This window comes from Peromyscus eremicus, chromosome 5 (assembly GCF_949786415.1).
Source record: "Peromyscus eremicus chromosome 5, PerEre_H2_v1, whole genome shotgun sequence".
NCBI classification, from domain to species: domain Eukaryota; kingdom Metazoa; phylum Chordata; class Mammalia; order Rodentia; family Cricetidae; genus Peromyscus; species Peromyscus eremicus.
The window spans coordinates 102,610,375-102,723,466 of record NC_081420.1 but is presented as its reverse complement, the minus strand read 5'-3'; the positions used below and the strand labels follow the sequence as shown (position 1 = coordinate 102,723,466).

Genomic DNA, 113,092 nt, shown 5'->3' with positions numbered 1-113,092 from the left:
CCCTAGCACCCAGTAGAGCAGACCTATCCTTAGAGTCAGGCAGGGATGACTCTACTGTTAGGAATCAGAAAACACCCTCACAGCCAGAGTTGATGCTAGCACACAAAATGCCTTCCTCCCTTAGACTATAGCCTAGCATGTGTCTGGGACAATCTAGGGAAGGAATAAGCTGGGAAGGGCTGTGGCCCACCAGGGAGGTCGCAAATACAGTTAAAACTCCTCCGTTGTAACCTTGCCAAACTCATCACTGTGTTGACTGTAGTCCCACCCCACAGGTTTTGTTATGTAGCTGCATTGCTACAAAGGTAGAAGACGACTTCTCATGCCTAACTCCATTCTTTTTCTTTTCTTTTCTTTTTGTTTTGTTGTTTTGTTTTTTCCAGACAGGGTTTCTCTGTGTAGCCCTGGCTGTCCTGGAACTCACTTTGTAGGCCAGGCTAGGCTCGAACTCACAGAGATCCGCCTGCCTCTGCTTCTCAAGTGTTGTGATTAAAGGATTTCATTCTTCGGGAGACGGTGGATGCAGCCAGCATTTCTCATCAGTTCTTGAAGGCCTAGGACAGGGGAATGACTGTAGACCAGAGGGAGCAAAGCCGTGAGAACATCCTCTGAGCCTGGTAGCCAAGCTGATGATAGTCTCATTTTACAGAAAAGTCTGCATGACTCAGCAAGGAAGCAGGTGTCAGGGAAACTGGACCAGATTCCTGCCACTGCCTGGGTCTGCTCAAATCCCCTCCCTTGCCTGAGGCCCTTGGGGTTGAAGGAAGAGCAGTGTATTAGTCAGCGTTCTCTAAAGTAACAGAACTTATAGAATGAATATATCGTTTTCTCTTTCATATATGTATATATACCAATATATATATATATATATATATATATATATATATATATGATTTATTAAAATGACCTACAGGCTGTAGTCCAGCTAATCCAATAGTAATTAGCTATGAATGGAAAGTCCAAGAATCCAGTAGTTGCTCAGTCCGTGAGGCCAGATGTCTCAGCTGATCTTCAGTATACACTGGAATCCTGAAGAAGTGGGCTAAAATGCCAGTGGAGGAGTGAATCTGTGGGCAAGGTGAAACTAAGCAGGCAAAGAGCAAAGCTTCCTCCTTCCATGTCCTTATATAGGCAGGCTTCCAGCAGAAGGCATGGTGGCCCAGATTAGATCTGGACTAAAGGTGTGTCTTCCTACCTCAAAGATCCAGTTAGTAGATCTTCTCACTTCAAACTAAGCAGAAATCTCTCACAAGTGTGCCCTCCATTTAGGGGTTTTAGTTAATTCCAGATGTAGTCAAGTTGACCGAGAACAGCCATCACAAGCATCAACACTAGACAAGGTCTGCTTTAGACCAGTGTGAGAAAGGAACTGATCACAAGCTGACCTAGTGGACAGCTATGTTTTGGTTGCCATCTCTGCATCCAAGGATAAAGCTCAACAGTGTCATCTTGTTGACCAACAGGGATAGGCCTTTGTCTCCCAGAAGCACCAGCAACTGCACTTGGCTAGCTAAATGAATGCAAGGCTTATGACATTTCTGAAAAAAAAAAAAAAATCAATGCTGGTTTTAGACTCTTATCTGGTCCTCCCCAAACATGATTTCCTAGGCTTCTGCTTCCTGTTTAACAGTCCACCCCCTCCTCACAGTAACTCCACGCTCACTCTGGCCTAAAGCCTGAGGGCTTTGGTGCCTGAGATCTACTGTAAAAGGATTTCTCTTCTCACTGTGTCCTCCTCCCAATCACCTGAATACATCAGAGACTTTATACCCTGACCTGTAGGGAACAGACAGGCCATGGTTTCCCCAGGGACTCTATACTTAGTTGAGTTTCAGAACTGTCAGGGTCATGCCCACATGGAAGCCAGTTTAAGCCTGAATCAAATATAGGTAACACGGTAGGGACCAGGGAGCAGGGATACAAGAGTGGTCCTAAGAACCACAGGGCTGGCTGTGCCCTCACCAAAATGAAGGCTCTACAATGGTCAGTGTTCTGTTTTGCATTGTCCCAGAGCTACTGGAGAAAAGGAGGTGAGATTGACCCTGGGCCATAGAAGCCTCCACACCAGCTCAATCACACCCTGGGTTTGGCAGACTCTTATCTGGACTCGGGTCCCATCAAGGTGTCAGGTGGCAAACACCAGCTTGCAGGCAGGAACCATGCCAGCAGCTGCTGCTCCGGCTCTAGCCTCAGGCTTAACTTGGCATCTGTCACCAGGGTTCTCTTGGGGCACAACGGGCTCAGTGTCTCCCAGATTCCCACTGACTGTTAAAATTTAAATCCTTGCGGAGTAGAAAGGAGGCAAATCCTTAAAGGTGGTATGCAAAGAGGAAGGTGGCTGTATAGGGACAAGAGACCCTCTCCCCAAGGCTTTAGCAAAAGCTGTTGGTATGTTCAGGAGGGATGAACATGATTCCTTTATCTGGGGCTTTTGGGAGAAAGGCCTAAGGAAAGATGTGGTGTTCTAAAGTATGAAGATTTGGGGTTCCAACCTCATCCCAGTACCTGTCTTAGTTAGGCTTTCTACTGATTTGATAAAACACCATGACGAGAGCAACTTTGGGAGGAAAAGCTTTATTTCATCTTACAGCTTGTAGTCCATCACCCAGGCAAGTCAAGGCAGGAACCTGAAGGCAGGAAACAACTTCTTATGTGTAAAAACAAAAAGTGTGCCTCTTTATTTTATCCCACAGGACCCGGCCCCTTCGCAGGGTGTAAGCAGCTAGTGTCCAGAGACAATAAATTGTGTGTTTGTGTCTGTGTGTGAGTGCCTGGGGGAAATCTGGGGATATCCTCTCCATCCTACCTCCACAGTCAGCACAGGGTTACAGTACTACTGCACACATTGATAAAACTAACATCTCTCGGCTGCCCCATTTTTTGTAGAATTTTATTTAGCCGGGCGGTGGTGGCGCACGCCTTTAATCCCAGCACTCGGGAGGCAGAGCCAGGCGGATCTCTGTGAGTTCGAGGCCAGCCTGGGCTACCAAGTGAGTTCCAGGAGAGGCGCAAAGCTACACAGAGAAACCCTGTCTCGAAAAACCAAAAAGAAAAAAAAAAGAATTTTATTTAAATGAGCTCTTTCATGCTTAGATATCAGTCCCACCTTTCCCAGGAGCAGGACACAGCCAATAAAGACCAGCCTTCTTACTCTATGGTGGAACCAGCTATGGGGTGTGGTTCACTCCCTGTGATGTCTAGCTGAAATCAGACCGCTTCTATCCCCATATTTTCCCCCATGCTCTCTTCTGTTTCTTATTTCTATTTACTTGTGTGTACACGTGTTTGTGTCCTTGTATATGTCCTTCTGTGTGGGGGTGGGATACATGCAGAGGTCAGAAGAAGTTTGTGATGTAGGTGCTGGGGTCCAAACTCTGGTCCCCATGATTGAATGTAAGCCCTCTAACCACTGAGCCACCTCCTAGCCCCCTCTTCTGCTTCCTTCATTCCTTTTCTAGGAAGAATCTCTCCTGGATAAATCGCTTGCATGAGACAGACAGCAGCAGGAGGGGGCTTAGAAAGCACACCAAAAGATAAACAGGAATTGACCGCTGACCAGACTACATGGTGAGAGGGATCCCATCATTAATGGGAGGTGGTATCTGGAAGTCCACAGACTATGGCACTGAGGTGGTAAAATGTTCACCCCAGGTAATGGGGACAAGGGTTAGGATGAAGGAGATACGTCAATTCATGCAATGGCCCTAGTACATTGAAGTATGAGACAAGTCAGAAACCTGGAGCCTGATAGTGTGATAGTTAATCTTCACTTCAAGTTGATTGGGTTTAGAATCACCTAGGAGACATGCCTTTGGGTGAGTCTTCCGGCTGTTTCCAGAGAGATTTAACTAAAAAGGGAAGACTTCACCCTGAATGTGGACAGCACCATTCCATGGCCCGAAGTCGCCAATTGGATAAAAAGAAAGTGAGCTGATCCCCAGCACCCCCTTCCCCGCTCTCTGGCTGAGCATTCATGTGACCAACACTTCACAGCCAATCTGTCCAGCTGTGGTGAGCGGGGACCTTTCTTTTTTTGTTTTGTTTTGTTTTTCAAGACAGGGTTTATCTGTGTAGCCTTAGCTGTCCTGGAACTCACTCTGTAGACCAGGCTGGCCTCGAACTCAGAGAGATCTGCCTGCCTCTGTCTCCTGAGAGCTGGGATTAAAGGACGTGCCACCACTGCTGGCAATCCTTGGCAAATCCTTGTTTCCTTCCTTTTTTAAAATATTATTTTATTTTTATGTAGTTTTAATAATTTATTTAACTTTATTTTATGTGAAATGATGTGAAGGTGTCAGATCCCCTGGAACTGGAGTTACAGACAGTTGTAAGCTGCCATATGGGTGCTGGGAATTGAACCGGCGTCCTCTGGAAGAACAGCCAGTGCTCCTAACTGCTGAGCCATCTCTCCAGCCCCCAAATCTTTCCTTTCTTAACACTGCTTTTTTTTTTAAGAGACAGTATACTTTTTTTAAAATAATTTATTTATTTTTATTTTATGTGCATTGGTGTTCTGCCTGTATGCATGTCTGTGTGAGGGTGTCAGATCTTGTAGTTACAGACAGATGTTAGCTGCCATGTTGGTGCTGGGAATTGAACTCATGACCTCTGGAAGAGCAGTCAGTGCTCTTAACCGCTGAGCCATCTCTCCAGTCCCATTAACACTGCTTTTTATTAGGTATCTGGCCACAGCAACAACAACAACAAAAATACTAACTTTTATTATCGGCTACTGTTCAGCACTATCAACAAGTATTACTTAGCAGCGAAAAGCTTTAATGCAAGTGAGCCTTCATGTCATGGAGCCAGAAGGCAAACCAAGTCACACCAGTCCCAGAATTCAAGGTGGCACAGCAGAACTTCAGAGGAGGCCAGTTTTCATCTTGAAAGTCTCCTGCACATAAATCCACATTTGTGATGGAGAAAGAGTGGGACCTTACGATTTGCAAGTAAAATATCTTGGTAGATACACATGGAAATCCTGAACCCAGGGAGTTCTGAACTCAGAACCACTTGAGGGAATTCTGTCCTCTATGTTAACTTCAGCCTGTGCTGGGACACAGAGGCCCTCCTGGTTGAAAGCTATACATAGCCTTCCATGTAGGCGAGTTCCTTGGAGGATATGCTTTCTTTTCTTACTTTCGGCCTTGCCATCCCTCCTAGTCACCAGACCCATGTACTAAGATGAAAAGCCCCTAGTACTGATGAGTTCAGTCCTCAGCACTACAGAAACATGAGGACACATGCCTGTAATTCCAGTACTCAGGAGGCCAGGCAGCAGGGTGCCTGCAAGTTGAATAGCGAATTCCAAGCTGGTCGAAACTACATAGTTAGACAGTCTCTCAGAAAAACAAATAGGGGTCTGTGGGGTCGCTTAGCAGGGAAAGGCACCTGCCACCAAGCCTGATCTGAGTCAATCCCAAGAGCTCACATGGTGGAAGGAGAAAATTGGCTCCTACAAACTGTTGTCTGACTCCAACACGTATGCCATCTCACACACACACACACACACACACACACACACACACACACACACACACCAAACCCAAACAAATAAATAAATGTAAGAAAATTTACAGGTTAGGGTGGTGTGTGCCCTATTGCTCGGAAGACTGAGGCAAGAGAATGAATTGAACCTAGGATAGTAAGATCACAGTGTAAGCAACATAGCAAGACTTTGTCTCAAAGCCAGATGTGGTGGCATGTGCCTATAATCCCAGAGACTTAAGAAGCCAAGGCAGGAAGATGGAAAGTTCCGGGACAACCTGTACAAGTGAGTGATACTTGATTTCAAAGTGAAGTAAAGGGATTGGGCCTGTATTTCAGTAATATCACACTTGGGTAGCATGCTCCCAGCCCAGGATTCAGTTACAATGTATTCAGTTGTAGACACACGGTCCTGCCTTTCTGATGAGGGCAGCACAAGCAACAGCAATTTGGAGCTGTAATGGGCAGGGTGTGCATACAAGAAGGGCAGGTTCTTGGAATGTGGGGGTGCAGACCTTGGCCATCCAAGCTGTAGCTCAGCTGATACCTCTGGCCTTGGTACGGTATCTTTTCAAGGAAGAGGTTGTACTGAACTGTACAAACTGATTTAAACAGTGAGAGAAAGACTTTACAGGAACTCTGGAGGCCTTGGAGAAATGTTTGGAGATTATTTCTTGGTCTGGCACTCTATATCTCACACCACAGAGGATAGACATTAAGCTAATATGATTAGCTAGGAAGGCTCTTCCTCCTAACATTTTTTAAGATTTGTTTTCTGTATATGAGTGTTTTGCTTGCATATATGTATATGTACCATGCATGTGCCTCATCAGAGATCAAAAGGGAGTATAGGATCCCCTGAAACTAGAATTACAGATGCCTGTAAACCACCGTGTGTGCTGAGAATCAAACCCGGGTCCACTGCAAGAGCGGCCAGTGCTCTTGACCTCTGAGCCATCTCTCCAGTCCCCTTCCTCTTAACTTTCACAAATGACTTTTTAAGCAGTGGTTTTGTTGGCTGTCCAAGTGTTAAGCCCCTGAGAAAGCCGAGTTCTAGGCCTCATCTCCACAGATCACTGCAGACTGGGCCCTGTTGTCGTTCTGATTCTTATCCTAGATCCCTCTGCCTTGGTCCTGAGGTTAAAGGCTCCCCACAAGGCCCATAACAGTATCTTTGGATGACAGAGAGGAGCTCCTACTGGGCTGCCATCTGCCCTTAGCACATGACAGGAGGTATCATCTGGACCCCGACAGACAATAGTAGCTGATCAATTTTCCAGAATTATATAGAACACTCATGCCTCCATATCTAGGCTTCTCCAAGATTGGCTCACAAACCTGATACAGCAGTTGATGGTCTATTGAATAATGTAGATCACATTTTTCTGGGATTGTAGCCACTACACTTGGCTTGAGATGAAGGTTTTCTATGTTGCCCCTACTGGTCTTGAAATCCTGGAGTGAGGCCAGGCAGGTATGATGGCACACATGTTAGATCCCAAAACTCAGGAAGCAGAGGCAGGAGGACTTTTGTTATTTCTAAGGCTAGCCTGGTCTACATAGGGAGCTCCAGGATACTCAAGACTACATAAAGAGACCCTGCTTTAAAAAAAGAAAGAAAGGAAGGAAGGAAGGAAGGAAGAAAACGAGAAAGAAAGGAAGAGAAGGAAACAAAGAAAAGAAGATTAAAAATCCTGGACAGAACCCATCCTCTTGTCTGAATCTCTCTCTCATTTTTTTTTTGTTTTGTTTTTGTTTTTGGAGACAGGGTTTCTCTGTGTAGTTTTGGTGCCTGTCCTGGAACTCACTCTGTAGCCCAGGTTGGCCTCGAACTCACAGAGATCTGCCTGCCTCTGCCTCCCGAGTGCTGGGATTAAAGGTGTGCTCTGAATCTCTTTAATACCCAAGACTACAAGTGCATACCAACACACTCAGTTAATAAAGATCTATTTACTTATCAAGACATTGTCTTGCTACATCATTCTGGGTGGCCTGGAACTCAATATGTAGACCTTAAATGTAGATCTCAATATGTAGACCTTAAACTTGCAGCAATTCTCCTGCCTCCACCCCTGAGTACTGGGATTATTAGCATGTACCACCATGCCCATTCTTTTGTTTTGTTTTGTTTTTAAGACAGAGTCTTGGGAAGCCGGGCAGTGGTGGCGCATGCCTTTAATCCCAGCATTCAGGAGGCAGAGGCAGGCAGATCTCTGTGAGGCTAGCCTGGGCTACAGAGAAAGTTCCAGGACAGCCAGGACTGTTTCACAGAGAAACCCTGTCTCAAAAAACCAAAAAAAAAAAAAAAAAAAAAAAAAGAGTCTTGGGTGCTGGGATTAAAAGTGTGTATTATCACACTCAGATTGACTGTGTACTTAAAATTTTATATAATAATATATTAACCAAAAAAGCCTAGAAGCTGGTTGTGATATCATGTGACTGTTATCTAAGCACCCAACAGGCTGAAGTGGAATGATGGTGAGTTCAGGGCCTGACTGTACTACAAAGGAGGTTGGGAGTGAACCCTGGGATGTAACTCAGTGAGTGGAATGATGGTGTGGCATGCACTGAGCCCTGATTCAACCCCAAACTCTGAAAAGCTGGATGTGGTAGCCAGGTGTGGTGGTGCATGCCTTTAATTCCAGCACTTGTGAGGCAGAGGCAGGCATATCTCCATGAGTTTGAGGCCAGCCTGGTCTACATGGAGAATTTCAGTTCAAGCCAGCCAGGGCTACCTAGTGAGACTCTGTCTCAAAAAAAAAAAAAAAATACCAAAAATACACAATCAAAAATTTCATAAAAGCCGGGTGGTGTTGGCACACGCCTTTAATCCCAGTACTTGGGAGGCAGAGGCAAGAGGGATCTCTGAGATCGAGGCCAGCCTAGTCTACAGAGTGAGTTCCAGGACAGGTTCCAAAGGTACACAGAGATACCCTGTCTCGAAAAAAAAAAAAAATTTTTTTTTCAGAGCTGAGGACTGAACCCAGGGCCTTGTGCTTGCTAGGCAAGCGCTCTACCACTGAGCTAAATCCCCAAATCCACCCCCCCCAATTTTTTTCACATAAAAAAAAGTAAACTTTTTTTTTTTTCAAGACAGAGTTTCTCTGTGTAGCCTTGGCACTCCTGGAACTCACTCTGTCGACCAGACTGGCCTCAAACTCACAGAGATCTTCCCGCCTCTGCCTCCCAAGTGCTAGGAAGGTGTGCACCACCAACAACTGGCTAAGAGTCAACTTTTTTATGCCCTATCCAGATCCTTTGATAAACTGAAGTAGAGCTGGAGAAACGGCTTCGTGGTTAAGAGCACTCACTGCTCTTTCAGAGGACCTGAGTATGCTCCCAGCACCCACACTGCAAGGCTCACCACCATCTGTAATTCCAGCTCCCAGGGGTCCTACTCCCTTTTTTGGACTCTTCAGGCACCTGCATGTACCTATACATTCCCACCTACGCTCACAAAAAAGAACAACAACAACAAAAATGCATTAATGTAAAAAAATAAAATTAACTGTTCTGTCATTCTGTCTCTACTATACTTGCTTACCATCTGTCTATACATCTCTCTATAATTAAGGGTTTGTCTTCTTTGATTTCCTGTAGTGAGTTGTTGTTGTTACGAGACAGAGTAAGCCAAGCTGACACTGAGCTTGCTATATAGCAAAGGATGACCTTGAACTCCTGATTCTCCTGCTTCCACTTCCTGAGTGCTGTGATGACAGGCATGTGCTGCCACTACTGACTCTTCTTTCTCCTCCTCCTTTGTAGTGCTGAGGGCCTCAGACATGCTGGGCAATGATCTGCCATTGTGTTATATCCTCAGCTCCCTAATACTTTCATAATGAAGTCAATAATATTTTGTAAATGCTAGGTATGTAACAATCAGGTTTTTCCTGAGCGTTTTAATTTGTTATTGAAAGTAAATGCACGCCCTCTTGTGGCTACATGTTTACCTGCACTTCCCTTTTGGAACTTCCTCCTAGCCTGTCACATGGTCTCTGTTTTACACACACACACACACACACACACACACACACACACACACACACGGTCCAACTGGCTGAGGTGCCTATGAACCTCATATCAAAGCAGACATTGTCTGCCAGCCTCTCTCAGCATTGCCAGTACCAGGAGAGCAACGTCCTGGCTGGCATACCCTGCCCCCCACCTGCAACCTCTCCAGTCCCTGCCCTCCACTGGCCTCCCCCAGCTTCTCTGCCCTGTATAACCCAGCCATTTTTGCTATGCTGGTCTCTTGCCCTCTTGGTCTCCTGGTCTCCTGGTCTCCTGGCCTCTTGGCCCCAGGTTCCTCTCTCTTCCTCTCCCCTCTGCCCTTCCCCCTCCTCATATGGCCTGGTTCAGTCTGGACTCTTTCAGATGCCTCTATCTGGCCTGTGCTCTCCCTTTTATCTATAATAAAAACCTCAACCCCTTAGGAGCTGTCGTGTCCTTTTCTTTCTGTTTTTCACTCATCTGGTGCTGAAAACTGGGAGGAAGAGAGAGAAGGGTCAAAAAACAAAATTCCACTGGAGGGGATTCCTATAGGCCTCCCTCCCTCCCTGCCTCCCTCCTCCCTCCCTCCCTCCCTCCCTGCCTCCCTCCCTGCCTCCCTGCCTCCCTCCCTCCCTCCCTCCCTCCTCCCTCCCTCCCTCCCTCCCTCTCTCTCTCTCTCTCTCTCTCTCTTTCTTTCTCTCTTGCCTTCTTGCTTTCTTTTTTTTTTTTCATTCATTCCCACCCTCTCTATCCCTACCCTCACCCTGCTCTGTCTCCCCTGGTCTCCTCATCAGAGTTCAGAAAATGACAGCTGTTCGGCTGGAAGCTCCAGCTCACTCCTGCTTAATCCAGAAAGCCCCATTTCTCTCTCTCCAAATCCCACCCTCTCAGAAAATCTCCAACAAAGACAAGGCACCAAAAAGCCCAGTTCTGCATTCTTGGTGACTGTGGCAGTTCCTCCTCTCAAGTTTTCAGCTGCCCGAGTCCCCTCCTAAAGCATACCATACTTGGGCACAACCCCAGCTTATGGAGGACACATTATCACCCTTCACCTATAGGGTATTTAAGCTCCCTGCTTTAGTTCGGGCATGTGATTTCTCCAGCCCCCAGTCTCTGGGGCTGGAGGGATCACCCGGGAGTTGCTTTGTTCAAATAAACCTGTTCTTTTACTTTTTCAGTTTGGCTTGATCTGGCTTACTGCATCAGCAGAGGAACCTACTATCCAGTTATAGAAACCCTATTAACAACAACAAAAACAAGCTCTGTGTTAAATGACTTCAGGTTGTGTATGTAGCTCTGCTTCTCAAAGATGAACTTAATTGCAATATAGATGTATAGATGTCCCTCTAGGGTTGGTGAACATTAGTCAGAAGCACCTAGACACAGACCCTATAACTTTTTTTTTTTTTTGGTTTTTTTCAAGACAAGGTTTCTCTGTGTGGTTTTGGTGCTTGTCCTGGATCTGGCTTTGTAGACCAGACTGGCCTCAAACTCATAAGGATCTGCCTGCCTCTACCTCACAAGTGCTGGGATTAAAGGCATGCGCCACCACTGCCTGGCCCCCATAACATTTCTTAAACACACACACACACACACACACACACACACACACATACACACACATCACCAGCAGTCACATTGCACATCGGATGGGTGCATAATTAGTTTTCATATGGACAGACTGTACTTTAGTCCAAGTGTGCATCAAAGCTCAATTAGCATCTTAGCATCATTTAGTAACTGTAATTGCATGGGCTCCATGCTCCAAAGAGTCCATGATTAGTTTCATGCCCTGCTGTTGTTATCTTGAAATTCATAATCTATTGAATGAGGCACTCTGCATTTACTCTTCCCACTGAGTCTTACAAATCATGTCCTGGGTAAAATGTTTCAAGATCAAGGCAGAATAAGTGTGTCAATTTGAAATAATATCCAGAAAGTAGTTATTCAAGGAAATGAATATACTTAAAAATAAGCGGGGGGGGGGGGGGGGGGGGCTGGAGAGATGGCTCAGTGGTTAAGAGCACCGACTGCTCTTCCAGAGGTCCTGAGTTCAATTCCCAGCAACCACATGGTGGCTCACAACCATCTGTAATGAGATCTGGTGCCCTCTTCTGGCCTGCAGGGACACATGCAGGCAGAATACTGTATACATAATAAATAAAAATAAAAAAAAAAAAATAAGCAGGGGAAGGCTGGGCATGGTGGTGCAGGCCTCTAATTCCAACACTCAGAAGGCAGAGTCAGGTGGATCTCTGTGAGTTTGAGATCAGACTGGCCTAAACAGGGAGCTCCAGGCCAGCCAGGACTACATAGAGAGATCCTGCCTCAAACAAACAAAACAACAAAAGAGTGAGCCGGGGATTACAATCCAGACTACGCATGCTATAATGAATCATAGGCACACCCAGAGAGACAAGGAAGGACAAAGATTTTTAAAGGTGAAATAAAGTATCATAAGTAGTTTTGAAATAATTATCTTTGGCTACAAAGATCGTCAACTAGTTGGCATCTGTTCAAGGCTGAAGAGGCAGTTGCAAGGTAAGTGCAAGGTAAGTGTGTGTGTGTGTGTGTGTGTGTGTGTGTGTGTATGTGTCTACTTTTGGGCAAGATTGTGGGTTGTTGTTGTTGTTTTTGTCTTCCAGGAAGTCAAAGCACATGTAAACATGAGAACTCTTACCTCACGGTCTCCTTACTCCATTTTGTTAACGTTTGCATAAGTGATTCAACAACTCCGTTGTCATCGCTTTGGGGATTTTTGTTTGAGACAGGATTTTACTGTATAGCCATGACTAGCCTAGCACTCACTATGTAGCCCAGGCTGGCCTCAAGCTCACAGCAATTTTCTTGCTTCAGCCTCCCCAGTCTGGCTTGATTCTGGCTTGATTCATGTGGGTAAATGAGGTAGGTGGCTGAGGAGTGCTAGCTCTCTTTGGAACTTATTAAAAGTATTGTCAAGTGTGGTGATATGCACATATAATCCCAGCAACCTGGGAGCTAAAACAGGAGGATTAAAAATTCAAGGCCTGCTGGTCATGATGTCATATACCTTTAATCCCAACACTTGGGAGACAGAGGCAGGTGGCTCTCTGAGTTTGAGGCCACCCTGGTCTATAAATTGAGTTCCAGGATAGCCAGTGCTACACAGAGAAACCTTGTCTCAAAAAAATAAATAAAAATTAAATAAAAATCAAGGCCTTTTTGAGAGACTTGGTAAAAACTTGTCTCAAAATAAAAATAGGGCTGGAGATCTAATTCAGTGGTAGAGCACTAGCATACCCCAAGTCCTGGGTTCCATCCTTAGTACTAGAAGAAACTGATGGTAATTGTTACTAATGATGAAGAGAAGAATGAACTATAAGCCTGGCAGTGGTTGCCCACACCTGTAATCCCAGCACTCAGCAGGCAGAGGTAGACATCTCTTTGAGTTCCAGGGCAGCCTGGTCTACAGAGTGAGTTTCAGGACAACCAGGGCTATACAGAGAAACCCTGTCTTGAAAAACAAACAAAAAAAGAAAGAAAAAAGAAAAGAGTGAACTCTAAAGGTGGTTTTCAAACTTCATTTAAGCTTGCTTAATTCATTACCCACATTCATCGCTCCGCCTTCTTTCACTAATATATTTGTAAAACACATGTTTAGCTGGGCATAGAGCACACACTTGTAATCCCAGCACTTGGAAGGCTGAGGTAGGAAGATTGCCAAGAATTTGAGACCATCCTGGGCAATATAGTGAGTTCCAGGCCAGCCTGGGCTATGTAGCAAGACCCTATCAACAAAACAGTACAACAAAGCATTTTTAAAATTCTCCCGGGGCCTTTGACAACCCTCAGGAATTCAACACAAACACTCCCCCAGCCTTTCAAACACGAGCTGAGATGTTGCACATTCCATTCAGATATGAGCCCCATCTGTCAATTCTATCAAAATCCCACCCTACCCCTCACCTGGCTGTCATAGATCCTCTCAGTGTGTGTGTGTGTGTGTGTGTGTGTGTGTGTGTGTGTGTGTGTACATGAATGTGTACAAATCCTATAGCTTTCTAGATTTCTAGGGAGATCCAAAGACTGTCTTTATGCAGAAACAGCAACAAAGGTGATTTCGTCATTTGTAGGATTTGGAAGTTGGGAAGCCTTTGGAAGTTCTGCAAAAGCTCCACCCTGGGCCCGTTGGATCCAAAGCCCTGTTTTAATGAGGGCACCCAAATCTAGGGAAAAACTAACAACTCCGCTGCCTCTCGTGACAGAACAAATCAGGGTTTTAGATAAGAAAAGCCAGGGCCAAGAGTGGGCATCGTGAAAACAGCATCGCGTGAGCTGCTCTCAGGTTTCCTGTGAGAAATCCCAGCACTGCTGGCTGCTGTGTAAGTGAGTCACAGCTTTATAGGTCAGGGGAGATGGAAAGCAGAGTTCAGGAAGTAAGCAGGGAGGAATCTCAGGGAAAGTTTTCCATCTTAGTGCGAGGCTGTCAAGCCACTGTTTGATGCTGGAGACTCAGAATGCTGGAGAAAAACAGCATCGAGAAAGACTAGAGAAAGCAAGTGAATCCTGGCAGCTCAGACGAGAGGGACTTCGTACACCTGGGCATTCTGGAGCCAATGACCAAGATGGCACCATCTGTGCCAGGTAAGGCGAGAGCGAGAAAATAATCTCAGTGCCCCAGGCTTCTAGCCACTCACAACCCAGCAGGTATTCAGTGAGCACGTCATCACACTTGTATTTACGTGACAAAGAAGAAGGTTTGGGGTGGGGGTGGGGCAACGGTGGAGATTTGGATGGTTGTCCTAAAGAACTTAAGGAAGGCGGTCTGGGGAACAGAGGCCCAAGAAAAAACTGGATAGATCCTGTGTATTCTATTTTGGGTTGTTTGCTTAGTAAATTTGTTGAAGTGGAAGGGGCACTTCCTAAGAGCCAGGCAGCATCCTCTTTGGCACGTTCTGTTCACTTACAGAGCAATTTGGTTCTGTTTACTGAGCTCTCTGAGCAAGGGAACTGGGTCCCCCCCATGGGGCAGACAGAGGACACAGCAGTATCAAAGACCCAAGGTGGGACCCTGAATTCTCAGAGGAGAGCTCCTATGGTACTGGAGTACATTGATGGTTCAGAGGCCTGAGGGCTATGGAAATGACCTTAAACTTCAGTCTGGTAGTGGGTAGAATAGGTCTGGGGAGATCAGTGCCCTTCAAGGCCAAGGCTGATTGGGGGAGGTCCCACTCAGCACATTCTCTTCTGTATGACATTAGAAATAATTAACCTGGGGACCATAACTGCTGCCACCAGCACCCTTTAGGAATTCAGGCCCTCCCTGAATGACGTGTGACCAGCACTCCCACTGCCTAGCCCTGAAGGAAAAGGGAGTCTCACTAGGATGTCATCAAATGTGTTGACCTGTGGTCACTGTATACTAGTTCCCTTGGTGTCCTGGGACAGCCCTCTGGGTTCTAATGAGCCTGAGCTGATGGCTGCTGTTCACCAAGGACAAGAGCACCTAGAACGATTCTCTTCTTTTCAAGTCTTATCCAGCCTTCAAGGATCCTGACTCAGTTCACAATGGCATCTTGGGGAGCAAAGAAGCCCAGGAGAGGAAGGTAAGTCTTGGGTCCCAGATCAGATCAACTTGGCCCCAGGTTTACTGGGATGGCCAGCAATCATGGCTTTCTTCTCCCTAGAACTCAATGCTTTTTGATATCTGGGACTTCTGGGCATAGAAAATTGATTCCACCTAGATGGAGTATGGTACTCTAGGTAGGAACAGGCAGATCAGGGTAGTGATAGAGGAAACAAATGGACATCTTTTTTTGTTTTTTTGTTTTGTTTTGTTTTTGTTTTTGTTTTTCAAGACAGGGTTTCTCTATGTAGCTTTGCGCCTTTCCTGGATCTCGCTCTGTAGACCAGGCCGGCCTCGAACTCACAAAGGTCCGCCTGCCTCTGCCTCCCGAGTGCTGGGATTAAAGGCGTGCGCCACCACCGCCCGGCACAAATGGACATCTTGAGGGCAAAGAAAAGATTCCTGGCCAAGCTTGGAGTTCATAAGAACTATCCAAAAGGCACTGGCATTGCAGCTGGGACCTTACAGGCAGACAGGTGGGAGCCAGGTAAAAGAAAGCAGAAAAGGCATTCAAGTGCACAGACCACCTCGTGCCAAGACAGAGAGAGCTGAGAGGAGTGCATGCAGAGAACAGGAAGTCAGTCTGGCAGGACTTAGGTCCTCCTAGGGAGGAACTGATAAGAGATGAGGGACCAGTAATAAGGTGAGGATGGGCAGGGTCCAACCTATAGAGGCAATCCACCCCTGAAGACTAACTCAGGAAAATCAAGGACACTAGGGCCAGGCAGAAGTCTCAGACAGACAGCTAAGGGCAGGGTGGTACAGGTAGAGGCTCTCTTGGAGGAGGATGAAGTGTCAGAGTAATGATCACAGGAGCACAGGAGCACAGGAGCACAGTCGTGGAAAGATGAGATCAACTTTACACATTGAGTTTGGGGTATCGAAGGGTTATCCTAAGTGAAAGAAGAGAGAGAGAGAGAGAGAGAGAGAGAGAGAGAGAGAGAGAGAGAGAGAGAGAGAGAGAGAGGGAGGGAGAGAAGATTAAAACACAAGGTGCTATTGTGGATTCAGAATCAAGGCCTTGGAAGTTGTTGGGATACCAAGGAAGAGAGAAGGGGACCAGCCCCCAAGAACCAGAAAGAGAGCTAGCCAGAGAGATGCAATTAGAAATTCTAGAGTAGAAGATACAGAAACCGAAAGAATCTTCTAAAGAGAGAAAGATGGGGACTGGAAGGAACGAGGACTAGGAAGTGAAGGGACGGGGAGTGTGTGTGTCCCTCCTGAAGAGATTTTGGGCTGTGGAGATCTCAATGGTGGTGGTGTTCTAGGGTGCCTGAGCTGGGACCAAGTTTGAGTATAAGAGGGGCTGACACACCAATTGAGCAGTTGTACACTGCACTCCCCAGTCACTATTCAAGGAGACAGGACTCCATTGATGGGGCACCCCGGCATGGGTAAGTTTGTAACTGCACTGTGGGTACTTCCCACACGGGGGCACCAAAGGCCCACTTTGGGCTTGGACCTGACAGGGCAGGGGTCAGTTTGGGGATCCCCAATGGTTAGTCACAGTCCAGGATAAGAAGGGACTGCCAGACGCCTGGTGTCCAGGACTCTTTCTATCTCCACTAAGCCCTCCCTGCTAGGCCTCTGTCAGAAGATTTCTAACAGTAGGGTACACACAGAAACTGTGAGCCGTACTCCACAATCTTTACTAAGAGGGCTGGCCTAAAAGGATCCTGGGGGAACAGCTCATCCCGTGACCTGGGAGAGGCAAGGACATTCCTCCCACTTGTCCCTTAGGAGAAAGGAGTCAGGAAGGAAGGAAGGACGCCCAGCCCAACTCCAGAGAGACACAGTCTCCCCACCCCTTATCCTTACGGAACCAACAGCCCCCCACTCCCCCACTCCCCCGCTCATTGCTTCCCCCTGGAGGCTTGAAACTGGACCAACCAGGACCACAACAGAGACACAGCTGGGGGTGTTGGGTGAGTCCCCAGGAAGTCAGCCTGCTTGCCCAGCCTAGAAACTTACACCTTCTAGTGCAGAAGCCAGCCTGGAGCTGTCCAAATAAACAATGGCCATGTTTGCTTTTCAAAACAGTGCCAAGTGTACTGAAATCTTTCTTAGCATAAGTAAATACAAAGAGGGAAATTCAGTCAAGAGAAATTACAGCTCTGGGACAAGACGGTCTACTGACACAGGAAGGCGCTGACAGCTCTCTTGGGCGATGGATGCAGATACAGGTTGTTCTGGAACTTTCTCCACCCACTGGGCTTGTTGTGTTGAGGGACCAGAAACTCTGAACATACTCAAAAACATAACATTCTCTCTTGCCACCCAGCCCTGACCCTACTCAGACCTTCCCTTCCCACTGGCCACAGAGTGCCTGTAGGCACTCACGACCTCTTCAGCAGCCCCTCACTGATGGACTATGTCATCTATTTAGCTCCAAATGAATAAATGAGTAATCACCATTTTCAGACACAGATCTTTTCCTTCTTGAATAACTGTTTCTTTGGGGTAAATTTTTCAAAGACGGTTAACGGGGAGAGGGAAACAAGTTTGCACTTGCTATTCTGATAATGCTGACATTACTCTGAAACCCTTGAGCCAATTCCCCTTCTCTTCAGATTGTCCACTCATACATCATGCCCATCATGGCCAATTTGAAGGGAGGGAAAAGGTGTATCTCACTGTTGTTTATTAATGCGATGATGTGCCTCCTCAAATTACATTATTTTGTGTCGGGGTGGGGGATGGGGGGAGGGAAGGGTGGTTCAAGACAAGGTTTCTCTTTGCATCTCTGGCTGTCCTGGAACTTACTCTGTAGACCAGGCTGGCCTTGAACTCACAGAGATTTGCCTGCCTCTGCCTCCCAAGTGCTGGGAATAAAAGCATGAGCCATCATTGCCCAGCTAACTGAAAATTACATTTTTTTTTTATATTCTGGTAGTTTATTATTTTTATTGTAGTATGAAATATATTTATAGACTATCAAAATTTTATGAACGGAATAAAACCTATACACAAAATGTTTCTGAATCATACTGTAAAATATTTACCCCCACAACAAATAACAGTTTACTTAAACCTTGTAAAATTATTACTACCATCTCCTAGCAGAAGACAAATGAGACGCCAGCTGCCAGATCAGTTTGTTTTTAGCAGCATCCAGCACCTGATGTAATAGTAAAACTGTTTGCATTTACTTCCCAATTCTACCAAACATCTCAGTCCAAAACATGTAGTTTACTGAAAGAAAACATCTCACCTTGTACCTATCTAGCTTGTTTACTAAATGGCAAAAATTACATTTTTTTAATGATGCAGGGACAGTACACAGGACCTTGTAAATGGTGGATAAGTGCTCTACCAATGAGCTACATACCCAACCCTCAAATTGCAATTTTAACAAGTGAATGAACAGATATAATTAAAACACCAGAAAGAAGTGCTCCAAGGGAGCTCCAAAGGAGTGCTCCATGAGGAAGGAATGCTAAAGCCTGAACTTGAACTTGGGGAACATCCTTGGCCCATCACCTCTGACACACATGATAAAAAAATAAGATTTAATGTCAGGCAGTGGTGGTGCACGCCTTTAAACCCAGCACTCAGGAGGCAGAGGCAGGGGGATCTCTGAGTTTGAGGCCAGCCTGATCTACAGAGTGAGTTCCAGAATAGCCAGAGCTATAAAGTGAAACCCTGTCTTGAAAAAAACCAACCCCCCACCATCACCACACACAAACTCACTCACAAAATATGATCTAGGCTGGGGCTGGAAGGGTCCAGAGAATGAATGGATGTGGGTAAGAGCATACAGGCCCCTACTTAGTCCTTTTAAGTCTGCTTCTATCACCACCATACAGTGAAGAGCTCTGGTAGACCACTTCATGGGCATGTTTTATCCTTTTCTAAACATCTTGCTGACATGCTTGACCATTGTCTCTTCCAAAAGCTGTCTCTAGCCTAGATCCCTCTTTCCTCTACCCATGTGTCCAGCTGCCTTGTGGGAACTTCCGTTCAGATACTACCCATCTAAACTATGTCACTGTCACAACTCAATTCTCTAGGCCTCCCCACTTCATTAAGGAAACACCAAGGCCCAATGCCCTTGCATCATCTAGGATACCTCCCTCTCTCCAGAGCTCTTGAAGCACCAACCTCTGCATTCTGCCTTCCAAATATTCCTTTAATTTCTCCTGTTCTCCTTCTCTATTACCCCCAGCTAGGCCCATGCCATTATCAACTCACCTAGAAATTGTACCAAGGACTTTGTGACCCAGATCCTACTGCCTGGGTGACCTTTGCTAAGCACAGATGTGATACGACTCTAAAATCCCTCAGCTTAAAGCCAAGGCTGTCATTGCTCTAAGGATAAAGTCTTGCCCTTCACTCGGTGCCTAAGGCTCCTCATGATTAGTCCCCTCACCAATGTATGCATGCACAGACCTTCAGCCATGTTGGGCTTTTGTTTTCCTCTAGCAAAAAAACATTGCATCTCTTCTCTTGCCTTGAGCCCTGCTGCCATCCTACCTCATATGAGCCTCAAAGACCTGCTCTCCACCTGCCAAGAAACTCCAACATGTCACATTAAGGGCCCTTTCTTAACAACTTCCACTTACCAGCACACACACACACACACACACACACACACACACACACACAGAGAGAGAGAGAGAGAGAGAGAGAGAGAGAGAGAATTTCATACATATACATTCTTAGTTTTGGTGACACAGAGGTACAAAAACTCAAGAGATCAGAACAAAATTTGTTCTGATCGTTAGCCCCCAGGGACAAGGATGGTGGTGACCTTAATTCTGGTCCCTGCAAGGTGGGTGGATGTTCTTGGACATTTCCTGAAAGCTTGGTAAATATCTGGCCAATGAATGAATGACATCTCCAAAACACGGTAGGGGGTAGGTTTCTATTTTATCTCTTCCCAGAAAGCAAAGGGAAGTTGTGTCTCAAAGAGTTTTACCTATGGAGGCTTGTGGGGAATAATGATGGAAGCCTCTGGTTTTCGTGTGTGTGTGTGTGTGTGTGTGTGTGTGTGTGTGTGTGTGTGTGTGTGTTAACTTGAATGCATACTTTCCTAAAGTGGAGTGGGCAGCACCATGCACTAGGACCCTTACCACCCTCTGATTCTGCTGAAGGGACTTTTCTCAGGCCTGAGTCCTACCCCTCCAAGAATGTGAGCTCTTCCAGGTTAGAAGTGTCCATGTTTCCTTCAGCTTGAAAGCCACTGCTTGGCAAAAGATGTGCTCAGGGAGTGATGCCCTGAATCAGGCAGAGCAAAACTATGACTCAGGGAGCCAATTTGGAACTCAGACCTAGCCCTTCCGAACCACATGACCTGGAAAGTCATTGTCTTCTCTTAGCTTCAGGTGTCTCCTCTGTGAAGTGTGTTTCTGCTCTGTCCATGCAAGGCCTGCTTGCTAGTGGTTGGGGAAAGGCCTGAGAGTTCTCTAGCATTCCATGGCCCATGGATGTTTCCCTTTCTTCAGTGCCTCTTGGAAAGAGGAAAGGGCCCAGTAAACTCAGAGTTGTGCCATCTTATCATTGTAGTCCAATGTGCTCCTGGTCACAGGTCTGGCTATGGATAAGAACAATACATAGGGATAGATGCTCAAACAGAATAACTGGGAAACCAGAGGGCACAGTTAGGGATGGCATTTGATTTGTTTTCCGAGAGGATGTGGTGGGTGATACAGCATACCAAACAGAAGAAAGGTAAGGAGAAAGGTCAGAGTCAGAGGGTGGGAACTACAGGCAAGCTGCTATAGTTGAAGTGGTGCAGGTGTGGTGCAGAGTAGATGGGAGATAAAGAAGAGAGGCTCTCTGGGCCACATCTCTCTAAGGCCCTATCACAGTATAGATGACAGTGAGGAGCCATTGAAACCTCTTAAGTAGGAGAACCTATGACTGAATTAATGATTTAAGAGATTGCTTGGTGCATAGCTCAGTGGTAGAGCGCTTGCCTAGCATGCACCCAGCCTTGGGTTCTAGTCAAAGCACTGTAGAGGGGGAAGAGTTCCCAAAGTGGAATTACATGATTTCAGGCTTTAAAAGAGTTCCTCAGAAAGTGACTTGATTAGCCAAGGGACAACACAGGGACAGCTCCATACCATTGTCACTCTAGCAGCCATCATGCTGCCTTGGTGCCTAAGGAATGTTCACTGATGGATGATTGAAAGACCGAGCAATAGTAACGGGGGGAGAGTAGAAGAGAGAATGAATTCAACGTTGAGTGGATACAACCTGGAGGACTAGGAACCACGTATAGTGGCACACCCCCTCAACCCCAGACTTGGGAGGCAGAAGAAGGAATAGTGTGAGTTTGAGAGAAGCCTAGGCTACATAGCAAGGCCTCGTCTCAGTGGACTGAAGGCAAAGTAGCTCAGTAGGAGAGCACTTGCCTAGTGTAGAGAAGGCCCTGGATTTGATTTCCAGAAGAGACAAAAATTAATTAATTAATTAATTAAAAAAAAAGAGGACAGGCCGGGCGGTGGTGGTGCACGCCTTTAATCCCGGCACTCGGGAGGCAGAGGCAGGCGGATCTCTGTGAGTTCGAGGCCAGCCTGGGCTACCAAGTGAGTTCCAGGTAAGGCGCAAAGCTACACAGAGAAACCCTGTCTCGAAAAATCAAAAAAAAAAAAAAAAAGGACAAGAAGGGAAGGATAGTAGAGCAGGATACTGATACTTGCTCATTCACTTACTCATTCAATAAATAGTTCTTCAACTCCCACTATGAGCCAGGACAATGGTGATGAGCACTTCTGAGATCTCTGCCCCCACAGTGCTTAGAGACCTCGGTCAGGTACCTTAATCTCACGCACAGGGCCCCTAACATGGCGTGCTTGATACCTGGTGCTGATTCAAGGCATGAAAGGAGTTGGTCAGCAGCTTGACAGAGTGGAAAGAGGGGAGGCTATCTGCAGAGAAGGTGCTTGAAGAATGTCTGGCTGAAAGGGTGAGTCTAGAGCTAGCCAGAGGCCAAAGGATGCCAGTGTTGAGAGTTCCAGAGAGACTCAACCTCTGACCACAAGCGGGTGCCTGGGCAGAAGTGATGCTGTACAAGGTTAAGGACAAGGTACCTGGTCAGATAATAAGAACTGGGGAGGGAGGCTGGAGAGATGGCTCAGTGGTTAAGAGCATTGGCTGCCCTTCCAGAGGACCCGGGTTCAATTCCCAGCACCCACAGAGCAGCTCACAGCTGTCTGTAACTCCAGTTCCAGGGGATCTGAAACTCTCACACAGACATACACGCAGGCAAAATGCCAATGTACATAAAACAACAACAACCAAAAAGAAGAACTGGGGAGAAGTGGGGGCATTCACAAGGGCATCCGGGCTCTGGAACAAGCAAGTGCTCTGGGGAAAAGACTGGAGGTTTGGAGAGGTGGAAAGTTGAGAGAGGCTGAGGGTGTCTCTGGTAAGAGCCTGGGAGGATGAAGATGTTGGTATCCCAAGAGTCTCAGGTCTACCATACTGGGTTGGTGAGATCAACCCTCAGGACCAGGGTCAGGGCTAGAAATCTGGGGACCTTTTAAGATTAATCAAACCACTCCTGAGTATGCTTGACACACTTCAAAAGATAAGGTGCTAAAGGAGTCAGGAAACAGGGAAACCAAGGGATGGAGGATCAGGGATGTAGGGCTGGTGAGAGCTAGTAGCATCTGATTAACCGGAGGGGTAGAGGATTGGAGTCAGCCCATTTACCCCACTGGGGGTCAGTCAGGCCAGCTATTCAACCATAACCCTAGCTTGGTTGGAAGGGCTAGCATTCCAGCCCTGGCCTTGGAGAAGATAAGGCTTTGGCCCGGATAGCCAAAGTGTGCTCTCAGTATGCATACCCAGATCTTACCAGGTTAGTCCCATATCCCAGAAGAAAAATCTGTAACTCCCCAGAAAGCAGGACCCAACGAGTGGTGAATGCATACATGGCCTGGCTATGAGCTCTGATATATTAGCCAGACAATAGCCGAAAAAGCTTTCTGACCCTACAGTGGGAAACTGAAGCGGGCTGAAAAGGTGCGGAGGGATGAGAGGCAGAGAGCTTCAACCCAGAAGGTGTGGGATGGTTAGGCTTCCGAGCTCTCTTTTGGCCTTTCCAGACCAATTTCCTCCAACCACCCCAACTTTCAGTGTCAGCTCCAAGAACCTGTTTATAGTGACAGGAAGGGGGCCTGAGGTCTTTAGGACTGCAGAGATCTGGGTAAGAGGCAAGTAGGAGGGGTTCCCTAGCGCCCCCTACCCCGGTTTTAAGGTCTGCATGCGGTTCCCAGGAAGCCGCCCACTTCCCGCAGACGCCTTCGGGTTCCCCACGGTCTCCCCTCCCACGAGCTGGTTGACACGGTAGGCAGACCACTCTGCCCGGCTACCCGCGAAGGTGGAGCGAGCTGTGCGCGCCCCTTAGGGGTGCGGGAGCCGGGGGGAACGCAGGAGGTGGGGCCCGGCGGGGCGGGGCGGCGGGGCGGAGGGAGGAGGGAGGGGCGGGCGCCGGCGGCGGCGGCGGCGGCGGCGACAGCAGCAGCTGCGGCGCGAGCAGGCCAGGCAACGCCGAGAGCAGCGACAGCGCGAGGTCCTTGAAGCCCAGTGCAGCCATGTGAGTGTCCGTGCGGTTTCCGAAGGCCATGGCCGGGAGAAGGGGTGGGCGGTGGATCCCGTGCCTCCGGCACCCGCGCCGCCCAGCGGCTCCCGGATCTGCGACCGGGTCCCGCCTCACCCCATTCTCGCGACCCGGATCGCGCGGTGTCTTTCCTCCCCACTCCCCCACCCCCATCCCGGGCGCGGAGGACGCAGCTTCGTCCTACAAAAGCCGCCGCCTCCGGGTCTGCCGCGCCCGCCGCCGCCGCCTTCTTCCCTTCCGTGGCCAGGCCGCGGCGGCCGTGCCCCGGGGCTCCGCGGTGGGCAGGCCCGAGGGCGAGCCTGAGGCGCCTATCTGGGCCTGGGATTGGCTTTTCTCCGCGAGCCTGTGCTGCCCACGGAGCGACGGGAGGCTGATCTGGGAATGGGAAGGGGGCGACAGGGTGCAGGAGACCTCCCAGATGAGCTAGTCTTCCCGGTCCTTCCGACCTAAGCTGCTTTGGGGCCAGGCCCGAGGTGACTGAGCCTGCCCGAGGCCACACTCTCCACCCAAACCAAAGCTGAAGCCGGAGAAGGTCGTACTGGTGGAGGTCGGTGACCAGACCCTGTCCCTGGAAATGGAAGCTGCTACGGGGACTCAGCAAACAGTCAGAACTGAGCATCCTGTAGAACTGGTTTGGGGAAGGGGTTGTTCGCCTGGACTAGAGCCCCGGCTAAGTCAGGTTCAACACCCTCTGTCCTCCTAGCCCGAGTTAAGCCTGGATCTGACCTCTGTTGCTGGCCCTTCCAAATCAGTTCTGATATATGTGCAGACTGGACTCTCGTGTGTACAATCTAATATAATAATAACGGTGTCCTGGCCACCATGTGGGTGGCTGCGTGCGTCTTGGGTCTGCAGCATTCAGCTGACATGCAGCCTTCGGAGGTCTACAACCATCTGGCAGATGCACTTACTGGGCCAGAGAGGTTAGCATCGTTCTCAAGGTCACACTGCTGTGTTGGGGAGAAGCAAGAATTTGATCTGAATCTTTGCCCCCTGCACCATCCACCATCCTAGTATTGACAGTGAGGGTGGGTAGGGGGAAAAACGATAAGAGCCACGCAACACTACAGCCAGACAAGGACTGGCATGGCTCCCTCGTCTACCTCCTACCGGGTCCCGGGTCCTGTGGGCAGCAGAGCGGGATGAGCAGCCCCAGAGCCTGGGTTTGGGTAGGAGGGAGGGGAGCACACAGAGCACTGGACTAGTCTATGCCTAGGTGGAAAAGCAGGCGAGGAAAGCGAGGGTGAGTCAGAGCGTTCCCAATCCGCCACCGCTGGGACTCGCGTCCTAGCCAGACCCAGCTGGGGGAGGCTGTCCAGCTCCCAGAACGCGGCGGGACAGGGAATGTGACCAGCTGACCAGGGAGGAGGCTGGCAGGAAGTGAGGCCACCAAGCAGTCTCCACCCGGTTCCGGGGTGGGGTGGGGGTCCTAGGCCAGAGCAGGGCCCCCTCCCCTCTTCATTGCTCGTTCTGGTTGGCGGCTGCCAGATGACGTCAGCAGTAGGTTTGGGGCAGTTGCCATGGAGACAGGGACAGGCTTCAGCGCGCGACCCCCTTCTCCCTTGCAGCCACCCTTTTGCCTGGGTTATTTATAGCTTCTGTTTACCTCAGTCTCCTGTGGCCCTACAGCTGAGCCCGGCTGGACCCAGAGACTCGCCGAGAGGCTATGGCTAGTGTGACCGATCACTGCACTAGATGGACAATACTGTTAGTGGTACTTTCCGTCCCACACAGGTGTATTAGTCTTGGCACACAGGAGCTTTTGGGGGTCTATGAAAACAGAGGGCGTGCAGGCAGTTAAGATTCCCTTCCCTGTTGAGCTGCACGCCTCATAACCTTTGGGACCGGGCTTCTTTCCCATGTCCAGAACACACTGCAGAGTTGACAGGAGCTAAGGCACCTGTCTCTTAGCAGCCAGCACCCACCAGGTGAGACAGTTCCTCTCCATTAGGTAGGGGTGGGAGTGGGGTGTCAGCCCTCTCCATCCACCCCGACGGGGGAGAGACTGCCTCCCCCAGAGATGGTCAGTCAGTTAATTGTACAGTCTCCATGACTATTTAATGGTGAGGTGGGGTGGGGGGTTGGTGTTAGTCATAGTTCCTGAGTATAGGGGTTAAGTGGCAGCAGAGTTGCTGCCAGGGAAAGAAAATGGATGGAACAACTATTCTTTGAACTCGGAATCCCAGGACACCGCCACCCTGTCCCTGCCCAGGGAGCAACCCTTGCCCCACACGTATGGTAAGGGAGGTAACAGAGTGGGGAGGGAAAAGAAGAATCTTAGGTTGGGTAGGGAATCAGGGTAGATCCAGACTTGTGTCCTGTGATCTACCTCTCTGGCAGGTCAGGATCCTGTTCCAAAGACTGGGCAGCCCAACTCCCACACTCAGCTCCCTCCTTCCTTCATCGCCCAGATGCTCAGGTCTTGGTGGAGGGCCCCGGAAATTACAGCAGTGGGCAGGCAAGTTGGCCCCAGGACCCAGAGTAGACAGGTGGGAAAACAGACCCTGGAGAATTACAACTTAGCCATGTGGTCTTGAGGGCCAGAGAGAGGAAGCTATAGAGGCGCCAAAAAGGGGGAACCAACCCAGAGCAGCTTCCTGGAAGAAGAAGTTAGGGAGGCAGAAGAAAAATGGAGAGGGAGTCAGTCAGGCTAAGAGTAGTGAAAAGAGGGGCTGGGGATGTAGCTCAGTGGTGGAGTGCTTGCCTAAGAGCCTAAGCTTGAACCTAGCCGCCCCCCACTCTCTCTGTCTCTGTCTCTCTCTCTGTCTGTCTCTGTCTGTCTGTCTCTATCTCTGTCTCTGTCTCTGTCTCTCTCTCTCTCTCTCTCTCTCTCTCTCTCTCTCTCGTGGAAAAGGGGTATGGGAGGGATGGAGTTTGCTGCCCAGATGCTAAGAACCTTGAATGTGGCAGGAGGCATTACAGTTGCTATAGAGGGGCCTGGGAAGGAAGCATAGGACTTTATTCTTAGGAACAGGAGGTAGCTGTGAATTTTTCATATTTGTCTGAGTAGAGAGATTCTAGAGATCTAGAGTCTTAGGTCAGAAAGCCTAGGCTTGAATCTGGGCCCTGCCACTTACTAACGTTGTAATTTGGGTAAATTAATAATCATTAACAATAGCAGCTAATTCTTGTTGCGTACTACATGTACTTCCCCTGAACACTCCCCATAGATGGAGACAGCTCACTTCATGCTTCCATCAGTGGTTGTGGTTATCATCCTCATGAGTATCTCAAGTCCAAAAGCTTACGAAGGGTCTTGGCCCTGAGAGTTCAAGGCCAGCCGGGTCTACAGAGCAAGTTCCAGGACAGCCAAGGCTACACAGAGAAACCCTGTCTCAAACAAAAAAATGTCTCACCCAAGGTCACATACAGCCAGTTGACCTCAGCTGTGAAGCAGGGCTAATAAGACCTACCTACATAGGTTTCTTGCTGGAATTAAATGATCTTTGTTCAGCATAATGCTGACATACAGTAAACACTCAAAAAGGGACAGGGTTGTTTTGTTATTGGTGTTGTTGTTTTTGGCATTGTTGGTGACTGGAATTTTCAAAAGACTGTTAGTTAATAAAGAATGGTTGATTGCCAGATAAAGCGGAGACAGGGAGTCCATAAGAGGCTGCTAGGATTCTAGGCTGGAGTTGGTAATAGCTTGGACCTGCTGTGAGGGTGCAGATTCTAGAGATACACTCTCTATGTGTATGTGTATATGCATGTATGTATGTATATATACTGGGCATTAAACTAGGACCTTAAGTAAGCTGACCAAGCACTTTGCCTCTGAGCTATACCCCCAGACTTAAAAATACATATATATATTTTTTTAAAAATGTTGGGTTGAAAGCCAGCCTGGTCTACAGATCGAGTTCTAGGACAGGTTCCAAAGCTGCATAGAGACAAACACAAACCCTGTCTCAAAACACCCTCCCCCCCAAAAAAAAATTGTAGTAGCTTAGCCGGGCTGGCCTTGATTCCACTTTGTAGTTCAGGTAGGCTTGAATATTTGATCCTTCTGCCTCAGCCTCCCAGGTAGATGGGATTATCAACTTGTACCCCCAGGACTGCATCTAGAGACATCTAAAAGCTTGATCAGCCTAGAGTGGGTGACTGAGTGGAGGTGGGGTGTAACTCATGGCAGGACCAAGGATGACTCCCAGTTTCTGTTTTGAGCAACTGGGCAGATAGGTAATAGGACTGTCATAGAATGGTTAAAACTTGGAAAAGTGGTCAGTTCAGTCCAGTGACCTCAAACTCAGTTCACCTCCTTTTACAAGCCCCTACACATTGTCAGTTACTCTGTGGATAGACATCTGGGAGGCAGTTGGATAAGCAGGCCTAAGGCTTACAAGAGTGGTTTGGTTAAGGATAGATAAGGATGCAGAGAGGTACATAGCCCAAGGGCTGAGTCAATGAAGTCTATTTGAGGATAAAGAGAGAAACAAGCCCTCTGTGGGAAAAGAAAATGTGTCACGAGAAGTGGGTAGAAAAACAGAAGTATGTTGCTTCTTCTTATTTTTTTTTTTTCTCCTGAGACAGGGTTTCTCTGTGTAGTTTTGGTGCCTGTTTTGGATCTCACTCTGTAGACCAGGCTGGCCTCAAACTCACAGAGATCCACCTGGCTCTGCCTCCTGAGTGCTGGGATTAAAGGCGTGTGCCACCACCACCCAACTGTTCCTTTTTTTTTTTTTTTTTTTTTGGTGCACATTGGTGTTTTGCCTGAATATATGTCTCTGTGAGAGTGTTGGATCCTGGAGTTACAGAGAGTTGTGAGCTGCCATGTGGGTGATGAAAATTGAACCCAGGACCTCTGGAAGAGCACCCAGTGCTCTTAACTGCTGAGCCATCTCTCCAGCCCCATTGCTTCTTGAAATTCATGGGAAGGAAGGGCTTAATGAAGAAGAAGGGAACCATAGAATCTAATACTTTATCGAAACCGAGCAGGATAAGGAATAGACATTAGATACTGAGTTGATTCAGCAACAGAGAGGTCATTGTTAACCTTGTCAAGACTAGTCACAGAAGGAGTGGGTGCAAAAAGCCAGCCAGCATGGGAAGAGGAGTAGGTGGGTGTGGCGAGGAAATGGAGGTGACCATTCTTCCAGAAACTTGATTCAGAGCAATTGGGGAGAGGAATAGGGTAGCTAGAGAAAGGCACAGGACACACTGGGATGTAATTTTTTTTTTAAGATTTATTTATGTATTATGTATACAATGTTCTGTCTGCATATATCCCTGCCCAGCAGAAGAGGGAGCCAGATCTCATTATAGGAGGCTGTGAGCCACCATGTGGTTGCTGGGAATTGAACTCAGGACCTCTGTAAGAGCAATCAGTGCTTTTAACCTCTGAGCCATCTCTCCAGCCCCTAATTTTTTTTAAAATTTATTTATTTTGTATGTGTGTGGTTTTTCGAGACAGGGTTTCTCTGTGTAACAGTCCTGGCTGTCCTGGCATCTGCTTTGTAGACCAGGCTGGTCTCGAACTCACAGATATCCACCTGCCTCTGCCTCCGGAGTGCTGGGATTAAAGGCGTGCACCACCACTGCCCAGCTGTAATTTATTTTCTATAGTTATTCATTCACTGTGTGAGTGAGTGAGTGAGTGAGTGAGTGCGTGCGTGCATGCGTGTGTTTTGCTGGGGATTGAATCCAAAACTTTGAGCATACTAAGCATATACTTTTTACCTTTGAGGTACATCTAGATTCCCTGTAGTTACTTAAATCCAATTATATAGAGAAATCTAATGTATACAGCAAGTAGCTAGGAGCAGTGGCATACACCTAAGGTCCAAGCTTCTCAGGAAGCTAAGGCAGCAAGATTGCTTGAGCCTAAGAGTTTTTGAGGCTAGCTAGCTTGGGGAATATAACTAAGACCCCACCATTCCTACACACACACATGCACACATCTGTCCTAAATGCACATCGTGATACATTTTGTAATGGAACACACTTATATATGATTGGGAAATAGAGTCCACAGCAGGAAATAAAACATTGCTAACACTTTGGAACACCCCTTTGCCTACTTCCAGTTACAGCCCAAGGATAACTACTGTCTGAATTAGGGTTTCATTATTGTAGTAAAAGACCATGACCAAAAGCAACTTGGGGAGGAAATGGTTTGTTTCATTTTATACTTCCAGGTAACAGTTCATCACTGGGGGAAGTCAGGGCAGGAACTCAAGTAGGGCAGGGACCTGGAGGCAGGAACTGAAATATAAGCCATAAAGAATGCTGCTTGTTGGCTTGCTGCCCAGGGCTCACTCACTTTGCTTTCTTTCTTTCTTTTTTCTTTTTCTTTTGTTTTTTGAGACAGGGTTTCTTTGTGTAGCTTTGGTGCCTGTCTGGATTTCCTTTTTCTTTTTCTTTCTTTCTTTCCTTCTTTCTTTCTTTCTTTCTTTTTTTTTTTTTTTTTTTGGTTTTTCGAGACAGGGTTTCTCTGTCTTTGCGCCTTTCCTGGAACTCACTCTGTAGACCAAGCTGGCCTTGAACTCACAGAGATCCGCCTGGCTCTGCCTCCTGAGTGTTAGGATTAAAGGCATGTATCACCAATGCCTAGGTTCAGTTTTCTTTCTTTTTTCTTTTTCTTTTTCTTTCTTTCTTTTTGATTTTTGAGACAGGGTTTCTCTGTGTAGCTTTCTGCCTTTCCTGGATCTCGTTCTGTAGACCAGGCTGGCCTCGAACTCACAAAGATCCACCTGCCTCTGCCTCCTAAGTGCTGGGATTAAAGGCGTGCACACAAAACACAAGTAAGGCAATATTTATGGTTCCCTTGATAATGAAGTTCAAAAACAGGTGAGAAAGTATATGGGCATGGCAGCCCAGCCCTATTATCTCTCAGGAGGCAGAGGCAGGAAGATCAGAAGTTCATGGCTAGCCTAGGCTACAAGAGACCCTGTTTCAAAAAACAAAAATAAAACCAGAACAAACAAAAAGCACACAAAACCAGTTTATGATGGCAGAAGTCAGATTAGTAATTGTCCTGGTTGGTTTTTTGTAAACTTGACACAAATCGAGACATATCTAGCAAGAGGAAATCTTAATTGAGAAAAATGTCTCCATTAGATTGAACTGTAGGCAAGAAGCATTTTCTTTTTCTTTTTTCCGTTCTGGGATTAAAGGCGCTACCACCACCCGCCCGGCTCAGTTTGCTTTCTTTTTTTTTTTTTTCCTGTAGCTGAGGACCGAACCCAGGGCCTTGCACTTGCTAGGCAAGCACTCTACCACTGAGCTAAATCCCCAGCCCCTCAGTTTGCTTTCTTATACACCCCAGGACCACTTGCTCAAGGGTAGCACCACTCCCAGTTGGGTTGGACTCTCCCGCATCCATCATTAACCAAAAAATGCAGAGCCAGTTGTGGTAGCACATGCCTTTAATCCCAGCACTCAGGAGACAGAGGCAGGCAGATCTCTATGAGGTCAAGGTTAGCCTGATCTACATAGCAAGTTTCAGGCCAGTCAAGCAAGGCTACATAGCTAGATCCTATTTTTTTTAAAAAAAAAAAAAAAGCGAAAGAAGAAAAAGAAAATGCTTCTTGCCTACAGTTCAATCTAATGGAGACGATTCATTCGTATTACTGGATGTATTTGTATTTTTCATTGTTTTTGTCTCATAGTTATTCTGTTATTATTGATGGGCATTTGAATAGTTTTCAGGCTTGTTTTCACTTTTAGTGTGAGAGTGACTTGAATTTACTGGTAAGTTGAAGAGAAAGTCTGATACATCCATCTTCTCTGAGAAGGGAGAAAAAAAAAGACTAGTGCCATACAGGATAATCTCCCAGGTAGAAAGTGAGAACCATCTGAGGTTGAGAATTGCACCGTGATTCCAGCTACTGTGCCAAGACCTCCCGGCTCAATCCAGGATGAGTGCAGGAGCTGCAAGGACAGGGAGGTGGTTTGCCAGGGTTGGTTTCTGCCACTCAAGACAGAGTGCGGAGTGCTGAGGGTAACAGCAGACAAGAGATAGAAGGGTGGCTGCGGATGCAGGCTGGGAAGAGGGTGTGCAGAGAAGGGAAGGGAGGTGGGAGGGAGGGAGCTGGAAGAGAAGCAGGCAGAGGCGGACTGTGATCTCTGTGCACAGTGGTGTCTGTGAAATTCTGGGGTGTATCTCTGGTGACTGGCATATGCTTGCCACTCAGTGGGTAGCTGAATAAATGAGTTGTGTTCTGGGGAACCGGAGGTCTCGGGTAACAAGCAGATGTGGTAGTGGTGATGGAAAGAAACTGATGATTATGGACAGTGAAGCTGTGGTTTAGGAAAAGGGAATTCCAGAGCAGACGATAAGGCTAGGGTGTTGGGTATGGGAGCTGAAAGATACATAAAGGCTTGTATTAGGTGGGCAGTCCACAGGAATGCACAGTTCATGCTGGATGTAGACACGAGGTATTCAAGTAGGAGATGCTGGTAGATGCTGGGATCAAGAAAGCTGGTACCAAGGGAATTGAGACTTGAGGGGAGAGCCAAGGGTAGAAGGATAACTTCTCAGTCCTAGCTTCCATTATAGGCCCTGGCTGGATGGTAGGTCCTGATCCTTTTCTCTAGGTCTCAGGGAGGGGAGAGACCCAGACTGAGCACCCTCTTTGTGGGTGTAAAGATGTTGCAGGGGGCTTTGGAATTCTCTCCACTCAGCTCCTCCTCGGTGTCTTGGAGCAGCACATAATATATGGTTGATCTAGCCCCCACCCTTTCAGCTCCTCTCTCTCCTCAGCTTCATCAGAGTCCTTATTATACAGTGTCCTTCATGGGCACAATCCCTGCACTCAACCCCCCAACTTCTTCTTTCCCCCCTTCACACACACAGAACCCTAATTCCCAATCCTCTTCATGTTGAATCTTTCCTCAGCAGCCTGACAACCACTTTTGAACACCTTTTTCTCTTTTTTTACATTTATTTTTATTTCATAAGTATTGATTTGCCTGCATATATATATACATATATATATGTATATATATATAATTACACACACACACACACACCTGTGTGAGGGTGTCAGATCCCCTGGAACTGGAGTTACAGTTGTGAGCTGCTGGAAATTGAACCTGGGTCCTCTGGAAGAGAAGCCAGTGCTCTTAACCGCTGAGCCATCTCTCAGCCCCTTGCACACCTTTCTATCACTGTCCCACTAGTCTCTTCAGTCTGTTCTTCCATATTCATTTTAGGGTTCAACTCCCTTCACAGGCGCCCCTAGCCTCAAACCCTGTGTCAACCTACTCCGGAGGAAAGCCCCTAGTTACCCCTTGCAGAGGCCAGGCAGACTGAGGTCGGGTGCCCCCCTAGTCCAGGGAACCAGTCCCGCCCCATCCCGGCTGGCTGAGTCAGGAGGCAGGAACTGGGCGGGCGGGAGGCGCGGAGAGCAGCCGAAACCAGGGCCAGAGCCGCTGGCAGTGAGCTTGGAGCCCAGCGGGGCCAGTACCAAAAGCCCCAGGCCAGCGGGACACCGTGGGTGAGCGCGGGCCGGGGGCCATCCAGAACCTACCATGAACTCCAAGAAGAGAGGTAGGACTCGGCTTGGAGTTGCGAAGGCTCCAGAGATGGCCACAAGGGATGCAGACGGGATTCTGGGGGCCTAGGGTGCGTGTTTCGTTCGAGTTGTTGGGGTGGAGGTTCGGCCGGGACTCCTTCCCACCCACGGCGGGGGAAGCGTGCGTCCGTGACTCAGTTTCCAAGAAGGGTGTATAGAAAAGTGGAGGAGGCGGGGCACTTCTCTCCGCACTGCCCCCCACTCTGGGAATCCCCGGGCGCCCAGCCGGGAGGACGCTGGCGTCAAGGCGCCTGCTAGTCGGTGTGAGCTGGGGGCACCATTTACACTGGGCGGTGGGTTACAAACCTGCGGCCAGGCCTGCCTCTCAGCTCTACCGCGATCCTAACCCGCGCCCCGCCTCATGACCTTCCACGGCCTCCCGGGGTGGTGGCACCCGAGCTTTCAGCCACTTGGGGGGGCGGACAGGGGAAGGGCTGGGGATGCCGCCCCGCCCCCGGGTAAACAGGCGCTTCCGCACATTCTTCGCGCGCCCCGCCCCTTTCCTGCTTCTTCCCAGCTGGAGGAGGGTCCCCGCGCGACCCCCCCCTTCCTGCCCCGCGACAGGCGGAGCCCTCACCTCCGCAGGAAGTAGGGGCAGAGCGGAGGCCACGCTGAGTCCGAGGCCGAGTCGCCTGCCACTGCCCTGTCATTAGCGAGGGGGCCGATGAGGCTAAGACTGCCAAGGCTGGAGCCCATTGGGGCAGCTGTTCTTGGTGACCAGGGAGGGCCTGTTCCAGCCCTGGGACCCGGCCACGGGAAGGGGGCTTCTTCAGGGACCCGATTAGTGCTGGACACACACCCCCGCCACCCCCAGGGAGCCCCGCGCGGACTCATTCCATGATGTCCCTGTCGGTGCGGCCGCAGCGCCGCCTGCTCAGCGCCCGGGTCAGTAGGAGCCAGTCCTTCGCAGGCGTCCTCGGCAGCCACGAGCGCGGGCCCAGGTACGCGACAAGGGTTTAATGGGGTTGAGAGAGTTAGGTGGGGTTGGGACTGGGTGTGTGATGAGGGTTTGGGGGATTCTTGCTGACCCTTTCTAAAGGCAGTCTCTTCTTCAGGAGCTTCACGGTCTTCAGCCCACCAGGGCCCCCACGGAAGCCCTTAGTGCTCTCCCGAGTATCGAGGATGTTTTCCGTAGCCCACCCAGCCCCCAAGGTGCCACAGCCAGAGCGGCTGGACCTGGTGTACGCTGCCCTTAAGCGGGGACTGACGTAAGCAACGCCCTCATTGTGCTCTGTCCCAGGATCCCACCTAAGTTTCTCTCTGCAAGTTTGAGTCTTCCTCAGCCACGCATGCACCCTTTTCCTACTGCCAGCACGCTGTCAGGTTGAGGCTGGATAAGCTGACTCTTGTCACTTGCCTTTCCCCTAGGGCCTACTTGGAAGTGCATCAGCAGGAGCAGGAGAAGCTCCAACGCCAGATCAAAGAGTCCAAGAGGAATTCCCGCCTAGTGAGTAAATGATAGGGGATGCCCTGGACCAGTGCCTCTTCCCTGTATCGTGTAGGGGCTGGGCCCAGCAACCTTGTTTGATATTGAGCTGTGTTCTGAGGTGAGTTGGTAGAGGATTCTCTCCCAACTTGTTGAGTGCACCTTCTGCTTCAGACCTGGTGCCTAATCACGAAAGCTTCCAGTAGGAGAGTTCAGGCCTGGCCCATGACAGCAAGAGATCATATTGTGGTGGCACAGGAGAGGGCCAGGGTTCTTCCTGGGAAGACGGTTTCAAAGGAGGAAACATTTTTGTTGAATCCTGAAGAACAGCTGGGTGGGCACGTCCTTTCCTGGGGTCCTTCTGAGGCTTTCTAAGATTCCCTTCTTATCTCCCTCTGTAGGGCTTCCTGTATGACTTGGACAAGGTAAGTGTATATCAAATAGTGTTGGAAGGGGGTTGGCTCATAGGGAGAGGAAAGGGTCCTAGGACTTAGGCTCTTTCTGACTCAACTCTCCCTTAGCAAGTCAAGTCCATTGAACGTTTTCTTCGACGACTGGAGTTCCATGCCAGTAAGGTACTTGTACAGCGTGCATGCAGAGTGGGATGTGGGTTTGGATATCATAGGGGGAGGGGGAAGGCCCCCCGTGGGCACCAGCGGTGAGTCTCAGTCCCCTCCTGCCACACCTGTTGTCACCTTCCCAGATCGATGAGCTGTATGAAGCGTACTGTGTCCAGCGGCGTCTCCGGGATGGTGCCTACAACATGGTCCGCGCCTATAGCACAGGGTCCCCGGGGAGTCGAGAGGCCCGGGATAGCCTGGCTGAGGCCACTAGAGGGCATCGAGAGTACACAGAGGTGAGAGATGAGGACCGCTGTGGCAGAGGCACAAGGGGTGGGCTGGTGAGAGAGGACCGGTTCTTCATTCCCTCACATTCTTACCCCTCCTTCCCCAGAGCATGTGTCTTCTGGAGAATGAGCTGGAGGCACAGCTGGGCGAGTTTCATCTCCGGATGAAAGGTACTGAGTTGTAGGGGCAGAAGAGAGGCAGGAGTGGGTATGCTTATGGCCCTCAGCATGGCTGATCTTCTCCTTTTTGTGCCCAGGGCTGGCTGGCTTCGCCAGGCTGTGTGTGGGCGATCAATATGAGGTAGGAGGTTGTGCATGAGAAGGCTGGGATGGGAGGGTCACAATCCCAAAAGCTGCTTCATCCTGCCTGTTTCTCCAGATCTGCATGAAATACGGCCGTCAGCGCTGGAAACTACGAGGCCGAATAGAGAGTAGTGGAAAGCAGGTGTGGGACAGTGAAGAGACCATCTTTCTTCCTCTACTCACAGAATTCCTGTCTATCAAGGTGATTTTTCTGACCAGATCCATAAGACAGCTTGTTCCTATGAACCCTGTTATCCTGTGAATTCCTTGTAACCATTTCTCCTAAGGCTCTCTCATTCCTGTGGTCCCTTATAACTCTATGGCCCTGTAAATGTGACTCCATGACCTCTATAATCCCCATAACCCTCTTTTATGTGACCTTGAAAACAATCTCTGTAACTCCTATACCTCATGACTTTGATACTGAGACCTTCTTTTGAGCTTCCAAACTTGTGGATATTTGCTTTCCTTTGAAATCCCGTGAGACCGTGAACCTATAATTCCAATGACCCTAGCATCGTGGACTTCTGTGATGCTCATGCTCCCATATTGCCTCCATGGCCCTGTGATCCCTAGAACTCTCATCCTCCTGTAATCTGCATGGCCTGGTGACCCTGTGACTATCTTATAACCTCTATGCACACTCAGATTTCTGAATGCCCTGAAGCTCATTAGTCCCTCCCCTCACTCATGTGACCCCCTCCATGCACTCTTGGCTACAGGTGACAGAACTGAAGGGCCTGGCTAACCACGTAGTTGTGGGCAGTGTCTCCTGTGAGACCAAGGACCTATTTGCTGCCCTGCCCCAGGTTGTGGCTGTGGACATCAATGACCTCGGCACCATCAAGCTCAGCCTGGAAGTCATATGGAGGTTGGTGGGAATGAAGGGCTTAGGGCAGGGCAAAAGGCTGCGCTGAGTAGCATGGCTAATGTCTTTTTCCCTTCCCAGTCCCTTTGACAAGGATGACCAGCCCTCAGCTGCTTCTACAGTCAACAAAGCCTCTACTGTCACTAAGCGATTTTCCACATACAGCCAGAGCCCACCAGACACACCCTCACTTCGGGAGCAAGCCTTCTATGTGAGTCAAAATCCAGGCCCCAGGTCTTACCACCTCCCGGGGTCTTTTTGGTGTAACCCTGAAGTGTCTCTTTCTCTTAGAACATGTTACGGCGGCAGGAGGAGCTAGAGAATGGGACAGCATGGTCCCTGTCATCTGAATCTTCAGATGACTCATCCAGCCCACAGCTCTCAGGCACGGCTCGACATTCATCAACTCCCAAGTCCTTGGTACAGCAGCCGGAGCCCCTGCCCATCCAAGTTGCCTTCCGAAGGCCAGAGACTCTCACCTCTGGTTCCATGGATGAAGAGCCCGTGGTGGCTCCAGCCCTGGTCAATGGGCATACCCCTTACAGCCGGACTCTCAGCCACATCAGTGAGGCCAGTGTGGATGCTGCCCTGACTGAGGCTGTGGAAGCTGTGGGCTCAGAAAGCCTAACCCCAGGACCTAGTCCACTTGCATACCCAGATTCCACCCATGTGGAGCACTTCAGTAGTGTTCCTCCTCGTCTAGACACTGGCCGTTCCGCCACAAGACCCACCCCAAGTACAGCTGGCCCTGCCCCCACATTTATAGACCCTGCATCATCTACACAGTTAGACTTAGTTCACAAAGCCACAGACTCTGACCCTTGTGAGTTGCCAAGCCTCTCCCATACATGCTCTACCTACAGTGCTGTAAGCCCTGTCAACAGTGTTCCAAGCCTAACTTCCACTACTACAGATTCTACCCACAAACCCACGCCCTCTACCCTCACCACTGCAGGCTCCATCCCCAGTGCTGCAGACCCAATCCAGGCTACCACAAGCCCTCCTCACACTACCCCAAGTCTCGCCCATACCACTATAAGCCTCACCCACACTACTGCAAGCCCTACACACAGCACTCCAAGCCCCACCCACACCACTGTAAGTCCCACTTGCACTACTCCAAGCCCCACCAATGCCACTCCAAGCCCCAGTCACAGTACCACTAGCCCTACTCGAAAAACTGGGATGTCAACAACTCCTACCACTACAAGTCATACCACTAATGCTGTGGGCCCAGTCCAAACCACTACAAGCCCCATTTCTACAACTGAAAGCCCTACCCCTTCTATAGACCTTGCTACAATTTCTAGCTCCTCTGCAGACCCCATACTCCCAGGCACTGAACCTCTGCCTTGCAGTCACCCAGCCTCCACTCCCTACACTCAAACAGACCCCACAGTATCCTGCACCTCTCACCAGAGTCTTGCTTGTTCTGATTCAAAGTCCCTCACAAGCCCTGCCCCAAATTCCCCAGAAGAAATTCTTAAGAGCCCAAGTTCCTCTCCCTCATCCATAGTCCCTGCACCCCAACATTCGGAACCTAGCCTGGCCACAGCTGCTCAAGCCCCAGTCCCTGAAGCAGCTGGAGGAGCTGGAGACAAAAGGCTTGAAGAGGCCCTGGGGACCCTAATGGCTGCCCTGGATGACTATCGTGGTCAGTTCCCTGAGCTGCAGGGCCTGGAGCAGGAGGTGACCCGACTGGAGAGTCTGCTCATGGTAAGGAGGCTGGGCTGGGCCGGGCTGAGGCAGCACAGGGAGAGCTGCCAGCCAGTGGCAGTAGCTCTGACCCCCTTTACCATCAGCAGAGACAAGGCCTGACTAGGAGCCGGGCCTCCAGTCTTAGCATCACTGTGGAACATGCCCTGGAGAGCTTCAGTTTCCTCAATGATGATGAAGATGAAGACAATGATGGTCCTGGGGCCAGGTGAGGGGGCCGGGCAAGGCAAGACTGGGAACTAGTTGGGCAGGGAGAGATGAAGGGGAGGGGGTGAAGCAATGTAAGGCAGAGGAGGAGCAGGTGGGTTGGGGGAAAGGCAAGATGGAAACTGGTGAGGTGGGGCCGGGTAGAGACCATGAGGATGGGCTTATGGCGCAAGTGCAGTTGTGTTTTCCTTGTATACCTCATGTATCTTTGATGCCCATGTCACCAACTCCATCCATCCCAGTGTTTCTGGCCACCCTGCTCATCTCTGCAATGCCTGCCTCCCCTGCAAGTCCCCATCAGCTTGTGAGCCTCCTGCCTCTCTTCTTTCCCTTGACCTCATCTTGGACTCACCCCGTGAAGGAGCTCTTTCAGTGCCTCCCCATGTACCCCGTGTCCCTCGGTATCAGCCCCCTCCATCACGACCCCGACTCTCCCGGAGACCCCGGCCTCTCAGCTCTCATTCCTGGAGCAGACTTTACCGTTTCAGATTTGAGAGCCGCACCCGGTCCCTCCTTCCTTTACGACTTCCTAGGTTCCAGTCCCAAGCCCTGCGTCCCTTGCCGTCCGTATTTTATAGACCATCCCGCCTGCAATCCTACTGGCGCCCATCTAGGGCCCGGCAGCCCCTTTGGTCTTAGCAAGGGTTGCAAAAGGTTGATTATAAAGACCCATGCTACTCATCGCTGGTTACAGCCTCATCCTCCTGGAAGTCCTGTGTGAACTTACCTACCGTCTGTGTCTGCACGTTGTTCTTCCATTCTGGGTGGGAGGAGCTTAATAAAAATAATCTCTGGTGACCAGAGGTGATGCGTGTTGTTGGGGTGTTTGATTCCATTTTTTTCTCAGGCCCACAAGCAGCCCAGAGGCTGTGGCAGAGGACAGATTAGACTCATCAAATGCCCAGTCCCTAAGCACAGGGTGTCCAGCTCTGGATGCTACCTTGGTCCAGCACCTGTATCACTGCAGCCGCCTTCTGCTGGTGAGGGGATAATACTCCCCCCCCCCCCCCCCCCCGTTGCCCCTGCACTCCAAACCTCCCCTCTAAACCTCTCAGTTCCACACACCAATGCCCCAGGGTCCTGGCATTTGGCTTCTGCTGAATATAATACCTCCTATACCCTTCCTATTTCAGCCTCTCCCAATGCATGCTGGGACCTGTACTCCCCTGACCCATCCCCCGCAACCCTTACCATGAGGTCTAAATTACTTGGCAACCCCTGTCCTCTAGAAACTGGGCACATTTGGGCCCCTACGCTGCCAGGAGGCATGGGCCCTAGAGCGGCTCCTGAGGGAAGCACGTGTGCTTGAGGAAGTGTGTGAGCGCAGCAAGCTGTGGGGGAACTCTGCCACTTCTGCCCAGGAAGGTAAAGGTCTCCTGGGCTTGGGCTGTGATGTCCAGTGGAGTTCATGCCTAACCTGCCCCTCCTGCCTGACCTGCTCCGTTGCTGATGGTCTTCCTCACTCCTCACAGTGGTGCAGTTCTCTGCCTCTCGGTCCGGCTTCCTGACCTTTTGGGACCAGTGTACAGAGGGACTCAGCCCCTTCATCTGCCCGGTGGAGCAGGTGCTCCTGACTTTCTGTGGCCAGTACGGTGCCCGTCTTTCCCTGCGCCAGCCAGGCTTAGCCGAGGCTGGTGAGTGGGCTGCCTACCTACCCCTTCCTTCCTTCCTTAGCTCCCTTGGGGAAGGCCTTGTCATCCCATACTGACTGGCAAGGTGAGCACTGAAGAGAACTAGTGAGTGCTTGTTCTCAGAGTAGAGTGTGGACAAGGAGTCCCTGGGCCTGAGCTAGAACGGGGACATTCTCTTCCCCCTTAGAGGACTGGGTCTGTCTCAACTCAGGCTGTGGTACTGTCTCCTGCAGTGTGTGTGAAGTTCCTGGAAGACGCCCTGGGACGGAAGCTGCCTAGGAGGCCCCACCCTGGCCCTGGGGAACAGTTCACCATCTTCCAGTTCTGGAGTTATGTAGAAGCCTTGGACAGCCCCTCCATGGATGCCTATGTGACAGAGACTGCAGAGGAGGGTGAGGCAGTGGCCCTGGCCACAGAATGCTGACCCCGTGGGTGGTCCTGAGGGCGTGAATGGTGAGATGAGGGCAAAGCCTCTCACCCCAAGAGCTTTGCCAACTTGCCGTGCCCCTCCCCCCACTTCTTCCAGTGTTACTGGTACAGAATTTGAACTCTGATGACCAGGCTGTTGTGCTGAAGGCCCTGAGGCTAGCACCTGAAGGGCGCCTGCGAAGGGATGGGCTTCGGGCTCTTAGCTCCCTGCTGGTCCATGGCAACAACAAAGTCATGGCTGCTGTCAGCACCCAGCTTCGGAGCCTCTCGCTTGGTCCTGTCTTCCGGGAAAGGGTGAGTTTGGCAGGATTCTCTCGTGGATAAGGTGAGGGCTAAGGGCTCCCAGTGTCTAATTCTGCCCTCTCACCTTGCCCAGGCTCTTTTGTGCTTCCTGGACCAACTTGAGGATGAGGATGTGCAGACTCGAGTGGCTGGATGCCTGGCTTTGGGCTGTATCAAGGTGATCCCTGCCAACCTACCTACCCGCTGCTCCACTGCAGGGCTGTTCCTGCTTGTTACACTGAACCTGCCTCCATGTTTTGTCCCGATAGGCTCCTGAGGGCATTGAGCCCCTGGTGTACTTGTGCCAAACAGACACAGAGGCTGTGAGGGAAGCTGCCCGGCAGAGCCTCCAGCAGTGTGGTAAGGCTGGGAAGTGGGAGACGTGAGTTAAGGGGAACACCTTGGCTACTGGGGGTAGGGTGAGGTAATGCCAGGCGTGAGAAGGCCTGGAAGATGCCAGGGCCACTCTTGACCTTACCCTCACACATTACAGGGGAAGAAGGACAGTCTGCTCATCGACGGCTGGAGGAGTCCCTGGATGCTCTGCCTCGAATCTTTGGGCCCAGCAGCATGGCCAGCACAGCGTTCTGAACTCTCCAGTCACCGGCTCCCAGTGTTCCTTCCCCCATTTTCAGGGCTCACCAGGCACTGGCAGGGAGGGTGAGGGCTGGTTCCAGACACCTCTCTCCACAAATTCCTATCAATGAAAATCTAATATATTCTTCTGTTACCCCTGGGGTTGGTAGAACGCCTGAAATGAAGTGCCTCCCAGCCTTGGTTCTGCATATCCTTGGCCACAAATAGTGTCAGGGGCCTGGCCATATCTTACTCTGCCTCACCACATCCCTTGGTTTTGTATTTTATTTACAGAGTTTTACAGAAAATAAAAAAAAGCAAAATGCGTTTCCTACATGGCTTGCTGCACTCCTGAACCTCTGCTCCAACACCTCCTGGTGTGCTCTTCCTGGCACTGTTGTGCCCACACTCCAGCTGTGACAACATCGTGGGCATTTGCCCTGGAAATCCTGGTGGAAGAAAGCCCAGAGTCCAGGGTTGTGCCTGGAGAAGAGACACAGAAGGGAAGAGAGCACTACTGGACAGGCTGAGCCTGCGGCTGGGCCTGGGAACTCCAGCCCGAGTGGATCTAAGCCGCTGGCCCAGAGAAGGCCCGGACTGTGCTTATTCCAGACTGGCTGTGGCTAGAGGGCAGAGAGAAAGCAAAAGCGGCTGGCACGGAGTGCCTGAGCTGTCGCCACCAGGGGGCAGCAGAACTGCATCCGTAGGTGGTAGGCTTCAGTCCGTGCCCCTCTGACTAGGCAGCTTCCTACAGAGGAGCTCAAGAAGCAACTTGTGTGGGGAGGTGGGAATCCTTGCTTAGGGGAGGAGCTGGAGCCTGGGAGACAGGAGACCCGGATGGCTGTCCGGTGAACCAAGACAGCAAGGTCCTTCCCTCCCTGAGGCACCTCCTTCCCTGCAATAACAACCCTGTGAACTCTGTGGCCCCCAACAGCCAGCAGACCTGTGTTGAGGAAGTAGGACTCCCCAGAGAGGGCTTCCCTGCCTCCAACACAGGAGTTTGTTAACCTAAGTTAGGAGACCTTTGGGAGGGACTGGAGGGTGGGGTGGGATTTCAGGATGGCAGGCCTTTTCTAAGAAGGTCCCGAGAGATTTCCACACCCATGGCTATCAGAATTTCCATTGTCTGGAGAGACTGGACATGCATAAGGTCTCCCCAGGTTGAACCCGCTCTGCTATCCCAATACCTGTGGTGATATAGCACACTAGTGTGACAGACACTGTGTGCACAAAGCTGTCACGGGGAGATGGGGAGCACTCAAGAAGAGCCAATTAGGTGTCAACAGTTGCCTAGATGTGGTGGGGGTGACCCAGATCCCTGGGGAGCTTTACCCCAGTGTTTTAGAACTGCCTATGAAGAGGTTTTTGGCTGGGCCATCACCACCTGCTGGGGAGGTCAGGCTGAACAAAAGAAACGGCAACAGGAAACACCTGTGAGTGGATGCTGGCAGTTCACTATCATCTGGTGGGGGCAGGGGGGAGGGCAGGCAGACAGCCCTCACACTGGCATAGCTGGGCAGGATGGAGCAGTTCAGCTTTTTGGTTGGTCAGCTGGGGTAAAATGGAGTAGACAAAACAATCAGGTGACAGACCACACCACTGCCTATAGCTGGTCATAGTTTGGAGGCAAGTCCCAGAACCACCAGCAGAATTCCTGCAGGCCTGAAGCCACAGAAAAGGCCGAGTGGTGGGGAAAAGTGGAGTCAAACCTCGGCTGAGCAGGGCTTAGGAAAGTGAAGACAGTGACCACCACCTCATAGCACAAACCATAGGACAGTGCCTGGCAAGAAATACAGGATGGGCGCCGGGCGGTGGTGGCGCACGCCTTTAATCCCAACACTCGGGAGGCAGAGCCAGGCGGATCTCAGTGAGTTCGAGGCCAGCCTGGGCTACCAAGTGAGTTCCAGGAAAGGCGCAAAGCTACACAGAGAAACCCTGTCTCGAAAAACCAAAAAAAAAAAAAAAAAAAAAAAAAAAAAAAAAGAAATACAGGATGGGAACATGTCATTATTGCAGTCAGAGGTCAATTCTGACCGTCACTGAATATCCCTGTTCTCCAAAACAGAAGGAACAAGACCCCTCTGTCTTCTACAAGGAGGGTCCTGGGCTTCTGTCCTAGCTGAGACAGGGTGAGGACAGGATGGATAGGAACTAGGGTCGGAGCACAGGGAGCACAGCTAAGTGAAAACTGTCAAGGCTGGGAAGGCCCCTCAGGCCTTTGCCCCTCAAGTCTTCTGGGCTCGAAGCAGCATGGATCAACCACAGGACAACCACTTGACCTCTCAATTCACAACCTGAGGTCAGGCTGGCGGGTCTCTTAGCCCAACAGCAGGTCTTGGTCTGTCAGATGGTGGGAGGCGTACACAGGGCACAGCTGCCTCAGAACTCTTACTTCCTACCCTGCCTCCTGCAGGTGGGGAGACATTTGTTCTTCCGGCTCAGATTCAGGACAGTTGGGAGCCTGCTGCCCCAGGTTGGGGCAAGATGGGTGATGTTATCAAGAGTCACAGCTATCAGGGCAAGGAAAGTGTGTGCCTAGAGGGGGCAAGTGGAAATGGGCTTCCAAGGCCTATAACATGCTGATGGGTCTCATCATTTAAGACCACCCAGGTCACAGCCAGGTCTTGCTCATCATCTTCAGAACTCTGCAGAGGAAATTGACAGCTGCATGCTGCAAAAAAGGGGCCAGGCTGAGGTGGTTCAGGATACAATTTACTGTGTTGGTGGCTGCAGGAGTTCCCTTCCATCCGCCTCTTTCCTCTTGCCCTCTTCCAACCTCGTCTTTTCTTCTTGTTTCTCACTCTTCTTTCTCATGTATTCAAAGCTGTAGTGAACCAAAAGGAAGAAAAAGCATGTTTATGAAGGCAAAGAAGCAGATGGGCTGGCACATGGGAAGAGGACTGCTTCTTTGTCTCCCCCACAGAGCGGGGGTAACTTCCTTGTACGCTTCTGAGCGTGGTATGTGGGTACAATTTGCTGGATACCAGAACATGAGATGTTCTCTGCTTTCCCACCATCCCCTCAGAAAGAAGTGTACTATTCAGGCCACGCATCCCCCAAGGTTAGAAGGCTCTTGGCGTGGCTGGAGGGACAGACAGCTCAGCAGTTAAGAACATTTAGTGTTCTTGCAGAGGACCTGGGTTCAGTTCCCAGCATCCACACAGTAGTTCACAACCATCTATAGGCACATACACACATGCAAGCAAAACCTCATATACATAAATAAGTCTTAAAAAAACAAAAACAAATAAAAAGAAATACAAAAAAACAGGCAGTGGTGGTGCACACTTTTAATCCCAGCACTCAGGAGGCAAAGGCAGGCGGATCTCTGTGAACTTGAAACCAACCCGGTCTACAGGGTGAGTTCCAGGACAGCCAGGGCTACACAGAGAAACCCTGTCTCAAAAGGTCAAAAAAAAAAAAAAAAAGGTTCTTGGATGCCAGGCTAGGCTGTTCTGGACCTGGATAACATGAGAAGGTGAGGTTGGAAAGACTCCAGTTCCTCCTCTAAAGTTAAGGAAGCACAATGTATCATTTAGAAAATAAGGTTGTCAATGGCCTGAGTGACAGCCATCAGTCTAAAGTTGATGCTAAAATTCAAGGCCCAGTTGCCTCTTAACTTATGATACATCGCAGGCACATGGACATACAGTAAATGCTGACTTAGATCAGCTGACTAAGCAGCGGCTTTGCGACAGCTAACAACTATCTATGTTCTTAGCTAACTCCTCTGACCTCTTCCTCCTCCTCAGGCACCCCTTAAACAGCACTCCACAGAGTTCTACTCTCTTTAAATACACGGCTTCTTACATCTGCATTCTGAGGCTAATGTCAGTCATTCTGTTTCTATTTTATTTCTAGACCTTTGTGAATCCAACTCCAGACTGGATACTTCCTTTTGAACATCCAAAGCATTTCAAACTCAACAACTCAAAGCCTCCTCTTCGTCCCTCTTGGACTTACTCTCCATGAGGATGCTCTGGATGTTTTATTCTCCATGCTTTAGAATGGTTTCTAAGACTCTACAGGCATTCTTCCCTTTACGGAAAACCCCAGCCTACTTAACCTCGCTCTCAAGACCCTTTGCGTCTAGTCCAGTCTGGATCCTCATGTCTACTGTAACTGGCTCCTCTGCCCTAGAGCTTTACTGGGCTGTCTGCAGGGCTTGCCTACACCTGAGCCTGGTACCACTCCTTCTGTGGTCCATGATTTTCACCTCTACTTTGCCTTGCTCAAGCCAACCCCTAAAAACTTTCAACTTAGACATTACATATTTCTTTAAGAGTTGTACCTCTGCTCTCCTCTCTTTCTCTCCTCTCTCTCTCTCTCCCTCTCCTTTCTCTCTCCTCTCTCTCTCAGTCTCTCTCTCTTCTCTGTCTCCTCTCTCTAAAGAAGGGGAAAAAAAGAAAAAAAAAGAGTTGTACCTCACTATTGTAGAGTGACAAATTCTTGCAATAAGATTGCAGCCGGGCGGTGGTGGCGCACACCTTTAATCCCAGCACTCGGGAGGCAGAGCCAGGCAGATCTCTGTGAGTTAGAGGCCAGCCTGGTCTACAGAGCGAGATCCAGGACAGGCACCAAAACTACACAGAGAAACCCTGTCTCGAAATGCTGTGAATTCAAAGCCAGCCTGGACAACAGTGGTTTTGAGGCCTAGCTGGCCTATATTACCATTCAAATGCATTAATCACATGCAACTGCAATTGCTCTGGTGTATGCCTAATTACCCTGATGATTCTACTAAGCAACTGGCACCACAAAAGTCTAAGGATGACCCACAGGAGTCTACTGGGTCCTTTCCAGTAGAGCTTTGTAAGTTTTTTTTTTTTTTTTTTTTTTTTTTCTGGTTTTTCGAGACAGGGTTTCTCTGTGTAGCTTTGCACCTTTCCTGGATCTCCCTCTGTAGACCAGACGGGCCTCGAACTCACAGAGATCCGCCTGGCTCTGCCTCCCGAGTGGTGGGATTAAAGGCATGCGCCACCACTGCCCGGCTAGTCTTGTTTTTTGAGACAGGGTCTCTCTCTGCAACCCTGGCTGGTCTTGAACTCAGAGATCCGCCTGCCTCTGCCTCTCAAGTTCTAGGATTAAAGGCATGCACCACCACCGCCCGGCACTGCCCCCTTTAAACAATACTTTATTGGTAGTCTCCACACTATGTGGTTCAACCTCTTAAAGTGTACAATTTGCTGGACATGGTGGTGCACTCCTGTAATCCCAGCACTCGGGAGGCTGAGGCAGGAGGATCAGGAGTTTAAGGTCATTCTCAGCTACATAATAAAGTTGAGGCCAACCTAGACTACTTGAAATTCTGTCACAAAACAAAACAAAACAAAGTTTTGGTTTCTTTCTTTTTTTTTTTTTTAAACTGGGTATGGTGACACATACCTTTAATTCTAGCACTCAGGAGGCAGAAGCAGGCAGATTTCTATTTTTATTATTTTTGTTGTTGTTTTCCATAGCTGAGGACCGAATCCAGGGCCTTGCGCTTGCTAGGCAAGCACTCTACCACTGAGCTAAATCCCCAACCCCGAAGGCAGATTTCTATGAGTTCAAGGACAGTCTGTTCTACATAGTGAGTTCTAGGATAGCCAGTTACATAGTGAGACCCTGTCTCAAACAAAACAAAACATCAATTTTTTAACATTAAACAACGAAGTATACAATTCAAATCAGGCCTGATGGTATAAGCGTTTAACGCCAGCTACTTGGGGGCTGAGGCCCAAAGCACCGCAGGTTCAGACCGCGTGGGCTGTAGAGTGAGCTCAAGGAACCCCCTGGGACAGCTCAGCAGGACCAGGGTCAGAACAAAGTTAAAAAGCAGGCAAACTTGGAATGGAGCTCAGTGGTAGTGTTTGCCTTACACAGGCATGATGCTGGGTTCAACCCCCAGTACTGTGATAAAGCATCTACTGCTCTATTAACCTAATGGCTTTGGATATATTCAGAGTTTTATACCAAGGAATACAATTTTAGAATATTTTTACCTACCCATAAAGAACGTTACTCCCTTTAGCTATCATTCCCAGGGCTCCTGCATTCTCCCCCTCACCCCACCCCCACCTCCCCTCACCCTACCCCCCACCCCCGCCGCCCTGTATCTAGGCCTAGACAACTAGAAATCTATTTTTTGTCCCTCTAGATTTGTTTATCCTGTATATTTTTCATAAATGGAATCAGATTATGTCTTTCCAATTTATCCAGTTTTCAGAGCCATCTGAGAACTTCCCTGAAGATTATGAGTCTGCCATGGAGCCTGGCAATTACTATTTGATTAGCCTGCATTTCCTTGTTTTTGTTTGTTTGTTTTAGACAAGGTTTTATTATGTAGCCCAAGCTGGTCTTGAACCTGCAATCTTCCTGCTTCCACTTACTGAATGTTGGGACTATAAGTATACACTACCATGCCCAGCTATATATATCCCCTTTACCTCTAGTACCCAAAGCCAGATACATAAAAAGTGATCAAGAATGTCTTTTAGGGCTCTTGAGAAGACTCAGTGGGTAAAAGCATGTGCTGCACAAGCCTGGCAATATGAGTTGGATCCCTGTAATCCACATGGTAGGAGGAAAGAACCTGTTCCTGTAAATTACCCTCTGACTTCCACACTCTCAGTCACAGACACAGGCACATATATAAATAAATATATATTTGTATGTGTGTACATACAAACAATACTTTATTGGTAGTCTCCACACTATGTGGTTCATTCATATATATATATATATACACACACACACATACATACATACACACACACATACACATATATATACATATACCATATATATGTTTTTTCTTTTAAAGAAATGTCTTATAAGGCCAGGAGGGGTAGCTCATACCTCTAATCCTAGCACTTGAGAGGCTGAGACAGAAGGATATTTTTGAGTTCCAGGCCAGGCTGGGCTACAATGTGGGATCCTGTCTCTAAACACAACAATAACAGAAATGTCTTTGGATGTGTATCTCTGCAATCTGTTACCTCTGGGCTCCCTATATCCAGTTTCCCAACTTAAGTCTTACTCTATCTCAAATGCAACTTCTAAACATTTTGAGGATGAAAGTACCATGTTTAGTGTATAAGAAGCCTTAAAATTCAGCACATTGCCTGGCGGTGGTGGCGCAAGCCTTTAATCCCAGCACTGGGGAGACAGAGGCAGGCAGATCTCTGAGTTTGAGGCCAGCCTGGTCTACAGAGTGAGTTCCAGGAAAGGTGCCAAAGCTACACAGAGAAACCCTGTCTCAAAAAACAACAAAAAACGAACAAAAAAATTCAGCACATCCCTTAGGAGATTCACTTGTTTCCTGTAGTAGGATATTATTTTAAGGTGTGCTACTTTTGTTTATGTTGCATTTATTTAACTCTGTGAAGCTGTGTTACTGTGCCTGATGGTCTAATAAAGAACTGAATGGCCAATAGCAAGGCAGGAGAGAGAAATAGGCTGGGCTGGCAGGCAGAGAGAATATATAGAGGAGAAATCTAGGAGGAAAAAAGAGGAAGAATTAGCCGGGCGGTGGTGGCGCACGCCTTTAATCCCAGCACTCGGGAGGCAGAGCCAGGTGGATCTCTGTGAGTTCGAGGCCAGCCTGGGCTACCAAGTGAGTTCCAGGAAAGGCGCAAAGCTACACAGAGAAACCCTGTCTCAAAAAACCAAAAAAAAAAAAAAAAAAAAAAAAAAAAAAAAAGAGGAAGAATTAGCCAGAGAAGGAGGAAGACTCCAGGGGCCAGCCACCCAGCTACATAGCAAGAAACAGAGTAAGATTTACAGAAGAGAAAGGGAAAAGCCCAGAAGCAAAGGATAGATGTGATAAATTAAGGAAAGCTGGCAAGAAACAAGTCAAGCTAAGGCCAGGCATTTATAAGTAAGAATAAGCCTCCGTGTGTAATTATTTGGGAGCTGGGTGGCAGGCCCCCCAAAGGGGCAAAAACAACAACAGTCTCCTTCCAGCACTACCTGTCTAGAGCATAAAGCTGAGTTCAGTTACTCAGGACGTACTTATAGACTAAAAATCATAGCTCCAAATACCTCTGCTATCTGTCTGCCAAAGTTGCCTGAAATTTCCATCATTAAAGCCCTTTTGAGATGGCTCAGAGGTTAAAGGTGCTTTCTGCTCAAGTCTGATGAGTCTGACTACAGCCCTTCCTTGAGTTGAAGCAGTAATAGCCCGCTTGTCTTGCGGTCAGAAATCCTTTTGTGGAATTAAGGAAATGAGAGCTCAGTGTTCAGTGAAAGAGCACATGCTTGACCTGCACAAGGTCCTGTGCTCAATTCCTGGCAGAGACATCATCTCCCTTCTCCTTCCTAGGTAGCCTTGGAGCTATAGCATCATCTGCAGAGGACTACCATAGAAGCAGAAATGTTGAGCTAGGTGCTGTGGTGCACACCTGTAATTCTAGTGCTGGGATTAAAGGCGTGTGCCACCACCGCCCGGCTCATTATGGTTTTGAATGAGTAACTTTTTCTTTTTTTCTTTTCTGTTTCTTTTGAAACAAGATCCCCAGCTGTCCTAGAACTCCTATATTGGCCAAATTGGTCTCAAACCCACAATCCTCCTGCCTGAGCCTCCTGAGTGCTGGGATTACAGGTGTGCACCACTACACCTGGCTCATTTCCCAAACTTAAGATAAAACTAGGTTAGGCATGGTGAGGTACATGGGGTTGAGGTAACCCCAACACATTGGAAAGGCAGTCACGAAGGATGTGATGCATTACAGAAAGCTAATCAATCGATGCCTGGAAAATGCAAAGAGCAAAACCTAGAATTAACCTACTTCCCAAGCATGGGATGTAGGTACTTGAAAGGGCAACTGTTGTGTGATATTTTGTTTGTGTTCTGACAAATAAAGCTTGCCTGGAGATCAGAGGGTGGAGCTAGCCACTAGTTAACCACAGAAGCCAGGTGGTGGTGCTACACATCTTTAATCCCAGCACTTGGGAGACTCACACTTTTAATCCCAGCATTCAGGAGGTGGAGACAGGAATACGAGGTGGGTGGAGATAGGATCTCGGGCCCCCTCATTCAGCCTGAGGATTCATGGAGGTAAGAATCTCTAGTAGCTGCTGCTCTGCTGCTCTGCTGCTCTGATCTTTTCAGCTTTCACATTAAGATCTGACTCCAGGTTTTTATTGATAAGACTAATTAGGATCACACTTCAGGCAACCATTTGAACTGAGAGGTAATAAACAAATACAGCTTTTGCAGGGTTTTGAAGAAAGAAGACATTGATAAGAAAAAGTTCTTGGGGTCTGGGCAGGAGATGTGTGGAAGTCTGTAAAATATAAGTAGTAGTTGGTTTGGCAGTTGATTTGGGTAGACACTGAAAACTTTCCAAGTGTTTTATGAGGCTCAGCATCGTATTTCCTCCTAGCCCAGTGGCATGGGCCAGCCCACTGTCCTCAAACACGCTTACATACTTTTATGTTCTTTACCTTGCATGCCTTTGTCTCACCTAGTAATACTTTGGCAGCACTTTAGATACAGCTGAAGTGAGACACTGCTAGAGATGATTCTTTCCTTTACACTCTTTTTTCGGTGAATCCATTCTTGCCTTGTTAAAGATTTTTATTTTTTGAGTATTTGCCTACATGTATGTATGGCCACTACATGCATTCCTGGTGACCTCATAGGCCAGGAAAGGATGTCAGATCCCCTGGCACTGGAGCTACAGTTGTGACCTGCCACGTGGGTGCTGGGAGCCAACCCAGGTTCCTTCCATGAGCAGCAGGTGCTCCTAATTGCTAAGCCAGTTCTCCAGGCCCAGTTGTTGCATTTTTTACACTTAAACTTTTAAGTTCAAAGGCAGGAAGCAGTCCTTGAATCCAGTGCTCAAAATAGGGAGCTGCAAGGGTGCAGATACTCAAAAAAGATTTGCTTAACTGGAGCTGGGGGTGTAGCTCAGAGGTACTGTGCGACTTTAGCATCCTAGTGTGCACAGGCCCTGGTTCAATTAAAAAAAAAGGAGATGGGGGAGAGAGGGAGGGAAAGAGGAGAGGAATAGGTATGAGATAATATCTGATGAACTGGATGGACCATGTCATATCTCATACATGTTCTCAATAGGTACAAAGACAACAGAAGGATTCATGTGTACCCTTAGGACCTACACCGAAGTAAAGACTCTTGTCTACTGTTAACACACTGCCTTTTCACTTGTTGATTTTCTGGTGTAAAGAGTTTATATAAATGAAATAAAATGTTCACAATTCCTTCAAGCCATACACGGAACAAAAAGGAAGCCAGGGAGGATCTTAGAAACAGAATCTGGGGCAGACAGGTCTCTGAGTTCATGGCCAGCCTGTCTGGTCTACAGAGAGACCCTGTCTCAAAAAACAAAACCAAAGAATCTCTGAGAATTCTTGCAGAAAGTATGTCTTTCCCAGAAGGAATGACTCTAGGCCAAGAAAAACCTTCTTGGAAATGTGGCTGATTCTACTGACGACTCTAGAAAGAGGGAGCTGTCTGGAAGGGAGGGTCGGGACTAAAAGATCAGAAAGCATGGCAAGTAAATTTACTGGGTGATAATTGGTACTTATATCAGAAGCTTTACTTTTCAAGATTGTTATCGCTATGTCAATACAATTATCAATCTTATAGAGAAGAAATCTATAGATGAGCTGCTACTCACTCACCTGAGATTACACAGCCACTAAGAAATCACCACAAGGGCCCACAAGATAAAAAGGCTCTTGCCACCAAGTCTGATGACCTGAGTTCAATCCTCAGAACCCAACTAAAAGAAAATAACTCCTCTAAGATGTCCATGGCACACATGTGCCTCTCCCCAGAAATAATTTTTTTTTTTTTCTGGTTTTTCAAGACATGGTTTCTCTGTGTAGCTTTGTGCCTTTCCTGAATCTCGCTCTGTAGACCAGGCTGGCCTCGAACTCACAGAGATCCGCCTGGCTCTGCCTCCCAAGTGCTGGGATTAAAGGTGTGCGCCACCACCGCCGGGCTGAAATAAATGTTTTTTAAAAAGTTTGTTGGTTGCTTTTTGTCAATTTGGTACCAGTTAAAATCTAAGAAGAGAAAACTTCAATTGAGAAGATGCCCCCATCAGACTGATCTATAGGCAAGCTCGTGGTATGTTTTCTTGATTAATGATTAATGGGGGAGGGCGCCCAGCTCACTGTGAGTGGTGTCACTCTTGGGCAAGCAGTACTGGATGGTATAAGAAAATAGGGTGTGTGAGCACGCTTTTTTTTTTTTTTTTAAAGCCTGTAAGCTTCTGGCTTCTGCTTCAATTCCTGCCAGCCAGGTTCCTGCCTTGAATTCCTATCCTGACTTTCCATGACAGGACATGTGACATGGAAGTGTAAGGTAAATAAATCCTTTCCTCCTCAAGCTGTTTTTTGGTCATGGTGTTTTATCTTAGTAATAGAAACCTTCACTAAGACATTAGGACAGTCCGACTCCCACATCCAGGCAGGGTGATATTAAATATTTAAGTTATATAACTAACACTTAGCATCTTGGTCTGTTTAACAAAAGTTCTCTAGACAGCCTGCCTGGTCTACAGAGTGAGTTCCAGGACAACCAAGACACACAGAGAAACCTGTCTCAAAAAACACCCTCACCCCCACCCCTACCCCCCGAAAAAATTCTCTAGTAATTTGGCCACTCTCCTATAGATCTTCTATAGAGAAACAATGTAACTTTCCCCTCCTTTTTTGGGGGACAAGGCCCAGATTGGCCTCCAATTCATGATCTTCTGCCTCAGACTCTTAAATGCTGGGATTTACAGTTGTGTACCACCACACTTGGCTACAACATGACTTTATTTTTTTCTTTTTCTGGTTTCACTACAGATTGACCTCAAAGCCTCACATACTAGATAAAGTGAATACCACTGAGTTATAACACATCTTTGCCAGCATGGATACTAGTCTATCTGCCAGTTAGTAAAACAGCACTTTGCTTATCTGTCAAGCTTCCAGGCACTTAACCCTTAAGAATTTGAAATTACTCTAGGAATCTGCCCCCACCAAAGAGGCTGAGGGACAGGTTGTAAAATATGGTGACTTTACCAAAGCCATACGATAAACTGAGCAGCCATGTGCTAAAAGGCCCTGACCACTCCCCATGGAATACAAACCTAATTGAAAGTCCATGGGAAGGACCTTTCCTTAAATTCTCAAAAAATAAGGGATGTGTGTGTGTGTGTGTCTGTCTGTCTGTCTGTGCGGGGGGTGGGGTGGGGGTGGTGGTGATAGTGAGAAGACTTAGCAGGTAAGAGTACTTGAGACCATGCTTGACAACCTGAGTTTCATCCCTGGGACCCACATCATAGAAGAGAACCAACTGCAAGTTATCATCTGATCCTCACATGTGTGCCCTGGCATGCATGCATGTGCATATACCTCACACAAAATAAAAGGTAATAAAACCTTTTTAAAAGTAAGGGGCACCCTTAAAACCTATGTTTCCTAAATGACAACCCTTAATAATACTACACACACACACACACACACACACACACACACACACACACACAGAGTCTATATCATATTCTAGAATACTCTAAAACTATCCTCTATAAACCAGGAATGGTGGTGGCTCATCCTGTAATCTCAGGAAGAAAGACGGGGTAGGGGGGACACATGGGACACTATAAATGAAATCTGAGGCCACCTTGGGCTACAAAGTGGGTACAAGGCTAACCAAAGCTATATTGCAATAGCAAGACCCTGTCACACAAATCCCAATTATACATAAAACACGGGGGCTAGCAAGATGGCTCAGCGGGTAAAGCCACTTGCCACCAAGCCTGAAAACTTGAGTTCCATGCCCAGGTGAAAGGAGAGAACTTTTTCAAGGGGTTCTTTGACCTTAACACATTGAGCCATGGAACATGAGCATGCCCACCCCCCAGTAAATACAAAAGTCCAACAAAAACAACCAGTTTCCTTTATTTTTTTTTTTTTAAAGATTTATTTATTATGTATACAGTATTCTGCCTGTGTACCAGAAGAGGGCACCAGATCTCACTACAGATGGCTGTGAGCCACCACGTGGTTGCTGGGAATTGAACTCAGGACCCCTGGAAGAGCAACCAGTGCTCTTAACCTCTGAGCCATCTCTCCAGCCCCCAGTTTCCTTTATAAATCTTTGGCATAGGGTAGCCTCAACTATTACTTCAGGGAACAAATCTGCCCTTACTTTTCAGTGCTGGGGATGAAATCCAGGGCCTCAAACATGCTAAGTACTCTGAGTTATATTCCCCGGGCCCTGGTCTTATTATCCTATCTGTATCCCATATTACTCTTCCCTCTCAGATGTCTCTTTCTAGCCTGAAATGCCTTACTCCTTGGAGATGACACAAAGGAGGACACATCAGGATTTCCTAGAAGAAAACATCCTTTTGTTCCCTCCTAGGTTTTCAGCTGACAGAACAGCACATAGGTTCCTTTTTTCAGACAGCAGTCCTAAGGTTACTTGGACCTTATTCTGGCTTCTGACACCTCAGAGGTCACACAATAGTAAATGTAGCTGGCATTTTTTTCCCTTCCGAAGACACTGCCGTATATTTGTCCACACTAAAGCCTTAGAAGATACCACTGTAATTACTCTCAAGGTGATCTGAGATCAAACAAAACAGCTCAGGAATAATACCATCTTATTTATCAATCTATTTTGAGACAGTGTTTCTCTGTGTAGCCCTGGTTGTCCTCGAACTCTCTCTGTAGACCAGGCTGGCCTTGAACTCAGAAATCTGTCTGGCTCTACCTCCAGAGAGCCATCTTTTTAAACATCTTCACTGGACTGAGATGAAGCTCAGTGGCAGAGCACTTGCCATGTGAATGGAAGTGGGTTGGACTCTTACCACCAAAAGGGAAATAAAACTCCCTTGACCTTACATCCTTCTGCACTTATCCCCAAATGTCTGTTCCGCCCACAGCAGAACTCTCAAGTTGCCTTCATGTACTGTCTCTATTTCCTTACTTTCCTGTTTACTTTGTAACCCATTCTACTCAGCCCAACATCTTCAGTTGGTCCATACTAGTCAAGCTAAAGTCACCAATGATATTTTCCAGTTATCTCCGAGGTAACAAATTCAATAACTAAGCTTCTGGCTCAGCTATACCAGAACACTCAGCACCTGGAAACTGAAGCCTCCCTTCCTGCCTTAAACCTCTGGCCTTGGAGTCTACAATTCAACACTCTAGACTTGACTTTCTGTCTGCTTCCTTATCTATTACCCTCTCTCTAATATTGGAGTTTCCCAGGATTTAGTCATGGAATTTCTCTTTTTTACTTTCTTCTAAGTCAAGGGTCATAAGCCGACAGGCCCACAAGGGTGGTTGAATTGGCTCATGGCTTAAAAACATCTTATTTAGTTGCTGACATTTGAACATCTGGATTTTTACATACTTCCAAACCCAACTTTCTGATTCTTTTGGGGGAAATAACAGTATCTGTTGACAATGGGCCAACATTCCCACAACACAGCATAAATACATGGATAGAGCAGAAGCAGCGCCTGTGATGTGAGGTGCAGCTGTTATCTACACAGCCACATTCCACGATCTTGCGGGGGAGAGGTGATCACTAGAACATCTGGCAATAGGGCCTTTGTCAAGTTTACCACTGGTAGGGTAGGGTCCCCCAGGCGCCTCCAGGGAGAGGGAAGGGCTGAAGGACTTCCCCAACTGGGAACCTAACAGAAATAACGTCTTTTTACGGTGCCAAAGACGACTGCTGTGGTTTGCTCTCTCTCCGGACTAAGGTGGCCTCGAGACATGCAGGAGGCCCTGTCCTGGTCCTCTTAACTTCACACCCGGTTTTGTGGGGCCCTTTTCCAGATCACCAAAGCCACTGGGCAAAGAAAGACGGCTCTTCTAGCTGTCGATCTTGAGCACCACCGAACAGTGTTGGAGAGGTGTGAAGGCGTGGGAACTCGCTGGGTCTTACTCGGTAGCGGAAGACGGTGCAGAGCTCAACTCGGGTTGGGCCCAGCTGGATAGGAGACTGGGCAGGGCCGCACCTTGGCGTCTCCTCGACCCCACGGCCCAGCCCCGCGCGCTTAGTTCGGCTAACCTTAGTCCTCCCGCCCTCCACGGCTTCGGGGGAGAGAAAGAGCTAGAAAGAATCACGGCAACCAGGCGGAGATGCGACTGCCCAGAGGCCGCAAACCTCCGCCCAGGAAGCCCCACCCAACGGGAACCAGGACGCCTCCGCCTTAGCAAAGCCCACGCGCGACCCGGCGAGGGCGCGGAAGGGCGCGTGCGGCGTGACGCCGCGACTCGCGGCGCATCTCGTGACGCCATCGCGCCCGCTTTTGAAAGTTGGCGCCCGGGGCCGCCTCCCATGCTGCCCTGCGCCAACCCCTCCCCTCACCTTTCCTCCCCCGCCCTCAACTCGCCGCCGGCCGGCCCCCCCCACCCGTCTCTTCCCTTATCAGCACCCGCGGCCCCGGCAGCGCCGACGCAGGCGCACTGCACCGCGCCGCCGCCATTTTGTGTCCGAGCCTGTGGAGCGATTAAACCGTGCGCGGAGCTGCTTCTTTGGCGGCAGCGGCGACAGCGGTAGCCAGTGCAGGCACGCGGAGCTGGCCGGGGACGCCAGGTGGCCGGAGCGGTGGAGCGGCGGCGGAGCGGGCGCCGCGGGGGGTGTGGCGCGAAGGTAAGGGGGCCCGGGGTGGAGGAGGTTTCGCGGGCCGCCTCTAGGTGTCACGATGGGGCCGCTCCGGTCGGCGCTGGCTGCAGCCCGGCGCCAGCGCCGCCGCCGGGGGGTGTTTGTCTCCCTCTACCGTCCCTGCTGCGGCGCGGCCGCCGCCATTGCCCGGCGCTGCCGCCAGGGCCTGGCCAACCCCCTCCACGCCCGCCCGCCCGCCAGCTTCCCTCCTCCCAACATGGTAGGCCTCTGGCGGCGGTGGCGACAGAGGCCTGCGCGCTCGGCGACTCCATTTTCCTTCCTTTGTCTCTACCCTCGAGGCCGGCTTTTGGCCCGGCTGATCTTCGGGCCGCGGCCCGCCCTCTGCCCTCCGCCCCTCCCGCCACGGGTGGCCCTAACCGAGGCTGAAGCTCGGAGGCTCGGCTTCCGCGCTTGCCTCGCTCGGGGGTCTTGAACCCTCTCGCCGCCCGCGCGTAGCCAGCTCCCGGAACCGTGTGGGTGTCGGGTCCCTACCGACGCGCCTCGGACTGCCCGTCTTCCAGTCCACCCGGTCCCGGAACCTACCCGGCCGCCCCGAGTGCTTCTCCAGCGGCTGGGGTGCTCCGTAGTTTCTCCGAGTCCGATCATCGCCGCTGCTGGTCTCCGTCACCGCCGAGTGGCGCAGGCGGCGCTGGTGTGGCTGCGAGCAGAGGGACCCCTGAACTGCCGAGAGCTCCCTCTGCAAGGCTGGCTGAGCTGCTCGCGCCTCGACGCCGCCCGAGCGGGCGGGGGAACGCGCGCTCGCCGCCCCCGCCGGGCCCCGTTGCGCCCCCAAACTCCACGCCAGGGCATCGCTCGGGACCCGGCCGGTGCGGCCCCCAATGGTGGGCGGAAAAGACACGAATTTCCGCACCAAATAGTTTTTCCCTAGCTTGGTTCGCACTCTTTAGCGCCTTGAAATGATAGCAGTCGGACGTTGTGCGCTCAGAGATCTCAAAGGGACTGAAACTTCGTTTCACTCTGATCTCGAGAGACGTGTTAAACTCCAAAATTTCGGGGGAATGGGCTGATTACGTTTGTGCAGGCGACACTGGAGTTTGCCTCCGGTTTAAAATGTCCTGACGTAACTTCGCACTCCACTTAGGACCTGATGCTCTAGAGCTAGGCTAAGACAGTCCAACCCCTCAGGGATTGTGCAACCCGATCTAAAGCGCCAGTAGGGCAGAATGAACTTACTCTCGACTAGACTGGTAATTTGAATGTTCGATGAAATTTGAGGGTTGATGTTGTAATTGAATCCTGGGTCACTTGCAGCAGATGGTTTATAAATGTCTGTGTCTGATGTAACTACTCTTTAGTAGCTGACTTCCTGTATTGAGTTTAGCATTAAGTAAACATCAGCATAGAGACAATACTTTTTTGGAGTTTAGATCAACTAAGAAAGCTAAAATTCCACGGCCTCCATAGGCAGGAAAAGAAATTAAACAGGATATTCCCTGACTTTAAGTCTTTTGCATTAAAAAGCTTCCTCTGTTAAATTGCTGGAGTAACCTTTATGTCCCGAGGGCCCCCCCCCCCCCATATTTTGTTACCAATTAGCCAGAGGCGCTTTAAACGTATTTCTCCCCCTCCTCCCCCCACTCCCGGACAGTTTCTCTTTGTAGCTCTGGCTAGTCGCTACTCAGAGATCCACCTGCCTCTGTCTCCCGAGTGCTAGGGTTAGGGGTGTGCTCTGACATGCACGGTTTGCTTTAAACATCTTGATACTAAGAAAAAAAATGTGCTATTCACTGTGTGTGATCTCAGTTGGTAGGTCCTGGCAACCCACATTGTATGCAATTATTTCAACACCCCCCCCCCCCCCAACGTTTATGCCATCCCATCCCTCTCCCTTAAATGAACCTAGGATTCTCCCAGCTAGTTAGGCCTTACTAGTCACATTGAAATCCTATGCAACTTTGTTTTTGTGGTGCTTGTGCATGCCATGCAAGTGTTCTACCTTTGAGGTATGTTCTCAGTCATTCAGTATTTCATCCCTTCTTTGAACTCCAGAATGTTCTTCCTCACCCTCCCCCACAATAAAATTGCATTGAGTAACTAAATGTAGTAGTGTTGATGGAATGCCAGCCTTTAGTAGAACCATCTTTCTTTTTTCTTCTTCTAATACACTAGATCCAACTATGTAATTTATTACATTCTTTAAAGTTTTACTCTCAAGTTTTGTGTTTGACAGGTGACATATTTTGTTTATTAAAATAAGCTGACATTAAAAATTATTAAAATTATTAAAAATTCTGAAATTATCACAAGCTCCAGTGGTGGTGTATACCAGTACTTTGGAGGTAGAGGCAGGAGGATAGGGAGTTCAAGGTCATCCTTAATTTTATAGCGAGTATAAGGCAACCCTTTGTTACGTACCCGAGACTGTCTTAGCAGAGAGTAGTTGGAATTTGTGTTTGTAGTACTGGGGTTTGAACTCAGGGCCTTGAATAAGCTAAACGAGTGCTTGCTCTCTACCCCTCAGCTACATCCATAACCCCTTTTTATTTTTATTTTTTAATTTTTGGTTTTTCGAGACAGAGTTTCTCCATGATAATTTGGAGTGTGTCCTGGAATTCACTTTGTAGACTAGGCTGGCTTTGAACTCACAGAGACCTGCCTGCCTCTGCCTCCCTAATGTTGGGATTAAAGGCATGCAATACCACCCGTCTCCCCTCTCCTTTTTTTTTTTTTTTTTTTTTTTTTTTTTTTTTTTTTTAATGAAGTTTCTCATTAAGTTGCCCAGGTTGGCCTTGAATTTACTATGTAGCTTAGGTAGGCCTCCCACATTAAATCCTTCTAACTCCCTAATATCTGGGATTACAGTCTTGAATCCTGACACATTTAAAAGGTAAGACTGGTCAGGAGTACATGGCAAAGTTTAGTCCCTAGTACTACAACAACAAACAAATGGCAAATATTAGCAAAACACAGTATGTTTGAAGTGTCATGAAATCCAATCCATTATTTTATACGATAAAGATTTTTAAAATGGAAAGAAAGCAAATAAATCACTAAAAGAAAATAAATGGGGCCGGGGTGGCGGTGGTGCACGCCTTTAATCCCAGCACTCGGGAGGCAGAGCCAGATGGATCTCTGTGAGTTCCAGGCCAGCCTGGGCTACAGAGAGAGTTCCAGGAAAGGCGCAAAGCTACAAAGAGAAACCCTGTCTCGAAACACTCCCCCCCCCCAAAAAAAAAATAAGAGAAGAAAATAAATGGGAATGAATTAATGCAAGATAACCCGAAGGGCCTACTTATTTTAAATTTGGGGGGTGGGGCTATTGAAACAGGGTTTCTCTCTGTAATAGCCCTGGCTGTCCTGGAACTGACTATGTAGACCAGGCTGGCCTCACACTTGATCTCTCTGCCTCCTGAGTTCTGGGATTAAAGGTGTGGGCTACCACCCTGGGCTTTTACTTGATTCTGAACTCAAGTCATCAGACTTTCCTGGAAATAGATTGTACCCACAGAGCCATCTTGCCCAGCCCATGGACTTACTTAATTTAAACCTATGACATGACACAGGTACATGACTGTCTGGCTGTACAAGGAAATCCTGTTTATTTAAGAGTAATTGGAAAGTTCTTGTTAGAGATCTCTCCAACCTTGTAAGAAAATTTTTTAAGTGCAAAAGTTAACCTTAAGATGTGTTCTAAGAGTTTTAGGGTTTTGTTTGTTTGTTTGTTTTTTCTTTTCTTTTTTTAGGATATTGAGAATTAAAGGAACCCAATTGGGACTAATGATTGTCTTGGGAGTTCCTTGGCAAAGTCTACATGTGGCTGACTAATGCTGTAGGGAGGAGTTCTCTGGCAGAATCCTGCACACTTTTACTTAGCGGCAGAAAATTACCTTTTGAGCCTTTTTTTTTTTCTCCTAGGGGTTGCTGCTGGCAGCACAACTATCCCACAATGTAGGAATCCTGATTTGTCCAACTTTATATCCTATTTACATGTCTTGGCTCCAGATGACTTGAAACTGTTGGTAAAAATGACCCTTCAAATAGCTAAGATATGATTCAAGACTGAAAAGGAACTTCCAGGTTTAGGAAGAACAATAGAGGCAAATATGTGTAACATTGAAGATAGCTTTTTTTGTTTGTTTTTGATTATAAAATGTAGGGGATTTTTTGGGTTTTTTGTTTGTTTGTTTGTTTGTTTTGTTTTTGACTTTTTGGGGGCCACCCAGCTCCCAAATAAATACATGGAGACTTATTCTTACTTATGAATGTCCAGCCTTAGATAGCTGTTCTCAGATATGTAGATTTGTCATATCACATTTATTTTCAAGACCACTTAAAGCCAAGCATGGAGGTATATGCCTATAACATCAGCATTCAAGAAGCTGCGGCAGGAGGATCATGAGTTTGAGACTAACCAAGTCTGTGTAATGATACCTTGTCTCAAAAATACCAAAACAAAACAACAAAAACCCTTCTGGAACTAGAGAAATGGCTCAGTAGTTATGAGCACTTGCTGTTTTTGCCAAGGATCCAGGTTCTGTTCCTATTACTCACATGGTGGCTCACAACCATCTCTAACTCCTGGTTCTAGGCATTATTCACCATCCTGTTCTAACCTCCATGTACTTATGTACATGTAGGCAAAACATTCATGCAGAAAGTAAAAAATAAATCTCTTATTTTGTAAAAATTTTTTAAAACTTGTTGTGGGATATGGCTATATATGTAGCCCTGGTTGGTCTAGAACCACTGATGTAGATAGATTAAGCTGGCCTCAAACTCAGTCATTGTCTGGCCCCTGCCTCCCAAGTGTTGGAATTACAGGCATGTACCATCCTGAGAGGTTGTGGTAAATACCATACAGACTTTTTCTAGTCACTATCTTCAGATTGTCCTGGCCAGTATCATGGTACATTTTTCCCCAGTGTTGTAGTGTTTGAATGCAAAGATTCGGCATTACATAGTCTATTGATAGACGCCTCAAGAGTGGTGATATATTTTTCATACACTTGATATTTATTTTTGGAATAACTTTAAATTTTCCAGGGATGTAAATTCTATTGCCTTTGGTGTTATGGACTTCAATGTGAAATTGTTTCTTAGACAAAAATTAACAGAAAAGCCATGCCATCACTTTATCTTGAGGGTTTTTTTTTTTTTATCTTGAGTTTTAAAAGTATTATATCAGCTTATTTTATTGAGCTAGTTAAATTATGAGGGGGATATTCTCTTCATTGTACTTTATATACCAAATTCTTTGAAAACTTTTTGTTGCCATTAAAGATTTTTATTTTATGTGTATGAATGTTTTTGCCTGCATGTATGTATGTATTCCATGTGCATACCTTGTGCCCACGAAGGTCAGAGGGGGTCAGATTCCCTGGAATTGGAGTTACAGATAGTTGAGAGCTAACATGTGGGTGCTGGGAACTGAACCTGGGTCCTCTGCAAGAGCAAGTGCTCTTAACTCTAGGCCATCCCTCCAGCCCTTTTTTTTTTTTTTTTTTTTTTTTTTTTGAGGTAGTCTCACCTCAAACTCAATCCTACTTCAGCCTGGGCCTATGGGTATATGTCACTGTCTTTGAAAACTCTTCAGAGAGTACTTCACTTGGGAGTTTCTTTTTTCCTCTCTTTCTTTCCTTGTTTTTTTTTTGGGGGGGGGGGCGTGGGGATGGGGGGGCATGATCTCAAGTAGTTGAGGCAGTCCTGGAGCTTACTGTGTAGACCAGGCTGGCCTCAAACTCAGAGAGATCTTCCTGCCTCTGACCTAGAGTCTAGAGTGCTGGGATTAAAGGCATTGGTCACCAGGCTGGCTCTTTATTTTTTTTTAAATAGAGATAGATTCCTTTCTGTCATTATTTGAAGCACGGCAATTTATTTGTAGTTTAGGGGAGGAAAAATGTTCATTAAAACAAGGATTTAATTATTGTTCTAGGATTTTCAAAGGTCTTCGGAAGCTTCTCTATGTCCCTTGTTAAGCTTACCAGTTTGTGCTGCAAACTTATCGGTAACACTACTCACTGTTTACTGAAGATAAGGAAACAAACTGCTAAAGGATTGTTATTTCAGCTGTAAGAATTAATTTTTGGTAGTTTGAGTGTAATGTGCCATGATTATAATGGAATACTGTCTTAGCAATCATAAATCCTTTTAATCTATCTGTATATATTCATTGAATGTCTAAAAAGTAAATGAATGTTGTATTGTTGGCCTGATAGGTATTCATAGAATGATTCAGTTAATATATGAACAGTTTATTGCCTGGTGGTGGGGGTTTTGTTGTTTTTGAGATAGGATCTTGCTTTGTATCTCCCGCTGGCTTTGAACTATTGACAATCCTCCTGCCTTTGCTTCCCAGATTCGGACATTTAGGCCTTCATTGTCACAACTAGCTGGTCTATTGTTTTTTCCTCCCAATCACATCAATCTTCCCTTTTTATGCTGTTTGGTGTGTTTATGTGAATTTGCTGTTTCATTAAATGATTTCTGCTTTTCTTTTAGAATGACCACAAACCTAGAACCAAAGAACATGATGCACTAGCAGACAGACTTGGAGCTAGGGACTGGAGAGCTGGGTTCTGTTTTCCTTCCTCAAACTGATTTTGCAGCCACGGAGAGGTAAAAGCCTTTTCCATTGTTTGCTCTCTTGTTTTGGTTTTTCGAGACAGGGTTTCTCTGTGTAGCTTTGGTGCCTGTCCTGGAACTTACTCTGTAGACCAGGCTGGCCTCGAACTCATAGAGATCCACCTGGCTCTGCCTCCTGAGTCCTGGGATTAAAGGTGTGCGCCACCACTGCCCGGCTCCATTGTTTGCTCTTTAAAAGGGACAAGCTGGACCCAGTGGTGCAGGCCTGTGGTTCCTGCTACTCCATGCATAGATAGAATCACAAGTTGAAGGACACCCTGGGGAAAATAAAAATGTAAAAAGATAGGCATGGTGGCATCTGCCTGTAATCCCAGCCAGCACTCAGGTGCCTAAAAGGTGTAATGTTATAGCCAAGATTCACTCCCCAGTACAAGGGAAAGAAAGAGTATGAGGTGATGCCACCCTCTTGGGTCTAGAGGATTTTCTGGGTAATTTTCAGCATAGGAGATATAGCACATTGGGTAGTTGAGAGCATGCATGCTATATTATCCTGGGTATGAAACTGTAGTGCTATATACTAGGTAGTTGACAGGGCAGATAACTATGTTTTTCTGTAGAAACTTTCGGGTTATATATTTTGACCATTAGGAGATGATGTGAAATGGTAAATGACAGTTTATAGTTTTATGATTTTGATATGTAACAGATGTGATTTTGTTTTTGGAGAATACAGTGTCTGGGATAAAATTTTTCTTAATTGGAGTTAGTCTAACTGGTCCGTGTTTGCCTTGTAGTGTGATAGTCATTATCAATTTTTGTTAATCTATGCTTTTTTGCATGGGTACTTAGAAAAGACCTTATAAATATTGGGGTCTGTTCTGCTTTGAGATTTCTAAATAACTAAGTAGGATTTGAGATTAAATTACCTCCTTTCATGCTAACAAAAGCATCTTTTTTACCCCGGGGGAAAATGTAAAATAATTACATTTGTGTAATAGTAAAAAGGAATTAAGAGTTGGAAGTTCATTTTTTTTTGAATTACATTTATTTATTGTGTGTGTATGTGTCAATGGGAGTATGCTACAACTTGTGTGGAGGTTAGAGGACAGGTTTTGGGAATCATCCTCTTCTCACTGTGGGGCTCCAGGGGTTGAGTTCAGTTCGTCAGGCTTGTTGGCAAGCCCCTTTACCCGCTGTGCCATCTCACCCACCTTAAAAATGGAAACTTCAAATGCTAGTATTAAGTAAATTGAATTTGAGTGTATTATCTAAGTGGTTACTAGAGTTTTTCTTATAAGCTTTGTCTGGAACAGAGAAGGGACTAGGAATGAAAGGTCAGTTCTGCAAGCCTGTTTTTAAATAGGAAGCCAAGGTCTGTATAGTAGTATTCTGCTCCATAAATTATGCCCTGCAGGTTCTTTAAGGAATGGTGATTGATACTGATCCCATACTAATAAGCTGCTGAAAGGGGAAGCAATACTGATTTGAAGAACTCTTTGGGGAGTGGGATAGGAACATGTTGCTCATTTTTAAGTGTTATTAGTTGACTTAACTGTATTAGATCCCTATTTTTCAAATTTGGATATGAATGCCTTCAAAGTACAAGGTGATATAATTTTATGGTACTTGAAGCCAAACATTTCCTAGAGCTTAAATTATGCTAATTTAGGGTGTAGCAAGTTAAATAATTTAGCTAGAAATAACTTTAGAAAATTGTTAATTTGCTAAGTGAGGTGGTGTATGCCTTTAATCCCAGTTCTAGAGAGGCAGAGGCAGGCAAATCTCTTGAGTTCTGGGCCAGCCTGATCTACATAGAAAGTTCCAAGCCAGCCAAGGCTACTTATTGAGACCCTGTCTCAAAACAAAAATTATATTTAAATAAGTCAACATTTTTTTTTTAATTTAATTGAATTTTATTGTGGTTTTTTGAGACAGGGTTTCTCTGTGTAACAGTTCTAGTTGTCCTGGCATCTGCTTTGTAGACCAGGCTGGCCTTGAACTCACATTGATCCTCCTGCCTCTGCCTCCCAAAAGCACTGGGATTAAATAAAGGTGTGTGCCACCACTGCCAGCCAAGTCAGATTTTTTTTCAGGTAGAATGCAAGCTGTATTACTGTTCTGAAAAATAAAAGTTTTCAACAAAATGAGTTATGAGTACCTTTGGTGGGAAGTGGTTTGTTTTGTTTTTGTTTTTTTTTATTTCATATATATTGGTGTTTTGCCTGGATGTAATGTCTGTTTATATATCTGTGTGAAGGTGTTGGATCCTCAGGAACTGGAGTTACAGACAGTTGTGAGCTGCCATGTGGGTACTGGGAATTGAACTTGGGTCCTCTGGAAGAGGAGAAGCCAGTGCTTATCTCTCCAGACCTAGGAAAGTATTTTTTATGGGCATCACAGTAGAAACATTTGAGAGAAGTGATACTTTTGTTGCTGATGCTTACTTGCTGGCTTATTGAGAGGACTCTGGCTTTGTAGACCAAACTTGAGACAATTCTGCCTCAGCCTCCTATGTGCTGGAATCCTAGTCATATACCACCTAGGCATACACCACCATGCCTAGCTGCCATTAACTTACACAGCGTGCATGCGCACATATACAGGAATGAATATACATGCTTGTGCTCTTATGCATATGGAAGGTCAGAGGACAAGTTGGAGGAGTCAGTTCTCTCCACCAAGTAAATTCTGGGGATCAAATGCAGGCATTCAGGTTTGGTTGCAAGTGCTTTTATGCCCTGAACCCTCTCACCAGCTCCAGCTTAGACCTTTAATTAACACTTTAAACTGATTTTTGAGGGTTGAGAATATAGCAGAGTGGTAGAACTCTTTCCTAGTGTGTGTGAGGCAGGTTCAATTCCCAGTACTGGGAAAAACTTGTCATGGAGCTAGAGAGATATCTCAGTGCTTGCTGCTCTTGCAGAGGACCAGGATTGGATTCCTAGCACCCATCTGGTGGCTCATAGCCATCTGTAACTCCAGTTCTGTGGAGGCCCACAAAGGTTTCCTAGTGAGATCTGAGCTTGCTTTACAACAGAGTTGCATTAGACTATTGCTTGACCGTGTGCATGGTTACTAAGTGATTGGAAAGGGTCTGCACTTGGCTGTGCTGAGGGGAGGTCTTTTGCTCTACTCCTTGGCATTCCTATAAATAGCCCTTTAGAAGAGACAGAAGGAGCTGATGGATAAGAATCCAGACCCTCCCGAGGCTATCCTAAGTTTCTGTTTCTCTCTCCTCTATCCTTCTATCGAAATCTCTTATCCCTCATTCCTGAGGTAAAATGTGGGAGCCAATCTCCCAGCTGGCCTCCCACACAGTTCTAACATTATTTTGTATCAACATTCCTTGCATTTGGCTGGATCCCTGGATTTTCCTGTATATGTATGACATTCTCCATAGATATATATCATTGGCTACTACTTTTAGGGTCAGGTTTCATTACTGGATGTCCATTGTTAGTCTCTATACAGTACAGAGAAACTTCTCTTTTGGTGCTCCTAAACAGAACACAGTATTTCTAAAAAGTGACCTGTTTGACAAGTTGTTTTAGAAACCTAATATTCCGTTGTTCTTTAAATTTCTATGAGTAATACATAGCATACATGTGTCTTTGCTTTTCAGATTTTTCTGTTAATTCTTTTATTGTCTATATTCTATTCTATGACACTATTATACTCGCTGAGAATATTGGGGATTGTTCCCAACTGTTGATCTGTGTTAAGAGCATTATGTTGCTATTTATTCTTACCATTATGCTGTGAGGTATAAGTATGTGTTGTTGAATATAAGCTGTGAGATTTCTGACTTAACCTTATAGGAACCCCCTAACCAATTAGAAATGCTATTGGTTCTATCCAGTAGCCATTGTGGTAGTACAATGTGATCGCATGCTGAGATGCATTACAAAACTGTGAGCTTGCCTTTCTCTCCTAAAAAAGTTATCTTTCTCCAGGAAAGGCGCAAAGCTACACAGAGAAACCCTGTCTCGGAAAAAAAAAAAAAAAAAAAAAAAAAAAAAAAAAAGTTATCTTTCAGTATTGGTGGTACCCAAGGATAGAGATGAAATTTGAAGACTTACCTCTGTGAGATATGATTAGTTTGAGATGACTTTGCAGATTTTTTGTTTGTTTTTTAAGATAGGGTCTCTCTATGTAATCCTTGAACTCAGAGAGACCTCACCTGCTTCTGCCTCTTGAGTGCTGGGGTTAAAGTTAAGTACCACCATGCCTAGCAACTTCACAGATTTTATCTAAAAAATGAACAAGCCATATATTGTAGCTCACACTTACATTCTAGCACTATAGAGATGAAGGCAAGAGGATTCCAATGAGTTTGAGGCCAGTGTGAAGCCTTGTCTCAAAAGGGGATTGGGGGCGGGGCAGGTATCACGTTAGGAAACAATAAACCTATATTTAAAGTGTTACATTTTAGATCAACTTTGAGGTCATGGAACATAGATTCCGTATGAGATATGACTACAGTCTTAAGTCAACTGTTCCCTTTCTAGGATGCTGGGAATGGAGTCTGACTATCAAAGAGGCCAATCTCCATTTCCCTGAGTGCTTAGATTATAAACATGGGCTATAAACATGGGCTGTCCAGCGGGGTGGCGCACGCCTTTAATCCCAGCACTCAGGAGGCAGAGGCAGGTGGATCTTTGTGAGTTCGAGGCCAGCCTGGTCTACAGAGCTAGTCCAGGAAAGGCGCAAAGCTACACAGAGAAACCCTGTCTCGAAAAACCAAAAAAACAAAAAAAAAAGGGGCTGTCATGCCTGGTGACCTGGGGGCCTTAGGAAATAAGGTTTGCCCATCTCGCATTGAATCAATTTTTTTTAAGTTCACCAGGTGATTCTGATACAAAAAAAAAAGTGTATGTGAGTACCACTGCTCCTGGTTGCCCCACCAAACATAGAAACTTACCTGTTAGCTCTGTATAAACCCTACTGTGTGTGTGAGATTTATTCCTCTTGTGTAATTATAAGCTTATCACAGAGTCATTTTTCTTTAATATTTTTTTCTGTGTGTGCGCGCGCGCACGCACGTGTGTTTTGAGACAGGGTTTCTCTGTGTAATAGTCCTGGCTGGCCTGGAACTCACTCTATAGCCCAGGCTGGCCTCAAACTCAAGGATAGCCACCTGCCTCTGCCTCCCAAGTGCTGGGATTAAAGGCGTGTGCCACCACCTCCTAGCTTTCTTTAATATTCTAACTGATGAAAGCTTGTAGGACTGTTCCAAAGACAGACTGAGCTGCTTCTCAGGGTTAAGGGAGGCTGTGGTGTCTTGGCACAGTCACTATTAGGAAAATAAGGAAAAGCAAGGTATTAGCTTTACCCTAGTGTTGGGTTGTAGAGAGTGTTGCTCAAGAACCAACCTTCCATTGATACAGTGACAGTAATGTTGACTACCCTCTTAACCTTTTCTTTTCTCTGTGCAAATGTTTTAGTAAGTGTAATAAATAGGCTACTCTTAATAAAGAGCCTTTGAAACCAGATTATAATAGTAAATTTGAGTTTTTTGTTTTTTGTGGTGCTAAGGAATGAACCAGAGGCCTAGCACATGCTTTACAATCTAGCATTAGGTTTCCGTTAAGCACTTGCTTAGCATGTACAGGGCCCTAGGTTCAGTCTCCAGGACCACCACCACCACCATCTTGAGGTTAGAGGTGAAGTGGATTTCTAGCTTTTGAGGGCTGCAAAGAAGGCTCAGCAGTTGAGCACTTGCTGCTCTTGTGGAAGACAGGACTTCTATTCCCAGCATTCACATGGCAGCTTACAAATAGAGGTAAATCCAGTTCTAAGAGATTCTGACTCCCTCTTCTGGCCTCCCTGGGCACCAAGCACACAAGTGGTTCACATACATACATGCAGGCAAAATACTCATACACATAAACTACAAATAAGTCTTGTAAGAGAGAGAGAGAGAGAGAGAGAGAGAGAGAGAGAGAGAGAGAGAGAGAGAGAGTAAGAAAGTAAGTAGCTTTAAGCAGTTCTTCTTGAAATTCCTTTGGAGGGAATCTTTATTATTTGGTTTTTTTTGTTTGGGTTTTTTTTTTTTTTTTTTTGAGACAAGGTCTCACTATGTGACTCTGGCTGTCCTGGAATTCACTCTGTAGACCAGGGTAGCCTCAAACTTAAGAGATTATACTGCCTCTGTCTCCCAAGTGCTGGGATTAAAGGCGTGTGCCACCGCCTGGCTCTATTTACTTAGTATTTATTTAGATTTTATTTTATGTGTATGGGTGTTTTTCCTGCGTTTATGTCTGTGTACCACAGTCATACTTGGTACCCACAGAGGACAAAAGAGGGCATTGGATCCCTTGGAACTGGAGTTACGGTGATGGTGAACTGCCATGTAGCTGCCGGAACGCAAACCAAGAGCAGCAAGTGCTTTAGCCAACTCTCCAATTCCTTCATTTTTTTTTTTAATCCACTCACTATGTAACCTTGGCTGTCATGAAATGTGATATGTAGACTAAACTGTCCTTAAACTCAGAGAGATCCCCCTGCCTCTGCCTTCTGAGTGCTGTTTGGTGTTTGTTTACAAACTGGTGTGTTGGCACACACTTGTAATCCTAGCACTCTTTGGAGGCTGAGGTAGAAGATTCACAATCAGCCTAGGTCACAGTGAGGTGTCTCTTTAAAGAGAGAGAGAGATTGCTTGCTTGCTTGCTTGTGGAGGAGGCAGGTAGATCTCTAAGTTCAAGGCCAGCTTGGGCTACAGTGCAAGTTCCAGGACAGCCAGGGCTGTTTCACTGAGAAAGCCTATTTTGGAAAACAAAAACAAAAACTTAAAAAGTGAATAATGGACCACATGATGTGGCTCACAACTTTGACTCCAGTTCCGGGGGTCCAGCACCTCTCTCTGACACACACACACAGAAATAAAAATAAATCTTTTTTTTTTTTTTAAAGATATGGAAAATAAATTAGGTTGCACATGTGTAATCCAAGCTGTCAGGAGGCAAGAGGCAGAAAGATTCCAGAAGTTTCAAGACTAGCCTGAACTGCATAGTGAGTTGCAAACCAAAGTATTTACTTTGTTCTCTGCCTTCTGTTGATGTCAGGTTCATATTGACCTTTGTTGGGTGACCTTCATGTTAGACTTTGATAATTAATTGTTAATTTAAATTTTTTCTTTAAAACTATTAAAACCTGGGGCTACTCCCTCCTTTACTGTTTTTAAAACAGGTTCTCTTGTAGCTCCAAGCTGGTCTTGAGCTGTGATCTTTCTGCCTCTATTTCCCAAGTGCTAAAGTTGTAGGAATGAGCCACTTTGCATGGTTTATGTGGTGCTGGGATTCAGACCCACTGTTTAGTGTATACTAGATCAATTGAACTACTTGGGGCCACCTCTCATTTTTGAGACAGGGTCTCACTGTGTAGCCCCAGTTGGCCTGGTGTATGCTATGTAGACCAGGCTAGCTTCAAACTCATCCACATGAGCTCTGGGATTAAAGGTGTGTACCACCACACCCAGCTGGAGCTATTTTTTTGTCTGCATAGTTATGTATTATGTCTAGTTTGCTACCACAGGCTTGTAATCTGAGCTACTTGGGAGGCTAAGGCAGAAGGATCATAAGTTCAAGTCAATCTACAGGAGTCTATTTCACAAACAAAACCAAAACTTATTGTTTAATATACTACTGTCTGTTTTCAGTGGCAGATAATTGCTAAATACCCTAACTTGTCTCCTAGAGATATGAAAACTGTCTTGTTAACCCCACTCCCTCATGCTAGGCAGGTACTTTGTCACTGGGCACATTTTATTCCCAGTCCCCCTTCATTTGTTCGTTTATTTGTTCATGTAGGGTTTTTGAGACAGGATTTCATAAAGCTCAGATTGGCTTCCAGCTCTGTAGCCCCTGACACAGTCTTGAACTCCTGATCTTCCTGCCCTCGTCCTCTAAGTGTTTGCATCACCATACAGGCCTTACTTTCTGTTTTGAGACAAGGTCTCTGCGTAGTCCTGGCTGGTCTGGAACTCACTGTGAAGACCAGGATGACCTTCAAAGACAAGATGACTGTCAACAGCCCTTCTGTCTCTGCCTTTCAAGTACAATTACAGACATGTACCATGAAACTCAATTTTTGGTTTTTGTTCACAGCATCTCTATGTAGTCCTGGCTCTCCTGGAACTCGTTAATCTTCCTGTCTCTGTCTGCTGAGTGCTAGGATTAAAGGAATATGCCACCATATCCAGCCCAACCCAGTTTTAGTATCTTATTATCAATAACAGATTATTTGAAGTACAATAACTATTTTCTCCAAATGACTAAATGATGCAGTGATGAGTATGAATGCTTATCTGGGTAGTTTCCTCTAGGAATAATTAAGTACACTTACTGTATTATCCTATACGATAATACATTACTAAAATTTATGTAGTCAAAAATTAATACCTGGGCATGGGATTGCAAATTTGATGCCAGCCTGATCTGCTTAGGAATTCCAAGGCCACCCTGGGTCACATAGTGAGTCTTTGTCTCTGAAAATGGAAGGGAGGGAGGAAAAGGACATAAATAGTGCAATGAAGAAAATAAATTCGTGTTGTTAGGCTTTCACTTAGCATGTAATTAGTCTTTTGTTTATTTTCTCTTCCTGCAGCTGCCTTGTGCAAGAACATTTATATTTCCTATGACAGTGCACTAATATGTGGGTATCTGCTGTCTACCTAACATTGTTTTGTATCCATTGCTTTAAGAGAATACAGAAGTAAGACATAATTCTTGCCTTTAAAATTGATGGTTTTTTGAAGGAAGATACAGATACAGTTAAAGCAAAAAAAAAAAAAAAAAAAGTCAGGCTGCCCTGGTCAAGGTTGAAAAGATTTTGATGTAGGAGATGTTTTGAGCTAGAAGAGAACAAGACAGCAGACACTGGTGTAGAAATGCCAAGCAGGGAGCGCTCAAAGATGAGGTCAAATGAATAGCAAGGATGGGAACAAACTGTACAAGCTGGGAGCTAAGCCAGAGAGTCTAAACTTGATTCAGTAAGCATCAACCATTATGAAGGTTTTTCTATTACATGTATATTAGAGACAATCTTGCTGTGTAACTCAGTCTGGCTTCAAATTCAAGATCTTGTCTCAGCCTCTTGAGTGTTGTATAAGCTGAACCATCATACTCAGCTTTGTGTTTTAAAAGATCTACGTTGCCCAAGCTGCCTCCAAACTCCTGAGCTCAAGTGATCCTCCTGCCTCAGTCTGTCATGTAGTTGGGACTAAGGCATGTGTTCCTATCTTCCTTCATTCATCATGAGTAATTGAGCCTCATTTCAGAAAGATGTAATCAGTTACTAAAACTATCTACAAGCTTTAGCCACAGAGGTCATTTTGTTTTTCATATGACACATCCTTGTACATATATGCACCCATGTGTGCAAGTGCATATAGAGGCCAGAGGTCAATGTTGTTTGTCTTCTGCCTTTTTGAGTTAGGGTCTCTCACTGAATCTTGAGCTCACCAGTTTAACTATATTGACTGGCATGCAGGCCCTAGAGATCTTCTTGCCTCTGCCTTCCCAGTACTGAGATAATAGGGCCATGCTTCCACCAGCTTTTTTGCATAGATGAGGTCTAGAAATTGGACTCAGATCCTCATGCTTGTGTGAACAACACAAGCCATGTCCCCAACCTGTTTTGTTTGTTACTTTGTTTTTGCAGTAATAAAGATCAAACCTTGGACATCAGACATACTAGGCTCTCAGCTACACCTCCCAGTCCGTATTTTGTTTTGTTTTGAGTGGTTTTTTTGTTTGTTTGTTTGGTTGGTTGGTTTTTGTTTTGTTTTGTTTTGTTTTGAGACAGGGTTTCTCTGTGTAGCCCTGGGTGTTCTAGAACTCGATCTGTAGATCAGGCTGGCCTTGAACTCAGAGAGATTGTACTGCCTCTGCCTCCCGAGTGCTGGGATCGAAGGTATACGCCACCACTGCCTGGCAAGATCATACTTCTCTTTATTCACATTAACAGTTACTAGTTTCACTGCAGCGTGACAAACATTGGAAAGTAACCGTTCAGACAGCCACAGCCAAGATGCTGCCACACTGTTTTTCTTTCATTATTAATGAGGTTCCAATTTTTTCCCCCTTTATCTTCCATTTGTTTGAGGCTTATATTTGATTGGGTGCTCGGGATAGGACCCAGGGTCTAGGCATGCTGAGCAAGCCTTCTGCCATTGAGCTATACATATCCTTTGCTGTTACTGCCATTTGGAGTTTTGTTGGGTTTTTTTGGGAGGGGGCCCTGATAGAATACAGGGTGTCTTTGAACTCCTGGTCCCTTGCCTGTACTTCAGGAAGAAGATTATAGACTTGAGCAAACTGTACCTGGCTTCACCAATTTTCTGTTTGTGTTCTTTGCCCAGCTTTCTCTTTTGGCCCTTATCTTTTTCATACAAATTTTATTGTGTTTTTATGTAACAAGGTTAATGTATTGTCATAAAAGTTGCAATACACTTTTTTTTTAGACAGGATCTGTACAGCCCAAGCTTCCCTCAAACTCCCTGTGTAGGTGAAGGTGACCTTGAATTTCTTCAGATTGTCCTGCCTCCATTTTTGGATTGCTAGGATTATAGGTACTTGATATCACTCCCAGTTTATATACTGCTGAGGATTGAACCCAGGGCCTTCCTTGTGCATGCTAGGTAAAAAACACTGTTAACTTCGCTATATCTCCCTGCTATTTTCTTTTTAATTTTGTTCAACGTAGGTTTTATTTGTTTCTTTGCTGTGCTAGGAATTGAGCATGCTAAGCTTTGTTCCACCATTGAACTGTTCCTGTTTAGTAGTTTTCTTTTGTCTTTTTTGTTTGTTTTGTTTTTTAGCTTAAGGTGATCACTTATATTTTCTGGGTTTTTTTTTTTCCCCTGTTGGTTTGTTTGTTTGTTTTTGGGTTTGTTTGTTTGTTTGTTTTGGGTTTTTCAAGACAGGGTTTCTCCGTGTAGTTTTGGTGCCTGTCCTGGATCTCGCTCTGTAGACCAGGCTGGACTCGAGCTCACAGAGATTCTCCTGCCTCTGCCTTCCGAATGCTGAGATTAAAGGCGTGCACCACCACTGCCTGGTATATTTTCTGTTTCTAAGTATAAAGCCTTTGTCCCTCTTAGATCTCATCTATGCCTGATTTTTTTTCCCCTGTCTTTTCTGATGTTAGAGATAGAACGAATTTAGGGCTTTTAGTATGCTTGGTATGTTCTTGACCACTGAGGTACTGTGTAGCACAACCCCCTCTTTTTTTTTTTTTTTTTTTCTCAGCTGGATTTGGCTCTTAGCTCAGGGTGACTTTGAACTGTATGTAGCTCAAGACAGCCTCAGAATCCCAATTCTCTACCTTAAGGGTGAGGTAGAGATTTTTGAGATTTTTAGTTCATATGTTATTCCTGGCTCTGAGTTCTGAGTCTTTGAAATAGGTCTTGCACTTATTAATTTATTAACTTATTTATTATTATTATTATTATTATTATTTTCCCTGAACAGGGATTCTCTGGCTTCCGAGTGCTGGGATTAAAGATATGCACTACCATCACCTAGCTTATCTTGCAGTTTTCTTAGTTCAGGGTATTATTTCTTTCTATATTTAGTTCAGGCTATTATTCATTTCTTTCCTGTGTGTGTCTGTGTTTGTGTCTGTCTGTCTGTCTGTCTGTTGCTGCAAAGAGATACCATGACCATGGCAACTCTTCTAAAGAAAACATTTAGCCGGGCGGTGGTGGCGCACGGCTTTAATCCCAGCACTCGGGAGGCAGAGCCAGGCGGATCTCTGTGAGTTCGAGGCCAGCCTGGGCTACCAAGTGAGTTCTAGGAAAGGCACAAAGCTACACAGAGAAACCCTGTCTCGAAAAACAAAAAACAAAAAACAAAAAAAAAGGGCTGGGGAGATGGCTCAGAGGTTAAGAGCACTGGCTGATCTTCCAAAGGTCCTGAGTTCAATTCCCAGCAACCACATGGTGGCTCACAACCATCTATCATGGGATCTGGTGCCCTCTTCTGGCCTGCAGGGATACACGCAGACAGAGCACTGTATACATAATTAATAAATAAATCTTTAAAAAAAAAAATTTAAAAAAGAAAACATTTAATTAGGGTTCCTAGCTTACAGTTTCAGAGGTTCAGTCCATTATCTCATTGGAGGTGGCATATAGGCAAATGTGGTGCTACCTACATCTTGGCTTGCAGGGAACAGGAAGTCAACTGACTCCCTGGGAGGTATCCTAACCATAGGAAACCTCCAAGCCTACCCCCATAGTGACATACTCACTACCTCCAAGGCCATACCCACTCCAACAAAGCCACACCTCCTACTAGTGCCACTTCCTATGAGATTATGGGGGCCAGTTACATTCAAACTAATACCCTGTGTTTGTGTGTGCGCGCGCATGCGCGCTTTGTTTTTGGTTTTCAAGACAGTTTTTTCTGTATATCCCTGGCCATCCTGGACCAGGCTGGCCTTGCTGCCTCCTGAGTACTGGGATTAAAGGCATGCCCCACCACTGCCCAGCTATTTGTTTCTTGAGAGAGGGTCTTTGTTTGTTTGTTTGTTTTTTTTGTTTTTTTTTTTTTTTTTTATGAGACAGGTTTCTCTGTGTAGCTTTGGAGCCTGTCCTGGAACTCGATCTTTAGACCAGGCTGGTCTCGAACTCACAGAGATCCGCTTGCCTCTGCCTCCCAAGTGCTGGGATTAAAGGTGTGAGCCGCCACTGCCTGGCTAGAGGGTCTTATAGTTGTCCTTGAATTGCAGTTCTGTTTCTGATTCTTGAATCAACCTTGGCATGAGTCATCATGCCCTGCTTGAGTTTTTGTTTTTGTTTTTCTTTCTTTTGATAAGTTTGTTAGGAATGGCTTAACTTTCTATATTTCTGTATAGTTTTTCTCTAACTTCTATTTATCAAAAATACATACAATTTTAAATTTATATCCTAGTTTGTTTCACAAAGATTTTGGGAGTACATGTACAGAAAATACAATTTACGAAGTTATTACATAGTGTCTTAGTTGGGGATTTATTGCTGTGAATAGAGGCCATGACTATGGCAACTCTTGTAAGGAAAATATTTAATTGGGGCTGGAGTACCAGTTCAGAGGTTTAGTTCATTACTGTCATGGTGGGAAGCATGGCAGCATGCAGTAGATGTGATGGTAGAGAAGTAGCCCCGAGTTTTACATCTGGATAGGCAGGCATCAGGAAGAGAGTTGACACTGGGCCTGGCTTGAACTTCTGAAACCTCAAAGCCCACCCCTAGTGACACACTACCTCCAACAAGGCCACACCTGTTCTAATAATGCCACTCCCTATGACTCTGTGGCGGTCATTTTCATTGAAACCACACATATTTAACAAATCAGTAACAAATTGATCAAGATGTAACCAACTAAAAACAATAACAATGTCTATTATATAGATCACAAAATGAAAAAACAAAGTTTTTTTTTTTTTTTTAAGTCCTTGGGGCTAGAGAGATGGCAGATTGGTTAAGAGCACTAGTAGCTCTTACAGTGGACCTGAGTTTGATTTCCAGCACTCACATGGTGGCTCACAACTGTTTGTGGTTAGTTCCAGGAGATCCGACACTTTGTAGCCTTTGCCAGCACTTGGTGCACAGACATACATGCAGGCAAAAAACCCATACACAGAAAATAAAAGTAATTTCAAAAATAATTTAAAGCAAAAGAAAGAAATATTTTTTCTGAATAAGGACTTTTCTTAGTAAGCATTAACTCCAAATAAAATTTCACCCATGTTTTCTTTAGTATAAGCCAAGGGCATAATGCCAAAAAATCTCAGTGGAAGCAGTTTTGTGGAGGAATAAAACTTTGTGACCCATGTATGTCCAGTTTATAGATGATCTGGCTTAAGTCTGGGATAAAGCCTAGGATAGAATATTGAATTCCACAGGGTAGTCAAGTCCAGATAGACAGAAAAGTTCCCTTTGGATTTATTCATTAGCAATCATTGCTGGCCTCAGAGCAGTTCAGTAGAATTCTAAGGAATAGAAGCCAAACTGCTGAACTAAAAGGTTGAAGAGAGGATTGGAAACAAAAAATATGGAGTTGAGCATACAAAAAAACTGCATGACAGAAACTACACTGTAAATGAGGTTTAAGATGGGACATATTTGGACAGCATAGAGCTGACAGAAAAGCCAAGAGGAGAGGATAAGGGGGACTGATCTAGCAGGCTACCTGAGAGGATATATAGTTAGGTTACGGCATGGGAGCACGACAGATCTCAGGTGTCTCAGAGTTAGGTCTCTGCATCTGCTCTGTGAAGAAGTCAGGAAAGTACTTGGAAACTCCCAGTTGTCTAGATCTCACTTGCTTAATCTGAAGGAAGTTCCTCCTTCCTCTTATATCCTGCAGGTGATGGAATGTTAGTTTATTTTGATTTTCTATCGTGATAGAAGATACAACAAGGGATCTGTTCTGAGAGTACTGTTATAGTGATAGGACTATAACTCAGTGGTAGAGAGCCTCTCATAGAGGTACAAGGCCCTGGATTCTATTGCAAGCATTTCCCATAAAAACAAAACAAAACCCCAAACCCAAAAGAAACAATGTATCCTTTTATAATGATACTGCAGTCCCCAGGGTAAAACTGTTTTACTAAATTATTTTCTTGGTTAGTGATAAATTGAGGACGACAGTCTTCCTTTCTTTATTCTCTATCCAGTGCCTTTGAGTTTAGAAAGTAATAGGTAGTAGTCTGTGTGGAGAGATAACCTTTAGGCTCTGAAACAGATTGTGGATACAGGTTTGAAAGTGTGGAGATGATTTAAAAGGATAGTGCCAGGAGTGGCTACAGAACCTTGGTGTGCTCCAAGAAGCTGAAGGAAGAGCTCTCAGAGACATGGGGAAGGACAGGAAGCAGCTAAAGAAAGAAGCTTAGGTCAAGGAAAATGAAAAGCAATGTTGTAAACCCCCTTTTAGTAGTATCATTCCACAAAAGAGGTTTTATAAAACCTAGGAAGGTGTGGTGGGCACAAACGAGCGGAGAGGAGAGAGATTTAAGCAATCAAGAACTGAGTATTTGAAAGCAGGAGTCAAGAAGGGAGGAGATGGATTAGAACAGTTAACACAGGCAAGGCAGTTAGGAGTGTAGTTCCCCGGGGAGTAAGGGGGAGAGGTCTGATTTAGACTATTGGGTTAGTTATTGATTCAGAGGAGGGATTCACTTCTGGAGAAAGCTAGGCTGAGGAATCCTCTGCTCCAGGAGATGCACTGAGATTTCTAAGCAGTATCAGAGATTGGTTGCTTGTTCCTTTCATGTGTTGTTTCTCTGAAAAAAAAAAGAAAAAAAGATGCTGTTTCGTTGAGACTTCAGTAGATTCTGATGTGCATGGCTGTAAGTCCCATGTGTTCCTTTGATTGAGTACTGTCAACTCAATTCCTTGGCAGTACAATTGTTTTCAATTTATATTCCTTTATTCTGGTTATTTTTCTACCTGGGTACAATTCAGTGACCTCTTTTAGATTGGATTTTTTTTTCTTTTTCTTCTTATTGCAATATTTAATGTTTGAAGTTTTCAGATTCACAGCACACAATTGGTTTTTCTGTGTTCTTCAAATTATGTGCTACAAAACCCCAAGGGGTAGGGGGAAACACTTGTAGAAGAAAAATTTTCCTCTGTGTTTAATTTTATTTTCATTAAAAAAAAAAAAAAACAAAACCCGATGGCATTCAACTCACTGTAACCAAGGCTTACCATTAACTCCTGGTCTCTTCTCTCCACCTACCAAGTGGTAGGATTTCATGTGTGTGCTACCATAGAGACTCCTTCATTAGATTTTTACTTGGGGATATTTAAATAGTCTGGGATGACGTTCTCTGACAGGGCTACCATTAAACATTTATCACATGGGAATTATTATCTTTTCTGATGCTGTCTGTAACATAAATAGGGACTTTCTCTGTTCTTAACTCCAAGCATTTGGATTATCACTCTTGTTTGCAAGGTTATTAACGTTGGAGCTTGCGTGATTTGGAAAACTTTTTTTTTTTTTTTTAAGGCAGCACTTGGGAGGCAGAGGCTGGTGGATTTCTATGAGCTCCAGGCCAAGCTGGTCTACCTAGCAAGTTCCAGGCCAGCAAGACTTCTACATAGTGATAATTCCAGTACCATGGAAGCTGAGACAGAATTAGGCTAGCCTGGCTCCAGAGTAACACCTTATCTGAAATAAAAAAACAAAAAAGGAAGAGAAAAGGCTTAATACCTTGAGCAACAAAGGTATAAAATTGTCTAGTCATGACTTTTAGTGTTCCTGTTGAGACCTTAGAGGTTAATCTTTCTCAGTCAGAATACTAGATTGTACAGATTGCTGGCACACTGGTGTTAAATTTATAGATAAATTATAAAGTCCCACAGATATCCCTTTGACTCCTACCTTTTATGGTAACATTTTATTATATTTTTCTCCACTGTGGTGAAACAACTAATAAGAGAGATCTTTGTATTAAACATTGTATTATTTTGCTCTTAGATATTTAGAGCAAAGGGTAATGAAAATAGATAACAGCACTATAGATCAAACTGGCTACCTAAGAATGTGGTTTTTATCATTCTTGTTTTTATTCCACTCATATGATGGGCTTCATTGAATTTGTCCAAAAATAAGGTTGCTAAGCTGAAGGTATAGGTCAGTGGTAGGATTCTTGCCTAGAGTGTGGAAAGCCCTAGATTCAGTCCCCAGCACCAATGATGAAATAAGTAACGTGAGTGAGTGAGCAAGCAAGTGATTGATGGATCGATTGAGATTGTTTCAGGCCTGGCCTTGCAGTTTTTTCTTTTATTTTAAATTTGAGGAAATAGACTTTAGTTCTGTTTTGTGTTTTTTGACAGGGTGTGTTGCATGGTGTTACCTGAAGTAACTTAAACAAATGTTCATTCACCTTAGGTATGGTGCTAACCATAATCCATAGAAATTAATCCTCTTAGTTTGAGTTCTGTGAACCAATTGATGAGTTTATTGGGGTTACTTACAGGAACATGGGTTACTCAAAGACACCTATGTGACCAAAAGGCCCACCACAGAACTCCTGTTCCTTGCCCAACCTTTTGAAGGCAGCCCTGCTGAAAAGTTTCTCCCTGCCAGTAATTGTGCACTACTTACAGAACCTTGAAGAGGGAGCTTATAAATCTTGTAACTTTCTGAGGTTCTTGAGCCATTAAATCTCATGAATTTCCTGAATCTTACGTTTCCTTAGCTTCTTGTGTCTTCTGAGACTCCCTACTCCATCATGGATTTCTATGATGCTTCAGTTGAAAAAAATAGGTACATGACAGTTTTCAAATAGCCCAGGCTAGCCTTGAAGTTGCTGTATAGCCAAGGCTGACCTCAAACTCCTCCTGGTCCTCCTGCTTCTTCCTCCTGAATAGCAGGATTACAGTGTACATCACCATACCTAACTATTTTGAAACACTGTCAAGCATAAAATATGTGCTTTATTTTATTAGCAGACACATAATAGTGATGGCCTCAGAACCTCAGGAAACTTTACTGTCCTATGAATGAGCTGGATCTGAAGGAAATGAGAAAAACAACAAGGAACAGAACAAGGAGGGAGGTGACAGAACAGTGTTTGGGTGAAAAGACAAGTTTTGTTGTGTTGGTAGTTTTGTTTTTTGTTGGTTTTGAAGAAGTATTGTTTTGAAGCAGGATCTCTCTATGTAGCTTTGGCTGGCCTAGAACTCACTATGTGGGCCAGCCCAGCCTCAAACTTAGAGAGATCCACCTGCCTCCCAAGGCTGGGATTAAAAATTTGTGCAACACGTCTTTCACTTTGGGTGGGAAGGAGGCCAATACTGGGATTGCATTTAGGACCTCATAAGTGCTAACCAGGTGCCTTGACGGTGAGCTGTGTCCTCAGTCCTCTTTTTCCTTCTTCTTCTTCTAAGATAGAGTTTTATAACCTTCAAATTCTAATTTATATGAGCATTTGCTTTCAGCCTGGTCACATTACCTTTCTCCAAGCTTAGCTTATTTTACCTTACTCTTTATCCTGAACCAGGTCATGGCTCTTTCTCTAGGTTATAGACTGTCTTTCCACAGTGCTAGCACAGATACAGTGCCTGCACAGAGAACTGATGAAGTACATCTCTAATAAAGTAGCAAAAGACTAGAGCAAGAACAAAAAGTGCTTTAAATTGTTGTTTAGCAATAACCTTTTATATATGCTTGTGGTTTTTGTTAGGTAACAGTATTACTTTAAATTACATGATTCTCAGACTCATTTTACTATTAGTTGTTTTTTATTTTTAGATTTATTTTATGTGTGTGAGTATTTTTCCTGCATGTATGTTTGTATACTAGCTGCAAGCTTGGTGCCTAAAGAGGTTAGAATAGGGAGTCAGATACTGGAACTGGAGTTACAGCCAGTTTTGAGCTCCATGTGGATGTTGGGAACTGATCCCAGGTTCTCTGGAAGAACAATAGTACTCTTTTTTTTTTTTTTTGGTTTTTCGAGACAGGGTTTCTCTGTGTAGCTTTGCGCCTTTCCTGGAACTCGCTTTGGAGACCAGGCTGGCCTCGAACTCACAGAGATCCGCCTGGCTCTGCCTCCCGAGTGCTGGGATTAAAGGCGTGCGCCACCACCGCCCGGCGAACAATAGTACTCTTAACCAAGGAGCCATCTCTCCAGATCCCCATTTTACTCCTTAAAATTTTTTAAATTGACTTTTACTCTGTGTGTGTGTGTGTGTGTGTGTGTGTGTGTGTGTGTGTGTGTGTGAAAGAGAGAGAGAGAGAGAGAGAGAGAGAGAGAGAGAGAGAGAGAGAGAGAGAGAGAATGAGAATACCATAGGATGTGGAAAAGCCAGAGGACAATTTGTATGAGTTGATTCTCTCCTTCTATCTACTACATTGGTCCTGGGCACCAGACTTGGATCATTAGGACTGACAGCAAGTACCTTTACCTCTGAGTCATCTCACTGGCCCATTATTTTACCCTAGATATTCCCAAGATTTAAGAGCTAGAAACTGGAGACAGGCATGATGGCAGAGGCAGTCAGGTCTCTGTAAGTTGAGGCCAGCCTGGTCTATATGGTGGGTTCCAGGACAACTAGGGATATGTAGAGAAACCCTGTCTCAAAAATGAGCAACTTTATGATAGAACACACAGGTCCTTTTTTAATTAATTAATTTATTTATTTATTTTTCTATTATCAGCTTGATACAGTATAAATTCTTATCCTAATAGTGAAATGTTTGATTGAGGCTTGCCCAGTAATTGAGTAAAACCAAAACTTATAAGCCACAGCCAACCTAGGGTCCCCCCTGCTATGTAGCCTCCCTGGTTCTGTGGGTTGCGGTCTGATTGTTCTTTGCTTTTTTTTTTTTTTTTTTTTTTTTTGTTTTTGTTTTTTTTTTTTTTTGGTTTTTCGAGACAGGGTTTCTCTGTGTAGCTTTGTGCCTTTTCCTGGAACTCACTTGGTAGCCCAGGCTGGCCTCGAACTCACAGAGATCCGCCTGGCTCTGCCTCCCGAGTGCTGGGATTAAAGGCGTGCGCCACCACCGCCCGGCGTTCTTTGCTTTATATCTAGTATCCACTTATGAGTGAGTACATACCATGTTTGTCTTTCTAGGTCTGGGTTACCTCACTCAGGATGATATTTTCTAGTTCCATCCATTTGCCTGCAAATTTCATGCTGTCATTGTTTTTCTCTGCCGAGTAGTACTCCATTGTGTATATGTACCACATTTTCTTAATCCATTCTTCAGTTGACGGGCATCTAGGTTGTTTCCAGGTTCTGGCTATTACAGATAATGCTGCTTTGAACATAGTTGAGCATGTGTGTTTGTGGTACGATTGAGCATTCCTTGGGTATATGTCCAAGAGTGGTATGGCTGGGTCTTGAGGTAGATTGATTCCCAATTTTCTGAGAAACCACCATACTGATTTCCACAGTGGCTGTACAAGTTTTCATTCCCACCAACAGTGGAGGAGTGTTCCCTTTGCTCCACATCCTCTCCAACATAGACTGACAGTGACCCTTTTAATTCTAAGCACTCAGGAGTCTGAGGCAGGAAGATCAAGTTTGAGGCCAGACTAAAAGAAATTAAATATGATGGAAGAGAGAAATGGAATTATTACTCAATGAATATAAAATTTCAGTTATATAAGATGAATTAAGTACCTCTAGAGATCTATACAAAAACAATACATGCACTTAATAATATAGTATTGTGCACTTTAAAATGTTAGGGTAGATTTTTAAAAATTATTTATTTATTGTTGTTGTTTTGTTTTTGTTTTGCTTTTTTGGAGACAAGGTTTCTCTGTGTAAGAGTCCTGGCTGTCCTGGAATTTGCATGGTGGCCTCAAACTCCCTGAGATCCACCTGCTTCTGCCTCCCAAGTGCTGGGGTTAAAGGCATGCACCACCACTGCCTGGCCTAAAAAGTTTTTATCTTATTAATTTATATATATGGCTGTTTTGTCTGCATGTGCATCTGTGCACAACTTGAATGCATGATGCCTTTATAGGCTAGAAGAGAGTTGGATCCCCTGGAACTGGAGTTGGAAATGGTTGTTAGCTTCCAATGGGAATTGAACCTGGATTCTCTTGAAGATCAACCAATACCCTTAATTACTAAGCTATCTCACCAGCCCCTGAAGGATAAGTGTTCTTACCACCTGGGGCGAAATGAAGAGGAGAAAGAGGATGATAACAGTACAGGGACACTTGGGATATATTTAATGCTTTGATTATGGGAATGGTATCCTAAATGTATGCATGTTCAAACTCATAGAGTAAGCAGTGTACCCATAAATTTTTGGTTTTTCGAGACAGGGTTTCTCTGTGTAGCTTTGCGCCTTTCCTGGAACTCACTTGGTAGCCCAGGCTGGCCTCGAACTCACAGAGATCCGCCTGGCTCTGCCTTCCGAGTGCTGGGATTAAAGGCGTGCGCCACCACCGTCCGGCTTAAAATGTACTTTTTTGTTTGTCTTTTGTTTGGGATTTTTTTTTCTTTGGAGACAGGGTCTCACTGTGTATCCCTGTCTGTTCTGGTCTAGCCTTAACTCAATGATTTGCCTGCCTCTGCCTCTTCAGCACTGAGATTAAAGCTATGCACCACCACACCATACTTCCCAAGATTTTTTTCAAGTAACGTTCTGTTCTGTTCTGTTCTGTTTTGTTTTTTGAGACAGAGTTTCTCTGTGTAGCCTTGAACTCACTCTGTAGACCAGGCTGGCCTTGAACTCACAGAGATTTGCCTGCCTCTGCCTCCCCGAGTGCTGGCATTAAAGGTGTGCAACACCACCACCCAGTTTAATTAATTTTTTTAATTGGCAGAAAAAAAATTGGTAGTGTACAACATTTGAAATATCTATGTGTTGAGAACTCTTTAAATTAAACTAATTAGCATATGTATTACCTCACTTAATTGTGGTAAGAGCACTTAAGTAAGTAGACCATTGACTATTTTCTGTATGTTGTATAATAGCTATCTTGAACTTTCTTCTTGTGACGGAAATTTATTTCTTTTTACTAATGTGCCCCAGATGTGTAAGTTTTAAACTAGCTTTACTGATAATTTTTAATATAAATGTCTAGAGTTTCTAGTGTCCAGTGTCTCTTTGTTGTTTGTGATTGGTTCTCATTGTGTAGCCCAAACTAGTCTCAAACTTGATCCTCCAGCCTCAGCTCTGCAAGTGCTAGTTTTATTGTTGTGTACCACAATACCTAGCTCTGGCAATTTTTGACTTGTGCCTTATACGATTTCATCTGATACCATTAATGATATCCCACCCCAGTAATAACAACTGAAATATATCTCTAGACCTTGCCAACTGTTTCTGGAGGCTAAGTTCCCTCGGATTGAAAACTTGAGTCTATAGGTTGTGGTTCAGTTTTCCCATTTTGTTCTTTTGAAAATTTATTTTCATAAGAAACCAGAATTAATAGTGATTATTCCTCTTAGACTGAACTTCACTTCTGCAGTATATTTTAACACCCACTGCCCCCAGGTTTCTGTTCATTGGGAGTATGATCCTAGAGTCTTGATCAATTTCAGATGTTTTGTTTTGATTGGCAAGATTTACAATGTAGGGGGTAGATTTTTTTTTTCTTCCATCAAAGAGGCAGATATCTGTTGAACAACCATTGATGGATGCCTAATTCATTCACCAAGGAGTTTTTAGTTTAAAATGTGTATGGTTTTATTTGAGCAAATATTATCTTAAATAACAATTTGTGTTCTTCCTCAATAAAGGAAGGGGAAATGGAAGGTGAGGCGGTTGAAGCCATTGTGGAGGAGTCTGAAACTTTCATTAAAGGAAAGGAAAGAAAGACTTACCAGAGACGTCGGGAAGGGGGCCAGGAAGAAGATGCTTGCCACCTGCCCCAGAACCAGACAGATGGGGGTGAGGTGGTCCAGGATGTCAACAGCAGTGTACAGATGGTAATGATGGAACAGCTGGATCCTACCCTTCTTCAAATGAAGACTGAAGTAATGGAGGGTACAGTGGCTCCTGAAGCAGAGGCTGCAGTGGACGATACCCAGATCATAACCTTGCAGGTTGTAAATATGGAGGAACAACCCATTAACATAGGAGAGCTTCAGCTTGTTCAAGTACCTGTTCCTGTGACTGTACCTGTTGCTACCACTTCAGTAGAAGAACTTCAGGGGGCTTATGAGAATGAAGTATCTAAAGAGGGCCTTGCGGAAAGTGAACCGATGATATGTCACACCTTACCTTTGCCTGAAGGGTTTCAGGTGGTGAAAGTGGGGGCCAATGGAGAAGTGGAGACACTAGAGCAGGGGGAGCTTCCTCCTCAGGAAGACCCTAGTTGGCAAAAAGACCCAGACTATCAGCCACCAGCCAAAAAAACAAAGAAAACCAAAAAGAGCAAACTGCGTTACACAGAGGAGGGCAAAGACGTGGATGTGTCTGTCTATGATTTTGAGGAAGAACAGCAGGAAGGCCTGCTCTCTGAGGTTAATGCAGAGAAAGTGGTTGGTAATATGAAGCCTCCAAAGCCAACAAAAATAAAAAAAAAAGGTAAAATGAGTTTATCTGTAATGGTCTTGTAAAACCATTTGGGGATAAAAGATAAAACAACCTGTGTACAAGCTATTTTTTAGATTAAATGCCCTGGTTTTGTTTTGTTTTGTTTTTTGTTTTGTTTTGTTTTTAAACATCTAGCAGGTGCTTGGGCTTTTAATCGGTACAAAAGAAAGGTTTTATTTGTGTTTTTACATAGTGAATACTGGTTTTGTTTTGTTTTTTTAAGTCATAAAGAGAAGTGAGTATATTAATGTTGTGAATTAATTACTTAAATTGACTTTGATTATAAAAGGTTGATAGGACATAATTGTAGTTTGGGATTAATCTAAAGCACTAGATTAATGTAGACCAGGTTGGCTTTTAACTCACAGAGATGCTCTAATGTCTGTCTCTAGTGCTGGGATTAAAGACATACACTGAAGCACACTATAACATGTATATGTTTTGTTTTGCATATAGGTGTGAAGAAGACATTCCAGTGTGAGCTTTGCAGTTACACATGTCCACGGCGTTCAAATTTGGATCGTCACATGAAAAGCCACACTGATGAGAGACCACACAAGTGCCATCTCTGTGGCAGAGCATTCAGAACAGTAACCCTCCTGAGGAATCACCTTAACACACACACAGGTGCTGGATATAAATGTGGGGCTACAGCATAACAAAGGTTAAAACATAGTTTTTAAACTATCCAGGCTTACTGGAGGAGGAGATTGAAGAATGCTATTTTTGTTCCTCCTTATAATATCTGTGGTTTTTTACATGACAAAATTCATAAAGACTTTTTATCATTGTGTTGCTGAGGATTTAACAGTGACAAGAAATGAGATCCTAAAGTCCAAGGCAGCCAGTGAGAAAGAACTCTAGAAATAGAAGTGAAATCCTACCTATGTTAAAACTGGCTTTCTTTTTGTTTGCTTGTTTCTGGTTGCTTTATCTCAGAGAAGGTAAGTTATTCGAAACTTATGGATAGAGAAGTATAAAGATCATTCTGGAAATTCATTTATTGTTCAAGTATAAAATATTCTTTAATACAGTGTTCTGATATTAACTTTATGTTGGATATGGCCAGATTCCAGTGAAGTGACTGCATACTAGACCTCTTAGACTCTTAATGCTGGCAATTTTTTTTTTTTTTTTGTCAACTTGAAACAAACTGTAACGTTATCTGAGAAGAGAAAATGCCTTCATTAAGATTGGCTTTGAGCCGGGCGGTGGTGGCGCACGCCTTTAATCCCAGCACTCGGGAGGCAGAGCCAGGCGGATCTCTGTGAGTTCGAGGCCAGCCTGGGCTACCAAGTGAGTTCCAGGAAAGGCACAAAGCTACACAGAGAAACCCTGTCTCGAAAAACCAAAAAAAAAAAAAAAAAAAAAAAAAAGATTGGCTTTATGGCCAGGCGACAGTGGCGCACGCCTTTAATCCCAGCACTCGTGAGTTCGAGGCCAGCCTGGGCTACCGAGTGAGTTCTGTCTCAGGGAAAAAAAAAAGATTGGCCTTATGCTATCATGTGGGGCCTTTTCTTAATTATTCATATGGCAGGGTCCAGCCCATTGTGTGATGCCACACCTAAGCCAAGTAGGAAAGCAGGCTGAGGGGCTGGAGAGATGGCTCAGAGGTTAAGAGCATAGACTGCTCTTCCAGAGGTCCTGAGTTTAATTTCCAGCAATCACGTGGCGGTTCACAACCATCTGTAATGAGATCTGATGCTCTCTTCTGTCATGCAGGCATACATGCAGGCAGAACACTGTATACATAATAAATTTTCTTTTGAGAGAGAGAGAGAAGAAAGCAGGCTAAGCAAACCAGAGGGAACAATCTAGTAATTATAGTTCCTGCCCTGACTTCCTGTGACCTGAGAGTTGTAAGCTGAAATAATTTTGGTCATAGCGTTTTATCATAGCAGTAGAAACCCTAAGACAATTCTTTTCTGGAGGCTTTATCTTTTTAGCCTAAGTACTTGGTTGTAAGTCCTCTCACCCAAACAGTGTTTTTTCCATATTCTCTACTTCATTCAGGGTAGGTATTCCTCTGTCTTTAAGTGGTGACTATTGGTTTTGATTTGATACACTGGTTGTCAGATAAATTAGTCAGTTGTCTTTCTTTACAAGTCATATAAATTAGATAATTAATGGATTGTCTGTTGCTTTACAAGTAGTATGCTATATATTGGGATTTTTTTTTGTCACCTAGTCACGTTATAGTACACACTTACATATAAATGTGTCTAGTACTTTGAAGAAACAGTATTGTTCTTTGATAGGATTTGTCAATGTGTATGTACATTGACATGAATACTTCTGTCTTGCACTGTACTTCAGCTTTGAAAAGTTCATTCTGTGGTTATCCAGAACGGATTTGGTAAAACTTATTCAGGCAGTTATCCAAGTCTGCAAAAGTCAAATGCATATATGCTAGAGTGCCACTTCATGGTGAAGAATGAGCTTTTCACTTTCTAAATGTGCTTATATTGCATTCTAGAGGAGCATTCTTTGGGTTGTTTGTTTGTTTGTTTTATTTAGATAGGGTCTCTCTATATAGTCCTGGAATTCACTCTGTAGACCAGGCTGGCATTGAACTCACAGAGATCCACCAGTGTCTGTCTCTAGTGTCGAGATTAAAAGCATATACACCGTGCCCAGCTTCTAAGGGATGCTCTTGCCTATAAACTTGTAGCAAATGAAAAATGACTTGGTGAACATGGACCTTGAGCAGAAGGACGTAGGTGGTCGTGTAGTACACGTCTGATGGTCATCCCTGCTCCACAACAGTTTCTGCTCCTTTGATAGTTGTCATTGCTGGTTTCCACCAGAGACGGAGCTCTTTTCTTCTCTCAGTAACACTAGGTACAAAACAGAAGTTAAGTTTTGACTACTTTGTTCTGAGGTGAATGCTGCTTTCCTTCTATTGGTAACTTTTATCTTCTGTGCCACCAGATTATATATACTTCATAGAAAGAATTCCTTTACTTTCTCCTAGCTCAGTGGTACTAAAGAAGCAACTTTGATGAGTAAATAAGCATTCCATTCAGTTTTCTTAATTACTGTCATTTTTCCAGTGATACTTCCCTCTTCATACTTCATCTTTTTAGAAAGTCATTTTTGTAGTTGGGCATGGTGTCTTGTAACTGTAATCCTAAGCATTTGGGAGGCTGGGGCAGTAGGATTAAGAGTTCAGGGGTGGCCTGGGTTATATATTTATATATTGAGACTCTAACTTTAAAAGAGAGAAAGAACAAAGAAAATTTCTGCAGGTGTCTCCTGGAGCTCACACTATATAGACCAGGCTGGCCTCCAACTCAGAGATCTATCTTCCTTTGCCTCCCAAGTGCTGGGATTGAAGGCATGCACTACCACTACCCAGCTGAGAAGGATTTTTCTATTCAAAGGCACTAGATTCAAACAATTAGCAGAAACTGAAGTTTAGCTTGTGTTCTTACATCTTAGGGACTAGTGCTAAAAATTCATTCAAGCCTTCCTGTAGCTTGTAGAGCTACTTTCAACTTATGCAACAGCTTTGAGTCGCACATTGAACCCTGTCATTTACTGTGTGCCCTTAATTCTTTCTTCCTGTTATCCCTCCTTCTTTTAGGTACTCGTCCTCACAAGTGCCCAGACTGCGACATGGCCTTTGTGACCAGTGGAGAATTGGTGCGGCATCGTCGTTATAAACACACCCATGAGAAACCATTTAAGTGTTCCATGTGTGATTATGCCAGTGTAGAAGTGAGTGTCCAGTTATTTTTTTAGAGATTTCTTAGACTTTTTTGTGTGTATATGTGTAAGAATACCAATTTTTCAGGGCTGGGCATGCTAGTGCACACCTTTTAATCCAAGCACTTGGGAATCAGAGGCAGGTAGATCTCTGTGAGTTCAAGGCCAGCCTGGTGTACATAGTGAGTACCAGGACAGCCAGAGCTATATAGAGAGACCCTGTCTCAAAAAAGAAAAACAAAAAAAACAATTCTATATATTAGTACAAGAAGATGCTCCCATACATTGAAGAAATAACTGTACCCAAGTCATTTAAAAATGCAAAGTTTGGTGTTTATCTCTTTAATCCTAACATTGGACAGGCTGAGGATTGTGAGTTTGACATTACCTTGGACTGGGTATTGAGTTTGAAGCCTACTGAAATATATCTAAGACTCTGTCTTAATGATTGCAATGATGGAAGTGTGGGGTCGGAGCTATAGATCAGTGGTATACTGCTTGCTAAGCAGCAGCATTCATGAGGCTTTGAATTTTGATTCCCATCACTTAGAGAAAAAGAAGGAAGGTAAGAATGGTTATTGACTTCATTAACTGAGTCTACCTTATTACCAAAACTGGATAAGGATACTACCAAAACGGGGCAGGGGGGAGTTGCATGAAATTAGTAAGGAACCAAATTTGATATTATATTGAAAAATAATTCGTTAAGTATGTCTAAAACAAGACAAGTTCAGCAGTGTATGTTACTTTATAGGAAGCTAGAAAAGGGACAGTATAATTCAATTCTCATCACTGTGTGAAGTTCTAACAAGACTGGAAAAGCCAGAGTAAATCCGTGTTAATTAACTCTGAATCATGGAAGTGATCCATCACGCCTATAATCCCAGCACTCAGGAACTGAGGCAGGTGGATTGCTGCAAGTTTTAAGCCAGCCTAGGCTGTAGAGTGAGACCTTGTCCAAAAAAAAAAAAAAAAAAAAAATCTAGGATCTTAATGTTACTGTTTTGTTGTTGTATTAAAAATTTTAGCTAATTGGGGCTAGAGAGATGGCTCAGAGGTTAAGAGCACTGGCTGCTCTTCCGGAGGTCCTGAGTTCAATTCCCAGCAACCACACGGTGGCTCACAACCATCTGTAATGAGATCTGGTGCCCTCTTCTGGTGTGCAGGCAGAACACTGTATACATAATAAATAAATAAATCTTTTCTTTCTTTTTTTTAAGAATTAGAGCTTGAAGAAAAAATAAGTATATTATAAATAGGAAGACAAAATTATCATTCTTTTCTTTTTCTTTTTTAATAATTTGAGACAGGGTCTAACTACTTATGTAGACCAGGCTGGCCTGGAACTCAAGAGAAATCTGCCTGCCCCTGCCTCCTGAGTGTTGGGATTAAAGACCTGTTCTCCACACCCAGCTGTTTGGTTTTTTGTTTTTCTTTCCTATTTATTTATTGAGGTGGGGAGGCATTCCTGCCATTTCTGTGAAATGTGAGGGTCAAAGGAGAACTTCCAGGAATCAGTTTTTCCTTCAATCATGTGGCTCTTGAGGGTCAAACTAGGTCATCAGCAATTGCATTTGCCCACTGAATCATCTTGCCAATCCCCCAAAATACCATTTCCTACAGATTTTTTTTTAAAACCTTAGGGAATATCAGTGGTATTAACTGAAGACTTTAGAATAGGAAGAATTCAGTGAAGAGAGACCAGATATAAAAGAAGTATACAGAAATCAAAAATTTTTTTGTATGAACCAATGGTTGAACCCAGAGCCTTAAGCAAGAGACTAGTGAGCTATCTCCATTCTCCACACATCTTATACTAGTGTACAAGTTGTGTATCCCTTATCAGTGATCCTTGACACTAACGGTGCCTTAAGAGTTCTTCCAGGTTTTGTTTTTTGTGGTTATGGGTTTGGGGGGTTAAGATTTATTTTTTAACTCTGTATGTGTGTAATGATTGGGTAAACAGGAGTACAGGTGCCTGCTTGGGCCAGAAGAAGTTTGGATCCCTAGTAGCTAGAGTTGCAGGGGTTGGTTGTGAGTTACTATGAACCGAGAGTGGGTCCTTGGAAGAGTGGTACACACTCTTAACCACTGAGCCATCTCTATAGCCCCCTTTGTTTTGGATTTTAGAGTATTTGCATAATATATTAACATCTTGGCAAAGGGACTGAAGTCTAAGCATAAGCCTGTGCACATAAACTGAAGGTAATTTTATGTAGTTACTTATGGTGTACCTATGTTTTTTACTGAGACCATCACATGAGATCAGTATTAAATTTGCTATTTTACTGGTGTCAGTTCTTAATTTGGGGGCTTAGTGTAGATGTAGCTCAGTGGTAGAGTATCAGGCCCTCTGTTCCATCCCAGCACTGTTAAAAGAGAAGGGAGTGATAATAGTTTTAGACCTCCGAGTATTTTTCTTTCTTATTTTCAATTGGGAATAGACAACGTATACTAAGAGTAAAGGAACTGTGAAACCTTGAGATGCTTCTAATTCTGATAGTAGTGAAATGACTTAAGTAACAGTAAAAACCGTTTCTGGGATATCTTTAGACAGAAAAGGTTACAAATTTTTCCAAAGGGCATGAATAAATGAAGATTACAATTTGATCCAAAAATTTACCAGCAGAATAAATGTGAATGACAAGTTAAGAAAAATTTGAAATGTAATGAGGGATGGGTGCTGTTGAATATGAGAGTATGTAGTAATCAGGTAGGTGTGGGAGTGGGTGTGCAAAAGTGAATGGTTGAGCATCACCTAGCCTGTAGGGAGCCCTGGGTATGGATGGCAATGAGAGAGGAAGAAGGAGATTGAGCAGTGCTGCTGAGACAGTCACTTGACCACTGAGCAAATAGGAGAATTTAATGTGTAACTCATGGGTGTGGGAGAGGTTTTCTCTTAAAATCAGAAAACTTTTTTTCCAGAAGATTCAGACAGACAATTATGAATGCTTGAAGTACTTCTTAGAGTCAAATTTGAAACTCACAGTTTGGGATAGAGTATTTACCAAGAGACAGAAAGCATGGCCAGTGGCAAGGAAGAGAAGTGAGAGGCTCTTAGATCTCAGCCTGTCTAGGAAATACTAATGAGAGGAAAGAGGGTGGGGGAATTAAAACATGAACTTGGAGTTGAGTTTTGTAGGAAATTAATATAAAAATAGGCATGAATTACTTACTAAAGTTTTGTGAAAAGTTTCAAAGATAGAAATGAAAGGAAGGGGCTAAAGAGATGATGGCTCAGCGGTTAAGAGCACTGACTGCTCTTCCAGAGGACCCAGGTTCAGTTCCTAGAACCCACACGGCAGCTCACAACTGTCTGTAACTCCAGTTCCAGGGGACCCAACACCCTCACGCAGACATACACGCAGGCAAAACAGTAATTCACATATAATAAAAATAAATAAATACAAGAAAGAAATGAAAGGAAGGGCTGGAGATGTGGAAATGTTGCCTAATACAAGTCCCCGGGTTCATTCTTCAGGACTGCCACCACCACCACCACAGGGTAAAACAATTAGTAAGTAAAGACTGTAGTACACCATTGTGTACCTTATCACCCAATTCAATTATGAGTGAAGACAATTTGTCTGATCTGTGTCTTACCCGTTTATCTACCTCTAGTTGGAGTAAAATATTGCTGAGATGTACAGCAAAGGCTACAATGAAGAAACATTTATCTTTTAGACTTTTTTTTTTTTCTCTGACTTTAGTGCCCCAAAACTAAGTTTTTGTGCCTAAACCATAGAGTTCATATTACAGTCCATGTTAACAAGTATAAGAAGTTCGGTTGCTTTCGTGTTGCAGGTCAGCAAATTAAAACGACACATTCGCTCTCATACTGGAGAGCGGCCGTTCCAGTGCAGTTTGTGCAGTTATGCCAGCAGGGACACATACAAGCTGAAAAGGCATATGAGAACCCATTCAGGTAGGACTTCTCCCCTCCTGGTACAATGAGCTGTTCTTCACTGAATCCCGTAAACTGCCACATGCACCCAGGGCTTACCTGAATGGAAGGAAGACTGTTAAGAAAAGCTCTGGTGCTGGGTGGTAGTGGCAGAGGCAGGTGGATCTCTGTGAGTTCCAGGACAGCCAAGATTCTTACACAGAAAAACTCTGTCTCAAAAATACCAAAAAGAAAAGAAAAGCTCTGGTATATCCTGAATTGATGGTTCTGAAAATACACTAGAGAGCAGTTTTAATCAGTTTGAGTCTTTTTGTAACATGAAAATGGTTCTTTTAAGGGAGACATCGAATGAAATTAAAATCTAGTATTTATTTTTAAACAAAGAAGCTGATGTGGTGGCACGCACATTTAATCCCAAAAAAGGCAGGCAGATTTCTGAGTTTGGGGCCAGCTTGGTCTACATGGCAAATTCCAGACTAGCCAGGGCTACATAATGAGTCCTTGTTTCAAAAAGCAAAATAAGTCTGGATAGATTATCTAACCTAACTGACTCTTCCTGAGTACTATCATTTTGTAAAACGAAAATCTTGTGCTAAGGATGATAGCAAAAGCCTATAATCTTCACACTCGGGGCTGAGATAAGAGGGTCTCTAGTGCCAGACCATCCTAGGCTTCAAGACAAGACCCAGCTTCAAAAAATTTATAGTTCTAGTCCCCTAAGATAAGCTTTGCTATAAGAACTATGATCCTAAAATGGAAGGCTTTATAGAAAGCTGAGCAGAGCAAAGGTATAGGGTCTGTTTTCTAATTCTGAAGCTAGGCATTAGCCGAACAGTTACACTAAGCCTTACCTTCTGAAGTAGGACCTTAGATTCTGTGTGGCCTAATTATGTATCTGCCACTCAGCTACTCACCAACTAAGCCATAGTATTTATTCATTTAATTTGTTCATTCTGTATTTCCTTTTAAGGGGAAAAACCTTATGAATGTTATATTTGTCATGCTCGGTTTACCCAGAGTGGTACCATGAAGATGCACATTTTGCAGAAGCACACAGAAAATGTGGCCAAATTTCATTGTCCCCACTGTGACACTGTCATAGCCCGAAAAAGTGATTTGGGTAAGTAGATTTACTAGAGGCAAATAAAGAATTCATGAAAATAAAAGGATAAAAATTTCACCTTCAGTTCATACTTTTGTATATGTGAATGGCTTACCACTTAGTGAAAGCCATTGCTTAGCTGAATGCACTGCCCCCTCCCCAATATGTTCTCTTTATTGGAGCCAAACTACAAGATAATATATTCTGAATATGGATTATACATAAGTTAAATGGAAACTGTAGTGGGAAACAGACCTGTAATAGTAGCTTTCATTCTCTAAATGTTCAGAAAGTAACATATGTTTCAAATTAAGGTCAGCTTCCTTCAGGTTTTTCAAGAGTATTTGTATATTCTCTCAATAATTGGAGTATTTTATTGGTTTGGTGGTAACTATTCTTGTGCATAGGTAAGCCAGAATTACATAGAGGGAGAATTCATCTGTAGGAATTTTAATGTAACCCATGCTTGCACATAGGATCATCTAGAAGAAATATAGAAGCCAGGAGTAGTTAAGTGCCAGCATTTGGGAAGTTGGAGCAGAAGAATCAGGAATTCAAGGCCATCCTGGGTTACATGAGACCCTGTCTTAGAGACAGACAGAAGACAAGAGATGACTTTAGTGACATACCCCTGGTGTCCCAGTTACTCTTAAGTCTGAAGCAGGAGAATCCTTTGATTCTAGGAGTTTAAGCCTACTCTTAGCCAAATTAGTAGAACCCTGCTTTAATAAATGAAAAAGAATTATAAATACCGCTCTGTCTGCTCTCTCAGCCCAAAGTACACTGCTTTGTGAACATACGTGTAATTTATTCCTTTACTTATTTATACTTTTTTTTTTCAAGTGTTGAACATCAAAGTCAGGGCCTCAAGCAAGCACTCTGCCACTAAGCTATACTCTTAGAAATATTTTCTACATTTGCTTACATTTTTGTGGTTTAGATTTTCCTGTTTACATTTGATCTGTTTACACTATGAAGTAAGCAAGATATCTCTTACTCTGGCATTCGTACAGTGGTGATCCTAAAGCTCATAGATATACACCAGAGGTCCTTGAGTCCTCTCAGGTGGTTTGTTGTTTGGATCTTTAGGGGTTGTTGTTTTGTTGGTGATAGTGAGACTTGAATCAGGTGATCTCATGAGAGTAAAGAGTAATAGAGCAGGACCCCTGATGTCCTACTCCAGGCTTTGTGAGCCCAAAGATGAGTGTATAAAGTATGTGGTATTTCTCTCCCCTACTGCTATGCTGAGGATTAAACCCAGTCCACAGAAGTGGCCCTCTGTTTTGGGTTTTTTGTTTGTTTTTTAAAGGGAGACTGAGTAATATTTTGATAGACAATGACTTTGAATACCATATATTCATAATCTTAATCTAGTCTGTCATACTTCTGAACAATCTAACTAGTTATTCTTTTAGAACTGCTCTCGTTCATCCTTAGTAAATTCATTCATTTGTGCCACAGATCTTTTGCCTCCTACCATGCTACAGTAGAGCTGGACAAGTCTTTTCTTTAATTTCCAATTCCTAATCTTCCCTTCTTTTTAAGATAAAAGGCAACAGGGTGAAATTTCCTGTTATAAAACTAGTTGTAACCTCATTGTATCTACATTCACCTTCACCTTCCCTCTCTGCCCTTAGGAGTTGGTATGGCTCTATCTGTGCCTTGTCCCTTCACCCTCAACCCCACTTCCTGTTCGCTTAAGTATTTTCATTATTATGTTCACCTTTGCACTCATACCCTTCATTTTTCTTTTCGACTTGGTGTATTCATTTCTCTTCTATCCTCAAAAAAATTATTTTGAATAAGGCCTGATGGTATACATCAGACATCTTAGTTGCTCAAGAAGCTGAGGCAAGAGGATAACAATTTCAAGGCCTACTTGGGCCTCTGTGAGTTCAAGGCCAGTGTGGGCAATGTAGTGAGACCCTGTCTCAAGTTTTTTTAAGAAGGCGGCTGGTGATAAAACTCAGTGGTAAAGTGTTTTCTTGGTATGTGTGGTGCCCTGACTTTAGTCTTCAATACCACAGAAACATTTTAAAAGTAAAAAAATGTGTTTTTCCAACTGTATCCCCAACACACACACACACACACACACACACACACACACACACACACTCTCTCTCTCTCTCTCTCTCTCTCTCTCTCTCTCTCTCTCTCTCTCTCTCTCCCTCTCCCCCTCTTCTCTCTTTCTCCCTCCCCCTCCTCTTTCTCTCTCTCTCTCCACCATCTCACATTGCTGGGGGTTAAATCCAGGACATCTTGTGTGATAGGTAAGCTGTTTTTTACTGATTTATCCTAACCCTAGGTCTAACTCATTTCCCCCTGGCCAGCCCTAATGAACAGTTATGTCCTTTCTAGTTTTTCCTGACCTGACTTTAGTATCCCTTTCATGTGCATTCTATACCTTCGCTCCAGTAAAGTGGCTTGCTAAGATCAATGACCCACAAATGGACTGTAGTAAACATTCTACTCATTTCAGTTGGTTTCCTTACAGCATGCCCCGCCCCCCCAAACAAATAGTACACCACACTCTTCTTCTTAAAGCACTTTCTTCCCTTGGCCTCCCATCCTGTCTTGTCCCCACCCCACCCCCACCCCCGCAGTTAAATCTAAAACTTTAGTTAAATCTAAAACTCTTAGATTTAAAACCTATCCCAGGCTGGGCATGGTAACGAAGTCCTTTAATCCCAGCACTCAGGATATGGGTAGACCATGATATCTCTTTGAGTTCCAGGGCAGCCTGGCCTATATAGGAGGACAGCTAGGAGACCCTGTCTATTTAAAAAAAAAAAAAAAAAAAAAAAAAGGCCTGACCATACTAGTTCTTACTCTTGCCCTTTGGTCTTAGTGACCTCATCAGTTCCCTTGGTTCCACTCCAGTTCTTGTACCAAACCATCCTTTCCTGTCCCCATCCCCATTGCAGTGTCACTGACACATAGCTTGGTTTGGACCCCCTTTCCACCATTCCTCATCTCTCTAAGGGGCTGTGCCATTGGTGTCATCGCCAGCATCCACTTTTCTCTTCTTTGCTTTACCCTATGGATGTCACTTCCTGGCTTCCTTGTGCACTGCGGTCACTGGGGAAGGCTGAGGGGTGACAACACTAGGGACAGGACCAGGGTCTCACACCTGCTCTGCAAGTGTTTCAGTTCTGATCTCATGTTCTTAGGCTGTGGATTATAAGTATTTCTTAGGTAAATAAAATATATTATTAACTCGTTGAAATATTTATGTTTTTACAAGTTCAACTTGGCTTTATATTTTGTTTGCAGGTGTCCACTTGCGAAAGCAGCATTCCTATATTGAGCAGGGCAAAAAATGTCGCTACTGTGATGCTGTATTTCATGAGCGCTATGCTCTCATCCAGCATCAAAAATCCCACAAAAATGAGAAGCGCTTCAAGTGTGACCAGTGTGATTATGCTTGTAGACAGGTAGGTGTTGTCTTAGTTAGAAAGCCATTGATACTCTGTCCATGTGTGGTATTGTCAGAGGGCTTTTACATACCGAGTAATATAGCTTTGGGGTGGGGAGTGTTTTGTTTTTTGGGTTTGATTTTGTTTTGTTTTTTGTTGTTTGGTTTTGGTTTTTCAAGACAGGGTTTCTCTGTGTCCTGGAACTTGCTTGTAGACCAAGCCGGCCTCTTAATTTACAGAGATCTACCTGCCTCTGCCTCCCAAGCACTGGGATTAAAGCCCTGCCTGGTACCTACTTCTAAGAATATTTCAGTATAAGGAATACTACCCAAATCAAAGATGCTATTCTTTGTCAGTTAGTGGAATCTGGGTCTCCATTTAATGCACTTTCTATCACAATTGATATCTTAGGCACACCATCAGCTTCTTTTTTGAAGAGGGGGTATGTGGCTCATTTGCTAATAATATCCCCAATATTGTAAAAAGTTTTAAAATTTTTATACAGGTGCTTTTTTCCTGGTGTGGTGACATATGTCTGTAATCTCAGCACTTGGGAGAGTCAGGAACCAAAGTCATTCTTGACTATATAGTGAATTTGAGTCCAGCCTGGACTACATGAGACCATGTCTGGGAAAAAACAAAAAACAAAACAAAACCCATGGGTATTGTGTCTAAGACTTGCGAAGGGAAAGAAATCTGGCTCTGGAATGACTCTGCAAGGGAAGTTAGAAAAGCAGCCCAGCAGGGGTGGTGAGGTTAGGGGAGCACTTCTGCATCCCTCTGAATATACTGTCACCATTATGACAGATGGTGTTAACTCCTTGAAGATGAAAGGCCTATGGTGTGCGTGCATAGCAGCTGGGGTAGTTGTCCTGTGACCCTCTGAGGCCTTTCTGACAAGTAGTTCTGTTTGCAGGAGAGGCACATGATCATGCATAAGCGCACTCACACAGGGGAGAAGCCTTATGCCTGCAGCCACTGCGACAAGACCTTCCGCCAGAAACAGCTCCTTGACATGCACTTCAAGCGCTATCATGACCCCAACTTTGTCCCTGCGGCCTTTGTCTGTTCCAAGTGTGGGAAAACATTCACACGCCGGGTAAGGATCAGTTTTCCCATTATAGTTCTTAATATCACATGCTTGATCTGCCATTGCAGAATGTGGTTTCTGTCACTGGAGTAGTAAATGTAGAGATGCTTTGCTATTTGGAAAGAGTTATCCATCCCTCTCCCAAGGTCTTCTGTCCATGAGGAGAGCCTTCTATTGATAGGGACTGCAGTATCTTTGAGTAGGCTGATGATTTAAAGGCATTTCCTTGTTTAGATTGAAATCTGCATTTCATCCTATCTCTAGCTAACTTGAGTCTCTTCTGTTCTCTGTTTTTTAGCAAGAAAGCACTAGCCAGCTATCCTGAAACCCCCTGACTATGACTACAGGCACTAAGCACCCCTCCCAGGGTTGGGGGTGCAGAGGGCAACCTTGTCTTCTGACAAGTGCTTCCTTCACTCCATTCCTGTCTTTCCCCCGTCTCTGACTGCTCAAGATGCTGTCCATATCCCTGAATGGGGTTGGAAGGAATATGTTCAGTATAGTTAGCAGAACTTTGGGACTTTATGGATTCCTTAAAGGTTTTTTTTTTTTTTTTTTTAATTTGATTAAAATAAAGAAAATTTCCAGTCTGAACTTAGCTCTTTTAGTAGTGTGAAACAAGGTTTGTTTCCTTTGCCAGAATACAATGGCAAGACATGCTGATAACTGTGCTGGTCCAGACGGTGTAGAAGGGGAAAATGGAGGAGAGACAAAGAAGAGCAAACGAGGAAGAAAAAGAAAGATGCGTTCTAAAAAGGAAGACTCCTCGGATAGTGGTAAGTGGATCATTTGTTGATTTGGTTAGAGGTGACAAATTTGGAAGCCCAGTTTCCAGAAAATGCGTAGGATATAGAGGCAAGAAGATTACTCTTATAATAGTGATCTTTCTAAAGCCAGGCGTGGTGGTACACTCCTGGAGGTGGAAGCAGCAGAAAGATCAGAGCAGGGGTTTGCTGCCAGCCTCACTACATAGCAAGTTTAAGGCTAGTCCTGGCATCAAGGAATATCAGATGGCCCCCAGAAGTTACAAGTGTTGACAGTAATCGTGAGCTTAGCTAGCGCTGTCGTTTGCTGCAGAACTCCCTGCTGTCACAGACCGTTCCAGGCCTTTCCTTTCCTTCCTGCTACTGCTGTGTTCCTCTTCTGACTCCGAAGAAGGTATTGCCGGCCCTTAACAGATCTAATAGATTTCTGAAGTCAGTCCTTCCCTTAGTCTTGCATTCCTCGTTTCATTCAGGGACCTTACAGGTAGTGTCTCTTTTCTTTCTCCCTGAATGTTGGAATCAGTCTGGACTCCATCTGCTGCTAGCAAAGGCCATACAGTCTTACCTACCCCCACTAAGTTCTGTCTGTCTGTCAGCCATCTGCAGAGATTGACCAGCAAATTCTGTTACTCTCAAGGATTTTCCAAAATATCTCAAAGCCAAAAAGCTTTTTTTTTTTTTGGAAGGGAGGGGGGTTCGAGACAGGGTTTCTCAGTGTGTGTAGCTCTAGCTGTCCTGGAACTCACTCTGTAGACCAGGCTGGCCCCAAACCTCACAGAGATTCACCTGCCTCTGCCTCCAGAGTGCTGGGCTTGAAGGAGTGCACCACCACCAGTGCCTCCTGGTGTCAAAAAGCCTTTTTTACATTGTGCGGAGGCTCGTGTTAGTGTCTGCAGGAGCTCAGGTCTGACCCAGGGTACTCCTGCCTGTTTCCCCAGTGCACACACCACCACTCCAGGCTCTATTTATTAGTGTTTAATCTTTCATATTGTGGGAAATAAGGTATGTGACATGAATTCAGATGCCAGTTGAAGCCAGAATTATTAAATCCTCTGGAATTGGAGTTACTGGTAGTTGAGAGCCACCTGAGGTGGGTGCTGGGAATTGAACTCTGCAGAAGCAGGAAGTGCCCTTAAACCACTGGGCCAGCCACCAACCCCCCCTTATTTCTTTTTTAATGTAATGTGGGTAGTGACAGTCAAACTCTCAGGTCCTCGTGCTTGCATGCCAAACACTTGACTAGCTGAGCTGTCTCCCTAGCTCCAGATACACCTCTTAACTGAAACAGTGAAGCCTAACAAAAGGGACTTTTATATTGTAATGAACAATCTAAGTAAAGGCTGTATTTATTATAAACTATAGTCCATAGTGGCCTCAAACTCCTGCCTCAGCCTCTCAGGTACTGAATTGCATAAATATACTACCATATGCAACTGTCTCATTCTTTAATCTTCAAACACTGATAAATGGTTTGGGATACTATAGATACTACTCAAGGAAATGGAGGGTAGGTGTATGTCAAGTCAGTACACCAAATAAGAGATTTGAGACTTCAAAGCCTTGTTATCTGACTCCTTATCTGTATTCTCTCTAGTAATTTACCTCCTTTACATTTAATAGTTTCAAAGGCTGGAGATGTAGCTCAGTTGGCAGTACTTGCAGAACATGCACAGAGCCCTGAGTTCAATCCCCAGCACTACATAAAGTAGGTGTCATGGCTCACACCTATAATTTTAGGAGTTAGGGGCAAGAGGATCAGGGAAAAAGGACCTTGTGTGCACCTGCAGTTTTGTGTTTCCTTCTCGTGCAGGTGAGTGTGTGCTCACATGTACTCCACAGTCACCTCGGTCCAGTCAGGTCAGCATCTCCATCTCTGCTGCTTGAGCTTGAGCCCGGTCCTGCTTTACTCTTGTATAATAAGAGGAGTCTTTGGTTTATTTGCTTAAGCACTGTTTTGTAGTTCGTTATATAACTGATAAGGTGAAGATGTCTCTATGGTTTGAAGGGGAGTGGTTTTTTAATGGTTTTTTGAAATAGGGCTTCTTTGTGTGGTTCTGGCTGTCCTGGAACTTGCTCTGTAGAGATCTGCCTTCCTCTGCCTCTCAAGTGCTAAGATTAAAATAAAAGCAAGTGCCATCACCACCTGGCATAAACTCAGTATTCTTATACTAAAGTTAAAAGGGAAAAGTAATGGGCATCCTATGTGAAATGTGAGAGTAGTATATAAGTTGAACACTTCTGCACAGGAACAGTTTACCTTATCATTACAGATAGCAAAAACTTTGGTAAAAGCCTGTTTTAAAGGATTTTTTCCCCTCTACATAGCCATAGCTGGCCTTGAACTCAGAGTCTGCCTGCCTCTGCCTCCCAAGTGCTGGACAAAGGTGTGCACCACCATGCCTAGCCTAAGACCTTTTCTGGGATTAAAGGCATGCGCCACTACCGCCCAATAATTTTGTTTTGTTTTTCGAGACAGGGTTTCTCTGTGTAGCTTTGTGCCTTTCCTGGAACTCTCTCTGTAGACCAGGCTGGCCTCGGAACTCACAGAGATCTGCCTGCCTCTGCCTCCCGAGTGCTGGGATTAAAGGCATGCTCTACCACTGCCCGGCTAAGACCTTTTCTTAGTAAAGAAAATGTAGAATGGTGCTTTCCAAACATTTAATTGTTGGCTGTCTCTTTCCACTCTGCTTGACCCATCACCTGTGCTCTGATTTCTTGAGAAGAAAATGCTGAGCCTGATCTGGATGACAATGAGGAGGAGGAGGAGCCTGCTGTAGAAATTGAACCTGAGCCAGAGCCTCAGCCTCAGCCTCAGCCTCAGGCCCCAGCCCCACCACCTGCCAAGAAGAGAAGAGGACGACCTCCTGGAAGAACCAACCAGCCCAAACAGAACCAGCGTAAGTTGCCTGCCTTGGCTCAGTAGGCATCTTCTCCCTCATTTGAGGAAGCCAGATGGGTCTGTGTTCTTGTAAAGATGGGAATGAAGTCATGAAAACAAGTTAAGGTCACATTGGCAAACAGACTCTCAGGAAGTTTTCTCTAAAAGCCTGTTAGATTCCAGGAGAAAAAGTCCAGAGAAGGGTGCTAATATCCTAAAGTGGGGTGCACTATTGATGTGGGAGGGCTTGTAAAACAACCAGTCACCATCGCCTGCAGAGTTGATGCAGTTATGGATAGAAGAGAGCCAGATTTCAAGGCATGAGGGATAAAACAAGGAGTGGACTAAGAGTGCCCATCTAGTGTTGTTTTTCTCTTTTGGGGGTCCCGCCACCCAGCTCCCAAATAAATCACCCACGGAGGCTTATTCTTACTTACAAATGTCCAACCTTAGCTTGGCTTGTTTCTTGCCAGCTTTTCTTAATTTATCCTGTCTTGTTTTGCCTCTGGGCTTTTCCAATACTTCTGTAAATCTTATTCCGTGACCTGCTATGTAGCTGGGTGCCTGGCCCCTGGAGTCCTCTTCCTTCTCTGGCTCCTTCTCCCTTCTTCTCTTCCCAGATTTCTCCTTCTGTATATACTCTGCTTGCCAGCCCCGCCTATCCTTTCTCTTGCCTCATTATTGGCCATTCATTTCTTTATTAGACCACCAGGTTTTCTAGACAGGCACAGTAACACAGCTTCACAGAGTAAAACAAATGCAACATAAACAAAAGTAACACACCTTAAAATAATATTTTTCAACAATCTAGAGAGATTCTGCCCTATAAAGCTGTGAGTGGTATTATCACCCACAATCCCAACACTTGAGGGAATGGAGCTGGCCTGGGCTACATGGGGAGGAGGGAAAGGGAAAAAGAAAAATGGAAGGTGTAAGGGCTGGTCCAGAGGTATGTTTCCTTTCAGGCACCCTGCAGGGTGGCAACAGGTGCTTACTCTCTACTCACATGTGTCTCTAGATCTCCTTAAAACAGCTTTCCTCTCTGTAAATTCAGTTTAATCTATTAAATGTTCTCCCTGAACCCCATGTTTAGATGTCCATCACAGAAAAGGAAGTTAACTTTAGCTCTCGAACCAGGCCCCTCATTTCATCCACACACATTCAATCAGGAACCCTACAGAATCAGAAATGTCAGCTATATCATACACTGACGTATTCCTACTCATGTGCTGTGTGGGGTTGGACTTTCTTCCCCCGTCTCACATTAGTATAAATCCTAAATTCATAAAGTAAGGGAAACTAAACATTTTAAAAGTGCAATTTGGAGTGCCTATTGAAGATGAATGTATTTGGTACTTTGACAGTTTGTAGCCTATTGGGCTTTTATGTATGACTGAATATTAGCAAAAACATGGCTTTTTTTTTTTTTTTTTTTTTATTGATTTCTGCATCACTGCTAAGGCTTTCTATGTTGCTGCCATCCCACTCACTTGTCAGCATCTGAAATGATCCCTATACTCTGGGGCTTTAATGTACCATTTGTTTTGTTCCTGTTCTTCTTTGCCAGCAACAGCCATCATTCAGGTTGAAGACCAGAATACAGGTGCAATTGAGAACATTATAGTTGAAGTCAAAAAAGAGCCAGATGCTGAGCCTGTGGAAGGGGAAGAAGAGGAGGCTCAGGCAGCCACCACAGATGCCCCCAATGGAGACCTCACACCCGAGATGATCCTCAGCATGATGGACCGGTGATGACGGGGCCTTGCTCGTCACCAGGACTATTAGGGCTGTGTTTAAACGGCCCACAATCTTAATTTTTCTCTTTCTTTCTTTTGGCTTTGGGAACGGCATAATTTTACACCATTTTACCAAACATACTGAGAACGAAAACTTCAAGGATGATGTTAGAAAAATGTGATTTCCTAGAACTTGTTGTTTGATGTTAGCAAATCATGGAATGTACTAAGTCTGAGGGTTTACTGTAAGTGCTGAGGACAGTGTTGATGCCTAACTAGTTTTCTTAGATGGAAACAGAGACATTGAGCCCTCTCTCTTGATTTAGTAAACCACTCCAGAATGGCCACGGGTTTCCCAGAGTACTATGGTCTTCCCAAGAGAGTTTTTAATTGTAAATGCAGACTTGGGAAAGACTTAGACTTTTAACCTGGTTTTTGCTTTTGCTTTTCCCTGACTCCCTTTGCTCGGAGTCAGTTGCACACCAGTAGGATGGCATGCTACGATCAGTTTCTGTCCTGAATGCTTTGCCTCTTTCTTGGCAAAGTTTCTGGTATGGTCAAGCTTGTAAATAACCTTTTTTACATTTTAATCTTTTCCATTAATTAAGAGGTTGAAAAGATGTGCAGTGTGAGAAAACCCAGCATTTTAATTACTTGCAAATTAAGGTACCACGGACTTGGTGGTGTGTAGATGTGGAATCGGATCACAATCATGTAGCAGAAGGGCACCGGGCCTGCTGCCTGCTAGTGATGGACACCCATGTGGAAAATCATCATTTCCAGGTCATGGAACCAGCATTTGAACCTTGAACAAATAACTCTCATTTATGATTTCCCATCAACATTTTCTTTGCTCTGTTTGTTGCTGAATGTTATATTTTTTAAATCTCTGTTAAAGCCAGAAGAGTTGATTATGAATGGGTCACAGCAGCCCTGGCAAGCTGGGCCAGAAAATTTCACTAGGTCAGTAATTTAAACTTTGGATCTGGAAAAAAAAAAAATTATTAATAATAATGTGAAGCAAACCAACTTAAAAAGTGATTCTTGCACATGAATTGTCACATGTTGATATGTGTTTTTTAAAGAGCCTCAGTCTGACTGATTTCAAACACTTTTTTTCTTCTGTGTATTGCTTTTAAGAGAGCCATCAGTTAGCTATCAGACTCTAGGTTGATGCATTTTTGTACTTAGCTGTACTGTGTGATATTTTTCATTATTTTAGGACGCCAACATGAGACCTGTAATAAAATATGTAATGGGGTTGAAAGCTGGGGAGGAGGATCTACTGCTGTACAGCTAATAAATCATAACGGATTAACAGGCACTCTGCAGCCTCCATCATGATTCCTGTTTGCTGGAGTCCCTCAGGGGCCTGTGCACAGCTTCATCTCTGCAACAGACTGAGATAGATGGTCCTGGCAGATGACAGCTTATGGAATGCAACCTGCTTCAAGTTGTAGTGCCCCAAGTGTGTGGGAGTAGAGAAGTGCGTGGTACACAGCCTCCTGCTTCCGTGATTGTTGTTGGGGTTTTTACTCTCTTTGGGGGGGGGGGGACCTGCCACCCAACTACCAAATAAATTCACACACGGAGGCTTGTTATTACTTATGAATGCTCAGCCTTAGGTTGGCTTAGTTTCTAGCCAACTTTCCTTATCTTAAATTATTCTGTATACCTTTTGCCTCTGGGCTTTTCCTGCTCTCAGAAGTAAATCTTATTTTGTGAGCCGGGCGGTGGTGGCGCACGCCTTTAATCCCAGCACTCGGGAGGCAGAGCCAGGCGGATCTCTGTGAGTTCGAGGCCAGCCTGGGCTACCAAGTGAGTCCCAGGAAAGGCGCAAAGCTACACAGAGAAACCCTGTCTCGAAAAACCAAAAAAAAAAGGGAAAAAAAATCTTATTTTGTGGCTAGCTGGTTGTGTAGCTGGATGGCTGGCCTCTGATGTCCTCTTCTCTGGCTCCTAGCTCTCTTTTCACTCCTCCACCTTTTTCCTTCCTCTGTATAGTCTCTCTGCCTGCCAGCCCTGCCTATCCTTTCTCCTGCCTTGCTATTGGCCAGTTCTTTATCAGACCATCAGGTGTTCTACACAGGCACAGTAACACAGCTTCACAGAGTTAAACAAATGCAACGTAAGCAAAAGTAACACACCTTAAAATAATATTCTACATTTCCCCCTTTTTGTCTAAAAAATGAAAGGGTTTTAACAAACATAGTAAGACTATATACAATAACAATTATCAAGTAAGGATTACATTCACAATATTCTGTCCATTTGTACTTAGCATATTTAGAGAAAATAATGCATTCTCTGTCCTGTCTTAGTGAATCGAAAGTTTTACACCTAACTTTTCTATCATAACTAAGAGAAACTGCAACTATAACTAGTCTTCAACTTCATCAAAGACCCAGAAGGATGTAATATCTAACAACAGACATTTGGCTTCCTGGATAGTCACCCAGAGTTCCTCTGCAACATTGGGGCATTCATCTTCAGCCTACAGGCCTAGAATATCTGGCAGACTTCTATAAAGCAGGATTTTGAGGGACTGTGGCAAAGTTTAGCAGTCACTTTTCTGTGTGTCCTGCAGAATTTCTGGCAGACTCTCCTGTGAAGCAGGACTTTTGAAGGACTGTCCTGCTTTGTTTTGGCAAAATTCAACAGTAACTTTTTTTCTGGGTCCTCCATGTCCAGTTTGCACAGCATTGTCAGCAATTGAAGGCAAGAACAGTTTCTCTGCCCAGTGACTAACCTTGCCACAGTGAAAACAAACTCCATGAGTTTCGGTGCCTATCATCTGAAGTAAGTTGATGCTGCTAGAAGCAGATGTGTCTCATTCATTGTTGTGAAAAACCCTAACATTTTAAATGCCATATTATGTAGGACTTTGAAATACTTAAAGACCATCTATCTGTCTAAAATATATCTCTGTATGATCTAGGAAACATACCAATCTACAAATTTGTTATAAATGATTAGCCACTAACCTATGATAACCTGATTATCCTATATAGTTTATAATAACAGCTTTCAAAAACTAGAATTTTACCTTACATTTTTAAATAAACTGCATAAGTACAATACCTTAAACAAGAGTAGAAATGTGCCGGGCGGTGGTGGCGCACGCCTTTAATCCCAGCACTCGGGAGGCAGAGCCAGGCGGATCTCTGTGAGTTCGAGGCCAGCCTGGGCTACCAAGTGAGTTCCAGGAAAAGGCGCAAAGCTGCACAGAGAAACCCTGTCTCGAAAAACCAAAAAAAAAAAAAAAGAGTAGAAATGTATATACAATATGTTGTAACAGAAATTACCTTAAATTTGTATCAGTATACAAAAGTCCTTTAAACAAGAGTAGAAACATATACAGTGTAACAAAAATAAGTTTTTGCCAATATTCTATAGTCTTAAATGATAGCAAACATCTATAATCCACTAAATAACCAAAAACCACCCACACTCCCTAACTCTTGGGAATGTGGGTGTAGTTTTCTCCATACTTCTTCCTGCTATCTGTGAACAAAGTATCTTTAGGGTCCCAGAGAGAAAATTTGAGATAATGACCAAGTCCTGGGGAAAACCAGCAGTAACTTTTGCTATCACTTGTCAAAGTTTCAGGTCTCATCTGGTCAGGCCTAACCCATATTAACCCTGAAGGAATCCACAGCCTCTCATCTCCTGTGGGAACAAAACTCGAAAGCATTTTTTATTTCCATTTGACAAATACATTTGACTTTTATTTAAAAGTTCAGGCATTCCTAAAGTATATAGGCTGATTTATTTCATCAGTCCCTCTTTCAATCCCATGTCTCTTAGCAGCTGTTGTTTGCTTATGATCATTCAAAAAATTCAAAACACAGTATACAGGATCCAAACTGCCTATGTATTTCCCATCTTACATGGCTTTTTTCTTTTACTCTTTAAAGACTTTTTTTTTTAAAACTATTTCTTTGTATCACTGTCCATACCCTTTTTCTTTTCTTTAAGCCTACACACATTGTAAAACAGACTGGAACCTGTTTAGAGGTTTTTGTCTCTAGATCTCTTTTACTGAGTATCTTTTATTAGCCTTTTTTGACTGCACCTGGATTCTCCGAATGCATGGCTCTCAGCTGGCTCTGCCTGCTTCTCAGTTGTGAAAGCCAAGTGTGAAACTCATGGCCATTCGGAGGTTTGTCTGACAAGATACTGCATTCGACCTTCTTAGAGCTCTAGAATGCCAGTGCTTGCACTGTGGCAGGCGTTGACCGGCAGAAACTGTCTAGCTGAAACTCTAAAAGGAGCCATATACTCTTTTTTTTTTGTTTGTTTGTTCATCTTTCTCAGGTTCTAGGTGGATATTCGAGAGCCCCACATTGGGGTGCCATTTTGTTGGAGGTTTTTGCTCTTTTTTGGGGGGCCCACCACCCAAATTCACACATGGAAGCTTATTACTGCTTATGAATGCTCAGCCTTAGCTTGGCTTAGTTTCTAGCCAACTTTCCTTATCTTAAATTATCCCATCTACCTTTTGCCTCTGGGCTTTTCCCGTTCTCTTACTGTGGCTAGCTGGTTGTGTAGCTGGGTGGCTAGCCTGATGTCCTTTTTCTTCTCTGGCTCCTAGCTCTCTCTTCACTCCTCCACCTTTTTCCTTCCTCTGTATAGTCTCTCTGCCTGCCAGCCCTGCCTATCCCTTCTCCTGCCTTGCTATTGGCCAGTTCTTTATCAGACCATCAGGTGTTCTACACAGGCACAGTAACACAGCTTCACAGAGTTAAACAAATGCAACGTAAGCAAAAGTAACACACCTTAAAATAATAATTCTACTACACATGATACACCTGAGAAATGCCTGTCCCATACACAGCAGGTGTTGCCAGAGGATGCTGGTGGGGAGCTGTGCCCTTGAGATCTGCTTCTGGAAGGTTTAGGGTCAGGCCTAGTTTTTAGCCAGACACTGGGAAGCAGAGAGAAGCTGGGCTCAACCGGTGAGAGACAAGAGCATTGGAAAGGTAAGACGGGCTGAAGGCAGCTCAGGCAGTAATTCTTGCTCCTTAGCTCCACAAGAGGATCCAGAGACTTAAATTGTAGTGGAAACACTTTAACTTCAGCCGTGTGTGTGTGTGTGTGTGTGTGTGTGTGTGTGTGTGTGTGTGTGAGAGAGAGAGAGAGAGAGAGAGAGGGAGAGAGAGAGAGAGGGAGAGAGGGAGAGAGAGAGATTTGTTTCACCAAAAAACTCATTACTGGATTTCTCTGTGTGTTATTTCACTGAAAGTCCAGTACTGGTTTTCAGATGCTTTTCAGTGAGAAAAAAGGCCAAAGAGCAAGATTGATGTAGATTGTAGCTGGCTTGTGTTACCTGTGCAAGCAATTTATTTTTTATTTTATTTTATTTTTTTAAAGATTTATTTATTTATTATATGTACAGAAGAGGGTGCCAGATCTCATTACAGATGATTGTAAGCCACCATGTGGGTGCTGGGAATTGAACTCAGGACCTCTGGAAGAGCAGTCAGTGCTCTTAACCTCTGAGCCATCTCTCCAGCCCCGCAAGCAATTTATTGAGGAAAACGGAATAATAGGTTTCTTGAGTCTGGAAGATTCCAAACTAGGCAGACATCTCACCTAAGTGAATATTTTTATTGTATATTGTAGCCTGGGACTGTCAGAACTAGAATTCTTTATAATAGAAAGTCCCTTTTACAGAGTCAGCCAGTTCTGTTGACCTACATCATCAGTAACCCACCCCGCATTTATGTATATTCAAATTACCTGAAAATTTAAGAGTCTGTCAGTCCTGGCTGACTTGATGGGAAGGGTCAGGCAGGAAGATGAAGTTCTGAGGGAGCTAAAGACAACCGTTTTGCACAGCTCATGCTACATCTGACACGTGTCCATTAAACCCCCTCAACATCAAAAGCTGGGCTCGCCCCTAGTCTACTGAGAAAACTTAGGCAAGTTACTGAGCCCACAGTAATGCATAGTCTGTAATCTGGTCTTTCCATCCCTGGCCTGGCGTCGGCCCTCTCCGCAGCTGTCCTGTTCAGAGTGAGCCCTCAGCGGCTTAGTCAGGTTCTCCTCTAGTAAAACCACCTGTGGTGGTAGCCACGTGCACTAGTTGGTTCCTCTTGAGCCTCGACGTCCCCTGTAGAGTCCGCCTGAGTGTTCCGGGTCTCGGGTTGGTTTTGTTAATACTGTGCTGACCACTAGCAGCTGTGTAGCTAGACCTCCTTACCTCTGCAGAGCCTGGTTTTCCCAGGAGTCCCTGTCTGCCTCAAGCACCCAGGGCACAGGACTAACCCTGTAAGGGTTGTGGCTGGCCTTGGCTCTGAGAGTGCCTCTGTACCCCTTGGACAGTCACCCCTTCTCATTTTAATCGGAAAAATCCCACTTGGGATAGGTTTTTCTCTCTGTTTTTGAAGTCCCAGAGTTGCCATGGTAGACTTGGCAAGCGGAAGTGCTCACTAAATACACGTCTCTAAATAAACGTTAAAGCCAGGCATGCTCGCACACCACTGTAATACCAGCATTTGGGAGGAGGCGGCAAGAGTTCGAAGCCGGCTCAGTGGCTCACACCTGCAGTTCTAGTGCCCAGGAAGTGAAGCAGGCTTGCCACAAGCTTAAGGCCAGGATGGACTACATAGGACCCGGCAGCCAAGGATAGCAAGACCCTGTGCCAACAAAAAGGGAGGTGGAGAAACGGTCCAGTGGTTAGGAGCTCCGTGCTGCTCTTGTAGAGGACGGCACCCCCTGCAGGCAGGGTGCAACTACCTACAACTAGGTGATCTGATGCCCTTCTGGCCTCTGGGCACCCACACAATGTGCGCAGACACAAATGCAAACAAAAATCAAGTTCTGAGAATAACTCAGGTGTCAACAGCTGAGTTCCAAAAGACTAGTGAGGCTAAGTGTCAAAACATTCACTTTGCCTTTCAAAACCCACATTCTTGGCCATAATGTGCATGAAACTAAATTTTGTCACCCTATAAGCCATTTGTGAATTCCAGATGGCCTTACAGTCTTCCATCTCAGTCTCAGACTGAGAGGCTTCAGAACGTCTTGGTTCTGTTGGCATCTGCTCTAGCCAAGCCCTTCTTGTCTGCCTTCAGCTGTCATACTGTGTACCTCTTGCTTAAATGGCAGTGTCTTCCCCCAAGTTGTTTAGAAGTCAGCAAACACGTATTAAGAGGTTTGTTCTCATCACAGTGCAGGAAATTGAACTCGGGTTTCACGTAGATGAAGCAAATGCTCCTGGAGCTTAGCCATTTTGTTTTGAAAAGACATGGTCTCTGTGTGGTCCAGAAAGTCCTGATTATTCAGAATCACTGGGACTTGGTCAAGAGGGTCCTGTCTAGAGGATGCATCCAATCTCATCCCCAAGTCTGGGAAGGATAGGTAGAGATGGGAGAGAAGCTGAAGAGCTACCCAATACGCAGTCTCTTCTGCTTTCCAGGACATTCCATTTCTCTCTGGCTGAACTGTAGATAGAAGTGAGATTCAGCGGAAGTCTTGGGGCACGGTTTGAAATCTGTGAACCCTGGAATCTAGCCCGTTGGTCCATATACTTCTGGCTAGCGTACCTCATGACTGACTTCTTGATCTCCAGCTCTAGACTAGCTTTTTTCTCAAGTGAATTCTCGGTAAACTTCAGTGCAGACAACATGAGGACACACTTGTACCTGGTATTTGCTCATGAGTCACTCCAGCATTCCCTAAGGTTCAGGCCATAATTAGCTAGAGCTGTCCCCCAAGAGCCCCAATCTGCCAGGCAGTGGTGGTGCACGCCTTTAATCCCAGTACTTGGGAGGCAGAAGCAGGTGAATCTCTGGGTTCATGGCCAGCCTGGTCCACAGAGTGAGTTCTAGGATGGCCAGGGCTGTTACAGAGAAACTCTGTCTC

General features: G+C 45.2%; 2 protein-coding genes and 1 long non-coding RNA gene across 7 annotated transcripts; 2 read left to right on the top strand and 1 right to left on the bottom strand.

Moving 5' to 3' along the window:
* Positions 1–23,531: 23,531 nt before the first annotated feature.
* Positions 23,532–41,790, top strand: Ripor1 (RHO family interacting cell polarization regulator 1). Of its 2 annotated transcripts, none has more exons than XM_059264135.1 (22): positions 23,532–23,627; positions 33,984–34,110; positions 34,225–34,377; positions 34,538–34,616; positions 34,997–35,020; positions 35,117–35,170; positions 35,299–35,451; positions 35,550–35,613; positions 35,700–35,743; positions 35,822–35,947; positions 36,468–36,616; positions 36,695–36,824; positions 36,905–38,329; positions 38,419–38,537; positions 39,384–39,516; positions 39,766–39,901; positions 40,009–40,170; positions 40,401–40,559; positions 40,694–40,890; positions 40,973–41,056; positions 41,148–41,238; positions 41,372–41,790. In XM_059264135.1, the coding sequence occupies exons 2-22, from the start codon at positions 34,007–34,009 to the stop codon at positions 41,467–41,469; spliced, it is 3,684 nt and encodes a 1,227-aa protein (XP_059120118.1). In that variant the 5' UTR covers positions 23,532–23,627; positions 33,984–34,006; the 3' UTR covers positions 41,470–41,790. The 2 variants fall into 2 exon arrangements, with proteins under 2 accessions (XP_059120118.1, XP_059120117.1); XM_059264134.1 differs by having other exon boundaries at positions 38,416–38,537.
* Positions 41,791–44,145: 2,355 nt separating this feature from the next.
* On the bottom strand, positions 44,146–58,248 carry LOC131911787 (uncharacterized). The gene is made up of 2 exons (XR_009379435.1): positions 57,629–58,248; positions 44,146–44,278 (listed from the first exon to the last, which is right to left on the bottom strand). It is a non-coding gene; the product is annotated as an uncharacterized LOC131911787 (long non-coding RNA).
* Positions 56,871–106,547, top strand: Ctcf (CCCTC-binding factor). 4 transcript variants are annotated; one of them, XM_059264132.1, is made up of 12 exons: positions 56,871–57,073; positions 63,545–63,661; positions 85,827–86,616; positions 87,082–87,252; positions 90,212–90,345; positions 94,138–94,258; positions 95,208–95,357; positions 98,613–98,773; positions 99,672–99,854; positions 100,486–100,621; positions 103,330–103,506; positions 105,061–106,547. In XM_059264132.1, exons 3-12 carry the CDS (start codon positions 85,836–85,838, stop codon positions 105,237–105,239), a joined length of 2,193 nt encoding a protein of 730 aa, XP_059120115.1. In that variant the 5' UTR covers positions 56,871–57,073; positions 63,545–63,661; positions 85,827–85,835; the 3' UTR covers positions 105,240–106,547. The 4 variants fall into 4 exon arrangements, with proteins under 4 accessions (XP_059120115.1, XP_059120116.1, XP_059120113.1 ...); XM_059264133.1 differs by having other exon boundaries at positions 56,872–57,073; positions 103,333–103,506; XM_059264130.1 differs by having other exon boundaries at positions 56,873–57,073; positions 105,055–106,547.
* The last annotated feature ends 6,545 nt before the right edge of the window (positions 106,548–113,092 follow it).

Bases quoted from the DNA above. Each gene is read 5' to 3' on its own strand.
- Ctcf (XM_059264130.1), top strand. From the start codon at position 85,836: ATGGAAGGTGAGGCGGTTGAAGCCATTGTGGAGGAGTCTGAAACTTTC. The intron at 95,358-98,612 runs GTAAGTAGATTT...TTTTGTTTGCAG, and splicing joins AGCCCGAAAAAGTGATTTGG to GTGTCCACTTGCGAAAGCAG. The intron at 99,855-100,485 runs GTAAGGATCAGT...TTCCTTTGCCAG, and splicing joins GGAAAACATTCACACGCCGG to AATACAATGGCAAGACATGC.
- Ripor1 (XM_059264134.1), top strand. From the start codon at position 34,007: ATGATGTCCCTGTCGGTGCGGCCGCAGCGCCGCCTGCTCAGCGCCCGG. The intron at 35,171-35,298 runs GTACTTGTACAG...TCACCTTCCCAG, and splicing joins TGGAGTTCCATGCCAGTAAG to ATCGATGAGCTGTATGAAGC. The intron at 35,614-35,699 runs GTACTGAGTTGT...TTTTGTGCCCAG, and splicing joins GTTTCATCTCCGGATGAAAG to GGCTGGCTGGCTTCGCCAGG.